Source organism: Excalfactoria chinensis, chromosome 4 (assembly GCF_039878825.1).
Source record: "Excalfactoria chinensis isolate bCotChi1 chromosome 4, bCotChi1.hap2, whole genome shotgun sequence".
Taxonomy (NCBI): Eukaryota; Metazoa; Chordata; class Aves; order Galliformes; family Phasianidae; genus Excalfactoria; species Excalfactoria chinensis.
In genome coordinates this window covers 5,394,079-5,524,767 of record NC_092828.1, presented here as the reverse complement: position 1 = coordinate 5,524,767, position 130,689 = coordinate 5,394,079, and the positions used below count along the sequence as shown (strand labels likewise).

Here is a 130,689-nt window from a genome sequence, read left to right as displayed (position 1 = left end):
ATGAAAAATGAGGTGGCTTCGTTTTCTGGAGTTCTGAATCCAATTCCTTCTCCTTTCTTCTCACCAGTCTGCACCAAAATGCCAAGAGAACCAGCTGGCCAAAAGGCACTCGTTCAAAAATCCTCTGTAGACAACACATAGCCACATTCTCAGCTGATAAAATCAAGGACAAACAGGCAGAGACAATAGTAAGTAGAAGGCAAAGAGGAAAAAAACCCTTTCTGGACAGTGCAGCAAAAACTGATAAGCCAATATGCAGTCAATGTAAGACCACACATCAACCCAAGGTCCTTCCCAGCCTTCCTTATCAGGCTGGCATAGGATTTCTGTTGAACACCAGAGTGAGGAAGCCTATTGTTTTGAATATCCCCCAAACTGCTGGATCAAGTAAGCAGGGATCAAAATCTGAATGAGTCCGAGTGTTTGGGAAGCACATTTGTCAGCAATGTGTTGCCTGGAAGCTCAGCTTTGGGCTTCTGCTAATCCCAGGCATGAGGTGCCCCCCTCTTGCAGACACAAATAGGGGATCACTGCTGACAAGTCTTTGTTCCGGTCTTTATAAGACACAGAAATGATTGAAAATGTTATAACTAAAATGATGAAATTTGCCCTGCTTGAGCCTGGAGGTGTTTGTGGGTGAAGCCCTCCCTGCTCTCTTGTAATGGCCAGCACAAAGGGCATTCAGTATTGGTGGGCATGGACTTGAACCAGAACCTAAAAACCTTGCAATATATGAGGGAGGGAAAGCAGAACACACAAGCAAACAAGCAGGAAAAAAATAGCTAGAGCTCAGATTCACTTCCAGCAATGACAGTATTGGAACAAAAATCCTGGTGCTTACTTGCATTATAGTTTGTCTCCTTCATAGATAGGTGGAAAGAAAGGAATTGTTTACCCAACAGAACTTGGTATATTTCATGCAGTAACTCAAACTGATGGAGGAAGCTCCATATTTCTTCAAGGATTAAGTCAAAGAGTTTGCTTGTTCTGATCTCTTAGCTCCCCTAAACTATCTTGTGAGGAAGTGATGTGACCAACACTGCAGTGTAAGTCTGTGGAGATGTACATGCATATATACATGTACCATATAGCTGACTCTAGGACAGAGCTCAGGTCTTCCAAGACTATGGCCGACACCAAAAAGATCATCTCTCCTCAGGCATCTTCCCAGAGTTTATTTTCCCCTTTAATCTGTCTCCCATTAACTCTCCTAGCAAAGTTCACTATGAATCCAAGCCCAATAGTCCTGAGTTTACACACTTGTAGAGAAGTAGAATAGTAAGAGCAAAACAGTCTTTTGCACAGCTTTTTCTTCATCCTTCATCCAACTGCCCCTTCCCCCAGCCACAAACATCCCCGAACTTTGCATACATAATGGTTCTCATTCCTCATATCTTTTTACATTTTCTTTAATAACAGCACTTTGTTTTTTTTGTTTTTTGCCTTAATATTTTTTCATACAGCATCGGGACAGAAAAAGGTGAGGAATGAACAGATCTCCAAAGGCAACTCTTTCCAACTCCATCACACTCAGAGAAGAGTAGATCTGGTTGCACCCAGATGTTGCTCTCCTGGTTAATGGATCAAATAGGGCAAGTTGAGCTACTATGCTTCATGTTTTGAATGAAAGAGGAAAAAGCTGTTCTCCTTCTCAGTATATGTGGAATACCTTAATACCTAACGCCTCAATAGGGGTGAAAGAGGTGGAGATAACTGTTATATTCCCTTCACTGATGGCTCTCACAGGCTGAAGGATTTATGTATTTTCACCAGGAAGGTAAATGGAGACTTACCTCGGAACCAAACAGCAATCCATGAAGAAAACCATAATGTTAATTAAACATAAAAACTAAAAAATCACCACCAAAGTTGCTTCTCCTGGGGTCTGAACTTATGTTCTCTGATTTTGACCTCCCATCCACTAATGTGTATGAAAATCCCTCAGCAATTAAACACTTCTTCATGGGTAATTATCTTGATTTTTATTACACAGGAATTCCTTTTCCTGTCAGATGGGATCTGGGTGAGCTGAGCACAGCTCATGGCACCTTTAGTTCCTTTAGCAGACACCAGAGTGGATGATCTCACAGAATGGGCATTTCCCCTCAATGCACAGTTCAAAGCAGGAACACACCCTACAGATTTCCTGCAGACTAGAAGAAAGTTGCATCTGATCCTTCCTCCAACTCAAGAACAGTGGCCAGACATGCTACAATTTTTTTGGAAGGAAAGGATGACAAAGAAGAGAGAAATGCCTTTATAATAAGCAAATAAACAGCAAGTCGATGCTGGAAGGAAAGCACAAATTGCAAGAAAGCAGCAGAGTAATAACTGATACAGTATCAGGCTTCTGCAGTAAGGACGTATTACCAGGATGCCTTCAGCAATCAACATACTAGCTTAGTGCATACAACACTTTTTGCACAGTTGGCCCCAGACAACAAATCATCCTACAGAGCATCCTACACCATCTCATTTACCATGAGTGAGATCCTGCTGCTGAAAACAACTTGACCTCATGTCTATTAAGGATACTCTTCACATCCCCACTCTAACACCACTGAGCATTGGTTGTGGTCTCAGACCCCAGTACCGTGTGCCAGTGGCTCACTACATCATCAGGTTACCATTCTAAAAGCAGAAATCAAACCAAAACCATGCACCCTCTAGCCAGAACTCAAAGATCCAACCCAGATCTCATGACCTGTGGAATCTCATATCCCAAAAGTGAGTCTTATACCTCTACTTGGAAAAAAACAAATTCCTTGATGGAGAGTATCTCATCCTATACAGCCATACAAAAAGAAAAATAGCTCATGTTTTCCTTCAGCCCTCCAATGAGCTCCAAATCACCGCTGAAGAGAGCCATTGTGGAATGACTGCATTACAAAAGATCTTAAGACATCTTCCAGACCATAAAATATGCAACAAAACAGAGTGCCAAATACCAGTCCTTTCCGTGGCCCAAGACAAAGAGTTGCCCTGCAAAGCATTAATCCTTGCAGCTGCCTTAAACTATTCATGTCTCTCTGCTTTACGTAAGGAGCCATTCCATTCTGGCTACTGCTCTGCCTGAAACAGAGATCTGCCGAGTCTTTAAAACAATTAAAGGTCATTCTGTAAACAGAGAGCCCAAAGATTTGAATGGGAGACTTCTCAGTAGAGAAGGCCAGACTATTTACTTTCAGTAGAGAGTAAATTTACCAAAAAATGTAGCCATGATTGCTTCTCCCCAACACACATCAACACCCCTTTCTTTTATCTAATAGTTTCATGGTTAGTACATTCACTTAGACTGCGAGGAACCTCAATTTCCTCCTCTTCCAATCTCTCATCTTTCTGCCCCAAACCATCAGGCTATGGGATATAGCTACACAAAGATTACAAAAACAAGTCTGTACTGAGGTCAGCTCTGCAAGAGCAACGTGCTGCTTTGAGTGCCAGCCAGAGACCATCTCCAGGGTTGGGGAGAGAAGAACCTGGCTTCAGGTGCCACCCTAGAGGTGACTTGTAGGAGACATAAAATCACATGCAGAAATGGGGAGGCATAATGGTTTGGGGAACAGTGAGCTCTGGACAAGATATACTCATATCCAGGCAATGTATCATTTGAGTCACCCTATTATAAGATCTCCTCTTAATGACCCTACCTGACTTCTCATATGTAAATCTGAATAACTGAAAACTTAATCTACAGGTATGAGACAGACAACCACGGTCTCTCATATTTTTAACACAGATTTTTAGGGTTTCACCATGCTGTGTGCAAAACTCTAAGAGGTAGATTTGAGAAATATCTTCTGATGAATACTGCATAGCATCGTGGTAAGCCTGGTTGTCTCAGAGGAAGGATTTTGAAGCAGACACTCTGCCAATGGAGGAACAAGTGGAATTCAAGTTTTCTTCACCATGTGTAAGCTCTCAAAGAGATAGGTGTGTAGATACAAGGCAACTATTGCTCCCACAAAGCTATTGGGTTCTTTGGTTTCTGCACAAAGGCCTGTAATGAAATGTTTTCATTTAAACCAAATGAACATTTGGCTTGACACAAGAATGTCTTTCAGTTTGCTGGGTTACTGAAAGAAAGCTTAAAATTTAAAGCTTGGCTGGAGCAAAACCTAAATTTTTTACAAATGTTTGGTTTTATAACTGAGGCATAAAAACAAACAAAAATCTGTTTCTCACAGCTCAGCTTCTTATCCTGATAAGTGGTCTTTCTCCAAACCACCAGTTTTCTGGGGGTACGAGATGCCACCTATGATAGCTTCTTTACTGGGAGGCTAGAAGTATTCTGCTTAAAAGCAACTGGAAGAAAATCCTCTTTAGTGACAAGCCTGAGTTTCTGGCATGAGAAAAGAAGGGAAAAAAAGGAAACAAAAAAATCATCCTCCAGGTGACTTTTTAACATAGAATCATTGAACGGCTTAGGTCAGAAGGGAATTGAAGACCATCAAGCTTCAACTCCCTGCCATGGGCTGATTGTCACCCAGCAGATCAGGCTGCCCAGGGCCCCGTTCAGCCTGGCCTTGAGTATCTCCAAGGATGGGGCACCCACAACTTCTCTGGGCAGCCTGTGCCTCAATCCCCTCTGAGTAAAGAATTTTTATGACATGATCTCTAATAGCAAGACTCATGGCACCAACCAGCAGCCAGGCCCATGTCTCACTTATTTTAACTCAAAATGGTTTGAAGTGAGAGGCTGTGATGCTGCACTTTGGCTAGAATAGGTCCCTCTAGAAGGTGTGATTCAGCACAGTCCCTCTGAGGAATAAGGGACACATGCCCAAATCATCCAGCTGGCACCTTTGAATAAATGAAGCTTTTTGGGACCAAAAATTCCAGCATTAAGATAGATGATAGATTATATATAATATATAATATATAATATATAATATATAATATATAATATATAATATATAATATATAATATATAATATATAATATATAATATATAATATATAATATATAATATAATATATATATAATATATAATACTATATATACTATATACTATATATAATATATAATATAATATATATAGAATATATCCTTCCCTCCGAACTGTGCCACACATACAAACAAAGCTGATTTTTGCAACACATCATGCTTTGCATATGGGGACACAGTGGGATGGAGAAGTTTGGAGCCTGTTTTCCCAAAACACCCAACATTCACCATCTTCACCAGAGCTCAGATTCAGCCATCTTCTGGCCAAGGTAACACCAGGCCACAGGTGACTTCTGCAAACAACCCACCACAAGTTGTGCAGATAGAAACAGGACTCAGGGCTTCTGCCTTTCACCAAATCACACAGATTCACCCTCTGTCAGCCATCAGTGTATTTCAGAGTCTAGAGAGAAAGATGTCAGAGGAGCAGCTGAGGTCCTCTGGTTTGTTTTGCCCAGAGCAGAGGAGGCTGAGAGATGGCCTCATGGTGGCTGTAGCTCCCTCATGGCAACCTAAAGCTCCTTCCTGATGACCTACGGCTCCATGATGGCAACCTACAGCTCCTTCATTGAGACCTACAGCTCCTTTATGGCAACCTACAGCTCCTTTATGGCAACCTACAGCTCCTTCATGGTGACCTACAGCTCATCCATGGCAGCCTACAGCTCCTTCATGGCAGCTACAGCTCCATAGAGGAAAGGGTATATATAGCACACATCTTGCTGTTCTCTTCCCTTGTTTGTAGTACGTACATACAACGAGAGAAGAAGCAAAGGGGAACGAAGGACTCAGTGTATTTGCAGTGCACACAGGTCTTGCAGTATTTATTACAGCTAATTTGATGATCTGCGGTTTTACATTCTGTTCTTCCCCAGATTTGGGAACCAGTACATGGGACAGGCAGAATGCAGCATGAGGGGACTCCAAATCGCTCTCCAAAGACAATTAACTGTTATGATTGTTCACTAATAATGAGCCCATGTTTGCAAACGAGCCTGACCACAGAATATGCTCCATGTTATCATCAGCCCCAGGCAGAGAAACCTGATATTGCCTCAAAACACACCGAGTTCCTCGCAACGAGGAGCAGCGCTCGCTTTTTTTTTCTATCTTCTGCCTTGAAATTGCAGCACTTTTTTTAAGCTGTAATTGAATTTCAGCCCTCTGTGTGTGTGTGTGTGAAGAAAGGAAACACTTCTCTCAAGATTTACTGCATGTCTGTTACTGTGTGGGCTGTTTTGACTCTGCAGCGTAGCAGAGACCATGCAAACCGCGCGCTATTGGAATCGGTTCAAACTTTTACAGTCTTTCAAATTGGGGCTGGAGCCGGAGAGGAAATACTAAAATCCTGTATATACAACTTCTGTCTGTGAGGGGGAGAGAAATTCCATGAAAATTAAGAACTCAATGATGTATAAATTTATATTCTGTTTAAAGGGCGGGTTGGATTTGGGATTTTTTTTTTTCTTTCTTTTTTTTTTTTTCATTTTTGGATCTTTTATTTGTTTCTGGTGAAGAAACAATTGAACTCTTATATAAGGAAAGCTCGGATCTTTTAAGTAACACAGGAGCTGGTAGTAGAACAGGGGTTCGATCCGTTTAAGACAAGCCATCTAATTTTGCTTGTGATCCAAGTTTTTTGAAGGTGAGTCCATTCAGAAGTGCCGCTCCTGGGAAAGCCAAATCAATTTCTTTTAGAGAAGCGTGCTGTGAACAGTTGAACTGAATCCTGCAATCAGCAAGCTGGGTGCATTGAACCCCCCCCAGACAGCTAACAGCCGCCGGTGGGCTGCAGCCCTGAGGGGCATCCCCAGCAGATCCTGCCCAGAAGGGATCAGCATCCCCATGGCCAGAAATCTGTGCGTGTGCTGGACGGTATAGAGGATTCAAGATGCCTTGAGCACCCTCTGATGGTTGCACAGCCTTGCCCTAAGGAGTCTTTCCATAGTACAGAAAAATTAAAGCTAAAAATCTCATCTTGGGGTTTTTTATCCTGTCCAGGAATGGCTGAAGCTCAGGTTTTGGAAACGTGGCCACTGTGACCACTGTGACCTTCCTCAGTGCCTTTCCAAAAGCATCTCGCAGTTTCCCCATTTTCTGCTCATGGATCTCATCCAGAAGGAAGCTGCTCTAACCAGTACTATTCTCATCTTGTTCCCATTATATTTTTATGACTGTCATGTGGACAGGGGAAAAGGAGAGGCAGGGGAGAGACAAATGAGAGGAAAGGAGAAGCAGGACGTCAAGTTCTGCCTTTGAGGAGAGAGATGACAAAACTGAGATGGTCAACTCCCTTTAGCATACACTTGCAGATGCTGAAAATCTGCAATGGAAAGGACCAAGCATTTCCCTCAAATACAGTTTTATGCTCCATCTTGCAAGCAAGAAGCCATAAGCTCGGGTCTCCTTTCTTTTTCTTTTTTTTCCTGGGTAATTTGCTCTCAATCACGCAGGTCAGGAGAGAGTAAGCCCAGCAATTTGGTAAATTGCTTTCTGCCTGCCTATAAACCCCAGTGCAGCTCCAGCAGGATGCAGCACTCAGCACGTCCTTACCCAACACCACTTGCAGCTTAGGGAGGGATGGCAACAGATTGTCCTTGTGAAACAGCAGGGACACCACACAGTCAGGTCACGGCATCACAATGGGCACATACCAAGCATCCCTGACACCTTTCATAGCTTGTATGTGTGGGGTCACACATACCAACACATGTCCCAGAGTCTTACTGGTCACCAGAGGGAGCTACGTGTGCCCTGTCCCCTCGTGACCAACACTGGATCTCACTGAGTCCCACTACAAAATGGGATCCTCTTCTTTCCATCAACTAGTGCTCATGGTGGCTTTAAGTGTTGTGGTTCAGACCCTGATTGATGACTCCGTGTTGGAGCTCATCTCTTAGCCCACACCAGCATCCATGCCACTGAGGTTTGGCTCTTCTGTGCTGGTCTTCATTGGTCTCTGTCCTACCTTCATAGAGTAAAACTACTATGGAGTTGGTCGAAGTGCAAGAAAGAAGCTTGCTAATCTCTTCAAGTCATCAAAGGAAGAACTGGAGTTTTCTCATTCAGGTGAGAAACAGGCAGTGATATCAGGACACGCTATCAAAAGGAGAGAGATGAGGAGTCATCTCCATGCACTTTCCTCACTGAAAACTCTGCAGTGGATGCAAGTTCTGTAGATTGTCCTCACTACAGTATTTCCTTGAGTTGCATGTGAGCACCTTACCTTAAAGCTCCGCTATCTCTTGAAATCAGTGACACGCAGTTACTGCCTTTGTATTAGGGTGCAGACAAGATTCAAAGCAGCACATCTCATGCAGAGTGGTTGCATACAATACTTGCCCTTTTCCTTTTTCTTGTGACAGCAAGGGTCAGGTACACATAACTAGGATGGATTGTGCTGTCCAACACAGGTTCATCCGTATTGCTTTCATCTTTTTCCCAGAAAATATCATTCTTATCACAGTTTTTTTTCTACATGAGTAATCAGACCACAAACACACATTGCAGCACCTTATTGGAGCTGTATTTTTCCTACCCTGGGCTTTCACTTTCCTCAGGGCCAGTTGCTGCAGCCGGACTGTATCTCCATGAATGCACCAGGAGAACAGCTTGCAGCCAAAAAGGAGGCCTCGGGTTGGGTAACCAGGTGGCAGAAATGAACTGGGACAGGAAAAGCAACTCACAGCTGCCACTTTCAGCAGCACCATCTCGGTTCCATCTGACAGACCTGGAAGGACTTTTGTTTTTTTGTCAAAAGTTTCTGCAATAGAAAAATCACTTTCAGGCAGAGACTCATTGTTTCCTTTCTTTCTGCTGAGTGATGACAAATCTGAAGCCCTACGTATAGGTGGAGTCGGAGAACCATATAAATATAAGCTAAAAAGCAGCTATATTTCCTTCCCGTGGAATACCATCAACTCTTGTAAATTCTGCAACACGAGCAGCTGGGTCAGAGACAGAAGTGAACAATGAGCAATGCAGGAAGTGATCGCTGGCATTGCCAGAGAAGCTCCTGGAAACTCCAAGCAATTTTTTGGCTTCCTTTTGGATGTAGCGCAAAGGCAGCATGACTGCACAGCACTTAATGTCATAGAAAATGGATCTCTTAGGGTGTCATCATGCTTGTGTGGCACCCAGGATGTCCCAGAAGGGACTTAGCCTGCTCAGGTTGCCCTGTGCTCTGGGGCTGCCATGGGCACCAGGCACTGCCTGGCTGAGACCCGTTACACATCTCTGCTCCAAGGGTATTCATCTCATTTAGACCACAGAATGAAATCTAAAGGGGATACGTTTTCTGTCTGTAAATACATCAGGGGCAAGCACCAGGAAGGCAGTAGAGCTATTGAAGCTAAAAGACAATGTTGGCACAGGAACAAATGGGTATGAAGAGGCCAGGAATAAATTTAGGCAAGAAATTAGAGAAAGAAGACAGCCCTCTGAGAGGCTCTTGCCTGGAACAGCTTTCCGGTTAGACGACAAAACACAATTTTGGATCAGATGGCTCTCACTGAAGTAATGAAGATGTGGGGTGAACATAGGGTGACTGCATGTGGCTGCTTTCTGAAACGCAGAGGATCACAGTGTGCTTCCAAGGGATACCTCCTCGTCCCACATCCCACGTTCTTATGAGAAGGCGAGTATCACTGTGCGAGACACGTAGGCAAATACAGAGAGATGGTCATAAATGCTAGATGTGACCTACGCTGCCCCACTGTCTCATCAAAGTGTCCGTGTTTCATGAGTTAGGCCATTTCTGTACCCCATTTTGTGCTGGTGCACACCAGGACTACTGCAGATTGTGATGCCAAGGAACCACGGTCCCTGCTCCACAAATCTAGCTCAGGTCTTCTCCAAAGTGCAAGTGAAATGGAACGTCACTGCTTTGACAAGGAAGTGTTGGACCAGAGTGCTCTTCCTATGGAGAGAGGTAAGGAAATGTGGGAATCCAGGCAGATGGAGAAAAACACTAAGACTCACCTTTCCTGCTGTCAAGAGCCACTAACATATCACATCCTGATTGCAACAATCGTGTCACAACCCTGGCTTTCCAAAGACAAAGGAAGAAGTGGAACAAAGCCCTAACATGGAGCAGAGAGGGAGATCTTTGCCTTTGCCCTCAGAAGGAAAGGAAAGTTGCAGTGCACTCCTGGCACAGTAGCGCTGGGCACGGCGATGGCGTTGGCAGTCCCACCCTCTCTGGTTTAGCAACTGAGGATTTGCTGAAAGACAAATTCCATCCTAAGATCACATTCTGGAATATATTTCAAGTTTGTACCTAAATATGATGCATGAAAACATACGATGTATGGGTTCACTGACATCCCCAAGATAACCTGAGTATAGTTTAGATAACTCGGGTACTGCAACATAGGTTCGTTCCATCAACACTTAGTCTACATTATCCTTCACATCCATTTTACTCCATTTATATTATCGCAGTCATCCCAGATGAGAGCCAATAAAGCCTTCCTACTGCACCCCATATCATATGTTCCCCATATGCTACATACTTTAACAAAGTTCACTAAGAATTTTTAATCTGATTGTAAAAAATAAAAATAAAAGCCCCTCAATAATACCAATTCAGAGCAGACGAGTACACGAAAGGTCTGATTACTGAACTTATAACTCATATTCAACTCTCAGTCCTCCCATACATTTAGGTTCAATCCTGGGAATGCAGTTACCAAGCATTACTGAGCTTTCTTGATATGGTTCAGTAAAAACCAATGGTTGCTCTCACAGGAACAGAATCATCTCACACAAAAGCCCAGACGCTCTTCTTCTGGCCCACTGTCTTCACGTATGTTTAGGATTTTCCAGCCAACGGAGACTTAAGAAAATGTGAGCAATTATATCAGGTGTAAGAGATGCTGGATTAGTGGCGATCAGGTGAGGATCCATTCATGTAATTCGCCTGATTCCACAAGGCTCATGAGAGGCCCCATCTACAAGTGCATCCAGAAGGAAACAACTGAATTTAATTGACTTTAGCAATGGAGAGAAATGCATTCTTGCAGCTGTGCAATAATTGACTGTGCAATATGTGTTACAATATTTATTCCTAAACCAGTTTCACCTCAGATGCACTTGGTTTGCAGATTTCAGGAACATGCTCCCGCTCCTCCCAGGGGAGCTGAAAGAAAGGAGCATCTGAAAGTCTTCTCCATTCTGCACTACCCTTAGATATTCTCCCCATCACCACGTGCCCTGAAGGAGAGTAGCACCAGTCCGGGAGCTAACCCCACACTTGTGAATTGAGACCATCTTCCCATTCCAGCACACAGCTCTTAGACATTTTTGTTTCAAAATGAAATAGTGTTAAGAAGGCCTTCAGGAAATGAAACAAAAATGGCGTTTTATTTCCATTTATATTTTTTTTTTCTATCCATCACTTTGCTCAAGTCGTTGAGTCCCAGGACATCCTGCCTGACACAATCCAGAGCTGGCCCCTTCATGCTCAGAAGCCACAGCTTCAGGGTTTCCAGGCAGAAAGTTCACTGGAAGGGCCATGGGAGGGGTTTTGTTCTTGCTAAGAATGATGCAAAGTTACAAGAGAAACCTGGGAAGCTGGTTTTAAATGCTGCAACCAAATCTTGGCTTCTCAGCATTGAGGGGCTGGACGAGATCGTGATGAATTTTTTTTCCTGTGCTCATATTGGTGGTGTTTTATCAAAATATAGCTTAACTCCAAAGTGTTCATGGCAGCTCACAGTAGTGACAAGCATGAACGAGCCGTGACATTTTTCTCTAAGAGTATTACACAGGGAATAAGCCTTGAATCTGTGGAACCTCTGAATTCCCTACATCCCCCTCCTCCCTACGTATTCATCTAACTCAATTTCAGTTCCCTGTTATAAAAGAGGAGCAGCCTCTCATAACAAGGGAATCACCAGAACATGAGATGTTTATATACACATGTTATGGGAACACCTCAATTTCTATTTCCTTGCTTCGTGTATCTTCCATGTGCAATAGAAAAAGGGGATCCACCTTGAAACCCAGTGATGGCAAATTATCTCATTTCACCCCAACTCCAATCACTCCTGCAATCAGATTGCAGGAAAATGAAGTCTGAAAATCATCATCACCTTGTAAAAGTGGCCATGAATTTTGAAGACCCTAAAGGTCGGGGTTTGCTTCATATGTGAAGACTGGCTCTGGTTTTTCCCCAGATTTCTTATAAGAAATTTTAGGCTTAACACCTTGTTTTCCAAGCTATGCTTGCAAGCTAAAGTCTGTCCTATGCTTAGCTATGAAAATCACAGATTTGGGCTTAAAGTAGATCACTAAAGTCGGAAGGTTTCTATAGTTCACATACTCTATAGGTTTAAGTGATTTGTGGTTATAATCCTATTGTTTCTTTGGGGCCATCCTTTGAATGAAGTATGAAATCAGTTGACCACCATTCACTTCCCTTTTGATATTATCACTTTGGAAGATAAATAATTTACAGTTTGAGATGGTAGCTCTGACAGAAGCATTTACTGTGCATCATGGGCTGTTGAAAGGAGCTCTACCACAACCTGTATGAAGAGGCAGTGCAAGAAGAGAGGGAAGATGGGCCATTCTCTTTATACTCTGATCCTCAGCAACACAGGCATACCATGTTCATACTGCTCACTTCCAAAACACTGCAAGATGATTTGGGTTCTTTCAAATCCTTCACCATTTATCTCCAAAAACCCTCCTTTACCCACAGAATGGCAGCTTCTTCAATTCTGATGCTGAGATGCCCCAGTGCAGCCACCTGGGAGCCAGCAGCCATGCAGGATGCCAGGGCTGTGTTTTCCAGTGCAACAAAAATAACATCAAGACTATCAGCCTATTTCAGGACTGTTCTCTCATACAGGGCTACCCAGCCAAACTATTCCAGGCTGCTACTGTACTTGCAGATGGACACTGCCTCCGTGTGCCTGGCATACTGTACATTCCCTTGTAAGGGCTTGCCCCATTCTTTGCTATGCTCTGAGTTGTCATCTGGCTGTTTGCCCCACACCTGCTGATGGGAAGGTCCCCACAACACCCACTCTTGGAAACCTGCTCCTGAGGCTGTCCTGGGAGCTCTGCAGCAGGAGATGATGGCTTTGAATGAAAGGACATGCACACAGGACTGGGCTGAGATGCTGCACTGTGACATATAGAATCACAGAATCGTAGAATCACCATGGTTGGAAAAGACCTAAAAGATCATCCAGTCCAACTGTTAATGAGCTCTGTTGTGCATGACACCATTTCTCTTAACATCCATCACCCCATACAGTGTAGTTTCTTGCTAAGACACCACTTTTAAATATGCTTCTACATTTATTGGATCTCTCTGCAGTCAGGTAGGGGCTGGCACAACTAGGACACAGGAGGGGGGCAGAATTTAGAGCTGAGACCAAAATGGGATCTATTCCTTGGGTCTATTTTAGCAGGCCTGGAGTTGGAGCTTCACTCAGGGTTTTCTACCACCAGCAGTTTTTAACAGCAAAACCTACTTTTTATGAGGTTCCCAGAAGCACTTTCAGCATCGCTCGGGAGTAGGATAGCAGCAGGATTTGTTAGTGCAATGGGATTCTCAGCCCAGCGAAGGATACAGAGATGAAGCAAACATGAAAAGGAAATAGGCAAAAGCTGATGGACATGGTGTTTCCTGAAGGTCAAAGCACTTCAGATCTCAGCCCAGAGCATTAAGGACTGAGGATGGACTTTGTTCTACCCAGCTGGCCCAGAAGGTCAACTTGAAGTCAACAGGTTGGCCCTGAACTTTCTTTGGCAAATGGTGCAGCCTCTCAAAGCTACACTCTTCACAACAGAAATATCTTCACACTTCCCTTTTTGCCCCACTAACAGCACAGAAAATACAGTGCTCAAATATCATTTTCAGCTGTCCTCTTTCTCACCATGCTTAAAAACCTGCTCCAAATACAAACTACTCCTTCAGTCTTGAGTTCTTCTCATCTTCTTCAGTGGTGTGCATCCACTAAAGATCTTGGGCACCTAAGAGAGATGTAGCGAACACTTTCAGTGCTTAATTCAACATTCACATCCTTCAAATCCTTGCAGCTGCTGCTTACTCCTGAAGATGCCAGACATCCAAAGGGACTTTTTCTTTTTAACCATGCAATGCACGCCAAGCTAACATAGCATGAGCCACGTGGTGAAAAATTTCTTCTCAGAAAGTGGTGATGCATTGGCACAGGCTGCCCAAGGAGGTGGTGGAGTCACCATTCCAGGAGGTGTTCAAGAACCATGGAGATGGGACGCATGGTTGAGTGGACGTGGGTCAACAGTTGTATCTTAGTGGTCTTTGCCAATCTTAATGATTCTGGTTCTATGAGAGGTGACCTTGCAGCAAGAGATGCTGTCTCCAATGATCCATCTCACACTCCTATCTAAGGAGCTGGCGATGTCAATAGCTGATGTTTTAGCAAGAAATTTTACATCTGCGGCCTCTGCTGCTCATTTTCTGCAGAACCTCCTTCCTATTCGCCATTTATAGGGGTAAGTCAGGCTTTCAAACCCATAGATGCTCAGCAGGTACTGACAGCGGTGTGCCCTGCTGTCTCTGCAGAGCTGCTTCCCAACATGCCCTTCAGCCAAAAGCCCCACTCGATACTGGGCACCTCCAAAAGTTCACCAAGCAACCCCGAGGCAGCTCACTGCCTCATCACCATGAATTTGGATGAACTGCCGTGCAAAATCTGGAAGCCATTGCCTTGACCCATCAGATAAGGCTGCTGCTGGAGCCAATTTCTCAGCAACGCTTCTGGCCTGCAGCTGAAGCAATTCCTGCAGTAGCCCAGCCTGATAAAACTGCTGCTAGATTCCTCCCTTCTTGGCTGAAGATTTAATTTGAGATCTAGTATCCCACTGTGCACTCCCTCAGACTTCCAAAATGTTCTTCTCTCAACGTGCGCTGCCAGGCTTTGCACATCTGGCCTCCAGACTTCATTGTCACTGACCCGGGACTCACCAGTTTTCCTCCTCCAGCTCAAAATTAAACACATGCAGTCGTCCCGATCTGAGTGCAGCTCTTCTGCCAGGTGTTGTCAGCATCTCACGGCGCCAGGCTCAACAGCTCACGTTCTCTTTTAAAATGAAACAGACCCAGCTGGAGGAGCTCACTCCAGATTTCTAGGACCCCAAAAAACCTCCTCTGTGTCCTTAGCGTTCACCACAGCCTCTCCACCCACATCAGTCTGGGGATGAAATCAGGGAAAAGTCTATTATCAGGCTTCCTATTTCTCCCTAAAGCAAGGAGGGGATTGGGGGATGGGGTTGGGAAATGAAACTAAATGGGCTCTAATAATTGTTCTGCAGAAGCAGTGATGGTTATTGGTTAACTCGCCACCGGTGGGAAGACTCCAAGGTGGGCACTCATAGAACCATGGAGTGGCTGGGGGTTGGAAGGGACCTTAAAGCCTGCCCTGTGGGTCCTACTGTGGGCCAGTTGCCCTCCACCAGTTCAGGCTGCCCATGGCCCCATCCAACCTGGCCTTGAGCACCTTCAAGGATGGGACACCCACAGCTTTTCCCACAGAGAAAAAATGGGGTTGCATTATACAGCTTTCTCTCACCCCAGATTCTACTGAGCAACCAGCTTTGAATTTGTCTGCAGCTTCTGGTGACTTCCAGAGTGTGAGTAGAAACATGCAGAAAAGTAAGAATCTGGTAAATCAAGCTCTTACATTGCCTTCCTTTGTTTCTGGAGCTTGTTTCCATGCAGACATCCAGCTGCCTCAAGTGAAGAAACAGTCCGGGTGTAGATTTTCCTGCTCCTGCTTGAGCAGAACATCCTCATCTTCTCTACTTTCTGCATCATCTGGGGCAAATTAGCAGTAATATCATCCACAAGGAAGAGTCTGGTGCAAATACAGATCAGGCAGATATTCTCAGCCCATGACAGGGGGTCAGAAATAAATGATCTTTCCAATCCTTTCAGTACTTAAAGGGAGCCTATAAACAGGAGGGGAGTCAACTCTTTGAAAGGGTAGATAATAGTAGGACAAGGAGAAATGGTTTTGAGTTGAAGGAGGGGAGATTTAGGTTGGATGTCAGGGGGAAGTTCTGTACAGAGAGACTGGTGAGGTGCTGGAACAGCTGCCCAGAGAGGTTGTGGATGCCCCATCCATCCCTGGAGGTGATCAAGGCCAGGTTGGATGGGGCCCTGGGCAGCCTAGTCTGGTATTAAACATGGAGGTTGGTGGCCCTCCCTGCAGCAGGGAGGTTGGAGCTTTGTGATCCTTCAGGTCCCTTCCAACCAAACCATCCTATGATTCTCTGATTCCTTTGAACCCACACCATTCTGTGCTTCTGTGATTTCAGAAGACAAATGATGGGCAACAGCACTGTGAGAGAAGGCAGCCCATGGAGAAATGGGCCGTGATCAGCTGCCGTCAGCTTGATACCAAAGATAGAAACCCAAATCCCTCCCTTGTCTATCTGTCCCCCTTTAACATCACAAGCAGTATCTCAGTGCATCCCACGTCGACAAGATGTGCTTTAACTTTGTAGAGCTTTTGGGTGCCAGAACAACAGTGCTGAGGAATGACATCTGCTTCTGCCGGAACGGGCGCCTGTTCAACACTGACTCAAGAGAGGAAAATGCCACTAACTGAACCTCCAAGACTTATTTCTCAACAACCCAAAGCTCTTGGAGGTCTCCCATCGAAACGCTAAGCAGGCCCTGCTGCTGCGTGCCTGGGAGACCTCACAAGCACAGGACAAGGAGGATGCTGTGCTGTTTAGGGTGCTCAGTTTGGAGAAAGAGCCTCTTGGTTTTCCAGCAGGGTGATGCTGAATGTGTGAGCTGAGCTCTCCTGCTTCACATCTCACCCATCGGCGGGTTGGCACAGAAACCCCATGGGGTTGTTTTGGCATGTATTTGTTCCCATGTGAGGCTTTGAATGGGTCTGAGAGCAGCACAGGAGGGAGGAGGGGGGTGGAAAAGGAAAAGGAAAGTATTATTTTCACACACACGTTTTCAGGAGGTGCTTTTCTCCTGCCATCACCTCCCAAGAGATCAGCTCTCAGGCACAAACCTACAGCCAGAACAATCCTCCACCAACTCATAATCCACCACATTCACCCAAAAGAAATGATGCTGGAGACAGCCCCCCCCCCCCCGACCAAAACCTGTGCAGGAGTCAGCATCCTTCAGGGACCTCCATAACAAAACCCCTGTCCTCCAGGAGACCTCATATTAGGAGCTGCAGGTATTGGCACCGTCCTGCTCTTTGCCAGCCTCCGGGACAGCCTCAAGCAGCAGAGCAGCCGAAGTATGTGGTATTTGTACAGCTTAACTCAGTATCTCCGGCTGAAGGACCCCGCAGAGGAGCAAAACATCGCCCAGTATACGATGTGCAGACGCCTGTCCGTCTGTCTGCCACTGCCCTCTGCTGGGGAGCTCTGCGGCCTCGGGGCCCTGCAGTGATGAAGGAAGGATGCTGAGGGAGAACCGCTCCCAGAGGAACATCAGAATGGCTTTAAATTCAAAGGGGTGAGATTAAAGTTAGAAGTTAGGGTGAAATTCTTTACTCAGAGGGAAGTGAGGCGCTGGAACAGGCTGCCCTGAGAGATGTGGGTGCCCCAGCCCTGGAGGCGAGAAGCCTGGTGACACGTTGAGGTGTATGATATGTTCTTAGAGGTCTTTTCCGACCTCCATGACTCTATAATCCCCTGTATATTTAGGCGCATGGTTTAGTGGGCGTGGTATGATGGGCTGACAATTGGACTTGACAATCACAGAGTTTTTTTCCAGGTTTAATGGTTCTATGACATTATGGGGCTCTCAGGCAGCTCTCCATGCCCTCTCACATAGGTACCAAACACCTCCATCCCTCTCCCTGAGGCAAAGCAGCAAATAGCAGTTGCAAATTCTACTCCTCTCATCACTCCCCCACATTCTCTGAAGACTCCTCTTGTCACCATCAATGGCTTTAGGTACACGAGAGACTGTGAGGAGCACAGCCATGGTGGCCATCAGAGCCATGCTTTCTCCAGCATGGGGAGCTGCAAGAAGACAATGAGGAGGCAGAGATATGGGAATGAATCAGCCTGCTTCATACACTCCTCTCATCGCTTTCGATTTAGATCCCTCACACTTTGTATGCTGAAAGCAAAACCATTGATGAGACACTTGAAGGAGTGCACGGCTGTAGGTATAAGTACCTTTTTCATGTCATTGAAGGAGCAGCAGGAGAAACATGAAGGACAGCAGAAGGCCAGTGAGGTCCTTCCATCCTGACCCTCACTCCATCCCCTGCTCAGCCCTAGCAAGGAAGCCAATGGTTCCCTCCCATGAAGATCAAACTCCTACTTGCAAAAGCCCTCTGGTGGAACTTCAAGCATCATTTTTCCAAGCAAACTGAAAAGCAGCGTGAGTTGAGTTATGTATTTATGTTACTGGAGTCACTTCTAAAACTGTACCTGAAAGAAAAACACAATAAAAGCAAGAGCTGGAAGCTCTGTGAGCAGCACAGTTAAGCAAGTCTAACTTTCCATCCAGTGCCGGCCAGAACTGGGGGGAAGTGACCTGCCCTTTTCCTCCCCTGCCCACACACAGGTTTAAACATTGTCTATGAACTTGTAAGACTCTGCCCAAATTTTCATCTAATAAGAAAAAATAAAGCCAGAACAGGAACAAAACCCACCCAGGCTGCATTTTGAAGCAGCATTCCTAGCGCTGCTATCTATAAAGCGACCTGTTCTTGGCTTCCCCTATTCGTAGCAGCACCACGTGGGGAAATAGTCTGAGAAGGGATCAAAAGCCGCATGGGAATGCACCTTGTTTGGAACACTGCCCATTGATGGCTGCCAGCTGTGGGTCCAGCATCAGGATCTCTCCAGGGGGGACCTCAGGACACTGTAGTGCCCAGTGTGGTGATTTGATGGCAGTTCTGTCATTTGGGGACCACAGAGAAAAGGAAGATTGAAGCTCTGATCTGGGAAGTGGTTTGGAAGGACAGCCAATATGGTTACAGCAGCACAGGCTCGTGAGATGCCAAGAAGAAATAACGTGGGATCCCTCTTCCAAATGAGTCCCCAAACTCAGGAGCAGCATGCATACAATCCCTTTATAGCCAAGCACTGAACTGAGGGTCAGAGATAAGCAGCTTGGGAAAAGCACTTGAGTTTTCCAGTCCCAGAGGAATTCCCCCATCCAGACAGGCCGCAGCAAGGAACTGATTCACACCATCAGGGCTCACTGCATCCTCCAGCTGGTTTCTCCTGAATTCACCCTTTATTATCAGAGGAAGAGAGAGAAAAATGAAACACAGAGAAGAAGAAACCTGCTTGTTTTGAGACAAACACTCCCTTTCTTTCTGTTGAGTTTACATGATGTGCAACACTCTTCTGTCCCCACATCTCCATGCCCAAGCTGACATTCCCAATCACTACCTTGAAAAGAGTGAGAAGTCCAAGCCCTGCTACTCAAGCACACCTGGAAATGCATTTCCAAAGAACTAACAAGGAAGCTGATAAGGAACTTATCCAAGACTGTGAATAGAATAGAATAGAATAGAATAGAATAGAATAGAATAGAATAGAATAGAATAGAATAGAATAGAATAGAATAGAATAGAATAGAATAGAAAGTAGAATAGAGAACAGTTCCGTTTTAAGGGATCTACAGCTCTTTCTGAATCAGGAGCTTATAACCTAACCTTCAACCCCCAGCATCCTCATTTAGGCACAGGGGACAGCCTGCCCCCAGTTTTATGGCTGTGCTTTGGTTTATTCTCAGCATGTTCTGTAAGCAGAGCTGAAAATGCCTGAGGACAAAGGATGAATAACTGCAGTCCCAGCATCAGCACATGATATCACACGCTGAGCCAAAAGGGCAGAGACAGAGGCTGGGAAGAATGCTCCCTTTCCTCCCATGGGGCAGCAAATCTATGCCCATGGGGGGGGATCAGCTACAGCTGAAGCCATCCCAGCTGGAGCTGCTCCAGCTCTGCCCTCAGACTTCATGGTTCAGAAGGCCTTAAGGCCTCCCTGCTCAACCCATGCCAACACTGCTCTCATCTCACGTTGGAAAAATCATCTTATATTAAATCTAGATGTCCCAGGATGCTCTTTGTATCACTTGCCCAGAGTGACGGAGAAAGAAGGGAATCACTCTCACTGACCTTTCATTTGGTCTTCCCAGGGCCAGTAGGTCTCCATTTGCTCATATATCCATGTTCTGTTTATAAGCTCCCCCAGGCCGCATAGAGATATCCCTGGAACCTTTTCCAAGCTAAACAAGTCCACCTCCCTCAGCCTGTCCTCACAGGAGAGTTGCTCCAGCCCTCTGATCATCTTAGTGGCCAACAGCTCTGTATCTTTCTTGCACTGGGGACCCCAGACTTGGATGCAGTACAGCAGATGGGGCCTTCCCAGAGCAGAGAAGAGGACAATCCCCCTCCCTCACCCTGCTGCCATCCTTCTTCTAATGCAGGCCAACGTGGTGCAAACAAACCCCTAACAAGCAAGTAGGCACATCCTAAAAGCCAGCACTCAGCTGCCTGGCTGCAGCGTGGTACCTTCTGTCCTATGGCACTCCACCTGTGTGAGACCCAGCTCCAGGCACAGGGCACACAGAAGACTTACAGCCCATGCTGTGCTCCCCAGCCCCCCAGCCCCCAAAATAAAACAAAGTCAGATTTCAAACAGAAAAATACATTGGATCCTTTTGGATAGATCTGGCCTTTGGTTGCACCCTTTATCACATTGTGGTTGAAGGCTCCAGGGAGACCTTGTTGTGGCCTTCCAGTACTTGAAGGGAGAATGTAAACAGGAGGGGGAATGGCTGTTTGTGAGGGTGGATAGCGATAGGACAAGGGGGAATGGCTTTAAACTCAGACAGGGGAGGTTTAGGTTGGATGTTAGAAGGAAGATTTTCACCCAGAGGGTGGTGACGCACTGGAACAGGTTGCCCAAGGAGGCTGTGGATGCCCCATCCCTGCAGCCATTCAAGGCCAGGCTGGATGTGGCTCTGGGCAGCCTGGTCTGCTGGTTGGTGACCCTGCACACAGCAGGGGGTTGGAACTGGATGCTCATTATGGTCCTTTTCAACCCAGGCCATTCTGTCATTCTGTGATTCAATAGCTGGTTGTACTTAACACCAGCCATTGGATACAAGTCCTTATCTTGAGCTCCGCTTGCATGATGAGCAAGGAAAACTGTTCCTTCCCAGTCCTAGCAGTGCGCACACACCTGCTGTGTTAATGGTGAACGACTGTTTTCTTCCAAGCCTGAGCACAACGTGGCTCAGCAGCAGAGCCCTCACCAGAGCACTAGATGGGGCTACGCACCCGCTTGTCACTTCCAACCCTTTGCAATTAGGAAACACTTGGCGCCCCTTGGCTCTGCTTTCATGCAGCACTTCACTGCATCTGCTCCTACAGCATGGCATGAAATTCAGCAAGTCCATGTCTGCCTGTGAACTCCAAGGGCTCCCTGGTAGCGAGGGATGTGAATTCACCTAGCCCAGCCCAACTGGGAGCCATTACACAGGTCCTGACTCCCCTTGCAGCAGGCAGCTCCAGTGAGACCCTCTAATCATCTGCCTGAGCTGCTGACATCCATCACACTCCAGTCTGTGCCATCAGCCAGGGACCAGCTGGCTGGTAACACGAGGGACAGCCCCAGTGAGAGGGAAGAGCAGGCTCCGCAATCCAGCAGGGTAAAAGCAGACCAGAGAAATAGCCATAAGGTTCAGACAGTCATGAGCTCACAACAGAAAATCCCTCGGGGTTTTGAAATAAGCTGCAACTTGTCCTAATTTGCTGCCTTCTACTACTAACAGTAGAGAACTTGCTTAAAAATAACCCCAGACAGACCTCTTCAGCCAGCTATAAAACTCACATTGCTCGGGGTGATTTCAATGCTGATCTGTTAGCAAAAACCAACCGTTCTTTCAAGATTCTGCATAGCAGTACACAAAGGGATGAACAGCCACTGTAATCTGAAAGCTTCTTTCCTTGCTATGGATCTGGATGCTGTTCTTCTCCTGTGGTTACACAGTGATGGACATTCTCACCACGGTCTCCTCTGCAGGAGCTGCTCTGACTGCTAAGCCTGGAAAGGATAGCAGAGAGATCGCGATGCGACACTTAAACAGGGCAAGAGGGAAAGGAAGAAAACAGCGTGGGAAAGAAAAAATAGATACAAACTGATGAACAAAGGAGGCTGAATCAGTGATGACACAAGGCAAAAAGCTGTAAGCAACATCACAGCACAGTAACATCTGCGGCTGTCTGTCAGCTCTGCCCACACTTTCATATCCATTCCTCCTCTACTTGGGCTGCGGTGGTGGGGAGAAATGACTGCAGCTGGTACAAAACATTCTTCAGGCCTTTTTTTAGCTATGCTGGAGGAAAGACCTGCACAGAGCCTTGTTCCTGCTCCCCTCTCCCCTGCCACGGCTCACATGGTCTGGCCTCACACTGTAAGACTTCCCTGAGCCACAATAAGCATTTTAGCCACAGCAGGAGAGGGAAGCAAAAGGCAGCACGCAGCACTGCAGCGCCTGCCTGCTCTTTTTGGCCAAGAAGATTAAAAGGTTTGTTGTTCCACAACTTGCTCATCACCTTCCTGTTGGTCCTTGGCAGCCCCATGCACCGAAGTAGCTCAAATGCCCAACAGAGTGGTGGCAGGGAAAACACTGCCTTTATGGCCACAGCTCCTTGCTGACATGCCCCAGGGATGGAGCTGGGAGAAAGGAGCTGGGAAAAAAAGGAGTAGGAGCGGCTGTGCTGAACAGAAATGCTTTGTGCCGCACAAGGGCGTACGTTGGAGGTCAGATCCAAGTTGGTTTTGGCATGAGCACAAGAGAGGCAGCGAGGAGAATGAATGAGAAGGCAGCTGACCCCAGGGAGAGAAGAAGAACGTAAGAGGAGCAGCTGATCCGAGTCCAATTCACAGGCTGGAAGAAGCAAAGCAGCAGCATAATTTGGGTTCAGATTCTATGACTTTATGTAACAACGACAGCAAAACAAAGCAAAACAAACACAACCAGCACTTGGACAGGAAGAAAATGGTCTAACAACTGGAAGGCGTGGGTATTTGCATTAACAAAGTCTGAGGGCATTGCCCTTCCCACCTAAAAACCCAGTCCTGGGATCTTTTATATCGATACGAACCATAAAGGTTGTCATTATGCTGTTGATATTGTCATAACTTTGTTTTAATGTTTGCCTACCTCACCTCAAGAGCTGCCATAAAGGTGTTATGACCTTGCAAGTAATTTACATGTAATAAAGTTTGAACTCCAGCTTGCTCAGAAACTCAGATCAGGTCCCCAACAATGCTTCACTGTCCTGATTGAAACAGGGCAGCTATCGCAAGCTTGGCAATTAAAAAAAGTCATGTTACCCTTAGCACAAAGGTACAATAAGCCTTTGACAGAGAGGTACAAGGAATGGAGGTGGAGTTCAAGCAGGAATGGAGGTGGAGTTCAAGCAGAAGGCTTCACAGAGGGGCAAAGATGCTCCTCTTTTGACCTCAAATCCAGTCAACTGAGGTGACAAATGGCCTGGTCCAAAAATGGTTTACATATAAGCACATATATGCCTCCAGGTCTGCTAGGGCTGGTCATTACCTCAACCCCAGCAGGCAGGAGTTTGCTGTCCTCTTTGTTTTTAAAACACAGACAGGTTCTTTTCCAGGAAATTAACAGCCTTCATTTCTGAGCACAGCAACTAACAGCAGTCCATACATACGGGCTGGATTTATTTCATAATAAAAGAGTTCTGTGGAACACCATCACCTCAGAGTAGGAAAGGTAAGAAAAAAAGATTTCAGAGGGTGGGATGCAGGCGCTGTTAACTCGGATTATTTGTATAAAACCTTCCTGCTGGATGGAAGTCACTGCACTGCATCTGTGCTGGGGCACATGAGCTCTTCATTCAGCTGCTCAGGCCACAGGCACAGGAGATCACACTCGTGCTACACAACTGCCTTCCGTCTCTTGCTGGAGCTCCCAACTGCAGCACAAGAGCCAAGGCCATCAGCACCAAAGAGACTGAACTGCTCCTTAGCTCCTTACCAGCACCTCAGCCAACAGCCCTGCATGCTCAGTATCCAACTCTGATAGCAAGTGGCCAGGTTGAAACCATCCCCTTCAGTTCCATCTCACTCTGCAGTCCAGTGGCTGTGTACCCTCATGCAACTATGGCTCATATTGATGTTATGGTAACAAATGAACTCCAACTTTACCCACAAGGTTATTCCACGGTGAGGTTGTTTTGTCTCCACCTTCTGGCTGCAGCAGGACTCACATACACTTGAAAGAGAGCACCATGAACACGTAGCAACGCAAAGCTCCCATTGTGTCTTTGAATAGGACCTAGCGAAAATAAGCACAGTGTTCATGTCTTGGCAATTCTCTAGGACGTGGTATTCTGAATGTATTGACAGGGGGAAAGAAAAAGGCTTCAGAGATGTTAAATATCTTCAAAACACTTTCAGAATTGTTCAGTCCTAATGTGGTGAATTTCTGTTTAACTCAGCAGTAGGACTGCAGTATAACAACGCCAGCACATGCGACCACTCCGAAGTCAAGGGAGGAAAGAGTTGAAACTATGGGATCACAGCACAGCTTTCAACTGGATGCACAGAGCACACAACGTCCTTCATAAATGAGGCAGAACAAATGGCAAACGGTGAGACGGATAAATAGAAAGTGGTTTCATCAGTTTATTGCTTTTTGCAACATGAACTCTGCTGCCATTTGATGTACGGTTGAGCCCACGAAGGAATACCCAACACTGCACATACACTACAATGGAGGACAATGTTTTATCACAAGCTACAAAACCGGTGGTGGAAAAAAAAAAAAAGAAACCCTAACCCCATATCAACATAATTTAAGAACCTGACAATAAATACGACATCTCCAAAAAGCTACTGGCATTCACATTAATCAACCGATTCCTTTTCAACTTCCTGATTAAAGCAGAGTGGTAAGGGATCAAGTGCTCCGAAACACATCATTGGGTGTATTCAGGACATCCTCCCAACGCACACGTTCTGAACATCATTATTTCACTAATAACCAAATGGAATTAACAAACTCTGTTGCTAGTTTAAATACCGAGAGAAAATAATTAGCACGTTTCAATATATTAACTAAAAGACCATCTGTATAAAACTCTTCAAACATGACATAGCTTTAAATTAAACACTATAATTATTATACTTACAGGAAAACAAGCTAGAAATTTATTGCTAGCACAAAAATCAATGTGTTTTGAGGAGGAGAAGTTAGATTAACATTATTGCTATGAACGCAAACAGTTCCAGAGACAAGAATCTGATTCTGGTATTTCCTTATCATCCACGACTGGCTTTCAAGGACACAGATGGGACCAAGGAAAGTTATGGTCCACAACTTCTTATCCAGAATTCGGTTTTATGATCACATGATATTTTATTGCCTTTCTGTGTAACAGCCAGAATCCGTCTGCTGCTTCTGTGTCTCACCGTTATCATTCATTAGATCTCCTCACCAGGGAAAAAAATAACCATGAAACAAAACAACAACTACCATAATCTTACTTTCCCTCATTAGACACTGGAATACTTGAATCTCTATATCGTGTTTACCTCAGCCCATAATAAGAAGTAAAAAATAAATGTGGGAATGTTCATGATGTGGAGTCCATGACTCTAAACAATGTTCCTAGGCCAACCATTAATCGATTTGCTAACAAGCTTCCCCCCAAAAAAATCATTTTTCACATGCTGCAGGCTGACTAACAACACTCAGTGCAAACAGCCCTACCTTCTACTCTACCAATTCCAAAGCTAACAACTACACCTGTGTGCAGGTCTGCGCAGTCCAGTTCCTTTGCAATGCCCTGATTTCCAGTCACAACGGTATATGTTCACATAGGTTGGGCTTTTGGTTTTCAAGAAGAGTGCTGCTTTCAGCAGGCATTTATCTTCTTACTAGGTCATATCCTTTCTCAGTATGATTTTGTGGTTTTCTTACACACACTCAGCCAGCTGCTGACTTAAAAGCTTATCCAGGATAATCCCAACCTCTCCCTTCAATTTGAACAGTCGACACGACAGTTTGTAATAGCTCACATTGATGATAACCCTGAACGTAACAATAGCCATAATTAATTGCTGAAGGATTCTAAAGTAAACCAAGATAAATTTTAGCCTAGTCACAGATTCTATTATTGCTAAATAGAAGGTTTAGACAAACCAATGTGTTACAGACTGAGAGCTTCTCAAGTCACACTAGAAATGAAGAGGCCAGATTCTGTATTAATGCCGCTTCTTTACCTGGAGTAGCTGAACTCTGCTGCAAATCAACTGTTTAGAAACATTCGTCTGGGTCTGCAGGAATGGCCTGAAGGGAGGACTGGGCTCAGGTGACAGCCTCCTACAGGTTACACCATTTTACAGCATGCCTTGGGGTCCAAACGTGCCTCATGAAAAAGCAGGGTTCTAACCCCAAGCATGACAGCACCAAGGATTCCAACATCAAGTGTGAACACAGAAGTACAGACTAGTCACTTTTTGCCACAACAGCTCCTTTCCCTTCACCTCCACTCCCACATTCCTCCTGCAAAAAAATACTAGCGCAGAAACAAAATAATATAAATGTTTGAGGGAGAAACACAATGGTCGAGTTGTGAGAAGCGAGACTTGAAATACATACACCTTTCTTTTCACGGCATGCATGAAAAGGAGTCATACACCATGAACTGGATCCACAAAGACAGTAGTTCAATGGGAAATAAATCTTCTATGCTGTCAGACAATTCAGGCTAGCATTGTGCGCACCATATACATACGGAAACAAAATCTCTGCTTTTCTTCTGACAACTTAAAACATTCGGTATCTCCAATGGATCTCTTTCAACGCCGAGCTGTATTTACAGTTGTCCACAAAAACGTGCAAAGTAAAAATCGGGCATGAAAATAAATTTAAAAGTCCAACAAATTGAACTTGACATTATAAAAAAAAAAAGACAGCAGAGATTCCAAGTCCATTTTATATACGCTTTAAAGGTTGTTCCAACAAAACTTCCGGGAATTTAACAAATTCAGACCATGCTGCACTTCAGTCACTAGCTGTCTTTGTTGCAGAATTCACAATGTATTCCACCAGTGAGGTCTTTTATGACTTTTTCTTTGACCAGTTTTTGCAGTAATTTTGTTTCACCTGTGACATTGTGCATCGTTTGTCTGTTCATGGCAGCCATGCAGAGGTTGTTGTAATAGTGCAAAGGTGTGCTGGGCTGGTCGAGGTCATATCCAAATCCTGCTATGCTTACTTCATCACATAGGTGCGTGGCCAGAACCACTGCCATGACCCCAATTGTGGGTACGTTCTAAGAAGGGGAAAAAAAAAAAGAAGTCTGTTGAATTCAAATGGCTTCAAGTATTTTCTTTTGACAGCTTTACAACACTTCACAGCATTTAATGGATCCGCCTATTTCCTCGCTTGAAAATTAAATCAGTCAAAAATTAAATCCATCACTTTAAACTAAATCTCAGGTCAAGGATCTAAACTAAAGATTTCAATATTAATACAACTTGAGTATTTGCCCTTCATAATACTTTTGGCTTTCGACACTACATTTGCTCTTGTGAACTGAGGACAAGATGCTTCATTACTGTGTATTTTGACTGCAAGTGAACCCTTGTTCCAAATACTCCAACAACCCCTGACATGCAGTCAGACTTGGCATTCCTTCATAGATGTTTGCTTCAGCCTTGGACAAGAAGCACTCTGACAGGATTCTTAGAAACCCACTTCTCACTGAAGGTGAGAACACCAAACCATGCACAGTCTCCTTGTATCCTTACATTATTTGTTTGAAGAAATACTTTGAGATCTGAAGATCCTTCAGAACACCTCTGTGATCTGTTGGCAATAACTGCTTTCACGCAAGGTAAAAAGGCAATGGTTCTTCAGTACTTCTCATAACTCAAGAGAACTGCTGACACAGTTTGACAAATAATTAAAATTTAACAAAAAATGCAGTGTTTAATTAAATCGGGCAATTCATCGCTCCATACCATTGCTAAAGCTAAGGCTACTGAGGGAGGATACACCCATCAGCTGCTACTGAGCACCAAAGCGCACACATAGAAACTCCCATAGTGCAAAGAACCTGCCAGTGGGAAGCCTGCTTTTTAATTCTCCTGTTTCCATACTCGTCCTGCTTCTCCCACAGCTGGAAACATACCTGTCCATAGCTGACCTCTGGCCTGACTTAACAGGGCTGCTCTTAACACACTCCTCAGTCAAGTGTATGCTTTGAATATTTAACAGTAGTCACAATGATGCGTCAGTGAACACACTGCACTGGAATGAATTTACGTCTTACTGTATCTGAAAGCTTTGTACAACAAACCATCTCCTCTCATCACAGGTACAGCACCTTATCTGTAAGGAGCGGCTGAGGGAACTGGGATTGTTCAGCCTGGAGAAGAGGAGGCTCAGGGGAGACCTTATAGCTCTCTATAACTTCCTGAAGGGAGGGTGTGGTGAGCCGGGGGTTGGCCTCTTCTCTCGTGTAGACAGTGATAGAACTAGAGGGAATGGTTTCAAGCTGCGACAGGGGAGGTTCAGGCTGGACATTAGGAAGTATTTCTTCTCAGAAAGGGTAGTCAGGCATTGGAATGCACTGCCCAGGGAGGTGGTAGAGTCACCGACCATGGGAGTGTTCAAGAAACGTTTGGATGTTGCATTGAGGACTATGGTTTAGCTGGGAAGTATTGGTAACGGTTGGACTAGATGATCTTCTAGGTCTTTTCCAACCTGAAAATTTCTGTGATTCTGTGATCTTTAAAAAGTGAGCTGAAATCCTCATTTGATTTTACACAAATGAAAATACAAGTCTTCTGAGAAAGCTCATTTCCCTATTCCTTCATACCAGTGCTGGCATTTCGTAAAGCAATTCTAAAAGAAGAACCATTTTTCAGTTTATTACAGTCTCTTATACAGTTTCTTCTTCCTAAAATGAAACTTCTTACCTTATCCCAACCCCAGAATATCGATCGAGGTTTGGGGAATTCCAGGATGTCCAGAGCCGTCTCTTTAACAATGACTGGATTGAGAATCCGAAATTGTTTTGATGTAAAAGGAATTTTCTTGGCGACTTCCTTCCAAAAGAAAAGTCGTATCCACAGAGACTAAGATAAAGAAACAAATACATAGTTAGCCCAACAGAACCTCTGGCACTATTCAAGTGTATCAGACAAGAGTTAGAGAAGTCATCACCCATAAAGACAAATTCAGGCTCAGGAAGAGCAGTTAGCTGCTCAAGTGACTGACCTGTCTGAGAGAAAACCTTCTAAGTGTTTGGAATTGAGAGAGGGCAGAAGGCAAAAAGTCTGCTTGTTTTAGTATCTGCCTGCACTGTGAATTTCACCAGTCTACGTATCCACCACCACCACCTCCAGGAGCTTTGGACCAGCACAACAGGACTGCAGCAGCATTTGAAGAAATGAGAAAGGGAATCGGTTTTCTACAAACATTAACCAGGGCATTTTGAAGTAAGCCCTGGTCTTAAAACAATTGCTGAGGCTTTGAAGCGAGCAGCTGTTGTTTGACAGCAGCCACCAGTGATAAATGTACCACTTCAGAAAAGGATTTACATTAGACTCAGCAAACTCAATTCTGATCTTGTGCCATTCGCAGTCAATTAGATGCAAAAAGCAATACCAGATCAGGATAATTTACAAATCTTTCCCAACAATGTGTAACAATAAAGGAATTATAAAACTGGTAGAGCTGCAATGTAGGTCTGTATTGTTTTAAACAGGCTTTTCTGCTCTAAGGTGCAACTCCACAGCAGCTTAAACCAGTACCGCGTGTTGTTTGCTGCAGCCCCATCTTCCTGCCTGTTCACTGAGCACCAGTGCCTGCACAGAAGGCTGATCCAACTGAAAGCTCAATACTTGAAACAGTAAATGAAGACATTCCGTTTACAGACCAGTTCCCAAAACCAGCTCTCTGTAACAGCAAAAACAACAGAGCAAGGAAAAAAGTGGGAATGCTCAGGCACAGGGACAGAGAAGAACCACAGCAATCTGGTCTTGAACTGATGTAAACTGCTGCAGAGCCACATTCCCTTATGCTCCTTTTCAACATCAATACATTTTGTTTAATCATCCGTAGCACACGAACAATGAGAGGGAAAAGGCTTGGGAAAAGAATGGGACCAACAGGACAGATCAACATTGTCCTGTCCTGGCTTTGAAATAAGAAAAATTAGGCAGTAGAAGTTCTTAAAACCACCCCAGTTCATACATTCAAGAGCATCTCCTCTTAACAAAACATATACAGAGTATTCCAAACAAGGCAATATCCCTGCACGCCCTCACTAAAGCAATAGTAGAGGGTCATAATCAGTATCACAGCTCTTTCATATGCTTTTACATTGCAAAATTAAATGTATATTAGCACACATCACACAGAACTACTGGTTCTGAAGTAGTAAAAAAACGACTAGTTTAAAGAGTCAGGAAACACGGAACCCTCCTATTGGTTCATTAGAGGTCTGTGCACTTCATTTAGTGAGAAATAAGTGACTTCTTAATCAGGAACCAGAGGTAAATGTGAATTAATGACTGCAATATAACGTGTGCCCACCACTGCAGCTGCACAGTCAGTGGTTTAATAAAAAAACAAGACCGGTATCCAAAAATCTCATTTCTACTTCAGGTTCTGCAGACTTGAACATGTCACTTAAAGCTAATGTGAAATGAGCTCTACTTTATTAAGCTCTCAGTATGTCACGTAGCTCAGTGCCTGTAATCTACCGATATCTGCAGGAAAAAGGAAGTCACTGTCAGCACGAGGCTGACTGCTGTTATCAACTGTAACTAGGAGAGAGAGGAAAAAAAAGCAAAACCACCAAACCCAAAGCTACATAATAGGTTCCCGATATAATAAACGAGGAAGTAATGCACCAGTAAACTTCTTAAGCATTAGAAAACAGCAAAGAAACAACAGAATCACAGTTACGTGATACTGTCACTGTACATACCAGCGTTTCATTCTTGACCATTGCTTGAAGCCAATTGAAATCAACACTTTTAAAGAGGACAGCCACGAACAAACTAGAAGGGGGATACTCATGCTCAGAAAGTGGAGCTCCTTCTGGGTAAGTCATCCTCATAGTAGTTTTGTTACCAACGTGATCTGTGTATCCTTGAACTGGTGCATCATTTAACCTATAAAAACACATAGATAGGAAGCGTAGTTAATAAGTACAGAGTACAGTCACATTAAAACATCAGACTCTAAGCAAAGAACGCATCTTTGGCCCACAGATTTCTTATCAGAGCAGAATACAGTGTTTTCTCAGTATCTCCGTGTTCCTCACTTCATGCACTCATCCACTCCTTATCTTTGAGATGATGCCAGTTCTATTTCTGGAGCAGCTGGCAAAAGTACAAAACTTCAAAAGGAAGAGCTTGAATAGAAAAGCAACTGAAACCAGCACTGCAGAATTTCACATTCTTTGCGTTGTGCCAATTCCATTTTAAAAGAGAAAAACACACAGGCAGTTTCCTGCACAACTGTTTGCACACACACACATGAGCATTACACATAGAAAAGGCATTTGGATTATCCCTTCTCTCCACCGTACAGGTCAGTGCAGCACATCCTGTGGGCTCACATTGTTCCAGCTCACCAAAATTTAGGAAGCTGGCACCCTGCTTGTAAGAACAGCATCACCCAGCTCCGTCAGTTCTGTGGAACACTGAAAACCCTACAATCTTTTCCTTATCAACAGGAAAAGTCGACTTCATGCTGCCAACCCTAACCTCATAGCACAGTTAATGCAAACTCTCTGCCCGCTCCATGCAATGACTTGCTCACCTCTGTACAACAGACACTGACTCAGTGCACCAACTCTTCCCTTTGAACAAGGAAGAAGCCTTACTTCACAGAGCTACTCATGAACGTGCTTGTATTGAATCTGTGGTGTTACATGACTCAAATTACAAAGAAGAAGAGTTCAAACAGCAACACTCAGAACACATGAACTCAAATCATATTCTGGACATTAGCAAATATGGTAACTGTAGAAACCACAGATCCCAACCAGGAAAAGGGGGAAGATGGAAATGAATCTTACAGGCTACCTGAAAAAGTTTAAATACATGAATGGATAAAAACAAGGATGCCTATTTGTCTAGGATCTCATTGGTTGCCGCCTCAATTCTGCCCACGTTTTCTGTTATCTGAAGTCCACAAATAATCACATGGAATGTAAACACAACATTGGATTTCTACCCATTCACAAACACATTTCACAAAAGCACTTTCAGAAGTAGTCTGAAAAGTTGCACTAGAAGTTGGAGACGTTTCCCCCTCGAAAACAAACACACAGGCTAATAAAGTCAAGTCACTTCAATCTTTAAATAGAATACACATACCTTATAACAATGTCATACTGATTCAGTAAGTGACCTAGCTCTGATCCATACAGAATTCCACCGCTGCCAATAACAACACAACGCTTACAGTGTTTTGACTTCAAATCCTCCGGCAAATCATGCTCTGGTAAGAGTTCCAGAAGATTTTTAAGCTTATGAAAGAACCTGTGGAATCCAAAGGGAGGTCCGTATTTAAATAAAGCTTCATCATCATCTATATTTTTTCCTACAAAGGGAGGTATGTCCATGCTGTATTTCTCTGCAAATAACTTTCCCATTGCTTTTTTCACATACGAAGGTCGGCACTGTTCCTGCAGCACAGCACTGGCATATTGTTGTGCTCTCTGAAAGAAAACACGTGCAATTTCAGTCTCAGGAATGGGAGAAAAACACAATGCAACCCACCAGCAGTTAAGCAAACAGAGTTTCATAAACAGAACTTAAGCTTGGAAGCACAAGGCACTTTAAAGCAGTCTCTAAATAACAAGCAGCTCGGGGTGAAAACCTGCAAGTGAATGAGATGACTGGACAGGGACTACCTGGATAGGAGCTTTTCTGAAGTCAGTAAAAGAGGTAAGTAAAAACTGTACTTTCTTCAAGAGAGATCTCCCCTAAGATCTGTTTGAGAGTTCTTGTTAATAACAATGTGAAATTACCCTCACCCATGCAATTCAGCAGCGAGACTGCAAGAGGAATTCTACTCCACTGCACAACTGTTGTGACCTGAATTCTGCTCGTCCTAAGCTTTCAGCAGAGACGCACCAGCTGGTTAGAAGCCCTGTCAAATGGCAGCCTGGATTTGCTTTACTAATCGAAATGAAGCAAGGCTGCTCCCCTGAGGTACCGCTGAAGTGGCTTTGCTAATGACTAAAACACAGCTTGAAGAGGAATGCAGAGTGGGGTAGTTTTAGGTCTTCTTTCAAAACACAAATCACCAAAACAAAAAGGGCTGTGGTACCGAGTTACACAGAAAGCTTAAGCTGCAAGGGAAACTACGATTGAGCTGTCTCATTAAAGAAGTTAATCGGGCATAGTTTTCAAAACCATGCACTGGCAAAGCGTAGCATCTGAAGCAAAGAAGAAGAAAAAAAACAGCAAAGGCAATATTTTTATAGTCACTTAAAAATACATCCTTTAGCATGTCCTCTTCCCTGATGTAATTCTGCTTATCTTACATCCACTTTAATTCAAACTAAACAAACAAACACAAAAACAACCACCACCAATGAAACTACAGTCGCGAAAGTTGGGGGTGGGAGATGCAATCAGAAAAAGATGCAGATCTGTTGCTATCTCAGTTCCCCTTCTGCACTGTTAAGGAAAGGGAAGTGCATATCTGGGTGTGCAAAGAGCAGCATGGGAAGTAAGATGAGCATCATTTTGGGGGGGGGGTTGTGTTGTTGTGTTTTCTTAAAATAGATTAATCCACAGAACTATCTCTGCTGCAAAAGCCTCCGCAAGTCTAAGCGCTAACAATGTACTTCTTCCTGGGCACATCACAACGGACAGAGCAACTTCATACTGCTCTTCACCAGCATTTGCATCCTCAGAAGAGACTCTTTTTTAAGGCTGACAGCTAATAGCAATCACCAGCTGCTCCAAACAGTTTGCTGTTGGCCACTACCTAGCTAGACAAAAAAGCTGAGGGCTTCTGCTAGATTTAAATTGTCTCAGGGCTAAGACGTTCAAAAACAGAAAGATAACAACCCCAAGCTAAGTAATGCATTATAAAGAGCAACCAGGTCAAGTAGCAAAGGGAGAAAAACGTCAGGAAGAACCAAGAGAAACCTTTACTGATCTCTGTTACACGAGCTTAAAAGCCACATGCAAAACTGCACTGGAGGTATTTGCTATCTTTAACAAACAAATAAAGAGCTGCGCTCTCCTACACATTTGATCCAAAAACATGTGAGCATCTAAAAGGTAAAGCAGACTGGGGGAACTGGCTTAAGTGAACATAAACTTTTGGTTTAATGCGTCGGCTCTGGGCGGCTTATTTTTCATTTGAACAAATACGAGTTGGCACTGATGTAACAGAAAGGCAAACAGCGAGGAGAAGGGGAGAGAACTCCCCAAAACTGAGTGCCAGCAAAAGACTAATAGAAAACTGCTCTCCCTGGCAACTCTGGGGTATCTCCTTGCAGCCCCCTGCTCTGCTGCCGCTGCATGGAGCCAGCTGAGGAGCTGTGGCCTTGCCTGGGCTCTGGATCCCCATGCAGGAAGCCCGGCTGCAGCTGCCTTTCTGGCAAGCATGCAGGTCACTGCTCCACCACCAACCCAGAGAAATGAACATGCAGCAATCCTGTAACCCTTACGACTCTCATAGCGACTATTAATAACACTTTGTTTCAGCTAAGTAAAAAGACAAAACAAAAAAACCCAAGATACTGACCTTTACGCGATCAAAGTCCACATACGGTGTTTTTGTTCTGTCACATTCTTCAGGGTAAAAATGTAATTTGAGGATATAAAGGAAGCACCCTCCGATCACAAACAGTGCAAGAAGTCTAAAAGACAAACGGGTTTATGCAGGGGGTTAAGAGAGGGGAAAAAAAGAATCCCTTTTTTCTAGCAACTCACCAACAGCTAAATGAGTTTGGTTTTTAATTAAGACAATTGAAGATGAATATTTGCATTTGATTCAAACCAACAAGCCTAAGTCCTTCTTCTAGCAAGCTTTCACAACTCCCCCGAGCTGTGCACGGGGAAGTATGAAAACATACAGATTGCTTTGGTAAGAAAACCATTGCATGCTGACACTTCGACGTTATGAAGTTCTCTACCCACATTCGTGTATTTTAAATGCACCTCTGGTGGGCCAAACACTTCTCCTCACATACAGAAACCAAGAAATTACTTCTCTTTTCATACCATGAGGGAAATGCTATTTTAAAATATGTCTTTTCATGCAAGTTAAAAATAAAAAAGGAAAGAAACCTCAAATTGCAAAGTTTTCAGCTAAGAATCATCATTCACAAGCAACACCTCCAAATCACAGGCAGGCTAGAAAGCAACATTTAGATGCTCAAGTTTATACTAAGGAGCCCAATTTGATTATTTCTTTTCTTCTTCTGCAGGTTGTGGGGATACAACCTTTGAAACTGAGCGCTATAAGCTATCTGTGGTTTTGATCTACTCATTTCTCATTGCTATGGAACCTCAGTGTCGATCTCCACTGCTGGCTCATTTCATGTCTAAACCAACTTGCAAAAATTAAACCCTAATTTGGTTAGATTGTGGTTCAGATATATAGTTTGAGCTTTATTATTGATTTTTGCTTTAAAACTTCATTAATTCCTATGGCTTCCTAAGGTACCCCAGCAGCAGCTGTGTTCTTAACCCTCCCTTCAGCTCCTGTGGCAATCCCATACCTTGATTTCTGCACCTTTTTTGTAACTTCCCAAGCTAGGGGAGAACAACTGCCTCTATATGACCATTGCAAAGACACTTACTTGCGAGTACCTTTTAAAAACCAGATTGGTCTTCTCATCTTCATGTGCAGCCACCTTACACCATTGCACAGGAGGCAAACAATCACTTTTCAGCTTTACAGAGTTGTCGTCACTCAGCATTGCTGGGAAAAGAAGACAAAAACATTTTATCACAACTTTTTTCTGAATGGACAAAATGTTCAGAGGACACTGAATGGCTGCTGATGGACTTTGTTTGCCAGCAAAGACTGCGATTCTTACTTACCATGATTATCGTGTCAGAAATACCAAATCCCTCCTGACTGTCTTATGATCAAGCCCATGCTCGTTTTAGATGCCCTGACAGGAAATGACTCTAAGAATACAAAAATGTTTCCATGTATAGGTCTTTGTACTCTTCACAAGCCAATAACTGCAACTACCCCAGTTACTATCAAACACTCGTGTCTCATCCTGGCCAAACACCATTCTGTTTATCCACTCAGTATCCTAAGTGTACTACAGTACACTGCAGCCCCTGCAATGTGGTCAATAACATTAGAGCAAGTGCCAAAATAGACACACACAAGCTGTGCCTGCAGGGCAACACAGCCAAGAGGTTGGGCTCTGCGAGCCCAACGGGAGGTCAAAACACTCCCACACAGATGAGTGGGATACACATCACTAGCTAGCCAGATGCAATCTTGCCACTTTGCAGGCAACAGTTTGCAAGGACCCACAAGCTTCTATCAGCATGCTGCAGCTCTTATGTCCAGAGCTCCCTTTGATCAGCCAACCGCAGAAGGCACAGCGTGGTCCTCCACAACGGAGGAGCTCTGCCCTACTTGTTCCAGTTCATCTCAGCCCTTGGCCCTCGCTGCTCTCCAGTGTCAAGATGCTCACACTCCTGCTCTCTTGCCAAGAGCTATTACAAGAAAGTTAATAATAATAACTGTCACTTTGAACCGCTGTCCATTTGAGCAACCAACCGCTGTTCTTACACATGAGAACGAAAGAGCTGATGAGGCAGATGGGCTCTCTCCCTCCAGTTCTCAAATCCAGCCCATGGAAATCTCAGGGACACTAATTCAGAAGATGACACAAGGCCTCCTTCTCTTTGTGCAGCCACAAGCAGTTGTAACAAGGCAGAGGTCAACGCCATCATCCTCCATCCTTTGAATAACACCCAATAGTGTAATGACAGTTTCTAGAGCCACCTCCAAGCAGCCACATTGTCATCTACAAAACACAGGAAGGCAAAAAAGCCCAAACAACTTGTGCTTTTTTTTTGCCAGCAGGAAGCTTTACCAATCGCTTCAATCATAGCAACATCAAAGCAACCAAGTTAGCCGAGAACCTCCAAATACTCACCGGGCTGCATTTATTTAATTGCACGGCCTCTCTTGAGACATCACACCCATGAGAAGCCCTTTGTAACAAAGCAGCAATACCTTACTCAACACTTTTAGTAGGTCTGAAAGCACTGTACAAACAGAGGTCATTATGCTTGCCTCCGGATAAGGTAAACTAAAACCTAAGGTGTAAACAACAGCCAAAGTCCCCCAGAACGCAAACAGTTAAGCTGGAAATCCAACCCAGCTTCAAGTTCCCACACCAACTGCCAGGACACACGCAGCAGGTCTCAGGGAAGCTACCAAGCCTTACAAGCTCATCATTCCTTCAGAGCAATATCTTGTCTTTATTGGCTGCATCTGCGTTACCGACCAAGAATAGCACCAAGGAGCAAAAATGGGTTTCGATACTACCACCGCCCCAGTCACCCACATTACAAGCCTGTTTTGCTCTCACCTAAGACTTGCAGCAAACCCAAACACATCTACATGGGTAAAGAACTAGCACGCTTCAGGAAAACATGCTCCAGCAGCCACAACCTCAAGCAAGTACGGATCACTGAGTTGAACTGCTCTACCTTGAGATGTCCAGCACCACCCCGACAGCACCTGCACCATCCCCTCATGCTCCAAGACATGACGCACACCTTTCCTGCCACGCCGTGCACAGAAGACAACTAAGCACCCCCCACCACTGCTTGAGACCCAGCATCTTTATACCCACATGTCTCAGAGGTGGCAGCTGTCACACGGAGATCATGGTGCCCGGGTGCAGCCTCAGCTCGTGGGGCTGGCCGATACGGTCTCGCACAGCATACAAAGCAAGCAGAGCACGCTGGAGAACAACACAGAAAATAAAGAGAGGCTTGCAGAACATGTGCAAAGTCCAGGATTGCTCCACGCACTGCGGATAGTACACGTAGCCAGGTCACCTCGGAGACTGGCTCTGACTAGCACGAGCAAGGGGCACTCAGCACTGTTTGACAAGAGGGAAGAGGATCATTCCCTGATACGGATGGCTTTACTACACGGATGCGATCACCCGGTGCAGCGTATGGCCAAGTTGTGATGCACAATGGAACAATCAGCACATCCATCTCTTCCGCGGGTCTTTCTACGCACACTTGGGGCAAAGGATAGAACAGATCCTCTCTTTGAAAAAGAAAAAAGGCTGATTGATAAAACAAAACAAAAAAACAAAAAACAGGAGATAAGCTTCAGCAGTTTTCCCTAAAGAAGAATGCAGGTGATAATTATCTCTCAGGTAAACAATACAAGGAGGTAATTTGACGGCGGTCTACAGAACATAGATCAGAGACATTTCTGCATTGAAAGGGAAACAATCAAACTAGGTATCAAAGGATCCTGACGCGAAGAAATTACTGCAGTGACACACCAAGTCATGCAGTGAGTTCTGGCCCTGCTAACACCCAGATTTACAAAAGAATACGCTCCGCACCGAGCGCACGTTTGAATCAAATCCATGTCGTTTTATGGCTTGAGTTACAAGGGTACAAGGAAGAACCTTGCTGCCCTTGCATTGTTCAGAGCAGGTTTTCATTTGTTTGCCAATTAGCCTGTCCTATTCTAGGGCCCAAGTTTCAATCTGACAGAAGGCTTCACTGGTGAAAGCCTGCCCAACACGCATAAAGCTTTATACTGCTAAACAGCAACAAAATGACGCGGCCTCTGAAGGATAAACCATGAAAGAGCAGCCTGCAAACAGCCAGCTCTTAGTAACTTCCAAGGATGAGAACTTCCAACTACAGAACTGGAGACTGTGATCCCACAAAAGACACGTTTTTCATGAAGCCTTTCAAAACAAAGGCAGGACTGTGGAGATCTGAAAGGAAAGGAAGCAGAGAGGAGGAGAGCGATGAGGACAGAAGGAGATTAGCAAGGAATGCAAGCCTGAAATAGCCAGGTACTAGAGCAGTACGTTTTCCCTGCTTCTAAGCAACACAAATTCCAGCCATCCCCAAACAGTTGCTTTACTCATCCTAGTTGTGCAGAAAGCAAGCCAGCTTACTGAACGTAGAAAAACAGGACTGGATCAATCAGCTCAGCACATTCTTTCATAGAATCATAGAATGGCCTGAGTTGAAAAGGACCACAATTATCATCGGGTTTCAACCCCCTGCTGTGTGCAGGGTCACCAACCACCAGAACAGGCTGCCCAGAGCCACATCCAGCCTGGCTTAGAATGCCTGCACGGATGGGGCATCCACAGCCTCCTTGGGCAACCTGCTCAGTGTATCACCACCCTCTGGGTGAAAAACTTCTTCCTAAAATTCCTTTAAATTCTTTTAAGATGTTTTGGACGTTGATCCTGCACTCTTAACTAAGTCAATAAACATCTCCCACTCACTGGTACGGCAGAGGAGTGCAAGGCAGTAACAAGCACTTGGAAAGGCATCTCTATCGGCGTCCTGCTGAGCCCCAAGAGGTCTGAACTTAGAGAGCAGCAGCAACAAAACCAAGCACAGACACAGCGCAGTGCACGTACCCACATTTTGTTGTTGCATACAATCACCACTGTGCCCTTTCAGAAAGGAGCAGCTATGGTTGCTCAGAGAGTCATTAACGCAAATGTCCCAATTTGCGTACAAAAGACGTCTCAGTAGTAATGCTGTATTACAATCACATTTTGCATTGATATTTCTATAGCTACTCATTGTGGTGTAATTAGCGAGGACTCCGGGGACTTAAATTTGCTATTCATCTACTGAACTTAAGCGATCTCTGTAAAGCTGCTGTGAAAGCAGAATTGGCCATCAGCAGGAATGCACTCCAAAGCTTTTTGTGGTGTTATTCTTTTCACCGTAATTTACATTTGTCTCCCTGTTATTCTCGAGCAGGCGAGATTTCATCACTTCGAGTATTTCAGAAGCAATTAATTGTAGGACTTCTCAGCCTTCTTCTGCGGGAATGCTACCAAACAAAGCTCAGCACATGTCAAGCTGTTGCACGACCACTGCCGCACCCTGAGAAATTACTCTCAGCACTCGGATAAACCCACAAGCAAAGACAAGGGCTCTTAGCCCCTGTTGTTTCAGCACTACTAGTCATGGAAGCAGAACCAGAGCAGCCTGCAAGGAAGGGCAGGAGGAGACTAACTCCATCCATCACCATCCACTCATTCATGACCAGAACTACAACCCCATGCAGGGGGTGCTGTTTCCACTTACCTCCCTCTCCCTGTCAATCCAAGGACATTCCAGTCTCCCAGCACACCGAGGCTCAGTTAGCAGCCTCTAGGGCTGAGCTCAGCATTACTGCAATGGCAGCTACTTATCCAAAACAACCATCTCTGTGAAGGCAAGAACTGGAGCCACAGCGCTACTGCTAGGAGGCAGCTCTATTCATACCAGAGTGCATCCAACCAATCCCAGCAAACACCTGCACGTGGACAAGAGAATTTACAGAACTGAAAGGGACCCCACAGGGATGATCGAGACCAACCCAGCTTCACCTGAACCCATGAGGAAGCTGCCCCATGCAAGCCAATGCTGAAAGCCCAGCAGGACAGGAGCTGTCCATGGCATCCAGCACAACATGAAGCACACCTGACTCTACCAAGAGTTGAGAAAACCAACTAACATTCTCTCTGGTGGTACGCTGGGAAGTGGTAGGAACTGCCAGCTCCGTGAGTCAACCAGGAGCATCCAGGCAACCAGGCCACCTCAAGACCGCAAGGCATGACCCAGCTTTTGGAGCACACGGAAAGCAATCAGGGAGCTTGCAGTATAAAGTCCATAGAGACTGAAAGACACACCTTTATCAAGCAATTACTAGGCAAGAGCAATAGAGCTTGAACAGGCAGTAAAACAGATGGTGACACTAACACAAAGTACATTCTCCTTGCACGTCCCCCTCCTCTAAATCAGGCTGTCAAATAACTTTACTTCAAGAAAACAAATGGCAAAAATTAAGCACCAACACCAACCAGATCGTGAGCACTTGGTCAAAATTTTGCCCATGAGAAATGTTGTCATTACTGACCAAACTGATGATACTATATCCATCTCGAAAGCTTCAAAATCAGAGAGCAATGTTTTCAACTGCATGTTATCAAGTTGGGTAACAAGAGGAAAAGTAGTTGGGTTGAAATTTGTAGTTGAATTTTGTTCGCTACCGCAGTACGGAAAACCACAGGGATCACAGAAGTAAAGCAAAGAGTAAAGCTAAGAATTAAAGCAAACCAACAAAGAAGAGGTGGAAATAGTTATCTAAGTGGTAGTTCTTGCGGTGTGCACCTGTTAAAACACAGACTCTTGGGGGGAGAAGAACTTAAAAAGAAAAGAAGATGAAGGAGTTAACAGATTCATTAAGAAACCAACTCAGAAACCTTATGAAACTCTCACAGCTCCATTCCACGTCCTCAAATCCCGCTGCTCCCTGCTACGAGGCGCTGGCATTTGCAACATGCTTTCTCTCCCGAGGCTCCTAAGCCAACCCACGATGCCTTCAGATCCTTCCTACACTTCCAGATTTCACCCTCGCTTCACTGGAAAGATTAAACCATAAGAGTTCTGCAAATGATCTCTGTTCCATTTTCAAGAAATCATAATAAACAATCATTTCTTTTAATCAACAAGCCCCTTTCCAGTATCCAGGGAGAGCAAAAGCAGTAATACAAAGAATAAAAACATGGGAGCTAAAGATAGCTGCTTGTGCTACTCGCTGCACAGGGAGGACTCAGCAGCTGCAAGCGCTGTGTGGTCAAACCGTCAACTTACAATCGCGCTCAAGTAGAGGCATTCTTATCCTTCCAAAACACGGGGTCCTTCTTAGATACAAAACCAGTTTTGAAAGAAACTCTTCACATGAATTTCAAGAACCTGTTATTAGACAAACAACTGGCTTGGAACGGCATTTGAGCGTCCTCTCCAGCAACAGACACTCAAAAACTGCACCACAGTGAAGGACTGTCTTCCTTTCCAACGCATCTGCTGCTCTGAATCCTGACTTCCAGGCCAGATTTTAAACACGGGTTTTAAGGACCAATTGAAAAGCCAATTGAAAAATTGCCCAGATGTTGAAATTGGATCGCAGACCTACACAATGAAAGGAAAAATCCTTTTATCTGAATGGGCCCACTTGACCAGAGTAACAAAATACACAGGAAAGAGTGGGAAACAAGAAGAAACAGGAAAGAGTGGGAAAGGAAAAAGAAACATACAGTTTATTCCAAAGGAATTGCTCCTGACTGAGGAAATCTCTTTCTGTAACACAAACTGAAACATCCTCTAAGAATCATAGAATGGCCTGGGTTGAAAAGGACCACAATGATCATCCAGTTCCAACCCCCTGCTATGTGCAGGGTCACCAACCAGCAGACCAGGCTGCCCAGAGCCACATCCAGCCTGGCCTTGAATGGCTGCAGGGATGGGGCATCCACAGCCTCCTTGGGCAACATGTTCCAGTGCGTCACCACCCTCTGTGTGAAAATCTTCCTCCTAAGATCTAATCTAAACCTCCCCTATATCAGTTTAAAGCCATTTCCCCTTGTCCTATCGCTATCCACCCTCATAAACAGCCATACCCCTCCTGTTGATATGCTACTCCCTTCAAGTACTGGAAGGTCACAATGAGGTCTCTTTGGAGCCTTCTCCAAGCTAAACAATCCCAGTTCCCTCAACCTTTCCTCACAGGAGAGGTGCTCCAGCCCTCTGACCATCTTAGCGGTCCTCCTCTGGACCTGTTCTAAGAGCTTCACATCAACTTGTGCTGTGGGCCCCAGCCCTGGACACAGTACTGCAGATGGGACCTGGGATCTTCCCTCAATGGCCAACAATGATCCCTGAGAACTAGACGCAGGAGGAGATATTCCTGAGATATTTCAGATTGGAGGCGGGCTTATCAGGGTTGCGCAGAAACATGAAACCTTTGGGTTACAGCAGCGTTGGGCGTTCATCCTCTAGGAATTCGTTCATCATCATCCTACCACTTCTTAGAAGAAATGGCCCCCTGACATGACAGGAGGCTGTAGGAGCAGGTGCAGATCAGACTGCAGCTTCTCAACAGGGAAGAAAAAAAAAGCTGCAACTGAAGTTAAAAATTAAGAGACTTTTGTCAATTATTTCCCCTGTAGCCGCTTTAACCGCAGTAAAGTTGGCACTTTAGCACAGATGTTGGATACAGCTTGTCTGGATTCATCTATTTAGTTCCTATTACTATCGAATGAAAAACAAGCCCTTGACAGAGATGCTGCTTCTGACCAACAGCAGAGTCTGCTGCTTCAGCTGATTTAATAAAGGCAGCAGAAACAATACTTCCTTGATGGCAAAAAGTTTAGCCTATAATATGGTTTATAAGCACCCGCAACAGGACATTTAATTACATCCCTGTCGTGCGTCTCACCAAATGAACTGTAACTGGTAAGGCTTTTTAATCAAACGGTAAGATGTAAAAACCGAGGTTCCTTGTACAACCTGCAATTCATTTAAGCCAAGATCCATCTTCTCGGAAAATGAGAGCGTGTAATGCTGAAAGGAGGAGCCCGTGGAACCATCAGAGCACTCAGCAAGATGCTCTCAAAGGTACCGGCACGTTTGCAGTCAAAAGTTATTTTGGCTGAAGCCACAAAAACCAGCAAGAAGCAACAGCAGTTTATTCTCTGTGCCTTACAGTGTCCTACTTTCATTTCTTCTGACTGTTTAATGGTGAACCCCACATCCTTATTAAAGCATCAACGACCAATTAACTCATGAAATCATTAATAACCTTGCTGTAATCATCGTGTCCATTTGCCCGGTCTTTCCATCAGGGAAGGATATCCATAGCTAAGCTTTGCTCTCAACCTTGGGTCATCCTGATCCAGCGCACAACAATTCATTCCAGCCCAAATCTGCTGCAATTACTGCCATAATTAGAAATATTCAGAGCGTGACACCTCTTGAATTAATGCTTCCTTCCAGCATCACTACCAAGAAGCTGTTTGGACATTAACAGCTCCTGCTGAAATAACATTACAGGTGAAGGACTGGTTCTGTGTGAGGGTTCAGCATTCAAAATGGGGCTCACTCTCCACATGTGACTTCTGCCTTGGCACTCTCTGTGTTAGTCAAACCTCCCAAACTTTTCTAAGCTTGGCTATGAAACTTCTCTCAAGTTCTGCACGCTGAAGAACAGCAAACATCCCTAAGAGATAAACACAACTATCAGCTGAAGCAGGGAAACGTGCATGAAGAACCTGGTGCAAGTGCACCAGGCTGCGCTCAGAAGCCCTTCCTATGCACATCTCACACGCTCCTCTCCACAGCCTTCTCTCTGAACCACAAATTGTGCAGATGCAGAAGAGCTGCTCTGCAGAAGAGCTGCAGCTGCCAAGAGGGGAGGAAGAAAGCACAGTGTATCAGCACTGCACCCATCACAAGCTGGGTAAGTTCACGTAGCACAAGCTACATGAGCCCTTGCAAAGAAGCCAAAACAAATGAAATCCTTCCCCTTACATGGGAATTTTGAAGAATAAATCATCCCTAAGGAAATGGTCCGAAAAGACAGGGCATAGCATTCATCTTTACTGGGCTAAGGAAACATGCCAGCAGACTTACACAGCCAAGATGTTTCATATTACAACTGAATTATGCAGCAGAATAGCACGGAACAACTGGTAATTATGGAACAATGTTAATGGCACAGCAGCATTTTTACCACCGTATCATCTAACACTCCAAGAGACCATGGCGAAAGTCACACTTAAGCCTACGCAAGCAGAAGAGCCAATGCCAAAAGCATCCCTTGAAGAAAGGCTTAAAATTAATGGCACTATTGCAAACAAGGTTGCTACAATCAATTTCAGTGGTTAACTTCTGAAGTCAAGGCTTCGGGACAGAGTGCTGGTGGGATGGTGAATGAAGGGCTCAAGCACAGAGAGCTCAACTTGTTTAGTTCACCAAACAGGTTGCGAGTTTGTTCTTAAACACAAACACCAAAGACAAAAGCAAACAAACAAAAGGAGAATGTTACACACAGTCGTCATGGATAAATACAGGCTAGGAGCAAAAGATGCCTGAGCAGCATCAAAACAGCCTTCCCATAGGAGCAATGGAAACTGACAGCCTACACAAGCTTTAAGAAAGTCCTTAACAATTCATGAATAACCTTATGAGAGAGTTGTCTGCAGTGGGGAGATCTGTCATTGAGAAGTCCTCCATCCCAATCACTGCTGTGCAGCTTCAAAGCCCCTAACGCACCTTCTGCAGATGCTTTAACCTCTTGCACTTGAGTAAGCTTTGTCCAGTCTCACTTGTCCTTTGAAAACTACACGCTCACAAATCCGAAGCTCAGGATGAGCCTTGCTCAATAACTTCACCTTTAGCAAAGCATGAGACCTCCCGAAGCTTTCCAGCATTTCCTACATCAGCAAAACCACCAGCTCTCCAACTCCTGCAACCCTGCGGTGAGCTCAGCACCTTTCCACAGCTGTCAGAGACACGTAGAACAATACCAATTAAACATCTGTAGCCCACTTCCCTCATCAAAAGGAAGTTTCTGCTCTTGCACTTTATTTTCTTACATCCTGTCCCTCATTGCCAGCCAACTGTTGGGTTGATTTACTAACAGCCCATGCGAGGAAGGAAGGTCATTGCTTTCCTCAACACCCCAGGAAACCAAAGCCAAGGAAAACCCATTTCTCATCATCCAAAGGAAGCTGCCAATGTGCCAAACCCCTTGTGCTCTTCTGACCCTCCAATGAAACTCAGTGTGCTCAGAAGGGACCAGACGCTTCCTGGGGCTTGAACTGGAAAGGAGATAGGAGACAGCAAGCCAGCAGCAGTGAAATGGATGGAGCACCATATCTAAACAAGGAGCAGGACTCAATCCCCAGGGTTCCTTCCAACTCAGGGTGTTCCATGATTCCATGATACCAGGCGCTGTATCTGACCAGCCCCAGCATAAGGCAGACTTAGAAATACACATCTAGTAGAGATACACAAATACATATTCACATGGGAGCATTCGTCTCCACCAGTTGTATTCAGAACAAAAAGAAACGTGCCTCTGAACGTTAACATCCAAAGTCAGCAGAGGTTAACTGCTGACTTCCACATGGAAACATTAAGGCCGGAGAAGAGCTCTAAGATCATCCAGTCCAACCTCAGCCCATCCCCACCATCCACATCTCTCAGTGCCGCATCCACGTGGCTCTTCAACCCCTCCAGGGATGGTGACCCCGCGGCTCCCTGTGCTGTCTGTGCCGACCCATCACTGCTCTTTGGCAGAAGAACTTCTTCCTCACATCCAACCCCAAGGGCGCACTGATGAACATCTCCCTCCCGTTCCCATCACCGCCGACAGCTGTCAAACAAACCTCTCCCTTCCACCACCCCAATGTTTTGACCTTGTCCACCACAGCACAACGACACAACCCATCCAGGCACCCAAACTCGTCCTCCCAGACCAGCTCAGGAGATGGGAAGGTTTTGCCAGCGGCGGCAGCGCTAAAGTCATTCCTGCTTCGTCTCTATCGCCCGGGATACGCACCGGGGGAGGGGAGACGGCGGCTGCCACGTCCCGGCGGTGCAGGCAAAGCCCCCCGGCTCCTTCAGCCCGCAGGAAAAGAAAACAAGACCCAGCCTTATTCCCCTCACCAAACCCAGCCCCGCAGCCCCACACCGCCGCCTCCCCCCCCTCCTCCCCGCTCCCGTACCCGCCCCGCAGCGGCCTCCCCGAGCCCGGCCCTCTTTCTGTGCTCTCTACCTGCGCTGGGCTCGGCCCGGGCGCTTCGCCTCCGCATCGGGGCGGGCGGCCCCGCCGCAGGTAACGGCTCCGCGGGAGCTGAGCGGAGGCGGCGGGGGCAGCGGCGCGGCACGTGGCGGAGCGCAGCCAATGGCGGAGGGGCGGACGGAGGTGACAGGCGGCGGCGGGGCCTGCGCGCTGAGGGGCGCGCTGCGGAGACGGGGGAGCCCGCTGCCCTACGGGAGCGAGCCGAGCCGAGCCGAGCCGAGCCGAGCCGAGCCGAACCGAGCCGAGCCGAGCCGAGGGGAGCCCGCCGCCCTGAGGGCAGCCGTTCTCCACACGGTGCGCGCTCGCTCCGCCTCTTTTCTTTACCCCCCCCACCCCCTTTCCAAGCCCAAAATGCAGGTTTTTCGTTCTTTCTTGCAAAATAAACAAAGAAAGAAATGACATGTATCTATAGATCCCTCCGATGAGGGTTTTGGTGGTGCGGGCTGCCGCCCCGTTCTCCCCTTTGTCTCTCGCTTTTCTGCGCAATGCTTTCAGCCCTGTCTGTGACTGCGAGCCCCAGACGGGATCGAGATCTGCCACGACCATCACAAGGTCTTAATTCGTTTCGCCTCTCAGTCTCGGTGCCTTGAATGGAAGCTTACGGGGCTGCCCGCAGCTGCTGAGGAGCTTCTATTTCCATACAGCCATGAAAATACACCTGATGCGGCGCCCACGGAACGCTGCGCGCATGCAAACGAGCGCTCGGCTTGTGGGAACGGAGGAGCGCCCTCACAGCCCCTTCTGGCGTTACCATAGCGCTATAAAGAGCATCCCGAGCTGCAAGGAGGGGAAATAAATGGGCTGGGGGGGGAAAGAAAAGAAAGAGATAAAAGAAAGAGATAAATAAGAAATGAAAACACAACACCAGAGCAAAGCTAAACAGCCAGTGCTGCAGGAGCTGGTGCCATTCACACTTCATAAGGTGTGATATGGAGAAGGTATCCTCAGCTATGACTGTAATTGCAGCAATGACCATAGTTTGCAGACAGGCACATGCATCCCCTCACTGCAAAGTGCCAGGAGAAAAAGAAATGCCATCTCCATTCTTTTCAGCCGTGGACATCACAGATATCACCAAGCACAGGATATTCATTTAGGCTTAGCTCTTATTTCTAGTCTTCTAATAATTGCAAGCAACCATTCATTGCTTTGGACTTACAGATGAAGCCAGAAATGCAAATAAAGACCCTGACTGTGCAGCCAGGCATGCCCCGGGGTGTCACAGGGCCGGCCACATCAGGCTTCGGTCAGCAAACAACCAGGCTTTGCAAGCAGCCTTGAAGAGAAGCAGCTGCAACAAAGATGCATTATATTCTTCTTTAGTGCAAAGCAGCAGGAATGATCTCAGTGGATCAGTGGGCTGCATGGAGCTCCAACTGCTGGGCCATGTTGGGAGAGCAGATGGGGGAGAGACGGACAGAATCTCGTCATACATCGTAATGGAATCGTTCCCGTGATCCAGAGCGATTGTAGACGTGGAGACGTGCAGATGTTTAAACATACACTTAGGCAAGGATAACTAGCATAACTGGGACGTTTGGATGTGGTACTCAGGGATATGATTTAGCAGAGGTTTGTTGTTGTGGTATTGTTTTGTGGTTGTTTTTTAAGAGATCGGCTACTGGTTGGGCTGCAGTTGGACTTGATGATCTTCAAGGTCTTTTCCAACCTGAGTAATTCTATGATTCTATGACCTTGGAGACCTTTCAGTTTCTATGGTTGAATCTCCGAGATCCTGGCTCTGGGCAGAATTAGATCTGCGCCAAAAGCAGTTTTCAGGTTTAATAGTCAATTTTGCCTTCTAGGAAAGAGTCTGAATCATAGGCTGTGCTGACTCCTGCATCCAACTGCCTTATCTGGATGGGTGGGATAAGGTAAATGATGCTCCATTTAAGTTAACGGATCTCTCTTATTACTAGCCTTTGTAATTATCTCTGTGGCACGGCTCTAATGGTTTTACTAAGCTGCGTTACACTTTTGTGTCCATTCTGATTGATGACTGAATTACGAAATGGTGACACTGCTGTCAATGAGAGCTTAGATAGTTCTGCTGTAGTTCATAGGAAAAGCATTTTCTCAACGGGGGGCTTCTGTAACCAGGTGTCTGTTATGAATACAGGCTGGGTTTCCCACAGTAATTGTGGTTAGACATATCTGACTCTTCTATTCAGAACATGACTTTTTATTGTATTGGTGAGGGAAGATGGTTACTGCCAGCATTAAGAAGCTGAAATATGTTCCAGAAATGCTAAGGATGGAGCAATAGAGGAAGGAATCCATCGTTGAAACCCACACAACCTAGCTATGCTAATAGAGGACTGAATACTAGAATATTTATGCAGAATGCCTGTACCCTATGGACAGCATGTAAAGCCATGGCCTGTTGGTCTTCTTCCAAACTGAGGCAGGTTTCAAAGCGTTATTAATCTCAATGTACTCAGAATCCTTGCAGCACCGGGGAAAAAATAAAAATCAATACTGTTCTTCTGCTCTCTCTTCAGAAAAGAGAAGTAATAAGGAACATTACAACATGAGCAGTTCTATGAAGAAGGCTTCTTTCGACACGTGGAAGTCGTATCCAAAGTCAGAGAAGGCTGTAAACTCTAATGATTTAAACGCAAAGATGTGACAAAGGAGTCGGAAAAGGAGGTTCAGGAACAAGCCACAAAAGGTAGAAAAACTAATAAATCTCCCTCTGAACAAATCAAGAGTCAGGAGAGTCGGCTGGTCTGTAAAATTAATAGGCTTTGAGGATGCAGAAGGATCATCCAGAGAAGATACAACCACGGAAGCAATTACTGATTAGTGGATGGCCTGGATGAGCTTTGGCCAGTTGCAATACTGGGAAACTTCTTCAAAGGGAGCAATTGGGAATTCATGTCTCAGGATGAAGTGGAAGTAGAAAAGAGCTCAGGTACTGACTTCTCTGCCTTCTCATTTACTGGTGCCATACCTTGGCATCAGTAGGGACTGGAAGATTGCTCATAGGGCACTGATTTTTTAAAGGACTTTGGAGAACATTTTGGAAACTGTAGGCCCAGAAGCCTGACATACTTAATAGACGAATAAGTAGAAATCATGCTGAAGAGCAGAAAAGACTTAGTGAGCACATGGAGAAGACACATTTGAGGGAGTCAGTATTGCTTTGGTCGAGAAAATGAGTGTCTCACAGATCTATCAACCTTTGAAGGAGTCAAGTTCAGCGCTGAGCAGCGATCAAAATGTAAACCAAGAACTGTTAGAGCTGGAAAAAATATTAGGAGAGAAAGGAAGACCAGAAAGAAAGAAAGACTGTGTACGGTGCCGTTGTATAAATCCCTGATGCATCTTGAATTCCTTGTGCTGCTGCAGCATCCTTAGCTTAGAAATAATATGGTAGAACTGGAAAAGACTCAAAACATTTAAGAGAATGAACAGAAGTAATAAGAGGGCTTCCAGATGGGGACATGCCTAACTCAAATGGGTCACTCCAGTCTGCAGTTGAAGGCAAGCAATATCACAGTCTATAAAATCTTTAGTGGACCAAATAAAGAGCAGGAAACAAGACTGTTCACTGGCTTATCAGATATGGCATCCAAGGAACATCACATAAAAGTAGATCTTGGAAGGCTCAGAATAAACAAAATGAGGTAATCCTTTACACAGCCTGTAGTTATGATAGAAGTATTCATTGCTTCAGGTATTGTGGATACCAAAACTTTACATTGGCTTAAAAAGCGACTGGAAAATCATCAAAGACTCCTGCTGTAGTTCATCAGGGGAATGTATTTTGGGGAAATACAGAACATGTTTGCCCTGTTCTTACACTCTTTCTGCTCCCATATTATCAGCTGCTGTCAGAACCTGCTGGGCTGGATGGAGCTTTGAGCTGACCCGCTATTAGTTTTGATGTATTAATGATTATTTTAACATAGTCAGCCTCTTAATTTTACTTCCCAGCCCCAGAACAGCCACCTTTTATAATCTCCTTAAACCATTTCAGCTCATTAAGTAATTGCATTGGGTTTCTGCATTTTGTTTTTGTCTTTGCCTCAATTCCTTCACTATTTCCTGCCCCTCAGTGTTATGTTCCAGCATGAATGTCTTTTCAACACTGCCCAGTAATCTGAAAAAGCATCTCATTAAAAATCATGAATGCGTTCTTCCCAGAAGCATTAAAAGACAAATTAATGCCTGTAGATGCACTGCTGTTCTCGCTTCCAGGGGAAGGCAGGTCGTGGGTGCAATCCTAAATAGAGACAAGGTGGAAGGGGTGGTGTTATACATGGTGCGCCGCTCTAGGGAGAAGAAAACAGCATTGCATTGCGGGCAAGTCAGTTGTCAAAATGGATGGATAAGAAGCAGTTTCTTACTCTCTAAACGCTTAAGCTGTTATTGTGAAGTGAGGGGAAACAGGACAGAAATATTCACGCCTCCCATTTGGATTGGTGCAGAAAGGCTCAGGGCTATTGGGGTAAAGAAGCGTAAACTTACAGTGATAATAGATACAAAACCAGATACAATCTGTATCCTTTTGCGTGCCTTTTTCCTAGAAGAAGCTATTTTCATCTACTTCATATCACTGTAAGCCTATTAATTGTACAAAGCTTTAACAGCAGAGGCTGTAATGTATGTATTAATAATGCATTCGCAGAGAAAATATATTAATGCTTTTCTAAATGTTCAATTAAGTTATTACCTAATGCCACAAAACGTTAGTAATAGAAAGCAAGCTCAACCTTAAATCGTTTTGTAAGGTTGCAGACGTCTAAGAGGATGAAGAGCACGTGGAGGAAGTCAGTCTGAGAGGAGAAAAGCACCCATCCTGCAGTGGCAGACAGCCCTGGGAGGCTGTAACAAGTAGAACCTCAAGGCCACGATACTGCAGACAGCCACTCCGGGGAATTCCAAGTGCCATCACATCACAGTGAGCCAGGAGGTAGACTTTTCTGCTTTCTTTCTTCCCCTTTTTTCTCCCTTGCCCAAGACCTTCATGGAAACTCCCATCAGGATGGCACATTAAAATAGAATTATAAGCAAAAAGGAGCAAGTGTGTAGATTTGTTTTGTAAATTTTCCTTTGCATTTATGTAAATGCTACCCTTTCAACCCTTTTTTCTTCTATAACATTGCTAATTTCTATGCAGCTCCTTTAGCAAACATATTTAAAACCCAATAAAGACCACTGATCCCATTTTTCTTTCTTTTTTTTCCCTTTTTTCTCTCCCCTTGAATTTTGTTTAGGCAAAGTAATAGTTTTTTTTTTTTTTTTAAGAATAACCAATATCATTTGCTGGTTTACATTCCAACACTGCGGTTTTGATTAGCCTATTTACTCAGCATATCTGCTGCAACCTTTGGCATTTTCCTGAGGGAACCTAATAAAACGTTTCATTGGAAATACACGTGTGCCACAGACCACACTGCTTTTGTGCTATTCATTATCAGTTAAGCAAACATTCCCTTTTGTAGATAAACTATTGTGCAGATAAACTTAACTGCCACACGTTAGGAACATGGGGCAATTGAAGTTAGGAGGAACCTCAGATCTGTTCTTCAATCTTCTGCTCGTATCAAGGCCGGCTCTGAGTTCAGAACAGGTTGCTCAAGATGTTACCCTGTCAAGTCTTACAAATGCCAAAGGAAGGAATTTTCACAACATCCTTTGGCAACCCGCTCCACTGTTGGGCTGTTGTCATGGTGAAAACGTGTTTTTTTATCTAGGCAGAACCTTTCATGCTTCAAATGACCACTGTTGTCTCATCATCCCTCCACTGTGCCCCAGCCTCCCCCCTTTGAAAAGCCTTCTTGATGATCTCCTCAACAGACACAAGCAGCTGCCATCAGATCTCCAGTCTGTCTCTCCTCTGGGCCAGACAAACCCACCTTTCTCTATCATCTCCTCATGGAGACCAGCACCTAGCCATGATGGTGACCCTCTCCAGAGGTCTGTTGAGTGCTAAGCAGATGGCTTTAACCGATCTGTTAGTACAGTCCAAGAGGCTTTTTTGGCCTTATTTGCTTCCTGAGCACTCTGCTGTCCAATGAGCAGCCTGCTGTCTACCAAGATCCAAAGTTCTCAGGATAGCTGCTCCCCACCCTGTCATTCCCCAACCCTTATCACTGCCAGGGGTGCTTCCCTCCCCATTGCAGGACTTTGCACATGTTCTTGGTCCCAATTCACAAACGTCCTGTTTCATTTTTTCCAACTTTGTAGATCTTTCCGGCTGCCCTACCCTGCCCTCAAGCTTATGTGCTGCTCCTCCCAACCTGGTATCTCCTGGTGTCTCAATGAGCAAGCACTCCATCACCTCCTCCAAGTCATGGATAGCAATGGACAACATGCCTATCGTTAAACAGAATGAGTCCCAGGATAGACCCCTGCAGTGCTCCATTTGTTAGCACATCCCATTAACCAAGGATTCTTTGCTTGATTATGCAACCAAGCTCTTAAGCATCTCATTGCCCACCCATCCAGACTATAACACTGTTAGAGATGATTTTGGAAGCAAGCTGAAGCTGAAGTGAATGGGATGTGATGCTCTCCCCACACCCACAAATCCAGTCGTCATCTTATCATAGAATTGATTCAGGTTGATCAGGCACAATATTCTGTTAGTAAATACAGACCTCTTGCCAGTCACCTTCTCTTTCACATGTCCAGAAAAGGGCTCCAGGGGGAGATGCTCTGTAATTTACCCAGGGTCTGAAGTGAGATTGATCCATTTGTTCCCCAATTTTGGCCCTTTATGGAACAGGAATTTGGCGTCTGTCTTTTTCCAGTTGCCGGCTTTTCCACCAAGTCTCCACGACCTTCTGAAGACGACAGTGGCTTTGTCAGGACATCAGGAAGTTCTCAGCTCTGTGTCATTCACCTTGTCAGGTCCCACGGACTTGTACGGGTCAAGTACAACTAATCCCCAGCTTGACCTTCGTCCATTGCCGGCTAAGTTACACCATGGGCACGTTTAAATGAGATACATTAGTATGTTACAGATAACTCACAGCAAGGCAACGTTCGTTTGTGCACGTGCTTGGCACATAAAATACAGCCAACTTTGGGTGCCAGCTTAGCAAAGGAGAAGTAAAATCTTTATTGATTCAGCCATCTGTAAACTGATGCTAAATCACCAAGCTGCTGAGAAAGCCACCTCTGTAATCTTCACAGCACCTTTGTTTGAGGTAAACTGGATATGCAGAGGGTGAAAAAGGGGAGGGGAAGTAGCAGCTAAGGCTAAACTAGAGGATAGATGACATAGAGCTGCACTAAGGCTGCCTGGTACAAGATGTAAGTCAGGCTGATATACTGGTAGTCGTGTTATAGAAGGGGCAAGTGCTTGTTGCCCATGCAGCTCTGCACAGACCTGAAAGGGTTTCTCTTCAGGTTGTTAATAGCTGGGCAAATGACTGGACATGCATGCTGCTCACTGCTTTATGGTGTGCTTTATCAGAAGTGTCTCTACCTAATACAAAACCTTAAGTTAACTCTGTTATCATCACAGGGCAGCGGTGCTGCAGCTGCTTATCTCCAGCCACATCTGCAGGCACATCCCAGGGCCCTACCCTGGAGTCAAAGTCTAAGGCTTTGCTTCGGGGGGAGAAGGATTTTGATTTATGGGTGACTGCCGACCTCCAGACAATGAAACACACCCAAACATTTCTGTCTGTATTGCACTGTGTTGTATTTCCTTTCTGTTATTGCTGTTTTGTTATTATTATTTTGTGAGCCTGATGGAGCAATGAGGAGGAGGAAAGATGATTTAAAGTTGCCTGACAGACACGAGAGCAATTACCAGAGCCCATCAAGGCTTTTCTCAACTGAGCAAAGCACGAAGAGCACATTTTGACAATGTGCCATAGGCAGTCACGGTCCTGCTTTATGTTACTGCGTGAATAAATAGTGCCTGGCCGTGTCATGAGTTTATACAGGGATTTGAGGATCTGCTGAGGATCTGCCATCTAAGAGTTTCTTAGCATAGAAACAGCATAACAAATTAAATAAAGCGTGCTCTCCGCAGCACACGGCTTTATTGTGCCATAATAGGAAATAGAGTAGGACAAAACAGTTAAAAACCTTGGGGGAAAAAGAAAAACAACAGGCAAGATGGAAGCCATGCAGGGGACAGATCAGGGCTGAGCCAGAGCAGCCCCTTTTCATACTGGGGAGATACATCTCACATACAGGAGGTAGAAGTCCCACAGGTGATCCTCTCCCAGGTAAGCAAAAAAGATGAGAGGTAATGGGGTCAAATGTCTTCAGGGGAGCTTCAGGTTGGATAGTAGGAAAAAGTTCTTCTCTGAATGTATTGGAATAGGCTGCCCTGGGAGGTGGTGCAGTCACCATCCGTATTCAAGAACACTGGAGATGTGGCACCGAGGGACACAGATTAGTGGGCACGGCAGGGACAGGTTGGGTTTGGACATCATTTGATCTTAGAGGTGGTTTCCAACCTGAATGATTCTGATTCTTTAAGAGCCTGTGGATGCCCGTGCAGTGACCTGATGCCACCAAGGCAGAGGTGTGCATGTAGATCTGGGAGCCCAGCAGCACTTTTACATCCCAGTTCGGATGCTGGACTCACCTGCCAGCCCCTTCACAGCAGAAAGACCACCAACACTTCCTGCACATGGGTAATGTCTTATCTTGACGGGAGAAATAAAGCTGCTCTTCCTAGAAATGTACAAATGTTAAATCACGCTCACTTGCTAATATTGCTGAAGTCTTGCCAGAGAACAAAAGAGAAACCTGGGCCAAGATAAATCAATGCTGACACAAAGAACATTGCTTGCCAGCTCAAAACCAAGTGCCTTGAGCCAACGCATGCCATTTCTACTCTCCCAGCTGCCACCAAATGACTTGCTTAATATATGGTATTTCAGGTCAAGAACCCGAAATAATGTGTTTTTGACACTGTAATAGACTTACAGAGAATTATTCCTCTGTAGGTGTGTAACCTGAATGCTCCGTTGCAGAACTGCTTGGAGGCATTTGGACTTCCTCCATGCTTTGGATGCTAAGTGTATTGTGGCACGTCTTTATTTTGACTTAGGTTTGCATTGTCTTCGCTTTCTATTTCTGTTTGCATTTCATTTGTATTTCTTTGGGGGGGAAAAGAAGAAAAAAAGAAGGGCATTTGGAATGCATGTCCATTTCTAAACACACCCCTTCCTAATGAAATATATTGTAATATTTTTTGCCAGTGCACAGTCTTGAAATTGAAGGCAGCTCATCCGCTCTGTCTTGAAAGGGAGGAAGGAAAGATTAAGAGTCATAAAGAAAAGTAGTAAAAACGTCATTCACGATGGCTGCGTTAAGCTCCTCTTTCCATACTTCACTCTTCTTCCTTAATGTTGTTTTATCTCAAGATTTAGGTCGATAAAACCTGACTGGCTCCAGCAGACTCTTGGGTTCTGCATTTTTCTGCCCTCTCCTAAGGAAAGCCTTACTCCTAGTGCAATTCTGGGACACTGTAGCATCTCTCAGTTGCAGGTTCTCTTCCAAACCCTCCCGGCACCTGCCACAAGTGGTTTTTTCTGTGCTGGTATCTCCTGTTGCCACCTGTGAACATGACAGCTGTTGTAGGAACCCCACCAAAATAGTGCTTTGTTTTGCAGATGGAAGAGGGCTTCCATCCTTGTAACATGTCAGGGCTGTCCTTTCCTGTCCTGCATTGCCACACCAACCCTGTGGAAAGGACCGGGGCTTTTCCTAGCTTTTCCTTTTTCTCTTCTCTTTTCATTTCCCCCCCATCAGCAACACTGCCAGATCCCTTTTCCCTCCCTTATTCCTCCTGTCCAAATCGCCATGCTCCTGCTCTGGTGATGCCACATCTGGGCCTGCAGCATTCCATTGCCTTGAAGGCTGAGCAGAGCCAGGGCATTCCTCTCTCCAGGAAGCAGCCTGAGGTTAACCCAAGTCTACTTTATTTTTAGCTGAGATTTTAACTGGCCGTGAATCCGTGCAATGAGGATGTCAGCAGGGAGAGAGATCTCCTCAAAATCTGTGGGAAATCTTAAGGTGGAAGAGGAGCTGGTTGCTTGAATTGCCTTGTGCTTCTGCCTCTGGGCAGGGGTTCAGTTCACTCACCAGAGCATTGCTGTGCACCTCTGAACTCAAGGCAGCAATCTCTGCTGGTAGGGCTTTGAGGATATCGGTCTGGCTTTTGGTCTTATCATTACATACAAACATCATAACCCCTTTCATCAGGGGTTCGAACTCTTCTGCTTGTTGGTTTGTTTGCTTCGCAGAAGCATCCTACCAGGAAAAGCCACAAATATTTTAGTATAAACATGCTCATATCATTCCATTTAATTTCTCTCCCCAAATGGAAATGCACTTCTGTCACTATTAAATACTTAACCGCTTTAAAGTTTACTAGTTTAAAAGCATCGGAGATAAAGCAGTGCATTAACAAGTGGAAGGATGGAAATGGCTTCAGAGGAAATACACTGTTTGCTGTTATCATCAGTTCAACGGTGAACACCATGAACACTACCACTGTGACTATAAGGGTCAGCCTTGGGCTTCTGTGGGCAAAAGCTGAGCATCTTCTGTGGCTTTTCCATTGACTTGAAAGATGAGTGGGATGAGTGTCCTACAGTGTCTACTGGAGCATCTTTGCCCAGTGGTACCCGCACTTGATGTGGTTATGCTGACAGATATTTCTGCTGTCACCTATACTGAAAATCCTTTCTAAAACTCATTGAAAACATCCCCAAAGGTTTTAGGAGCTGTTTGATCATAGAATCATTTGGATTGGAAGGGATCCTTTGAAGGTCATCTTGTCCAACTCCCCTGCAATCAACAGGGACATCTACAGCTCAATCCGAGAGCTCAGAGTCTTGTTCCAAGTGGAGTCACTGACGACTGTGTGGCTCCTCCCTACAGCCAGTGTAGGGTTCCCATGCCCTACAGCACTATGTGACAGCATGTGAATCCTACCTTAAATGCACCCGTTTCTTCTGGCTGCCATATCAAGAATCCCTGAGTGCCTGACTCAGATATCCCCATTGGAGATTGGGTCAGGTGAAACCAGCATCACGTTTCAGATAAACAAGGTCAGGCAGGCAGATACACAGACCTTGCCATCAGCGAGGCTGAAACGGTATTAAAAGACTAGAAAGAGGGCAAGAAAACAGAAAGCTCATTTAATTAGCATGACAGCTCCTGATGGATATTAATGGGGAGACCAGAACTGGAGACCAACAAATGTGATGTTTCAGGTGACTCACACAGGAACGACATCATGAGTCACCTATTCGTGGCTTTTCCTCAGCAGCAGCAGCACACAGGAGTGTTAATCTGACTTCTCAAGACATAGCCTGTACCACATACCCATAACCACACAGATGAGCCCTAGAACAGGGATAATTTAAATCAAATTAGGTAGAGGCTGTAAACTTTGCCGATAACATAGTTGTTTTCTGTGATATCATAGTTGTTTTCTCAGTGAATTGCTTTCATATGTACATCCATCTGATCATTTACATTGGGTTGGGGAGGGTGAGCTTTTTATCTCTTCTGGTAAAAGTTGAGGAGAATAAGGTGGGTAACTATCTTGAAAAATGAGGTCTTTGGATTTCCGCTAAATTAATATTACTACTAATTAATTAGCAGTGAGAAGCCTGAGGTTGGTGCACTTGCCCATCCTTCTTTACTTCTTGCTAGTGAAAAACTGGTCTTTTAATAGAGCAGGTTCTAAAAAGTCCTCAAAAGGTGCAGTTACTGCTTTGGCACTCTTAGCCCTTTCTTCCAATACTTGGAGCCGACACAATGCAGTGCTCCTTCTGTGTAGGGGCAAAGGTGGAACAAGAAGGTTTTGGCACAGAAGTTTAATGTCAGCTCAGAAACAATGGAGAGAAAAAACAACTGATGCCGGACCAAATTTCTGTAACGATTGCTGGAAATAATTTCCCACCCATCTGCCTTCTCTGAGCAATGCAGCTGAACGGGATCCAAAAGCAAACAGTAACACAGTGCCAGGTCTCATGCCAGCCTGGGTCTGGTCCTGTGTAGAAGTGAGATCTGCCCAGTTTTCTGCTGTTCAATGCCTGCTCTGACTGCTCTACAGGGTTGTGGTTTTCATCCTTGTTCTGGACCAGACTCAGGCCATGGGCACTGCTCTGCACCTGGTAGTCCTCAGCTTCACAGCCCCTGCATGCAGAGGATGCAGGCTGGATAACAAGGGCTGCTGTAGGTACATGCCATTGTTCTTGTACCTTCAGAACTGCAGCTTCACCTTTCTTTTAGCCACAAATGAGTACAATTTGCTTTGCAGAAAATCTGCCATAAATATTTACTAGACAACGGATAAAAGGCAAAAATCCATTTTAACCTTGTTTTGCATCAGTAATGCACTAAAAACACTGTTTTCACCCCATCTCCTGTTGGGTGACTTTTCTTCAACCAACCAATAGCAAACTGTGATAGGACCAGTGTTGTGCACCTGCACCTTTTTACTTCAAATAACACAGCTACCACAAGGCTCAGCCAGCAGGCCAATTTGGCATCCAATACAGATGGTCACTGTTTTAGATTTACTTTCTATATCAGTGTCAAAGACAAATCATTCTCCTCCCAGTGTTGTAGTTGACCATCCCCTTCCCATCCCCTCCCTGTTTGTTTCCCCCCTACCTCCTCAACACTTGAAAATAATACTCAAAGTAGTTCAAGAATTGGCCTCATCTTTATCAAGAGTTCACTTTGTTCAGACTTGGCAAGTAGGAGGCACATGGAGATCTCTGATGTTTAATTTTAAATCATAGAAATAACGGTGTTGGAAAAGAACTTCAACCACCAAACTCACCTCCAGAGTCCCATCAACAGATGACACAGAGCACTAATCCTACAGGAAGGCAAATCTTGTTCTTGCATAAACTTCTACTGAGTGGCCACCCTTCGAGTCTCTTGCAGTGCTTGAAGAATGTGTGACATTTCAGCATATGATGAAGACAAGAAATCTCACCTTCCTGATGCTATCTTAGTTCCTCTTCACAGTTTTGCAGCTCTCCTCTTGCTCTGTTGCCATGTTCATGTCTCCTATATTAATCACACTGCTTCCAGTCCTGCACAGCACGGCTGGTGCTGGCACACCCACATCACCTCACAAGCCCGGCCCTCAGCAGGTTTCCAGCCATATCTTCAGATGCTTCATTTCATAGAATCACGGAATCACCAAGGTTGGAAAAGACCTCCAAGATCATCCAGTCCAACCATCCACTACCACCAGTATTTCCACCCATGTTTGTCTTGTTGTAGAACTGATGCAGGACACAGCTCTGATTGAAAGTGTTTATTCTTCCCTGCTTTGGCCGTAGACCTGGAACACTGAGTAATTTGTCTCCCTGATGCATCGTTGTTCCTTAAATCCCCCATCTCCAAGCTGCATTTTGGCAACTAGAGTTCTCGCTGCCACCTCTGCATCCCCAGGTTGTGTTCACAGACAATCAACAACACTCCTCCAGAACTTGTTTTCTCTGTACCACAACCTGGTTTAACTTAACACGTCGTGTCTTGATGCTGTTTCTGATGGAAAAGTAGAGCAACAATTATCCTCATCACCCCAGTCTGTAAAAGAAGCTGCTGATGCTTAACCTTTCCCAACACTCTGTCTCCCAAACCACCTTCTTCCAGCCTGGTGTCTATCACAATCACAGAATGAGGCAATCATAGAATATCCTAAATTAACAGAGACCCACAGGGATGAGCATTATCATCTCAGCCAGTTTCTTGCTTCAGCTTGTTGGATCATAATACTTTGCCTGCTGCCCCACTGGCTCATCACCACCTACATGGTATGCAGGCTTGTGCTAGCTGCATTTCCCATCCAGATGCTTTCCTATGGAGATTGGCAGCAGTTATGTGCCTATCTGGCCTGCAGGCTGCCTATGCCCAGTGCTCTCACATCTGCTCCTCATTCATTGCTTCTGCTTCACCACAGCAGACTCCTGGAGCTGCATTTGTGCACCTTCTAGCAGATCTGTGCAGGTTGCATTCAAGGCTTCACCACTTCTCCCTTGGATGTATGTTTCTCTTCCTGTTTTCTGTGGGAGCAAGACCATACTTTGCTGGAGGAAGGATACGAGGGGCTTAGGGGCAGTGCCCACAAAGACAAGCTGGAGGAGAACCCAGTTTGTAAAAGGAAGCTGGAGGAACTGAATGATGGAGCTGCCATTTGCAGAGTTCCGCAGCACTTGATCTTTCCAAAACTCATAGCCACCCCTCAGAAAATGCACTTTTTAACCAAGTCTTAATGGTTTGGAAAGCAGCTTCCTGTCCTGCCCATTCCCTGTCATGCACAGATCATTTTGTTTTTCTGTATTCTTTAGCAGCAGCAATTGTGAGTCATGGATGGTAACACTGCTTACAGTGCGTGAAAAGCTGACATGCCTTCACAGATAGAAAAAGGAAAACAAAGAACAAGCAAAACCCTAATTAACACGCATAACTTCATAAGAGGCAGAAGAGGCAATGTGAGATGAAGCCAGACTAATTCTGACAGGAAACTCAACTGACGTTTGCAGCTATAGACATGTGTGTTCTTCTGAGGCCTTCAGATTAAGACATGCTCTCCGGAAGGAATGTTGTAGTAAACTATCTGCTGACCTCTTCCCTTGGGGCACAGTGGCTTCTTCAGCATGGCCTGACATGTCAGATATGTGTCACATGCATCCACAGGTTCATTCTCATCCGATCATTCAACTGGCAGCCATACGTGGTGCCCACATGAGATGAGAACACATGAAATCACAAACTGGGACAGAAAACATGCATGGTCCTATGGAAGAGGAGATCAGCACGACCAGTTTACTTGAACAAAAGCAATGGGTGAAGTACAGGTGGAACAAAATGAGATGCAGTGGTTTGTGACGTCCTGGAAGTCATCGGCGCTCCTGGCCTAAACAGCTTGAGTTTATGAATTGCTAGTAAGCAAATATTATGGGATGGTATTTGTTGTGGGTTGGCTACATGAAGATATGCACGAGGTGGAATTTCTTTTGCCTGAAGTAAAACTCACCTGCCCTACGAGCGTGTGTCTCTTGTCTTAACTTTCTGAAATTGGGTTAGCTTCTCTCTGCAAATTACTAAATTCTAGTGTAATTGGTTTAAGGAAGGGTTAAATTGAGTTAAGTGCATCTCCATTATGTGCTCTTAATGCTTTAATTAGGTCAATTTAAAATCAATTTAGAAAACTTGCCCCGGCTGGTTGAGCTATTTGAGATGAGAATCTAGATACGGTGAAAGAGCAAAATAATTCATTGAGTCAACAAGTCCTCATTTTGTTTATGACAAGACATCAGACCTGACCAAATCACATCCGACATCAGATCCTGGCCAAACGTATCATTTTTGGTAAGCTCGGCTCTGCTGGAACATGCCTGTGTGCAGGGAGGAAACTTAGTGCTGGCACTGCTGCCCAGAGAGTTGGTGGGTGCCCCATCCCTGGAGGCATTCAAGGCCAGATTGGATGGGAGGGCCCTGGGCAGCCTGATCTGCTGGGTGGCAACTCACCAGGTATCCCTAACTGGAAGGGGCCTATGAGGATTATCGAGTCTGACTCCTGGCATAGAAGATGAGGCTTAAGGTCTAAGTTGGATCAGCTGCCCCATCTCCAACCTCAAGTCAGTATTGATTCCAGTGATGGCATTTCTTACACAAGGTATAGGTAGGGCACGGCCTGCTGGGAAGGAGGTGAAGGTAACAAGAAGCTAGGATGACAACCAGGCAAAAAGTCTGGGCTCCTGTGTTATGTCCTCTAGCAATATCACTGAGGAAAGAAAGGAAGAAAACACTGAAACAACCTCAGTTATGCACCAGAATGAATTTTCACTCCACTGCTGGACTTTAAAACTCCCGAGTTCTTCTTCCCAGTAGCTTGCTGGCATTTATCTGAGTGAGAGGTAATGCATCTCTCACACCTGTAACACGAGGATTAGTTTCTTATTGAAGGAATTTGCTCATGAGGGCTGTAAGTGTGTACAGTGCAGAGTACATCCCTGCAGACTTCAAGGGCCGCCTTCTCTTTGTGGTGGGGTGAGGGGCAGGCATGGTGTTTGCTTTGTACATCACAACATGACGACTGCAGGTTCTTGCCACCACAGCAATGCAGAAGAGCAATATTATGAACTGTAAATCCTTGTAGTCATGTATCGAGCAAGTCAGTATTGCCCTGGACCAGGTAACCGTGCCCACAACAAGCGGTTATAACAACACGACTCCCAGCTGCTTAGAATACATATCCGAATGGTGAGGAAAAGGAATGGGAATCCATTCATCCCACAGCCGGAGCAGGGGAATGAAGAGGCCATCCCTGGAGCATCAGACTCTCCACAGCTGCTGCCTGACTCAGACAACACAACCTTTCCTGAAATCCTTTCTTTGGAAGCCAGCCCTGTCCCAGGGTTGAGGGCAGAAGCCATGCTGATAGAGGAAGCAAGCATTTCCCAGGTCAGACTTTGCATCATTTTCCAGGCATGTGCTTCACTGTTGAAAGCAGGTACTCCGTAGAAGGCTTTCTTTCCCTAATAGTCAATAATTAACGTGCTTAACTCAGAATTGAGGTGTTTTTGGATTCTCGGCCAGGTTAGCATTTGGGAACAAGTACTTCTTCGAGGTTTTTCTCTCCCCTCTTTCGGTGGCTGCAGCAGCCCTCAGCCAAACTCCCTGTCTGCAACATTTAAACCTCTCCATAAATCACACTTCACATCACTGGGATGCGTCTTCTCCCCCTCCAGGCTCTTGGTTTTTAACCATCTGCAGCAATGCCAGAAGAGCTGCAGCTCTGGTGTCTCCGAAGAAAGCCTTGCTCTGTCCATTTGTCTGTCTGGGTACAAACACAACCGCACGTTCAGGGCTGCTGTGGGGGACACGGGTCTGCTATGCCTCCCCAAGTGCTTATTCACAGCTCATGGCAAACACAGCCACTGCTCTCACTGCACTCATTGTCAGCCTGACAGAGCATGCAGCCTTGCAGGCACATCTCAAGCTGCTTGTTTGCAGGGATTGTTACCCCCCCATTGCTTTTGTTTCTGTGTCCGGTGATCTGAGTTGAGACGTTCAAATCCTTACATGCAATCGCAACAGCAAGAAACTTCCTCATTTAGGAACAAAAGCAAGTATTTTCTATCGTTCAAACCTCAGAGAGAAAACACCCATCACCACACGATACAAATCCGCAATAGTTATCGCTACTGTGGCTTCTCGAGAGGAGGGAAGTGATCGCAGACAGAAAACCCAACAGAGGCCTTGCGGTGTCAGATGTGATTTAGAAAGCTGCCATTCCTTTGTCACCCAAACGTTTCGGGCTGAGCTGTGATTTCACACCGACGGGCCGATCTGTGGTTTGATGAAGCCACACGGTTCAAACCTGCACCCAGATTTTCCGCTGCGTCATCAAAGAGGCAGGGGAAATACGTCCTTGTTCACAGTTCAACTCAGTGAATCCCCATTAGAAGACCAAACATTCCAGGGTTCAAATAGTCAGTGAGGCTCTAACATTCAGTCGGGCACATGTGGCACCTTTGCCTGCCCCAAGCAGGGTGCCCAGGCCCACGTCCAAGTGGCTTTAGGGCATCTCCATGGGAGAAGCCCCATATCTCTCTGGTCTCTGTGCCAGTGCTTTGGCATTGCCCAGCACAGCAGTGCTGCCTGATGGGCAGTGGGAGCTCCAGGCTGCGCACAGAGCCTCTGGACATCACTGAGCAGAGCCTGGCTCTGTCCCCTTTGCCTCCTCCCTTCACATCGGTGAGCCTTGCGAGTCCCATGGGAGGTAAAAGCCACAGCTCTGGGGAACATCACATGGATCCATGGGGAGAGGAATTAACATCTTGGCAATGACCTGGTGGAGCAGGTGGGATTCATCTCAGGAACTGCTCAGGCTGGTGCTGGGAAACACCGTTTCTGGATATCCCCTGTTCCATCAGCACCCATCTGCACTGCGCACCCACGCTTGCAGTTTGCATCCCACATGGACTTTTTTTGCTATGGAGGAGAGGTGCGTTGGGTTCCTGCACTGGAATCACCAGCTGAAACCAAGTGGAAAAAAAACACCAGAGAATTAATCAAGGCTGCATCTTGCACTGTGGCAGCAGCCCAGCTGTAAGCAATGTTATGTGTATGGATGGCTCTGGTCAGTCTGCCAGCAATCCACACCAGAGCCTGATGAAGCCTAAAAATATTCCTCTGCTCCTTTCCCTTGAGGACTTGGTAGCTTCCTGGGTATTTTGTCTTTCGAAAGGTTTAGCGTAAGGAGTAATTGCCTGTAAAGCACTAATGAGACCAAGTGTAATTGATGTCTGGGAATTGGATTAAACCTCTTCAGTGCATCATCACACCTCTCGCTCCTGGAAGGGGGATTATCTGGCAGATGCAAACCGCATTCAGATGGACTGCTTGCTTCCCAAACACACCATTCTTCTTGTCAGGCAGAACAGAGCAGGAGGAGAATGAAGTATGAGGGATGTTAAAGCATGGACTGCCTCAGACATGCCCGAGTTCTCCTCCGCACCGTCAAGGTTTGCAGTAATAGCATCATACAACCTCAGGGGTTGTGAGCCTGAAATTACATGGGAATTGCAAGCTGCAAAGAGGCAGAGGTAATGGTTTGTTCTCCTTATGTCCTTCTCACCATGTCTGAACTGTGATAGTTCCCAGTGGCCAGAAGGCAGGAAGAGAACCAGGAGCCCTCACACAGAAAGCACAGATGGTGTTTACAGCTGGAGGAAGAGCTTCTGTGCTAGGAATCCCTCTTCCTTGGACCAGCAAAGCAGAGGACTTGTGCAAGACAAAGGCAGAAATGCTTATGGCCCTGTCTGTCTTAATAGGACAGTGTAATAAGCACCATTTGGACAGGCTCATCATCCCAGCCGTAATCCTTTTCTTGCCAAGCTGAGCAAAGCAAAGGGTGACTGTGGTTTGCAGGGTGCTAAAATGAGTGCTGACTCAAAAGGGCCAGCCAGCTCTTCGCAGGGCTCTCAGAGTTCAACCAGAACAGCCTGTCGGGTCTTCGAGGTGACCAGAACCGAGGCAGAAATGGACATCACACGCAGTCAGGAATCAGGCTCATGAGCCCTGATGTAGGAGCACCGTCTTCTGCTGGCAAGTCTCAGAGTGTGCTGCAAAGCATTAAAGGATCATCTGCATCTACCCCCGTGCATGAGAAGGGATGTGATACATCTGAGATCACATGAGACATCTGTGTTTGAGCTGGGAACAGAGCCCAGATCTTGTGAGCGTTACAGACATTTGCTCCGAGCACACAGCTTCTCCTCGCACTGCGTCTGGGCAGCTTGGAGCTGCTCCTGCTTCATTGCCTCACAGCATCCCATAGCGAAGCCAGAGTGGAACCAGAGGCGCTCTGCTCTGCAGTTAACCAGGAGCAGCTGCTGAACGCTGTAGTGAGAAAACAGCATTTCATTTGCAGTGACATTGCTGCTACTGAGCCAAAAAATAAAGAAACCAAATGCGATGCAAATCGCCACCCAGAAACAGCGGCTAAGAGTCACCATAGTGTCACCCAGCTCAGCCCCTTGTCCCGTTTTCAGGCTGCACACAGAGGTAACCACCTCTCGGCTGGCACACCTGTCACTGCACACAGCCATGCTTAACAAGACGTTTTCTTCCCCGGTGCATGGAAGGGTCAATTGCAGTGCGTTCTTCTGGCACGGTGGAAAAAAAGCCTGGCAGTGAGAGAGGAACCTTTGCCCCCCATTAAGATACTAAAACCAGCTTTAAATGGGACTGCCAGGATATCGGTTGTCCTTTCCCCTCCTTTTTTTCTCCCAGTATATCCATCCAGTATTTCTCGGCCTGTTGTCACCAACGGCCGCTGTAATACAGCATCTGACATCCTCCCACCTAAATTAATACCAGTTTCAATTACATGAGGTCTGATAACCCCATTTCTAAGAGCTCTGGGTGAGATCTTGCTAGAGCCGTGCTACAGAGCTGATGGGTTGGGGGATGGCACATGTAGAATGTTTCAGTGTCTGGATGGGAGCTAGGAGAAAGACAGGCAGCTTCTGTTGTGATGAGACAAGAGGAAATGGTTTCTGACCAGAAAGAGGGGAGATTTAGACTGGATGTAAGGAAAAAGCTATTTACGGTAATGGTGGTGAGGCACTGGCACAGGCTGCCCAGAGATGTGGTGGATGCCCCATCCTTGGAGACACTCAAGGTCAGGCTGGATGCGACTCTGAGCACCTGATGGAGCTGTGGCTGTCCCTGCTCATTGCAGGGGATTGCCAGACAGCCTTTACGGGTCCCTTCCAACTCAACCACTTCTAAGATCTGTGGGTCCTTTCCAGATAGATGGAATATTCTGTGACTCCTACACGTGATACCCAAGTGTGAACAGTATCACAGTCCCCGTGATGAGGGTGAGCTCAGAGCCCATCCCTGCAGATGCAAGATGTGGGCTGCGACTTCTTGAAACAATCCCTTCTGCAAACATCCTGCATTAGCTGAAGTGGCTTTTGGCACTAACAGGGGGATTTCTGACCCATTACTTCAAACATGCTTTGTTATCGGTCTTCCTGGAAGGACAGAAGGGCAAAGCTCTGTTTTGCAAAGTGACTCAAGCCCTGGGAGTGTGCAGCTATCACAAACTTTCCTTATTTAATTGTATGCAGACGTTTTCCAGATGATTTATTAGGCAATAAATAAACCTTCTTATATCCCCGGCGTTCCTCCACAGACTGAAGCTGGATATAGAAAATAATTCTAGGGAAAGCAATTAGATATGTAAATATATACATATATATATCAAAGAGAACTGAGAGCGTTGAGAAGTGGCTGCTGTTTTTATTTCATTCCAACACAAACCTTTTTCCTATGTAAGACCACTTCCAAAATGGTGAGGGGTTTTGTTTTAAGCACCTCCCCTTGCACCGAGGATGAAATGAAGTCTTTAGGTTGACGCTAAACAAGATGCCTGGCTTTGTTGCATTGGGAACGCTGATGTCTGGCCCTGGGGTTTGTTTGGGTTTGGGTTGTGACCCAAAGAGGTGAAAAGTCCAAGCAAAGCTGACCCTTCAAAATGGCCGCATTCCTCCCATTTCAGCTTTCCCATCTATAAAGCCGGATTTGAAGTAAGATGCAGGAGTCCAAATCCAACTCATTGAACCATGCTGAAGAAAGCTCTGCTCAGTAACATTTTTCCCTGGAACAACTGCATTTTCATGCATTTTTTTCCTAGCTGCACGGCCCAGCAAGGATTTCAGGGTTAGACAAAGGGAGATGATTTGGGTCAATGAAACCTCAAGGGCCAAAGGAGAAGCAGAGGGGAAGGCACTGCCCCACGCTTTTAGCATGGCCTATTAAGTTCACAAGCAAGAGCTGGAGCTCTCCATAAGATCTCAGCCAGCAGCTTGGTTGCTGTTGTGGCATCAGAATGGATTTGGAGCACTCCTGTGAGCATGAGGGCTCCTGGATGAACAAAGACAGATCAGACAGTGAGCAGTCATGCTTGCTGAACCTGATGTAACCTAACCGAAACAGAGCCTGGTGGGTGGAAGAGCAAAGGGTTACAGGGCGATGACTTCAGCTGTCAGCTTTGCATTTGCTCACTGCCCCTATCCCCAGGGCAGGGCAGCAGGAAGAACCACGGCATTTCCTTAGGGAGTGGTGCAATAGCAGGGGAAGCGCACGGACCTGCACCGGAGTAAGAAACGTTTCTGAGCTCACACCCTGCTGGGTCCCATCTGCTCTTGGAGGAGCTGACAGCAGCCTGGGTGGGTCGTTTCACAAGGCAGAAGCTGGGAAATTACATAGCAGAAGTCAGTTTACCCCCATCTGCTCTGACCTCACTGGTTTGGGCTTTCTCCCAAATGCCTTTAAGCAAGGAGGGGATGGGCAGGCGCTCCTGGCTATGTACCCTGCACCAAAGCTAAAAGGCAAGAGAAGAGCTCATGTCCAGCCCCAAGCCTCACGCAGTCAGCTTGGCACCAGCAGGAACTCAGACCCAGCTGCCTTCCTCTCCCCATCAAAATTCAGGTGTGCAGCTCTGTCCAAAATTAAATAGCCACCAAGTCACAAGTGATTGCTACGTACGGCCCCATAGAACTAAATTACACTCACAGGGCTGATGGGGCCCTGAAATCCTGCATCTTCAAGGCTGGATGTGGCTCTGGGCAGCCTGGTCTGGTGGTTAGTGACCCTGCACAGAGCAAGGGAGCTGAAACCAGATGATCACTGTGGTCCTTTTCAACCCAGGCCATTCTATGGTTCTATAATCATCCAGAAACAAGGCAGGCTCCCACACGGAGGAAACACAGCGTAACAGAAAGCAGAACCAGCCCGTGTTGGAGTGTTTTACAGAACCTTGATTCTTTCCAACACACCACCCTGGGAGTTTTCTGCAGAGCTGCCGCACCGTGCTGTCAGCACATGATTTGCTCGACTTGCCCTTTCGGTTTTAATGTCCCATTAATAATGCATCTCCGTATTTATTGCATTAATGTTCCGCTGTTACTTCTTGATCACTCGTTACTCTCGCCGTAGCACCAGGCAGGGCTCCAGGACACAACCAACAGCCCAATGCAATGCTGTCACAAAGGGGGGAGGGCTGTTCTATTCCCCCAGCTGGCACAACACGGTGCTCCCATAAAGACAGGAACAGCCCTGTGTTCTCAATGGCTCTGCCATCAAACCTGAAGTTTTCCAGGGCAATTGGACTGTCTGCTCTTCAGGGATCCAAGCCAGAAAACTGGAAAGCATCATTAACAAGCAGCTTGCTTAATCCTGGCTCTGGGGACACTTGGAGTAATGGGTGCAGGAGCAGGATTTTGAGCGTGCTCTGCTGGCATGGCTCCTTTGTTCACACACACACACACATCTTGGAGGTCTTCAAGGAGATCCTACAACAGGTGCTGCTCCACCACTGCCCAGCTCCCACCTGGAGCAGCATCAGGCCTCCAGGTGTCACCAAACCAGTACAGCTCCACACAGCAAACTGGGAACGACACAGAAAGGCAAAGGGGGAGCAACTGGGGGCTGCCACACCTGGGGGTAACAGTGCCCATCCACAACACAGGGCTTCAGCAACCTGCTATTAGCCCAAGAGACTTGAGACACTCATCCTTCACATCACAGCAGAGCCTTTAAACCCTAAAGAAAACCAACACAGCTGTAACCTTGTTTTGAAGTCAGGTTTCTCTCTGCTGTTCCGGGTGAGGCTGCACAAACATTAGGAAAATGTTCCCTCTGGTCTTCCAAGAAAGCCCATGGGACCATATGGCCTCATTTTCCCTACCTTCCCTTGGGAACAGGGAGCTAGCTCATCCCTTGCTTATCACTACAAACAGCAAGCTCCTTCCTGCAGAGCTGCAGAGCAGGAAGACTCCAGTTTCCCTATCCCACGCTGGGCCTCAGGCTGGTTGGGGTGCTCAGGAGGTGGAGTGAAGCCCCATGGGGCACCATCCAAAGCCAATAGCCAACCCTCTGCATCCTCAGCAACTGCTCTCACCATCAACCTCTTCGATACAACCTCCGCTCTCTCAGCTGCATGCAATTACCTAAAAACCAAACAGCCTCAGAGTCTTAGAATCATAGAATGGTTTAGGTTGGATATTAAGAGGAAGTTTTTCAACCAGAGGGTGGTGACGCACTGAACATGTTGCCCAAGGAGGCTGTGGATGCCCCATCCCTGCAGGCATTCAAGGCCAGGCTGGATGTGGCTCTGGGCAGCCTGGTCTGCTGGTTGGTGACCCTGCACATAGCAGGGGGTTGGAACTGGATGATCATTGTGGTCCTTTTCAACCCAGGCCACTCTGTGATTCTACTCAGCATGCTGTGTAAACTGCAAGGGAAAGTAGGTCAACCTTGCCATGTTTAACACCGAAACCTTCAAAACACTTCTCACGTCTCAGCTTTATGAGTGATGTTAACAAGTTCTGCAGCTTGACCTCGTTGCAAAGAGAGGTTTTGCTTTGCATTGCTCTGCCTGCAGCCAGCTGGAACAGCTGGAGCCGGGAGCGCGGCCCCGTCACCACAATCTGACCTTGTGTGAAGTGTCCCTGAGGTGTCACAGGTCTGTGTGCTTGCCAAAATCCTCAGCAGATGAGCTAAGGATTAGCTTCCAAATTCCAGCATTTACTGGCAAGCTTCAAGTGGTCCGTCCAGCAAGCTTCTGAATGATTAAAGATCCTTTACTGACACACTGTGTGTGTCAGTAACCAAGCAGTGGCAACAACACAAGCACAACAACATGTGAACCAAGATTTGGTCAAACAAAGTCTTTTGCTTCTCGTCTTCTACCGTCCGACCTCACTTACGAGATGAAAGAAGCATTAATTGCTATTTGCGTCCATTCTTCTTGCCTGATGTGGGATTTTTTTAATGGTTTATTGCCAAGGCTAAGCCGTTGATGATGACTCAAGCATAAAGGTAGCTCACTTCCTAATTAGTGTACAAATAAAAGTAACCGATTCACCATTTCCAGCACAAGGGTAATTCGTTATCCATATCTTGAAGGTAATAAATCCGAACCAGTGGGTTGGTACACGAGGATACACCACCAAAGCAAGCATGACCCAAGAGTCCAAGAGTTCCGAGCACTGCTGCCTCCCTTTCTGGCTCTGTAACTGGAAGTTCCTTCTACCACAGCTTTAAGTACTTTACATTTATTACAGCCTCTTCCCACCTGCATATACCAACCAACCCCATCCTCGAGGGGATTGTCGAGCCTCAAACCTTCAGCATCTCAGACACACCATACAGCATCGTTAATGGAGAGAACACATGCTGAAAAAATGATATTGCAAGCTACTTTTTCTTCTCGCATTTTCAGTGTTGGGGTATCTTGGCACCTTACGGTACAGCACATAATTAAAAGAATGGATGGTTCTGAGGCAAGAAGAAGCAGAAGAAAGCCAACAATGGCAGAGTTGCATGTGATTTTTGTACCATCTACAGATTGAAATGCAGCATATGTGGAAAAGTTATAGGAATTATCACAAGGTTTGACTGTTTACCGTGGCTGAGTTGGAGGGCAGGAAGATCACAGCCTCAAAAAGAGCTGTATGTAACTGCAGCATGGTGAAAGACAAAGTCAGCCATTCCAGGTCCAGCTGCACAAGAGCTGCCCATCACACAGACAGAAACAGAAGTCCTGCCCAGGAAGGAGGGCATTTCTTCTACTTCTTCTCCATGCATGTGAATTTTAAGCAAATTGGAACTCATCTTTGCAGAAGGTGCAGCCAAGTCCCCAGGCAGCATGCTCACCCTACGGATTAACAGCAATTGCTACCTCAGCGGCCTCTCTTCCAGCTAGAGAGCATGAAGAATTGCAGTGTAAACTAACCCCATTCATATGCCAACACATGTACATGTCTCCACCTCCAGAGACAGCTGTGGCCCTGCCATATGCACTCCCTATCCCTTTTGTCCATGGACTAGAACAACCACCTCCTTTGTTTTTCTAAGCGGACGTGACTTAGAATCTGAACTGTAATTCTGGTAGCTTTCCTACAGCCTGACTTACTGCAGTCCACATGAGTATCATCTTCCAAAGCTGGTCCTGTTACCTACATTTTAAAGACAACTCAAAATGGAAAGGGAAGTTTGGTTCATCTGCCTGTCAGTTCGGTTCATCATGCCTCCCTGCCTGCTGAACTCACCCCTGCTTCCTGCAAAGCTGATACTGCAGGGACCAAGAGCTCTCTGACACACAACATGTCCTTCAGTTGCTGAAGGACAACAAGCATTACTTACAGATCCTTCTCTGCAAGCAGTCTGTAACAGCACAGACTGCCAACTGAAATTAAGACTCATTACCCCATTTGCTCTTTCCCATCTAACCGTTTGCAAAGCTCTGTCCAACTAACAATTTCCTGGCTGTTCACAGAAGGACGTGTTTATGAGAAACACGCAGCAGGTGTTAAGATTGGAAAGGAAACCCCTTACAAAAAGGTTGTCATGCATTTGTTAAGCTTCAACGAAATGTGCTTTTGACACACAGCTTTAAGGGTCTGATGCATGGAGATAATCCACAAAGGCTCTTTCCCAATCGTAAACCAGCGTCTCCTAGTGTCTGATCTAACCCCTTCAGTGCAGCTCTGCTGCAAGCAGGAGCTCCTCTGCTGGCCTAAGGGCACCACAGAGCAGGGCAGAGGGATGAAATCAGGCAGAAAAGGCTGAAATCAGGCAGAAAAGGTGCCTACACTTCAAAGAATAGCAACAACTTACGGGCATCTCATTCTGATTAAAAATGTATTAAACAGGTCTGACTCACGAAGAGAAGCTGTTTAACAGCCAGCAATGTGATGATGGCTGCCGACTGCATGACAGAATTCCCTCAGTAACACAGTCACATAACAGGGTGTTCCCAACACTTCTCTGCCGCATCCTTTATTAAGCAGAACTAGCTTCAAACCTCTGTGTCAGTGACTCTTCTGGGACTGGTTTGTACAGCCAGCGTTGCAGCTGCTCACGCTGCCACTTATGAACAAAAAACCTTTATCAAACATAGGGTTTCTCACTGTGTCAGGAATGGTTCCACATGTAGACAGTGGAGGATGCCTAGAGAAGCTCCTCTATTCACATCTCTGGCTGATGAAGGATTGGACTAACAGTTCCACAACCACATGGCAACTGCCACTAGCCGCCCAGCATCCTGCCCTGCAAGATTCAGGCCCCATCAACAGATTCTACTTTGATTTCTGTCTTTGTGAGACCCAGATGGTCTCCTCCATTTTATTTCTTCCTATGTAAAAAATAAAAACAATTAAAAATAAAATGAGAACAGCGAGTAAATGGTTCTTTGGAAACGTTTCTTTTGCTCCTATAGGTGCAAACAATCTCATTAAAGAAATTAGGCTCATCAGGTATCCAGATTAATACATCTGCTGGCACAGGAAAGATGACTTGAGACACAGCAGATGCTGTAGGCACAGCTGTAGAGCATATACAGACAAATACTTCTTATGATGAATGTATCGGTCAGAATCTTACAGGCAAAACATTACGTAAGGGGTTGCTTCAGGTCAAACAAGCCAGTCCCTCCTTTCACAACTTTCCCAAGCACCAGGCATGCAGAAGGGGATCTCAGTTCATCATGGGCACCTACAACAGAGTTAAAAGTCAGGTTAGTGTGTTCCCAAAGGCTTCTCCAAGGTCAGTGCTGAAAGAAAGTGTTCTATTTTACATGCAAGAACTTCATCTGGCTCAGAGCCCCAGCTTCAGAAAGGCATTGCCACCTACTGTTGAGACTGACTTTATATTCCTAGAGAGGAGCTTGAAAACTCTTCCTGCTTTTCTTACAATAACAATTTGCTCTTCTGAGTCTTCGTGTGCAACGGGGCCACACATTTCTCAGATCTCCCCCACTCAGTATGAAACGATAACAGTCTGAATTCCATGAGAACACGGATCTCTCTGACCTTCCACTCAACACGTTGTGCTGATTAAATTAATTGCTTAAAAGAAAACGCACCAGTGAGGCAAAACCAAAAAGATTTGGTGCTTTCATTCCTGCTTTTCTCCTGTGGAGTCTTTTTCCTTTGTTAGAGCGAATCCCTTTTGATGTGGATTTTAAATCCTTCTGGCAAGATACGAAGAGCACTTTTGACTGGAGAGAAACATTCCTTGAATTCCTTTCATTTTGTGGTTGCTCACTGTAGCGAGATATTGTCATAGAAATTTGGAAGCTCTCCACATGACATGTCTGGCTGATAGTGTTTTGCTTTCACTGTTTCTATAAGCAAGCAGGCTGCTTTTCATTCATCCTAAACATCAGTAAGCTGGATAATATATATATATATTTAATGAAAGCACGTTGTACAACTGGAAGTAAAACTGCTAAAGCTTTGATAAGTTGGTGTTCGCTTATTCTACTGAGCAAAATGAACTGAACTTTTTTAATAGAAACAGAGGATGGCGGGGAAGGTGCTGCATCATAACAACTTATGGCACGTGCTTGCTGCTCTGATCTCAGCTACAGCTGTACAAGTAAATAGCTGCTCCTAAATGTGTGTCAACTGAAGAAAGAGAGAGAGGAAAAAAAAGGTTCTTTGTTAAGTCAAAGTCAGAACCATCCTGTTTGCTCACGTGATGTTAACAAAGAGTTATTCTTCGAGCAAACAGCCCAAAGGATCTCTCTGCTGACGCAGATGTGCTCTCGCCACACCAAATCTTCCTGATCTGCAGCCCACTGAGTCACACCTGCACTCTGACTGCATTTCCCTGCTATGCTAGCTGGTTCCTGTGCTTCCTTCTATCCTTTCTCATTGACTCAGGCCATATGTGGGCACAGAGTCTGTTTTGATGTACAGTCAACTTGTCACTTGCATTAAAACAAATCAGATCCAGACCGCTCTCATCCACATTAGGATTCTGGTTTCCATCTTGGTGAAATGAATAAATCTGTGCACCTGTAGCCAGCTTGGCTTTCCTGCAAACTCACCATGCCCTACTGTTAATGTGCACTTCGTGTCTTTATTTGCAGTACTCACCAAACATAATTATGCTTTGCCTGGCAAAAAACTTTATCTTATAAATATCTTATATCACTTCAAACACCCTCAGTGATCCATGCAGAGATATGGTCAGGTAGATGAGGCTAAAAGCTCTGCACAACTTCCAGAGCAGGCAAAGGCTGTGGAAGGGTACACAGTCATCTCAAATGGCAGCAGAAACCCATCGTTAAGCAAATTAACCCAACCTTTTGTCTGTGTTAAAGGAAAAGGAACATCAAAGAACCAAAGAAAGGAGTTCTAAAAGCAGCAGAAGAAAAACAGAATCAAGGTAACAACTGAGAAGACTGTTTTTACAGTTCTGAATGGCAAGGAGTAAATGCAGGAGTTACAACAGTGACGTGAAAACCAAGCAGAGATGAGAGTGTTAATGGTGTAAGTAAAGACAGAAAAGGGCAGATTTAAGGTCTGTTATAAGGCCTCGTTAGAACAAATCTTAACGATCTTAAGGTTTGTTATTAAGAAGCCTATCTAATCCTTAAAGACAGGAATCGCAGACCCCACAAACTACATGTGGGAGCTGACTTCATTTAAGCTGGCAGAGCTTTATTAAAAATGTCTGGAACGTTTCCCTAAGCAAGGACTTAATTAAAATTGCAGCCTCTGGCATTCTTTTCTAATGCAATTTTGCATTACTCAAAATAGCAGAAAGCTCCAGTGCAAACAAAGCACACGTGAAATCCTGAAATACAGTTCAAACTAAACCCATTTACCCATCATTGTTGCTTCCTTCAGGAATTTGTAACTGGTTTCAAATGTCATCTGTTGCAGAGGGGAGGAGCTGGACTGGATTCCAAAACGATTCATGGGTTTATAAACTCCTTCAAAACACATGTAGTCTGCCACAAGCGAGAGGTGCCGAGGGTCTACCGCAATGCCTAAGAACACAGGAAAGAGCAATCAGAGCACTCAAGGTTTGCTTTCTAAAGAAAGAAATCTGATCTAAATTAAATCCCTGAAATCTACTCAACGTGGAGAATGCATCTTTATTTGTGTTCTTCTGGCTGTTGCACTTCTTTGTATGCAGCTGGCATAACTGCTCCCCTGACGCATCCAAGATGGGCATTCCTCACTTGTAATATAAACCAGGAAACTAGAACATCAAGAGTGTTGCAAAACAGCAGTGAGATCTCTATCATTTTTGTCTACATGCACCCATCTACTAGTGATGGGACAGGTCTATATTAGCCAGGCAATGGAGGAATGTAGATATCAGAAAGGTTCTGATATGTGTTATGATCTTAGGCATCCATGGAAAACCCCATTTAGGCTCAAAAAAAATAGCACTTGCTTGATGGGAAATCATTAACTGCTCTGTTAACATCTACCTAGGAGAACTTAACAACTGGAAGGTTTACTGGATTGCCACCTGATAAATCTGTGTTATGAAACCAGTTGCTGAAATTCCCACTGTATACAGTCATAGAAGGGAATCATAGGATGGCTGCAGTTGGAAGGGCCTTCAAAGATCAATTAGTTCCAACTCTCCTGCCACAGGCATGGTTGCCAACCCCTAAAACATGCACTTGAACAGGTTGCCCTGAGCCCATCAAGCATCTTCCCTAATATCGCTGTCTGGATTCTCTCAGCAGTGCAAAGGGAAGAACCTTCAGTCAAGGTAGCACAGCTATTTTAGGGAAGATACAAACTGAACTATAAAGGGAGCCTGGACTCTTATCATTAAAAAGCTAAAGCGAGTCAAGATTAAATCCAATTCTCAGGGCCACTTCACACGTCTAACATAGTTAATGTTCCTCAGGTGTTAATAATTAATTCCTGTGGATTTTCCAACTCGCAAAATCCATATAGTAAAAAAGAAAAATATAACCTTGTCTAGTGAATTTTCTACTATGATTAAACTGAAGTTCACCAACAAATTCTTCCCAGAATGCACCATAGTGACCAAAATGATGAAAACTTAACTTAAAATATGATTATTAATCATGCTAAGACACAACTGTGCGCAAAGTGGCTGCTTTTAACCAACTTAATGATAATAAAGACCATTTTCAATGGTACAGAGAAATCCTACCGTATACAGCAAATACATCTTTTATTTCCTTTATAACGACCCTCAGGGCAGACTCAATACCATAATTCCTAGCCATGGCATGAATATCATTGGAATAAAGTCTGTTCAGGTCCAAAATCTGAAAGCAAAAAAGCACAGATATAAATTAGGACAACAGTAGCTTTAGTTTTCCAAATAACTTCAGTTAAGCTCAGTAAGCCAAAATAACTTCTTCCCCCCTTTCACCTTTCATTAAGTGAACACCAACAGCACGGCAGTACCTCAGAGCCAAATACAGACAAAGATGACTCTGGAGATTTAATCTTCATACACTAATATCAGAATCGAAATTCAACAGAGATGGAAAAAAACGACCCTAATTTAGAAAACAAATAAACTGGCTATTCCCAGCAGCAGGACGTGGTCAGGTCTTGCAATCAATGTCACAGCCAGCCAGAACCTTCTTTTAACAAAAGCAGTAGAAAAGATGTAGCATAAAACAATCCTCTGTTTGTAGAGTTATGGGCTAGATGGCATAACAGAACTATTCATCTCCAAGCACTGCAATTCATTTAGATGGAAGAACTCCCTCAAGTAACATTTATAAAGACAGTTACAAGCACAGTGTGGAATTATCTGTCATTAGATCCTGGGCTGCTGCACAAAATAACGATTTATAATCTACCCTTGAGGAAAGACTCTGATGAGCTCTGAACACATCTGGGAAAAAAAGCAGAGAAGGAAGAAAGCTTAAGAGCTGAGAAGGCTACACAGCAGCCCTGCTAAGCTTAGATGGCACCCGTCATCCACCACCTCTCCCTAGAACACAAAGGACCATTCAAGTTCAGGATTACGCACAGATTACATACATCAGAGTATCTGAACAGCTCTGCAAGATTGATCCCTTCAGTTTGCAGAATGAGTTCTTTCTCTCCTTTCTCATTGGTACTTTCATTCAACAGGCATCGTGTGATCCCCTTCACTTCATGTATGACCGTGTTTCGTGTAAGAGAAAGAAGCAAAGAGGAGATATCAAAGTACACCTTCATCAACGGAAGTGCCAACGAAACCTAAAAAGAAAAAAAGCAACACAATGTTTATACTCAACAACCAGCCTGCTTCCTTTTCAGGCAAAAAGCAGCCAAGTGGGATTATCCTAATTGCATGTTTGGGAACAAAAGCATCCAACTTGAATCACAGCTGAGCAGCGCCAACATGAACAGCACATCCCAGGGCCATTTATTTACAGTACTTTCAAGCCCTCACAGCCTATACTAATAGGGTTTTCTTCCCTTCCATCTTCCACCTTGCAGGAGGACTGTGCAAGTCTTTCAGTGCCTGCAACTTGTTTGATTTTGCTGCATCTTCTTATAGTTTCACAGCACTGGGATGGCTGATGAGTCATAGTTGAGGTCAAAGACAGACTGTTGCCAGGTGGTTTTTTGGGAGGAAGGATATAAGAGTAGAACTGAGGGTGGACAGACAGTATAAAAATAACTGGTTAGATACGAAACAGGAAGTTTTATTTCTAAAAGTGTTAAAAGGTTTTTTCAAAACAGGGAGAGGGAAATGTTTCTCATATAGGAAATTCACGTTCCTGCTAGATTTTTCCAGCTGCCACCGTTACATTTGATCACGAATTCCTGTCCCCTCTTATTACTGTATCATAAAGTTACAGAACTCCAGCTTTAATTATCCTAGAGTCCTCTATGAATAAATGTGCTTTCCATATGAAGCTCCCTTCCTGCCTTGTAGACACGTTCTCAGCCTTTCAGCAGCCCAGCCAATTATTTTTTTTCCCGCACCAGGATTAAAACAACATAAACCCATCAGTTGTCATTAAAAAAAGTTTAATCAGGGGCTCTATGTAAATCAGAGGCTTCCTTAAAATGGCGTTAAGTACACTTGTGCTTCAGCACAGACTTCAGCTTTTCTAAGAGATACACATTACAAGAGCTGCAAGCAATCACTGTGCAACAGTTGTTTCTAAGTACTATCTTACCTCACACCAAAGTTCATGTTCAGTGTCAAATGTGTAGTCCTGTATGGATGGGTGGCTGTTCAGAACAGCATTTATTCGCACCTCTGCTGACTTAAGTAATTTATCTCTTTCTTTTTTAGTCTGAGACATAAAGGAAAGATGTTGAGAATCATTGCCATCTGCTCCATTTTGATCTTCTTCATCAGCATCTTGGGTCTTCTCTTCCTTTTCTGCTTCAGCTTCTTCATCTTCTGGATTCTCAGCTGTATTTTCTTCCCCATTCTCTTCTTCACTCTCATAATCAACCTACAGAGAAATAATGAGGCACTTCTCTGAGCCAGAACGTGCAGAGCAACAAAACACATGGAGCAGTTTCATGCATAAATCTTCCCGGCAGATGTGTTGCAAATACCTTGCCTGTACCATATGGCACAATGAAAGCATAGCTGTTGTAAAGAGAATAATGCAACAGATGCATCTCAGTATCCACTTTTTTTTGCTTCGATGGAAGTCTTCCTGCCTATCCAGACCAAGGCAGTGCTGAGCACCTATGAAAACATTACCTCTTCTTCCCGGTTCCTCCTCATTTTTGCTTCTGTAGCATCACCATCCCCTTCATCAGGTTCTGCATCAACAATCTTTTCTTCTTCCTCACCTTCTGGAGCTTCTTGATTATTTTGTGCCTAGAAATCCGTAATAAATGAGATAATCGGAATCAGACTGACTCTGCTGGAATGCATGAAATCCATCAGAAGCCTTTAGCTATGCGTTTGTAATTTAACAACCCCGTCCATCTTTAAGGTAAACATTCCCCCTTTAACATTAAAGAAGAAATCCTATAATACTAAGCTATTGCCTTGTTTATACGACAGCCCTTACTGAGAAAGAAGTGACAGCAGAAGCATGCAAAAGCTCTTCAGCAAACAAATTATCTTTTCCCAAAGGTATTGGCAAGCAGTTCTGTAACAGGATCTCATTCTGGGAGAGCAGTAAGCTTTTGTCTCACTGAGGCTAAAACAAATATGCATTCTCAGAGTACAGTCTTAAGTAAATGAGGATATTATCTACAATAAAATGAACAAGGAAGTAGTTGTTATGAGAATACAAAGATGATTTATGCATAAAGAAAACAATGAGTAATTCAGTATTCACACATTTAGTGTCTTATCAAAAAAGGCTACGCTTTTCCAAATTCTGGTTCTCAAAAACAAATAAGGAAGTGAAGTACTGAGCTCAGGTTAATGTGCTTCTGTACCTTGTCTCCAACATCTTCTAAATCTTTACGAGTCGCTTTGCGGGCACTGACTTCAGTAAAAGACGACATCTTGGCTCTCTTCCTTTTAATGGCTTCCAGGAAAATCTTAAAGAACCTGAAAGAAGAAGCAACCCAAAATGTGCAACTTCAACTACACTGATTTTAAGTTGTCAGAAAACAACCATCAGCCAGCAGGAACAGGGAGGTGATTGCCCCTCTCTGCTCTGCTCTTCTGAGGCCCCATCTGGAGTACTGTGTCCAGGTATGGAGCCCCCGGTCCAAGAAAGACATAGAGCTGTTGGAGAGGATCCAGAGGAAGGGCACAAAGATGATCAGAGGGCTGGAGCACCTCTCCTACAAAGACAGGCTGAGGGAGCTGGGCTTGTTCAGCCTGGAGAAAAGACAGGCTGAGGCGTGATCTCACAGCAGTCTTTCAGTACCTGAAGGAAACCTATAAACAGGAGGGGAGTCAACTCTTTAAAAGGGTGGATAACAGCAGGACAAGGGGAAATGGTTTTAAGTTGAAGGAGGGAAGATTTAGGTTGGATGTCAGGGGGAAGTTCTTTACTATGAGAGTGGTGAGGTTCTGGAACAGCTGCTCAGAGAGGCTGTGGATGCCCCATCCATCCCTGGAGGTGTTCAAGGCCAGGTTGGATGGGGCCCTGAACAACCTGGTCTGGTAAATAGGGAGGTTGGTGGTCCTGCCTGGCAGGGGGATTGGAGATTCATGATCCTTGAGGTCCCTTCCAACCCAGGCCATTCTGTGATTCTCTGAAAACAAATACATCTTAAGAAGCCAATCAACTTGTGATAGGTAATAATTCTTTGGTGGATGCAAAAGTATTCCTAGGGTAAGGAAAATAATGTTTCTGTTTGGCCCTTTCCCACTTCCTTGAGAACAAAAAATTGGTATAAAATCTCTTATAATGGTGGGCAACCCTACACATAGCAGGGGGGTTGAAACTACATGATCATTATGATCCTTTTCAATCCAGGTCATTCTATGATTCCATAAATGTAGCTATGTATCCAAAAGCCCACGATTTAAGCTCATCTGAATACAAAAAATCAGGGCACCACACCCACCTTCAGAAGAGATTGGATTTTTATTTGTTTAAAACCAACAAGCAAAATTGTTACATGAAGTAACTCAGCATGAACACAAGGCCTGAACAACAACCAACACCACCAACAACAAATGAAGCCCTTCTTCTTTTCAAATGTTAGAAAACAAACAAACAACAAAAATCACAAGGTTCATTTAAGCTCAATGCCAGCATCAAGGGATACCTAAAGCACGTTGAAAATAAACACCTCAACATCCAAAGGTACGGAACGTGATGCTGCTTGTATAGGCTCTTCTCACAGATTACCTCGTGCCCAAACCACAAGTTTTATGCTTTTATTGCTCTCTCTTTTTGTTTTGTAACATATATGCATTAACTGTGTATTTTATATGCACCCTAAGACAATTCCACTTCACTCAGTGTGGTCCAGGCAAGCCAAAAGGTTGGTCATCCCTGGTCAACCTCAACAGAATCCTGCACTGCATGCAAGCCACTAATACCCAGGCTTGCTCAAGACAAAAAGCAGCCGTGTAGATGCCTCTGCTAACACATCTTCAGGACACTGCTGCACTGAAAACCACAGCAGTGGTAATAAGAAACATGCAATGATCCTTAGAGCCCACAGAAGGTCAAGAGAAGAGAAACATGTGAAAGCAAACTAACCTTGTTTCCATGAAGTGTAAGATGTCCCTGGGCTTCACACACTTCTCCTCTCCATAGCATTCATGGGGCAAGAAGCAGAATTTGATTTTGTAGAGGCGATGGCAGTTCTCCTTGTTCTTTAAGTGCAGGGATTCCTCCAACTCGACTTTCTGCAAGACCTACAAGCAGCAACAGGTCGGTCTTGGTAAAGGCGCCTTATTTACTTCCTGCAATTCCAATGCTTTCCATATGAGAGCAGAATTACACAAGACTAATTAAAAAACTTTTTTGTGGGCTCTGTGACAGTTCCTGGGGAAGATGACTCTCCTTCACTGCATTCTTTTTGGCTTCAACTCCTGCCAAAGACTGATTTAGACAACACTGGGAGAACAGCCTGACCCTCATCCCACTTTTTCACAAGAGCTCATGCTCAGTGGGCCAATAGCTTCATTTTATTGACCTCCATTACGTGGTCATTGAACACAACCCCAGTATTTTAGCAGAGTTGAGTCTTAACTCTAACATTGCTGCATTCTGACTCAAAGAAGCAAGACAGAAGATGGAGAATGCAGGAGAGCACAGAAAAGACTGCACTCCTAAGAAGAGATGGAGCTCAGAACTGATCAGACTTCGGTGCATCTGTCTCTGATGTGCAGATTCTCAAAGGATACACTGCATAGGTGGCTCACCTCAGCTAAGCACACTCTTGTGAGCTGTTTCTTGAGCTGTTTCACCTTCTTGTGAGCTTTCTTGGTATTGAGCACAGGAACACTCATCATTGGTGTTTTAATGTTTGCACTGGCTACCATCAAGATTTCCCGCAACCTTTAAATAAAGAATGGTCATTCAAATTAGGCAATAGAAGCACTATGCAATCAAATCAGCATCTCTTTCATTTAATAAGACAGCAGGCAGCAGCATGTTTATTTAATAAGCCAGCATGCAGCAACTGCCAGTCTCACCAAAACCATACGTATCAAGAGCTGTGGTTACTGCTGCAGCACTCCTTTGCACTTCCCTGGTTCCTCATCAGGCACAGCACAGCAGCAGCTCTACTGATCCCATTACATTATCATTCCAATTACGGGAAGAAACCAGAGATGATAATAAGTTGTTCCCAGAAAAGAACTAATGAAGCCTGCTTCCTACAAATGGATAACGTATGCTCCTCTTGCCTTCTTCCTCTCCTCTGCTTCACTGAAATAACACAACCATCTGCCACCTAAGACATCAGCCTCACGCACAAGGCCAGGGTTAGCATCTGTGCTACTAAAAATGATGACTGGCTGGCAAACGTGTATGCTGGCAAAGTCACTGCCAGAAAACAGAAGAACCAGGAGAAACCCTGTTGCTATAAGCCAGGTCCTTTTCTGCCTAGGTGATGGTAATCCTAGACCTGTAAGACTTTGTCATCATTTACAATGATATTATGTATTTATTTTTTAAATAAAAGACAACCAGGTTTAGAAGTTCATAGGGGTTAGTAAGGTGAGCAGAGAGCAAATCCACACAGCACGGTTGCCTTAGGGTTATACTGTAGTAAACAAAACACAGAAACAAGCCATTTGGTATAAGCCAGGGAAGGGTAAGGGACATCTACAGTCATTTTGTTTCTGGAAAGTGAACCAAAAGCCACAAAACTGTAAAGTGTTGAAGTATTTCTGAGAACACACAATAAACTGAATTATCATGGGCTCTCAAGAATACACATCCCTGCCATTAAGACAAAGCTCTATTAATTAAGTGCCAAAATAGCTAAGGACCCAAGGAGAACACAGGTTTCTCACCTTGGAATACCCAACGTGACATTCATTTCACCTCTGCCAGCAAAATGGAAGGTGTTCAGAGTCATCTGTGTGGAAGGTTCCCCAATACTCTGAGCTGCAAGAAGACCCACAGCTTCTCCTGGGTCACAAAGAGATCGTTGCCACTTCAAATATAACAAATCCTTTAATCTGAAAGACGTGACATAAGCAGAGGTTTAAGTTCAGTGAGTATAAAATAAAGAATTCTGTATAGCCCGAAACAGGGCTGAAGCCAATGAAGCTCTTTCAACCAGTTTCTCTTGGTAGCCTTTGGACAGATCCCTTTCAGAAACCATAAAACTAGATATTCTCATCTAATTTGAGAAATACAGATCAGTAACACAAAACGAGGGCCCAGGCAAGTAACATTTTACTTCTGCTAATTCTCATGATATCAAATGATAATCTATTTACACTCACTTCCTTATCTCAACTGTATCACTAATTCTAGGTTATGGCAAGAACATATTTTCATTTTTAACTGTTACTGTGAAATATTGTTTTATATGGAGAACACAAAGATGCTGCTGTTATTCCATGAAGCCTTTACCAAAGTCATTACCAGCATGAAAATCCAGGCTTGGAAGGAACTGATAACCCAAATACCTCTCCACCATGCATTCCACAAACATGGTTTTCAGGAACCATTCTGAAATCCACAACGTTTGCCTCACAAAAGGTCACAACAAAAGCAAGAGCTGATAAAGTCTTCTCACCATTAGCCAACTCAGTCCACAAAGAGAAATGCTTTTAATGTCTTAGCACAAAGAAGTGAGCACAGAAGTTATTACCTATCAGATGAAAGTGCTGGCTGCACGCAACCTCTTCCGTTCTTACATTCTCGTTTGCTGATATAATCTTCAACTCCACTTTCAAATGTTTCTGAAACAGATGCAAAGTAGGAATCTGGACGCCAGACAGCAAGACTTGGGTCAGGACACTTAATTGCCTTCTTTAGGTACTTTCTTCGTTTCTTCTCATCTAGCTCATACCACATCTTCATTAACTGAAAAGAAAGAGAGAATTTTTAAGCAGGTTGGTTAAGCCACAACAGGACCAAAACAAAATAGTGTCACTTCCACCAGCAGTCTAGCAAGGGAAGGAAGAAAAGCTTATCCACAGAACACTTCAGGCTGTATGTAACACACATTAAAGAACACCTCAACTACAAATACACGGTTCTCCATTTCATGACACACTTCTGATCCCAAATGTCTTCAAGGTTCTTTACACAATTGAAATAGATTGTCTACCATAGAAACTACCTTAGAAACCAGTGAAACAGAGTTAAGAACGCTTTTAACTTTGAAATGAAACCTCTTGACGTACTTAAATCTTTACTGCTAGCTGATTCACCTGTCCAAAACTCACATAACAAAGGAACTCTTCTCTTATAAATTAATCTGCACTTATGATTTCAGCACTGACCTTAAATACAGCTTGTATCTTAATTATATAAGCTGATTGGTCTTACTTCTATTCTTCAGTTGGCCAATCTTTCAAGTCACGTTTCAAATGTTACATATAGTAGAAGAAAAAGTTAACAGACTTTAATAAAAAAAAGGGGGGGAGGGGAGGAAGTCAAGGCAGGAAATGAACTAAATATATATTCTACAAGCTTTTTGTTTTATGAAGGAGAAATTAGCTTGTCACGTGGTAGTCTGCACACTGAGCTTTATGAGCTTATATAGACAGATATATATTTTTATCTATATCTATTTATCTGTTGAAAAAAGGAACAAACAAATGCATGAATCCTCAAGTCAAATTGTTCTGGATGTCATTAGACACACCAATAGCAACAACAACAAAAAAAGCCAGCACAGCTGAATAAACATCCCAGTGACACGTGCAGCCAAGCTAAAGGAAGCTACATATCTCAACACCTTCCATTTGGAGTTCTATGTAAACTGTCCACAGTGTACCAGGATAAATTCTTTGTGAAAATATGGCTGCGAAGCAGCACCTGTTTGCGCTTCATGGCCATACATTCATTCAGTAGAAGCCATAACATACAAATCAGTGTCCTGATGTACAAGAGTATATAAGCACACCTTTTGAAACAGTAGACAGGGCTGGCTTGAGAGCTGTATTCTGTGTGCAACAGCCACAGGCTGTTTTCTAAAGCCAGTTTTACCTGGGAGGTTTTGGCCTCTGCCCTAGCTCTAGGGCCCACAGACTTCAAGTATCAATAAATTAATCTCAGCTCCATTACCCACACAAATGATATATGATCCCTTCAAAACCTGGGAAAGTTACCCTGTTACACACAGGGACAAATAAGTAATCACTAGATCCTGCATTCTGCAAAGTTTTTTTTTCCTTTGTTTTGCTTTCTTAAGGGCTAGGCCAATTCAATTGCTTCTGTGTTACCTGTAAAGTAGCAGGATCTCTCCCATTTTTGCTTTCTCCTCCTGGGAAATGTGTCTTTACACTTGCCATTTTCTTCTGGGAAAACAACAGAAAACCTCCTTCTCTTTGCACAGAGTTTTGGTGCCTGGCCCGCCACTTTCTGATGGCTTTAAACTGCTGCTTCGCTTGGTGAGACTCCATCCTTGCTAAGGCTTCATCCAGATGGTTTGTCTTCTGGATCACCTAGAAGAAAGTTATCTGTGGGATTATTCCACTCTCTACACTTGCAGTCATTGAAAAAGAGGAGCAAACTGCATAAGGTCATCTACTGCAACTCTAAATGTTCTGCTGCTGTAAAACAATTCTCAAGTCCGTACATCTTTATGTGACTAATACCACCCTTTAGTAAGTAGTGATTGAAATGACACCAAAAAAAGCAAGTCATCAAATGTGAGAACTTGAACAGAAACATCATCTCTGTTGATATGAATTCAACTGCAGTCTTAGAAGAGACAATGATACTTAACAGTCACTTCTGTATTTCAAGTACAGTGGCAAATAAAGCACAGCATAGTCTGACAGCGACACACAGCTGTGCCACTACCTCGCTAAGCAATAAGCTTAACCACGCATTTCAGTCTGTCCATTTACACCACATAATTAACATTTAGGTGTTCTACCTCATAGTTGTCAGCAATGAAAGGAAACTGCTCAGGTTGTAAGAACTGAGTTTTAGGGATATCAAGCCCATCTTCTCCATACAGAAACTGCACCACGCTGCCATCGCTGTCCCGTACAGTCAGGTCATACTGAACCACCAGTCCTTCCAAATGCTTTATGATACACCTGTCCCAAAGGAGAAAGCAAATACTGAGGCTACAAAGTAACAAGGATGATATATAACCCTAACATGAAAAACACTGTTTCCAGTGAAATCTTAAGTGCACCTAGGAAGAAAAATTCTTACAGACATGACATGCAGATAAAATGTACAATAACACTGCAAAGCTTCCTGCACAATTCACTGGCAATTTCCTTGGACTGAAGGGTCTTACAATGAAAAAGCAATCCTTTTTTCCTCTATTTCCATCATCACACTGAATCAGCAGTGTGCAAAAGGAGGCAGGAGTCCTCCCTCAAAACCCCTCGTCATCTCTAAAATAATTTAGAAGCTCCACCTTTTACATACTGCAGACGTGGTCTGGATCAGGATCTTACCTTTGTAGGTACCCAGAACGGCTGGTTTTGACAGCTGTATCCACAAGACCTTCCCTGCCAGCCATACAGTGAAAGAAGAATTCCTAAACAAAAACAATTCCATCAGCATTCTGCTGACAGGTACACCAAGGCTGGTAATTCATACTCTTTCTGAAAAGCTGTATTTGAAAGTACAGTGAATATAGTTGTTTTATCTGTAATAGAAAAAAAACCCTGCAATAGCAAGATCTACATAAATTCCAGTATAAGCATGTAATGCTATAATGGTATAATAGCAGGGTGGCAAAGTCTTTGGCTACAGCAAATGAGAATGAGTCCAAATGCTGCAGCTACAGATACAGAAATGAAGGAAAAGAGTTGCTCAGCTCTGGAAGGCCTCAGGTAAGCAGGGATCTCCAAGAAGAGATACCCTCACCTCCACTGCCAACCCTTAAATGAGGTACAGGAAGGGATGGATCCTGGCTCCATCCCTTACAGTCACTCAGGTGCTTTGCTTGCACCTAAGCTCCCCTGGGTTGGCCCTGCCTTCCCACCATGTGCTTAATCACTTTCTCAGGCCATGACTTAGCATTTCCACTACAAAGCAAAAGGCGTATTAAACTTACAGAAGGTTTGATCCCAGTGAGAAATCTGCCAGTCACAAATCCTCCTGAGCCAGGGGAAAAATCATAGGGTTGGAAACATGGCAGAGATTTGCCAGATGGCATCAGTGGGGGCCTTCGACCTTCCAACTCAATCTGGCCCAGCAAACAAGAAATCTACATTTGAACAGGAAGGGAAAAAGGAAACATCATTTTTTCCATCAGCGTTTGCTCATGTAACTGAAATATTTTTTCCTTGGGAACACAGTGAAAAGAAAATTTACTTGTCCACTAAATGTTCTTTAATTAAATGCTGAAATGCTCAGTGAAGGTCCTTGCTAATGATGGACACTAAAGGCATGTGGATCATATCTGGTCTTTTTAAATAAAGTTGTTCCAGCATCTTGATTTGAATTCAACACTTCCACACTCATTCTGTATAAGTATTTCAATACAAATTCACATGAAACTAAAATAGCGTAAATTATATTGGTCCCCACATTACTGCTATTTCCAAAGCCCAGAGTAAACATTTTGCATTCCTATTAGATAGCCACAGAATAACTCTTCAGTAATGTGTACTCTAGTACAAATTATATCAAGCTGTCACAAATTATGACTGTTGTTACCTGTACTGTATTTACAGTGGATCCTTTGGCTCCTGACTGTACCATCAATTGCAAATTGTTCTCTGGAAAGCACCTATGCAGACCAAATGGCATGCAAACCTATAGTTGGAGTATGGTGAAAGGAACAAAACAAGACTATCATTAATAAAATAATAAACACAATTAATTCCTGTTAAAAGCAAAGCAAAGATTAACTGCAGACATGTCTGTTTATAATTTTAAAAGCGTTTTGAATATCTCATTCAGGAAGGAGAAGGTTGAGGGGTTCTGGGAAGGCGGTATGTGAAGCCTTATGCTGGAGACAGATGGAAAGCTTCAGCCTCCAGAACAGTCAGTCACCCTGCATCAACATGAAATTAACTTAAACAGAAAGGCTCTAAACAAAATTAGTATATACAGATGCCTCGATGCCAACCTTGTTAACTTCATTGTTGTAATTGTTTACTTCCTCCTTGAATTTCAGGTCAACCATGTTAAAATCCCTCTGGTCTTTGCAGAGATGGGCATCCTGCCATTTCCCTTGGACATCTTCACATGATGCTGTTTCTGGCAAATTAAGAGCTGCTCTAACAACCTGAAAGTAAAACATGTTGGTTTTTTTTTTTTAGGTGCCAAGCAAATGATTACATAGGGCAGGATTTCCAAATTTTTAAACCATTGGGAAAACAAAAAGTTGTGCAAAGCAGACTTACTTCAATACCACACTGGCTTGACTTTCTGATGATTTTGTGTCTTTTGCGGTCTGCTTCAGGTTTAACCAAGATATCTTCAATCCCTGTTAAAGACAGACAAACCACAGTGACCTAAACCAAAAAGAACTGGGAAAGTGTTCATTGCTTCCTGCAGAATTCACCAGAAATGCTCGCTAAAGTGTCTAGGACACATAATAGAGACCGAAAGAGATGCATTTAACTTTTAAGGATGTATAAGATTAAATGCTGACTAAAAGAGACTGTAGAATTGCTGTCCTTGGAGATGTTCCTAAGAGGCGACAGCCCTGCACAAGCTCACCTGGCAGGACTTGCTTTGAGCAGAGTCCCAGAAACCTCTCAGATTAAATGATCCCAATGGTCTACATGTACAGCAGCTGGGGAGATGAGTGGGAGCTTTACTACTGAGTTGTACAAGTGAACAAAGTGTGAATAAAGCAAAAGTGCCTATGGCCCCATTACATATCCCAGCATCTTCAGAGTCCAGTCCCTCCTCTTCTTCTCCCGTTACAACTTCGTCTCTTCTACCTTGTCCCCTTTTGAACCCTACTCATCTCAGCATCTCTTTGTTCAGTCCTGAACCATCTCACCTTCACTAGATAATATTCTCCTGCTCCAGACTCACTAATCTTTTTCTGATGTTTTAATTACCTAATGATCTTTCCTCACTAACTCTCAAAGTAGTTTTTCTACCCTCACTTCAGTGAATTTAACCCTTAAATTTAACACTGAAATGCATCCATATAAAAACACCTTGCAAAGTTCTACAGGCCCTTCGAAGCATTTAAACTATTGCAGGAAACTAGAGTGAGGGTCAATTTTTTTATTCACCACCAATTGCATTTTTGTATGAGTTGGCAAAGCTGTAATGAAAGTCAAATATTTACCAAAAGGTTTACAGCTAAAGGAGATACGCAAGACTTTAAGAACCCCTCCAGGTCCTCCCATTTCACTCATCAGTGTTTATGGCTTGTATGCAACCACTGAAGTAAAAAGCAGCACACAGGCTCATAGGAGATTGTATCTAACCAAAGTTTAAATACAAGATGTTTATTCCCTACCTATTTTGATTAGACAGGACTGATGAGAGAATTTAAAGGACATACTCAAGGTTATACCTTATTCTTAGAAGGAAAACTATGTTAAAATAAGGAGAGGGGGAAAAAAAGGCTGCCAAACAGTGATCCCACTCAAAGACAATGTCTTGTGAAACTATTTACAGAACTCCTGGCATGTATTCTGCCCAACAGTGTTTTCTTTACACCCCACAAGGCTCTGCAGTGCAGTGAAATAGTGGATAAGTCCTTGTGATACTCACCCATTGTAAATCCCCTGAACAGCTGCAGATAAGCAGTAAAGAGGCGTCCTAGACATGTTAGCACTTTTCCACTGGTTTCACCCCCATAGATTTCATAGCAGCAGTGGACTAGGCCATAGGCAGAGCTGCCAAAGTGAGCTTTGTCCAACACACCACAAAGTAATTCCCCACTTCTAATAATAACCTGAAAAAGAAAACACAACTATTCAGGAAGAACATCACCACCACAGACTGGTGAAAGATTAAATATATTTACCAGTGTTACCCACTTACCATAAAATGGCTTCGGTTGGAAGGAATCCCAAAAAATACCTACTTCCAACCTCCCTGCTGTGGCAGGGTTGCTAATAGCTACATCAAGCAACAAATCAGGCTGCCCAGTGCCCCATCCAGCCTGACCCTGAACACCTCTTAGGATGGAACATCCACTGCATCTCTGAGCAGCTTGTTCAAGTGCCTCAAAATCCTCTCAGTGAAAAATTTCCCCTGGCATCTAATCTAAATATCCCTTCCTTTAGTTTAAAGTCACTTCCCCTTTTACTATATCACTATCTACCAGCATCAAGAGTTGATTTCCCTCCCATTTATAATCTTCCTTTAAGTATTGGAAGGCTGCAGTCTTTACAGAAAAAAGAAAACCTCTAATACCATCTATATTTATCCACTTATAAAATAAAACAAAGAAGATGTGGTCTAACAAAACAAGATGGAGTCTGCATCAGTCAGGATCAGAAGAGAGTTTCTCTTGACACCCAGGCCTACCCTCTAATCTCTACCTTCTGGTGGTAAATATCTTTAAATGTCTGTAGTTAACTTTATCATCCTTCTGTTTTCCCCCTCTCATTCCTGTACATTACACACATTTATATCAAAATGCTTCCCAGCCCAGCCACCAGCATACCTGAGATTCACACATTGAGTCAAGATTTAGACCACTGTTTGCAGGTCCCTTCATCCAGGCTTTCCCACCTATCTTAGCTTTCCCTGTCAAATTCAGTGGGATATGGTTTTCTGGAATGATGTTTATTAACAACGTAGAAACAACCTATAAAGAAGCAGAAACAGCGGGAGTTATTTGTCCCCCCTATTTCCTTCTCAGTGTAAAGAATTTGGCAAGCAGGAGAAAAAACAATGTTCTATGCATAGGAGCAAATCTTTAAAAGCTCAGAAATCTACTGCTTACTAGACAGAGCATCCTTATTAAGTGAAAAGATACTCTCACAGCTCCATTTGGAACATTCACTAGGCTATACATGGTGTTTCTTAGAGAATAGGATCCAGCTTTTCAGCATCTCTCAGTAGCACTGCTCTTAATATCAGTGTTCTGCTTACTTTGGAACAACCAGCATTCTTTACTCCAGCAAATGATGACTACCTGCTTTCCTGTCCACAATCGTTGTGGTTTCATAATGGCAGGAGGAAAGGTTTTAATTCTTCCTTTTTTGTCTGTTAGTCCTCGATAAACAAGCTCCATATATTGCTCTCTTGTGAAAAAGCAGCCCCGGATTGTCATGCTGACTCCAGAAATCATGTGGTCCTGGATCAATCCGGGAAGTGGTTTGCCATCCTACAGAAATTTGGAAGAAAAAGGATTTGGAGATAATAGGTCAAGTGTTATCAACTCCCAGAGTTACTGCAGCTGAATAAAAGCACCAAAGTCACTTCTGAAGAACACTTCTTCACAGTAAAACTCTTCCGGATGTTGAGAGTTATAAGAAATAAGGTTGTTCAGATGTGATGGGTGTTCTCTAAAGAAGGAGAACATCAGGGCTTGGGGAGAAGAGAAGCAAGTAACAGAGCCTGAACAACAAGGATGTGCTGAGGGAAACAGCACCTTTGGCAACAGAAAGGAACTAAGAAATAAAGCAAACCCCACAAAGAACAAATTTAAGCTCATTTATCCTTAGAAAAAACAACAACAAATATTTTAAACAAGGTGACTTCATGTGGGAATAAGTTCTGTTTACCTTTGGAACTAGATACTGTTCATCAGTAAAGGCTAAGGTGTAGGCCTCTGCTCTACCCAGCTCATTCTGTGGGAAATGGGCGTTCATTTCATCACCATCAAAATCAGCATTGTATGCTTTGCAGTTGGCATAGTGGAGCCTCAGCACCTTCTCTCCAGGAAGGATTCTGGCCCGGTGAGCTTGGATGGAGGGTCTATGAAGAGTGGGCTGGCGGTTCAGTAACAGGACATCTCCACTTTTAATATGACGGCAAACCTGCAAGAGGATTTTTGTTTCAATTTATCAAGTGTTTCCATGCAGGTCTCAAAAAATAACGCACCTTAAAATACACATGAATCCCAAACATCTTCCTTCTAGTATAACATTCTGTGCTGAAGTTTTAAGAGAATGAAACAATAGTACTTGCTCCCAAATCTCTCTGCTCTCCACCTAACCACATTCTAAGAATGCATGTATTCCATTAACACACCCACAAACCACAGTGATCAATCCAAGGTAACAGCATTCAAGCCATGTCCCATTAACCTCTCTTCTCCCTTAGCAATACAGGGATCAAAGGTGATGAGAAAAGAAAACCTTACATTTTCTCATTTGTTTTGTAAGTCATCCTCCTGATAAAAACAGCCAACATGAAACTGTGTTTGAGGGACTGACAACTCCAAGAGTCACAGAGGAGTGAATTTATGATGGATGCAGTTTTGCAGTCATCCCCCCCAAAATTACAACTCCCCAGTCCAGCTCTCAATAATCACACCAACACCTGTGAGCACCCCAGCCAATCTCACTGTAACACTCAATCTGGGGCCTTATGATAGGGTGTAATTTAAGGAAGATGTAATTAACTGTTGCAAAAATAATGACATAAAGCAGTACTTTACCTTTCATACTACAAAGACTGCCCAAAGACAGTAAGAGAGATGTAAGAGAGAATACTCAGCATCTTGGCAAGATGAATGCCACACACTGCACATTAAGAGACACTAAGGATGAAAAAATGGTTACTAAAACTCCAAACAGCACAGTTTTTCCTCTCACGTAGCACCTTAGCCTTTCCCAAGCCACATGCTAAAAGACAAGATAACCTTGCCCAGGGAGCCTTTGTGAGCAGTCCTGAGAACCACTAGCAAGAACAAAAAACTCAGCCATAAAGTGAAGGGTTCTGATAAGCCAAGTCTTTGTCATACTCACAATCTTCAGTCCTGACTGGGGTGCACCTGAAGAAGGCGTGAGGAGCTGCTTAGCTATGGCTTCCCTCTGTGTCAAGCTGTTTGCACTCAGCACTGTACGAGATCCATCTTCATTAATGACCATGGAAGCCCCAGGGTGAACCTTTGGGCCATTTATGACAGCCTGCCTCAGCTCTTTGACATTCCAGGGAGTGACTGGCTGAGGGTAGGTCAGTTTGGTAGCAAACACCTGGACAGGAAAAGAGAAGAGAAACAACTAGTTCAGCTTTTGCTTTAAAAATAATAACAAGTTATTGAGAAAATAGGGCTGACTGTTAATTGATCAAATGTAAACAGAAATTCCTCCTCAACCTACTGTCATACCAAATGGACATATTTCTGCTTTAAAATCTGCACTCTAAGGGCAGTAAACTACGCCCTTATGATTTTCAACTGGAGCAGAAAAGAAACACTGAATTAGTAATTAAAAACAACAACACTGTTTTAGGTTCTGCAAACAAACTTATAATAAAGGTGAAAAGTGCATAACCATCAGGCTCACTGTTCTCATATAGGCAAGCAGAAAAGACTGTTTATAAGTTCAGGATTGGTTTAATCTCTGGGACTCATTAAAGATGAAGGCTGTGACAAACCTATGGGCCTTAAGGCTGTTGGGCCTGTTACAGGCTATACCATACAAAGACCAACATTGAAACAGGACCTACTTATGAAACTTGTACTAATCCATTAACCACAGAAGAAAGGGCAGCTTTTCTTTTTCCATCCTCTTTTCTAGGCTTAGTGTTTAGTATAACAGTAAGAATTTCCTGCTCTTCAATACTCCCTCATTAACACAGTGGTAAGGTGGAAAAAAGTCTAGACAAACCCATAAACCTCTCCATTTTAAACTGCTTACTATGTAGCTGAAAACACTGCTGTACAGTTCAGTATCATAAGGAGCTACTCCTTTATTTCTTCTTACCATGGGAATGCCAATCTCATTGGTACCAATGTACATATCAGGGCAAATGACAGAACGAGCTGCAAAATCCACACGTTTTCCCATCATGTGCTTGCGGAACAGTCCTTCCTTTTTCTCTAACAGCTTTGAAAACAAAAGTTAACAATTAAATGGTGAAAGATAGAAAGCACGCAAGATCAGGCAGGTTCTCAAGACATAACAGCAATGAGTATCATGAAAATGCCAACATACTGAGCATAAATATTTCACTTATTTCTTATTCTATCCATTTATTTCCCTTTAGCTACCAGTGATACACAAAGACCAGAGTCTACAACCCCCCCTGCTACCCACCTGACGAATACCAGGGTACTTCTCAGTCATTAGTTTGTCCATGTCACTGTCGAACACAATGTTGACGTGGGTCTGAAGACGAATCCAAGCATTATAAAGCTTGTCTGCAATGGTCTGTCCTGGAATAGTTGCCAACACAGAACGGTCCAGAGGCTCATCACTCTCACCTGTCTTCTACAGAAGCAGAAAAGACTTGGATTTAACAAAAAATACTTGCTAATTATCACATTACATAGCAAATGCAACTCATCGATGACATTAATTTGAAAGATATGTCAACACTGTCACTACAGCTAAGTGTTCAGAGAGATCTTCTGTCAAGATTTAGAAACATAAAGAGACCTCCAGATAGCAGCTATATTCCAGCAGCATTTTAATAACTGATTGCTTGGGAAACAGTCTACTTCCCAAATTAGCTTTTTTACTAGCTGGTCAGTATGGGCTAAGAGCCACCATGCTACTGGAAAACCCAATGTTAACATAAAAACACAAATCTGAGAGCTTGCATCGCTTCATTCTCACAGTCCAGAAATAATCCGTATACACATTTTAAGGGCACATCCCCACCTAGTGGTGGCATCCTCAGTAACTAAAACATATTAAAAATCCTGACACTTCAGGATGTAAACCACATCCTGCTGAAATTACATCCAATATCAAAGAATTCTTAACAACACGATTTATAAACAAATTTAAAAACAAAAGCATTCAGCATGTTTTGTGATTTATTTCTGCCATGTAGGTTATGTGTGTTGGTTAACCTGCACTATTCTTTACTCCACATGAGATACAAGAAGTTTCTTCCTTTGTACAGCAGTACATTGCACTGAGTGTATCTGCCAGAAATACAGGATTTCCTCCAGTTGTACACAGCACCACAGACACTTCCAGAAAAATAACAGGCCTCATATCAATGGATGCAAATAGCTGGAACACTGATGACACTCCAAAGAAAAGGATATAACCAACACAATGCAAAACCTAGCAAAAGCTGGAGATATGTAATTCAGATTGAATCTAGCTTAATTTTCTTCACAGTTATGTTCTCAACGTGGGGATTTCAAGGGCAAAGGATACATGCCTGAACCTCAGAGACTCCACGCAGACAGTTGTACACTGTCAGTTATTTTTTCAGAAGGGCTCTCGTTACAAGTATCGATACTGATTACCTTTATGGTTAAAAACAACCAAGACTACACTTCATAGAATCATAGAATGGCCTGGGTTGAAAAGGACCTCAAGCCATCCAACCCCCAGCCAACCACCACACCAGGCTGCCCAGAGCCACATCCAGCCTGGCCTTGAATGCCTGCAGGGATGGGGCATGCACAGCCTCCTTGGGCAACTTGTTCCAGTGCGTTACCATCCTGTGTGTGAAAAACTTGCTCCTAAGATCTGTTCTAAACCTCCCCTGTCTCAGTTTAAAACCATTCCCCCTTGTCCTATCACTATCCACCCTCATAAACAGCCATTCCCCCTCCCATTTAAATACTCCCTTCAAGTACTGGAAGGCCACAAATGAGGTCTCCCAGGAGCCTTCTCTTCTCTAAGTTAAACAAGCCCAGTTCCCTCAAACTTTCTTCATAGGAGAGGTGCTCCAGCCCTCTGATCATCTTAGTGGCCCTACTAGGCTTAAGAGATACAATAGCTTCCTCCTTTACCATCTTTCATTCAACTGCAACCATACACCAAAAAAGCAGATAATAAGATAACCAGCAATTCTTACTGTTCGGTTTTCATCTTCTACAATTTTAATTGGCTGGCATTGTTCTTTTGCCATGAAAACCAACAGCTTCCTGATCAAGGTGGCATCTTTCATGACAGCCTGCAGGTTCACAGTCTGACCGTTTGTAAACATCCGGTCTCCAATACGATTTACAGGACGATACCTACGGCAGATCAAAATCATTTGAGAAAATTAATGTTGCCAAAAAGTAACGTAATAAACCTCAAGCATTCTGAGCCAAGTCTCCAATGCATGAAAAACAATGCCCACAAACTAACATTTAGCATTTAAAACTTCATTTATTGCACTGAGGCAGTCATAACAGAGGAATGATCCTGTAACAAGAAATTCTACTGCACCATACAGCATATAATATTCATATGTAATGAGCATAAATATTTCACTTAGTTCTTATTCCATCTTCTGACTCCTTAGGAGCTGTGCTAGACCCTATGACTTCTTTCATGATTGTTAGGGGAACTTTTACCTTGAAGGAGGAACCACAAGCAGATCTAAAAAGAACATATCTGGGCTGAAAGCTGAGTCCTTATGGGGATCCATCCCAGGGAAGAGGTAACGTAGAAAGAAACCTGAAGAGATAAACACATCATTACTGCTTTTGTTTGGGAATTCAACCCCCCCGATACGTTTGGTCAATCAGGTCAAAAAACTCTGCCAAGTTAAATACTAGAGAGCTTGTTTAAAAGAACATTTAGGCCAAAATGCTTTAAAAAGAATGCTATTGTTCTTTTTGGTCTCATCTTTTTTTAGAAACAAATGGAAACGCAGAGCATAACAAAACAAAAATGCCAGAAGAGCTGGAAGAAACAGTTCACAGCTACTGGCTGAGACTACAACATGAAATCCCTCAACTTTTCCTTCCAACTGTACGCACATTCAGTGCATGGGAAACTCAAAACATTCAGTCTTCAACCAAATAAAACCATGGGGAACAGTCACAGAGCCACACACTTTGAGAAGCGGCAATCTGATAACAGCTGATCAATCTAGGTCACCAAATGCTCTATCTTCACTTGGAATCAGCCCTTCTTGTCCTTAGAAATCTGTCTTTCAACCAAAAGCTCTTAAGACAAAAGGTACAGATTTGAAAAGGATTTCACATGGGAACAAACATTACCTTCATTCTTCCACAGAGCCAAGACAAACTCCTTGGCAGTCATTGGTGTCAGGTATCCTCTCTTCCCTAACTGAGTTTCATCGATCACTATAAGGAAAGAAAAAGAAAGGGGAGGGGGGTGAGCATGACAATAAAAAACACAATCAGTTAGTTTGAAAGGTTTATTATTTTTTGCTTATAGTGGTGATTCCAGCAAGGGGAAAGACTGAAAACGGTAACCAAAGCATTTATTTGGTGTGTTACCTTCCTTTAAAGTAATGTCGTTAATTTCATATCCTGAAAGCAAACATGTTAATCAAAGAGTCTTCTCAGTATTGAAAAAGCAAGTCATTTATGTGGCTGCTAGATAAGAGTATAAGTAACTGAAACAAAACTCATCCAAAACAGCTGAAGCATGTTTTATCTGATTAATGGCAAACCATACCACTATTCAAATGATCAAAACAAAAATGAAGAGTCTGCCTATAGCTCAAAAGGACAAGCAGGACTCAAATCTTGGTCTTTGATAACTGACGGGAGGTAATATTTCTTAGTAATACTTCACACGTGAATGTTAGAAGGGTCCACAAGAATAAGGCAAGCTGTTCTAACTGTGGCAACTCCCCTGACTCTCCAGAACAACTATTTAAATCACTAACACAACAAAACACACCACCAGACTGTGAGCTGCTCTGCGGAGTTTAGAAACAAAAAGCCCAAAGTAGTATTCTACAGGCTCGTAGAGTCACAGAATGAATGTCATTGAATGTGTCACAAATAGGAAGCTAAAGCAGACACCTGGAATTTAACGGAAATTGGGTAATCTCCTACTGCTGAACCTACTGTGTTTTTTCCCCTTTCTTTTTTATGGTTTATTTTTTTCAGTACACAAGTCAAAAGCACATATTCGTTGTTAGGAATTTGTCCATCTTAAATCCAGGCAAGTAATTGTAAACATATTTGAGCAGAAGACAAACATCTTACCTGCTGGTTCATCCATGATGCTTTCCTCTCCTGACTTACGAAACACTGTAGTAGGATAAGTAACTGTCAGCTTGCTGTTATGCTCTTTTCGCACCAGTGATCTCCTTGATCTTAAAGAAAAACAAGAAACAGAGAAGAGACTTACACTATTGGACTTCACACCATCTATTTAATTCCTCATGTAGCTAAACTTACTTGCAGTTTGGGCATTTCTTCGAAGTCATGTGTGTTTTCCAGAACTGGGATATCAATTTATTTCTACACTCACAAACATTTTTCACCTGGTGAGCCAAAACAGAAAACAAAGCATATTTCATCCAAAGTTAATTGTTACTCCAACTTTGGGACAGGGGAGAAAATATATATTACAGTTCAAAACTCAAGAACAAATTCTAGAGTCTGCATAATGAAACACAGACTTCCCTCTGCACACTGTTATATGGCAAGGACAAAATCTGAGGTCCCAGCAGGGTCACTGATTCTACTTACATTTGAACATTGATCACTCAGTTCTTGACTTTGCAATATTTCATCAACATGGCGATTTAACTCTTCTTCAATTTCCAGAGCTGTCGCATCTGCACTTTGCTCTAAAAACTGAAAGAAATAGCGCAGAATATAGATAGGTTTGTAATTACAGCACCACCAACTAAATAAAAATGAATGGAGAAAGACTGAGTACTTGCCCTACTTAAGACGACTTCAAGATCGTGGACAGCTTGAAGCAACCCATGCTCCAGAACCTTCAGCTGACTTAGCAGCAAATGAACCACAGCTCGAGTACATGTCAGCATATGACAATTTAAACAAGAACCTCGAATTAGAAGGAATAGTTTCTGGAACAAAAAGAGAAGGGAAAAAAGTTATTCTGGTAGGTTTATTAGCTTGCACATGTGTTGTCACTCATCGTATTGCTATATAAGTAGTCAAGTATCATCTACTCTGACCCAGGTTTCTGGAATATGAGGACCTGCAGGTACAAATATCTCTATTGTGAGCCTGAACAAGACCTGAATGTCCAGAAAACATTTAGAAACTCTAGGATAAAAGTAGGTAGCAGCTGAACACAACCCCTCGCTTCAGTTGTGAGACAACAATTAAGCATACATACGTCAAAAAACAGAGGATTGTAGACAGTCAGAGGCAGTTCTATGTGGCCAAAGTGCCCTGGGCAGTTGTTGAAGTTTTGCATGCACGTTGCACACGCTTCTTTGTTATCAGGAGGCCCCAGAGCCAGGTCGTACAATCCATTAACAGAAGGATTCCCCACGTTATCCAAATACTGAGGGTTTGTTATGGCTTTTACACTCAGTTTCCTGTAGAAAGTAGAAAGAGCACGAATGAGTGGCAAGAAAATAAAAAGATAAAAACAGGAAATACGTGTTAACGTTACAACCGGGATTGAAGCTGAGCATCTACACGACTGATGAAAACACCTTTTTGCAAGCACGCTGGGCATGCACGGGCATATCGATAGGGCCACCTACAGCACGCTAAATATCCCCCTTATATCTTTAACAACTAGACGGGGAAGTCGCGTAACGTCATCGGGTCCCCCATGCCATAAAACCGTTCCGTCTTCCCCACAGGACACACAGCACCTCAGCACACAACAACCATGCAGGGGGTGCCGGAGGTCGGCAGGACGCGGCGCGCCTCGGATCCTCACCTGATCTCGTCGGCGCTGTACAGCCCGAAGGACACCCTGGCGAACCGCCACCACGGCACCACCTTCGGCGGCCTCATGGCCCAGGCAGCGCTCGGAGCCGCTGGGCAGCCGCTGGCGGAAGCACGCTGTGCCGGCGGCGGAGGGAGAGGCGGGGCCTGGCGCTGCTACGCACTGCCGGCAGGAGGAGGGACGGAGAGCTCGTCACTCGCCGCTGCCGGAGTGGGAGCGATTTCCTTCCTTCCCAGAGAGCGCTGCGTGAGGGCCGGCATGGCGGCTCGGCGGGTCGGGCTGAGCTCCTGGCACCGAGTGCTGGCGCTGAGCAGGCGGTGCGGACGGTAAGGCTCCGCCATGGCTCCGTGCTGAGGAGAGCGGGGCGACGGCAGCGAGGGGGGGGCTGAGGCGCGAAAGGCCGCGCATGCGCAGTGCGGCTTCAGGGAGGCGTGAGGCGGCCTGAGCACAGAGGCCGAACTGCCTTTGTGGAGGGTTCTGTTGGGTCTCTCTGCACCACAGACTTGGGTTCGGGGCGTTAAAGTGGCCTTCAGTTGCTGAACCTTGTGGGGAAGTAGCTTGGGATTGATTTAAGGGTGTTCCTCAAATGAAATCCTCCTGTGCCTGCTGTGTAGCATGTGGGTAAAGCGTGGCTTGCATCTGAGGTGACGAGGGTATGGCCTGTAAAATAAATACGTAGCAAATGGGGGCGGTTATTGCTGTTCCGTGTCACTTTAAAGCATGCAGGGATGCAAACAGCGCATTCTTCAGCATCCAGGAGGGTTTTGAGTATATTCAGGAGAGACTCCACAACCTCTCAGGCAACCTGTTGCAGTTTCTGCCCTAAATTAGCTTCTTTAATTAATGCTTGTGATTTGCTTACTGGGATGCAGCCACGATACCCCCTAAATCAATTGCAAATTCTTGTAGTCCAGAACGTTGTTAATATAGCTTTGTTGTATTAGTTTCATCTCTACTCATTCAAAGCTCTGATTGGCTTATAGGTGCTCTTCTACTAATGCAGCTCTTGGGAAGACTGTTGAAAACTCAGAAGGTATGATGCTGTAATTACGAGTTCCTTCCTTTTCCAGATTCCACACAGCGTAGTCTGTTAGTGAATGTCATCTTTACCCTCTTTACTTTCCTACCATCTTCATTGTGTGGAGATTTCCTGGCTTAATTTGCTTGGTTCCCCTCATTCCAGCCACGTCCAATCCATGAGCTGCCCAATTACTCTTTGAAATGAAATAAGGTTTTGATATCCCCAACATCCAATGACAAGGAGTTGATCTTTTTAGTTCTGAGAGTCCAGAGTGGAATGAGACAATCTGGAGCTTAAGCTGGAAGATACAGGATAAGGATGATTAAGGAAGACATGGAGGTACTGGAGCAGGTCCAGAGACGGGCAGTGAGGCTTGTGAAGGGCTTGGAGAATCAGCCTTACGAGGAGAGGCTGAGGAAGCTGGGGCTGTTTAGTCTGGGGAAAAGGAGGCTGAGGGGAGACATTATTGTGCTCTTCCAGTACCTGAAAGGTGTTTATAGTGAGAGTGGGGCAAGTCTCTTCTCACTGGTGACAAGTGACAGGACGAGGGGAAATGGCCTCAAGTTGCACCAGGGCAAGTTTAAGTTGGATATTAGGAAACACTTCTTTACAGAAAAAGTAGTTAAGTACTGGAATAGGCTTCCTAGGGAGGTGGTTGAGTCACCATCCCTGGATGTGTTTAAGAGCCGTTTGTATGTGGTACTCAGGGATATGATTTAGGAGAGGGTTGTTAGAGTTAGGGTACTATGGTTAGGCTGCTGTTGAACTTGATGATCTTCAGGGTCTTTTCCAACCTGGGTAATTCTATGATTCTAAGGAAACTTTATGAGTAAGAGGATAGATCTTCCTGAGGTAGAAGAAAACTCAGAGTTCTGATCCTGTCTACACACAGGACTTCTACCTCCAGCCTTTTCTGTTATCTGATCTAGTGGTCTATATCAGACTGTGGTTTTGAAGACTTTGATTAAATACTTTTGAATATACTAGCTCAAATCATCGGTTTTCTTTAGGTCATGGTTTTCTATTAGTTTCTAATAACGATTTTAATATTGTTTCTTGTAGGCACTCAAGAAGAAATTGTGCTTCCACGAAGGAAAACTTGGTGGGTTTGTAGTGTGGGAACATGTCATGGCCTGGAAAAAAAATCATTGCTTGACAGCTAAATTTAATCTTGTCTTTGAATGAGATTGGAACTTGGTTGTAACAAAAGACAACCTTCCGTTGCTAACTAATGAAAGAGGGTTTCTATTTCTGAGGAAAAAAGTGTTGTTTATGTTGGTTTTTATTAGTATGTCATTGGAAGGTGTTGAATAAGAGAAAACATGTTGCTCTATTCTTGGACTTGAACTGAAAATCTTTACAAACCTGTACTTATGATGCCTAGAATCCAATAGGTAACATTAAAAGTCTGCAACCTTGTATTAATGAAAGCTTGTTTTACACCTAGGGATAAACTAGCAGTTCTCCAAACGTTGGCTTCTACTGTAAAAAGGGTGAGTAGTTTTGTTGTGATCATGCATAGGGGTTCATTTGTGCATCATCGGAGTGACACTACCTGAAGGGTCACTCTGACGGGTCTGACTGCTACCTTAGCCTGAAACAGAAGGCAGAACTTATACATCAGGTTTGGTATTTTTGACAGTTTCACTTTTCCTCAGCTCACTCTTGCTCAGCTACCTGTGAAAGCTGTGCATTTTAATCAGGCTTTTGCTAAAATCAGGAGGAAGTTTCTGCAAATCAACTCAGGACTCCTGAGAATGTTAAGAGGTGGTGACCTTACTTTCTTTGCACTCAGTGCTTGCCCTGTTACAGTAAAGACCCTTTTGTGGTTGCTTTGTTAACCCACATATACGTGAAGAATGCAGATGCTTTTGAAACAGTTTCCAAATAGCTGAACCCATTCTGAGTCTGGTATTCTTGTAGAATGCAAATAAGGTGGTACTTACGTAAGCACTATGGACAGCTCTACCATGTCATGAGCACTGTGCCTGAGTACATAACTATAAGTCTCAGTCCTGGGTTCTCCTTCCAACAGGATCCTACTGCTGCTCATTATATGTTCCAGGATGACCCTTACCTTATGCCAAGAAATGCAGCCACTGCTGTGAGTATTTCCTGTAAAATCCTTCAGCTTTCTGATTGGAATCCTACAGTAATTCTTTAGGCTAGGCATTTAGCCCATTGTAGCTGTATTTGTATCTGTTGTGTATAGAAAGTGAACAAGCGCTACATAGAGATTTTGTGTTCACAGTTTAGTTAAGTTGAATTCTATGTGATTTAAAACCAAATAGTTACTGGGATGCATGTTACTACACAGACAGCATGTGATTAATTTAACCATCCTAGTCAACCTCTGGGAATTTTAGCTTTATCAATGAACAGCTGGCTGGATGGAAGGTGGATGGTGCCAGCGAATGTAGGCGTAAAGTAGGAAGAAACTTCCTCATGCTATATATCTGAGAGAGAATCTTGAGCTTGAGGTACTGATGTGAGATTTAAGGTATCTAATTCATGGCTAAGTAATAGGAGTATACTACAGTGTAATTTAAGGAACAGACATCCTTACTGTGTTATAATAAAGAGTTGAAGAAAAGGCACGAGGTTCATTTGGTCCCATTGGAACCCTCTATGTTATGGAAACTGTTTTTCCTCCCTCGGCCTTTTAGTTACATGCTTCACCAAACTCTTGTTCTCTTTTTTCCTATGCAGCGTCTGCTTTCATTGTCAAAAGAGTCCGGGAGAAATGCTGCAAAATATATTATTAAGGAATATCCTCATTTTTTTGACAAGATTCTTGCTGAACCAAACATACCAGTAAGCTTTTTGCTGTTTGTTTTCATTGTATTTGTGTGTTGTCAGGTAGTGAAATCCACTGTAAGACTGGGCCAAAAACTAATGTAAACAGTTGGTTTTGTTAATTGCTAGTGTTTGTAATGATGAGATTGGAGCATATGCTTGACTTGTACTCTCTGCTTTTAGAGTCTGATGCCTGAGATATGTACACCTCAGATTGAAGGTGTGAATGAGGAAGCTCTGAAAGAGCGCGTCAACCTCCGAATGGTGAAAGCTTCAGTGGACCTGTTTGATCAGCTCCTACAAGCAGGTATGGTCATTGCCTGCCAGGTTCCAGGATGAAGCTCTGCTTAAATCATGCAAAAACATGTTTTAGTAGCTGGCCCAGGCTAATGTCAGATAGTCACCTTGAATGAGAAACGTAGAGGTAGCTTGTTCATGTGTTGCCACTTTTCTGCCTGAATTTGTCTACAAGGGAGCAGAATTTGATCCAAGCATGAAGAGGTAGAATTCTCTCTTTGCACAGTGTAACTAACACCAGAGGAAATCTAGGTTTTGTATGGAGGCAATTTCATGACTGTGTTACTCATTTGTCAGTTTTAAATTTGTATCATATCACCTAGTAGACTCAAAGCAAGCTGTAGTCAGGAAAAGCACTTGACATTTCACTTGTTCGCAGTTTAAGCCGCCAGCTGCTATTCCCTTCTCCCACTTGGTCAGAAAAACTCATTCAGTGAGACTAACAAATACTCAAGTCCACTGCTGAAGTTGTCTTCTACTATAAATAGCTTCATTAAGGTGTTAATTTTGTACCTCTGTCTCACAGAATTGCTAGGCAGCTTCTCTGTCAGAAGAGAAAATAGTAATCTGCTGTGGATGTGCATTGAATAGTAATGTTTTTTCATTTCTTTGTGACTGCTGTGTATCTTTATTCTCTGTAGGTACTCCTGTATCACTGGAGACCACTAACAGCCTTTTAGATTTGTTATGCTTTTATGGGGATGGAGAATCTACTCAGGAAAAGGAATCTGAAGAAAAAGAGGATTTGGAAGAATCAGAGGTATGAAAAAGCTGTTGAGCTCTATTTCCCTCTTTCTTAAGTTGCAAGAGAGTATAAGGGTGATTTCAAGGTTTTTGCCCTGTGACCATTTACCTGGAAGATGGTATGAGGCAGGTCAGATGCAGTCAGCATCTCCTAGAAATACTGCAGTTATAAAATCCTGTGTCTGACCTACCAGCAAAAGCTGAACCTAATAACAGGAACAACCTTGTATTGACTAGGTTTGCTGAACTGTGTTTAAATACCTGCCAGATTTGGTTTTGTCATTTGCTTCCAAAGACTTCTCTAATGAAGATCAACATGTTCACTGGATTTCAGTTTGAATCTTAACTGAGTTTTAATAAAGTTGAGGGCTTCTTGTTGTTGGATCTTGGATCAGTTCCTGGATGCAGCAGTAGATGTGTTTGGCAGTATCTGTCCCTGGGATGACTGTTGAGAAAGGGTTTTATACTTATTATGATGTAATTTTTCCCTTCCACTCCACAAATGCATTTAATTCATCTTGTATTTTTGGTAACAAACAGTATTCTTAGTATCATTATCGCTTCTTAAACATCATAGTCTAAATAATTTTATTGCGACTCATTCAGAATATTCATCTTCAGTAGCATATAAATTGCTGCTGCACTTCTGTAACTAAGACACGTCATTTGATGTTTAACTGCAACTTTGGATTCTGAGAAACTCATCTCTGCAAAAATCTCTTCAGGTGAATGCTTCAGAGCAGGAGACTCCAAAGAGACCTCCCCAGAGAGGATCGCACCCATCTGCCTCTAGATGGAGGTATGAAAAGCATTGCCAGTATTCCTGTTGCTAGAGGGCTGTGCACTCACATTGTCATTATAAAAATGAAATCAAGACTTATTAGCAGTCCATATTTGCAGATATTAATCTGTATATCTGCATTGGATAATGTTTTGAAGTATCGATGGAGATCTAGAAAGTGATTATGGAATAGTTCAGAGGGTGAGGATGAATGTATTTGAGTGGCAGCCCTAAAGATATCTTTCATTGAGTTCATTTAACATTGAGCTCGTGTGTTGATTCCAGGGAGAACAACAATGCTGAAAGGATATTTAAGATAATGCCCGAGAGGAACGCACACTCCTATTGCACAATGATCCGTGGGATGGTGAAGGTAAAATGCTCTTTAGTGCTAGGAGGGCCTTTTTCAGCTTGTGAAATCTCACATGCAGAGATGGTTTATTTGTTTGGTTCATTTGTTTTTTCCAGCATGGGGCTTCTGCTAAAGCTTATGACATGTACACAGACTTGCTGAATGACAGGCACAAGGGTAAGCATCTCCTGTTTTGAATGATGGTTTTCTAAGTAGAAGAAAGGAGTTGTGGGTATGTGAATATTTCTGTCATGGCAGTGATGATTGGCGCAGGGGTACGGACCTCAGCTAGATCATGGGAGCTGAGTGCAAACTGTTGGTGTCAGTGCAGCTGGCGTGTGGCTGGCTCACTGGAAACAGGTTTGCATGAGAACTTCGCCAAAGACTGAGCCATGTTACAACAAGTAGTTCTCCACAGAATATAGTTGTCAATTAAGAGGAATTATGTTATGCTTTCCAGCTGATGTGCACACCTTCAATGCACTGATAACAGCAGTCCCATTTCTGAAGGACAGGTTCCTGGAAAGATGGGAATTAATCAAGGTAAGCAGGTAAAGGAAAGGGCTTATAGTGCAGGGACTGGGTCTGTGTTGTAAGTGTGCTGTTGTTCAGAGACTGATGCTGAAAATGAGCTTTGTAAGAAGGTAGCAGTATCTGCTGCGAAGGAATTAGTGCTGGTTTAAATACAAGCTGGCTGTTAAGGAGTGAACAGTGTACTAAATCTAACTGTCCTTGCAGAACAGTTTGTCTTCTGAGAACATTCTGATCCAAGCCAGTAAGAAGTTGGGAAATTATGATCATAAAATCATAGAATATAATGGGAGGTTTAAAAAACTAGGTTAAAAGCTCCTCTTTGACTTGTGATTGATTGTATTGGAAATGGAATTTAGAGGAGTAGTAACATTAGTGATTCCAGTACTAACAGGAAAGCATCAGTGAGGAAGATTAGTTAGTAAGCTTAACAGTTTCTTTGCTATTCTGGTCAGAAGTCTCAAAGCTCTGATGTGATGTCATTTAATAGTCTTTTCTCAGTCAAATAATTAAAGGTGAGGTAGTGCTTCCTGTAGTGGTTACTTGAGATAGTGTTGTTCACTTGCAGACTATGAAAAGGATTAGACTGGGGAAATATATCTCTGCCTCCTTGAGTGCTGATAAACTGTGATCCATCATGTGTGAAGCACTAAGGGTTTACTTTTCTTTTAAGATGTTCTTGACTCACATGGCTCAGCAGGAAGTGCAACCAAATGTGAGAACTTTTAATGCTGTACTGAAGACTCTGAGAAGATGTGGTGGCGTAGGCAGGAGTATGGCTGTGCCGGTAATGAAGGAGATGGAAGCACTTGAAATTGGTAAGAGAACCAGAATGCCACAGCCAGAATAAAGCGTTTGGATGCTGTAGCCTCTTAAATTAGGACCATGTTTATTGTTAACCTAGTTACATCTAGGTCTTCAAGGACAAGTGGGCGTGCAGTGGGCAGGTAGTATTTGCACAACTGATTTGATGTGTGGTAGAGGGTGATTTGCTCAAATAACACCTTGCTGATACACTAAAGGCATGTAGAGTAGAAAACTAGGTACAAAACATTACTGCTGTTAAATTAGAGCAGGGAATCTTGGCCACATGTCCCTAAGCAATATGATACTCCAGCTGATTATCCGCTCTTAGACATTGTCTCTTCCAGTTGTAATGTTTGTAAATGAGGTTTGGTCCATCATTAGGGTGAAAGGGAGAGGGGTGATTGAGTAAATTACAAATAGTGCCTGACTAGAAGGTGTAGAGAATGTGAATCAGAGCTTGTGCATAAGCTCAGTCAAAATTGTCATGCTAATTTCAATCTTTTTGCTTTTCAGAGCCTAGCCTTGCAACGTATGATCATCTTCTCTCTATATTTTATAGAACTGGTATGTGCAGTATTACCTTGTTTGCAAGTAACGTGTGGTTTAAGTGCTTTCCAGATGCAATGGATGAGAGAAGTTGATTTATGACCTCACATAAAGCTTTATGTGTGAAGCCCTAACATTGTTAACTGCTCTGATTCCACTTGAGTGAACAAAACGCTACAGAGTAGAATTACTTCTTCAAGAGAGGAAAGAATCCTTCTGCTATGTTTGATAACTGCAGAAACTGAAAAGAAAACCTATTTTCTTGAGTTGATAAAGGCTGTTCAGTCTTTGTGGAGGAGATTCTGTACCAACAAAGTTCATAGTACAGCTGAGGTGTGATATTACTTATTTGTTTGTCCCACAGTTGATCTTGCCCCATCAAGCATCATCTCCGAGGTGCTGGATGATGTTGAAAAGAGGAGCTTCACTCCCCAGGACCCTGATGATGGTATGAATTTCAGTCTGTCTGACAGTCAGGTGTTAGAGGGGCAGTTGTAATGGCTTGGACAGCTGTGGGTGTGCTGAAGAGGTGTGTGATGTACCTCAACACCTGTCTCGGTTGCACATGTTCTCTGCCATAGGTCAAACAAGAACGTAGCTTTTGTAAAGCTGCCCAGGCCCAAACAGATCATTTGTATTGCTATATTGTCAAATTTAGCTGCACGTTCAGTTTCTAATTGAACATGCTGTGTCTGTCCCTCAGGAGGGTGGGTTAGTGGGTTGCTGTGTGTCTTATTGAAAGCTGGAAACTAACAGGCGTCATGTTTTCCCTTTCAGCCAGATTTTTTATCAGTGCCATGCAGGTGGTAAGTAACTCATCCCCGCTGGATTGTCAATGAGTTCACCAGCCTGTCATGATAGATTTAGCTCTCAGCGTCATTCCCTTTTTCACCTGTGTCCATCACCTTCTGCAACCCTCCTGCATAATCCTGTGGTTTTTCATTTGATATTTCTCAGTTGCTAACTTGCCTGATGGTGCATTTCTTGGTACAAAGCGCTACACAGCTGCCTGTGTTCTGTGCCTGCCTCCTGCTTCTAGCAGCAGTAAGCCACCTCCACACAGTATAGCTCACAGAGCAGCTTTGGCTTTTGCCCACAGAGAGAGACACTCATTTGTCCCAAGTAAGAAAAGTGCTTAGCAGTCACTGCGCTGAATTGCATTCCATTAAGGACGTTTGCTGTCAGACTGTTACTGGTCTGTGTGAAAGCGAGTCTTGGAAGAAAGTGTTAAGTGTTACACTTGGTAGCTTTAACACCTGACTCGTTTCTTGCAGTGCTGTGATCTTAAGGATATCAAGCTTGCCTATCGTTTAAATAAAGCAATGGAGAAGGGAGACAATTGGAAGTTCTTGGACATGGATCGCTTAAATTTGTACTGGTGAGTGAAGTGCAGTTAAAACATTCAGCGTCTTGAGTGTTGTGATCAATTGGAGTACAAACAGATTTGAACGTTGTGCAGGAGGATGCTTTGTTAAATATCACTTATTGTGTGTGCAGTTTGGGAACTGGATGACAAAGAAGCTGTTAGGAACAGCCGTAGCTAGGATTTATTTTTGGTTTATGGCCTTTCCCAAACTGAAATAAAGTGTCTTGGAGCACAGTGAGTTCATGAGTTCAGAAATGTCAGAGGGCCAAATGTATAAAGTATGTCAGATAAGCATCAGGCTGTTTAAGGTGATACCTCCTTAGTCCCTCTTGCATTATAAGAGAGCTGTTCCTGCTCAGAAGGACAGAGAGGGAACAGTAGAAGGTTGCAGGTCCTGCCCTTCCATCTCCTCAGTTTGGCTTAATCTCCATCCAACATTACGCCATCCAGCTGAATCTTTTACAGTCCTGTTTTCCACTTAGGATGGCAGTTTAGGAGACCACAACAAAAGGTGGCTGTATCTCTGTTGTATGTAGAGATCACAGAGCACCAGATGTATTCAGGCACTAAACTTCCAGGCAGTTTTGCCATTTGACTGTAATCGTGGCATCTGAATCACCTTTGCTAATGTAATTAAGTGCTGCAGTCATGGAACGTAATTAACTAGTGTGCTGATCTGAAGAAAAGCATACTAAGACATTGTAGCTGGAGATGCTCCTGTAAGTTCATTAAAATAATATTCTGGCCCTTCTTGTGATCCAATTGTTACCTAATTAGAGCTGTTTTCCCTCTTGTAGGTCAAAATTCTTTTCGTTGTTGTGTATGATGGAACAAATCGATGTCGTGTTGAAATGGTACAAAGAAATGAGCCCTTCGGTGAGTGTTTCCTGCTGTAAGCTTTAAAGCTTTACAACAGAGAACCGGTACAGTTACAGTCCACTGAAGTGATTCTTCCTTCATCAGCTCTTCTATCCGAGTCCTAAAAACATCTTAGACCTCCTCCAAGCCCTGGATGCAGCCAACCACTTGGAAGTGATCCCTTCGGTCTGGGAAGGTTGGTGGGAGCCACGTGGCTACATGGGGATATGAGCTGGGAGCAGTGCACAGGGGGAGGTGTTGGGGAGTACTTGGAGGTGCTCAGAAGAGCTGTGGTCAGATGCTTTGGCAAGGAGGATGTTATTCCTGAGTGCAGAATGGAGGTTAATGAGGCAGAGAAAGTCTCTGCTATCAGTTCTGCCCAATCAGAGATCGTGGCTGTGCCATGTTTAAATGCCAGTAAGAATTAGATGTCATTGTCTTGGGAAATGGAATGCTTACAGGGTAACAGTAGCTTAAGCAACTGCCCAGGTTTAACTTGTGTAAATTCTTTGCCTGTTCTTTACTTTTTAAGCTGGGGAGACAAGAATGCAGATATGGTTTTAGCGTATAGAAAATATCCTACTAACTGCTGTCTTTATCTCAACAGATATGAAACAGCTGGGGTTTAATAAGAGACGAGATCTGCTGGAAGAACTTCTGTCCTTGATGAGCAGGGATCAGCACCCTGCAGAGGTAAGGAAGCCCAGTAACAGAAGAGTAAAAGATGTCTTCCCATTTCTGTGCATGACACACAGACTGTTGCTGTGCTTTGAGCTGTCTTACTGTCCCTGTTTCTTTGAGATCTGGTTGCTGCGTGTGTGCTATTACACGTTTCCAGATCTGTCAGAGTTTATTCAGATCTGCAGAGCTCTTCAGATTGTCTTCAGTACAAAAAGAAACCTCAGAGCAGGGGATTACTCCCACACCTGGGTTTGGAAGAGGAATCCATCAGTGAAGGTTGTTGAGTGAGAACATTACACATCCCTAGGGATGCCTGTGGCAGCATTCAGGGATTTTTGCCAAAGATGTCACTGCAGGAATCCTCCTCATCCCGACAAACCAGTTAAAGGTTTATGTCTCTAAACACAGCTCTCCTGACCAGAGTTGTTTTGAAGCCTGACCTGTGGGAGCCGTTGTCCTGACAGAAGAGAGAGGGTTTTTATCTGCCAAGATCAATTGCTGTTAATTTGCAGAACTAAATCATGCTGGGGCACACATACGGTGTCTGTAGAGGATGTAGGAGGAATGGCACTGAAGTGGATCACATTGATTGCAGAGATTTTAGCATTGACAGTGTGATCCTTTCACAGGTCCAACTGGCATTTGCCAAGTGTGCAGAAGATATCAAAGCAGTCCACGAGCAATCCGGGAGAGATCAGGCCCCACTGGAATGGACAGGCAGTGCGCTGGGCAGTATCACTGTGGTGTTTTCCAAGGCTGGCAGAACCCAGGACGCGTGGTACGTGTGTGGCTGTCAGGAGCTCTTTGGTGATGCTGTAACTCGGGTGTAGTCAGAAAATCCAAATCTCAATGGCTGATCCTCTAGGAATGCTAGTGCACATAAAGGGATGCGGGTCAGTCCTGCTGGGAATGTTAGTGGGCTTTTTTCTTCATTTTCTTGTTCATTTTTGATACCAAACTGTAGCCGTTTGTCTTAAAAAATGGTTGGAAGTAAGCACAGTAAGCCTGGCATAGAGCACTGTCTCCTTGCTTGTGGCAAGGTAGGACTTCCTATCACTTTAATAAGAACGGCTGATTTTCTACAGCTTCCCATTCCCTAATTTTTAGAACTCTTCACCAAACTCCTGAAGAGCTTAAATGGGATAATTAAATCCTTAATTAGCCCCGTGTCTAATTAAAACTGAAGGGAATATTTTTAGAACTCCCAATTTAAAGTAAACTCGTCGCCAGTCACTCTTGTCGTTTGCTCTGTAGCATTTAAAGGTGTTCTGTGTTGCCGGTCAGTGATGTTAGGTGGCACGTGATGCATCTGTAAGCATATGGCATGGGATGTGCTGGAGCTAAGGGCTGTCTCTAGGAAATAGAACTCACCTGTGTTTCATCTAGGCCTTGTCCCAGAGGTCTAACACCTGTATATATATGTCTTTTTGTTTTTGATTTTCCTTTTGAACAGGAGCATGATGGAGCGTTTCCAGCAAATCAATAGGATTCCCACGTGAGTACATCTGGGTTCTGACTTCGTGTACCCTTTTGTCTGAGATCTTGCACTTCTGTTATGACTGCTAATAGTGGACCAGATCTGAGGGCAGCTGTTAACAGCACTTTGTGCTTGCCCTTTTCTGCAGGCTTCTGCTAGCCTGGAAGGAAGACCTAAGGCTGCTAGGTCCTTTCAGAGCCCCTATCTCAGTTTGGGGAGTAGAGAAAGGAATTGTACCATGGGATTGTACCATGGTTGGTAGTTCATGGGTTGTGAATGTGAAAGGAAAGTGGTTTCCATGTTGTTAGAAATGGATCTCAAGGCTCTCTGGTTGTAGTATTCCCTGCTTTCCTGCAGCACCAGCTGTGAACACTTGCTTGCTTCTTGCTGAAAGGCAACAAATGTGCAGCAACTGTCACAGGTACAAAGGAGCAGAGCCAGCACTATGACATGCAGTGGAGCTGGAGGAGCAGAGCTCCCTGTGCCCATTGATGTCACAGCAGCCTCTGGCAGAGACATGCTGGCCTGGGATTTTAATCACTGTTCTGTACCTCTGCTATCCACAGCGTAGGCCTCATGTGGGGGCTGCAAAGGGGGAAGGGTTACGTAGGCTGTTGTAAAGGTGGGGTCTTCATCCTGGGCAGTGAGCTGCTACCATCTATTTTTGTGCAGTACTGCTTTCTGTAAGGATAGTTGTTCCAAAGCGCATCATGTTGGTATGGGGTGAAAGCTGAGGTGCGTTTCTAACAGCTCTGGCAGGAGCAGAATTGGGCTGGTTATGTCATCTGAAACATATCACCTCCCTTCCCACCCTAAGGCAGCTGCATGCATTGAGCCAATGGCCGCCTCACCTGGGGCCCTGTGAGCCACCACCCTTTGCCTTTGCTGTTACAGTGACCTGGTGATGGATGAGTTCTTGAACTGTGCGAAACAAACCAATTCCCCAGAGGAGGCCATTAAGCTGGTGAAGCTGGCAGCATCCCTTGGTCTTCCTTCATCGCAGAAGCTTAAAAGCAGAATAGAGAAGGAATTTGAACTCTCTGAAAACCAGAAGTAAGTTGGACTGCTTTATGGTATTGCTGTAGGGGTAGAGTAGGCAGGGTGTTAGAGGGATAATTCCTGTGCAAAGGCTTCTCTGCTAGCACAGCTAAGAGAACTTGCTTTCAGAATGATGTGCTTTTGTACTGACTGCTTCATCCACACCTCAACAAATAACCCCTTAATGATGCCTGGAAGGGAACGAACGTGACCTTTCACTGAGTGGCGTTATGGGTAACCCCACAGATCTGTCACCACTTTTCCTCTCCAGTATCTTTTCTGAGCAAGCTCTGGCCTCTGAAAACACACTGATTTCAGGCGCATTAAAGCAGGGAAGTGGTGCAGAGCCACCAGTGCATTTCACAGGTTCTGAGGCTTGTGCTCAACCCTCAGTGCATTCTGTTGACCACTGCAGTTTGTTGCTGAGCCTCTGTGGGCACGCTCAAAGGACAGGCCTCACCTGCTCCTACCCAGCCAATGAGTAGAAGTTCCTGCAGCTTTGACAGCTGGCCCCCCAGTTTGGGTAACTAAAGTCTGCTTTGCCATAAAGAGATGGGTGTGCTTGGACCAAATGCTGAGTAGACCTGTCCATTGTGACAATAGGTATCAGCAGCCCATAGTGGGCCCCCATTCTCTTTGGAGCAGGGTTTACCCCGTGTTTTGGATATCTTGGTTCAAGCAAAAGGTTCCAAAGGTTTTTTTTTCAACATATTTTTTTACTCAACTGTTTAAACTTTGCAGGAGGACGCTGGAGAGCATCCAGTCGGACAGCGACAGCAGTGACAGCGACAGTGACCGAGAATAGCTGTCCTCCCTGCCTTGGGAAAAGCTGGAGTGCTCCGGTGAGACACGTGCTGCTTTCTGGGGCTGCTGAGCAGTGCAGCTCGTTGGCAGCTCAAGCAGCATCTCTCTGGGGCCTCCTGGGACTTAAACCTGCATTGAGTTTAATTCCTTCCATACTGACTTCACTTAAGTATGAAGTTTAGTCTGCATGTAAATGCTGTAAGTAATGGTTGTCTGTGGTGTTATTTCTCATCCATTTGGTGCTGGGACGGGCTTTGGAATGTAGAGGAAAAGCTGCCACTTGTTTCAGCCTCTGTACAGCTGGATGCTGCATGTAATAAATGGCTGTTGCTAAAGACAGCTGAATTCTGGTAATCTCTGTGCAGAGAGTGTTGGTTACAAAGTGTCACTGATATGAGAGAGACCAAGAGGTAGCCCGTTCTCTCCTTGCAGAGGAATCTTGGAAGGCTTTTTGAGGTAATTTATTGTGAAGGTCCTTTTCCTGATCGTATGGAAGCATATCCGAGTGGTGGGGGAGTTATCAGCCAATTGCCTTCATCAGAAATCAAACCTCGGTGGGTGTAATGCTGCAGGAAAAGTCCTAACTGCTGTGAAGGCAGCTTGGGGATTGGTCAGTAATAAGACTGGGAGACAGCAGCTGCTACAGGTTGAACTGCAGCTTAAAGCGCAGTACAGTAAAAGATGTGTAATAAAGCTGTTTGAAGGCAGGAATTCAACATGCACTGGTTAAGGGGCAGGATTAGTACAGAGATGAAGCCTTGTCTTCCTCAGGTCTCAGAGAAAGGCAGTTCCTGCGTGGCAGCTGTCTTTGCTGTTAAAGAGGAAACTGAAAAGCGGGAGAGTGGTTGAAGTCTTGTTTTTATTCAGCTGACAATGTGGCAAATCATTAAGGGCAGGTTACAAACATTTTGGTTGGATCACAAGCCTGCTTGGTAAGATGGGGAAACAAAATTGTTACACAGATTGTGAAGAAGCTTCCTGAAGTCGGTGGTCGTAACGCAAAACCAATACGAATACAACAGGTGGTAACTTAAATACAGTGCAAGGAAACAGGACAGGACCCACACTTGGATTTAACACTTCCAGCCCGCCCCCATCAGCTGGTTGGTTTGCAGCCCTTAGGAGCTCACCCTCAGGAGGTCACTGGGTTTCTCTGCAGCGTGAGCAACTGCTGAACTGCCTCTGAACTAACAGTCCGGGCTCATTGCACTTGAGTTGTTCCCAACCCCACAGCGCTGGCGTATGCTGTCAGGATATCCACTATTTGTTTGGTTTCAAGGGTCATTCGAGCTTCAGTCAGCCAATCGTGTGCGACTCTCCTGGACTCCCCTCTTAACTGGTTGACGAATTTAGCTGCCAGCTCCAGATCTCCGTGTTCAATGCAGTAGGAAGCGTAAGACAGTAATTTAAACGTATCGAGGTCGTCAGGGCTGAGCTCAGCTGGTGGCTTCAGCTGTTGAGGATGGAACACAAGAAGGGACTGCAGGTAGGACAGGAAGTATTGATACAAGCTGTTTCTCGTTTCGTCAATCATAGCCACTCTTTTTGCCAGTTTTTGGACCGTGTAGAAACGTGCTCTGAGGGCCTCTTCGCTGTACACCCCTCGTGTCAGAGACTCCTGGGGAAGGGCTGCTGTTAAGGCTTCTGTAAAGGCGTTGTCAGAACAGCTGGCCTTGATGGCCTTCACCGCGCTCTCCAGCGGCTCAGTGGGGCTGTCACCGGAGGCCGTCTTCATGCAGTATTTGAGTGCTTCCACAGACAGCCACAGCTGATGGGCCTTTCTGGCCTCCTCTTCTGCTACTGCATGACCTGCAAAGTCAAGAGGACTCTCAGTTGGGGCACACAGGGAAAGCATCGAACACAAAAGTGTTCCAATTCAAGCAACGAAAGCCATCCCTCTGAACACTTCTAAAGTAGCCACCCCCTTGCCACCTGCTCAAAGCAAGTCTTCCACACCTCAGGATCAGCGTCCCTGCCAACAGAGCACAGCTATGGCTTTGGCAGAGCCAGCTTTGGACTTTGCAGCTGGGACTTATTGAGTACTCAGCCAATGGGCAAACCATCAGCCACATGGCTAATCCGGTGTTCAGGCACCAGATTTGGATAGGAACTGTTGACTGCTCCTTAAAGAGATGAGATCTCAGTGCTCACTCTCAACTGCTTGCTCGATTCCTTTCAGCCTGGCGTAGGCAGTGTTTATATCCAGCGTGAAGTTGTCGAGCTGCTCCTGAGTAAGGCGTCGGAACTGCATTTCTTGCTCGCTGAGTTTCTCTGATAGGTTCTGAAATAGATTTGTAGATCATCAGCTGTTTCTTCAACTAACTCTATTCAACCTCTTCTTAAGATATGTTTCTGTAACCTTTTATTCTTGCTCCAGACAACACACGTAGTAAATATACCAGTAATAAGTCTTTTTAAGGTGGTGAAATTAACGGTTAATACGTTTCTAATTATCAAATGTTCACCTATAGCTGAGGATCTTAAGACAACTCAGCATTAAACCTACATGCTGAAGGACCTGACCTCCTCCAGATGAGCAGATTCCCTCCCCAGCCCCCACAGATGGTTCATGTTTCCTCCTGCAAAGTGCCTGCTTTGTGAAGCTTCACCACCAGCATTTTGACCCACCCGGCTCCTGTGGGATTCCTTTCCCTCACCTGCTCAAATTCCACCTTCAGCTCCTGTTCCTGGATCTTAAGAACATCCCGCAGGTGATCGGTGTGTGCAGCTGCCTGCCGCCGCAGCTGCGTCCTCATTTCGCTCTCCATCACCTCTCGGACCTCTTCAACCTGTATGCAATTAAGCAGCACAGTTGCACTGCAGCTGTTACCCATCAGGGTACATTCCATAGGAGTGTTACTGATTTAAACTCACGCTTCATCCACTCTTACAGCTCAGATTGTAAGGAGCGGCCATTCTACACCTGAAGAAGTTTCCTCACTCAAAATCTCCCGTGCAGCCTGAAGTCCCCCCGCACTCACAACACCCTGCTGCTCCCTGTGCCCCCCTTCTAGTTGAGTTCCACGTTACCTTCTTCTCCTGTTCTATTTCAATCTCACTTTTGTGATGCTCCAGTGCTTTCGCCACAGCTGCCTCCAGTGCCTTTTTATCTTCAAGTTTTTGCTTCTCCAGGGCCAACTCGATGTGCTGCTGCTCCCTGACCCTCTGCTCAGCCAGCTCCTTGTTCAGCTGGTCGATGCGACGATGCGCGTGTGCAATCAGGGAATTCAAGTCGTCTGTTGATAACTGCCCAGCTGAAAAACAACAAGGCGTTATTAGAAAGGGCTGCAGAGAAGCTGCCCCACCTCCTACCCCTGGAGAGCTCCAAGGCACCGCACGTGGTTGACCTGTGAGCATGTCTTAAGAGACACTGATTGGTGGTAAAGCCCACCCAAACGCTCCTTTCTGAACCAAATCTACGAGTACTTCCCAGCACTTGGGAGAAAAATTACTCTAGTTCATTGGAATCATTCACACCTACGATTCATGCTCTTCAGCAGCTCTCCAAGCCAACTGTTCACAGTCAGATGTTGCTATTTGTTATCTGCTGCAGCAGGTCTGACCCAAAAGCTGAGCAGCACCACTAAGGAGCTCAGAAAAATCAACCTCAGAATCAGAGAGGAAATCAATCACGAAGATTAAATCCAAATTCAGTCCATCAGTTTGGTGACCCAGCTTGGAGCACCCAGATGTGCTGGTGGTGTCAGCAGGAGCCGGCCTCAATCAGGCCCAAAGTTGGGCCTTCTTGAAGAAAAGCACTGTCAGTTAGAATGAACCTGTCAGTTAGAATTAACCACTGTTGATTAGGATGGATTCATTTCCATTTCTCATTGGGATCTCAGCAGCAGCTGGTGACTGGCATTCACAAAGCAAGTGGAAGCGTGGCTTTCCAATGCAAACCACACTCACCTGGGCAAGTGAGAGCTACTAGACAAAGTCTGGTTTAAGCTGCACATGCAGAACTAGCGGCAAGGATCCCAAAGCACAGCCCAGTCTGAAATATCGCAGGGATATTTTTCACCCCTTTGCTGATAATTGCATATAATTAAAGTGATGCACCACACAAACATCAAAAAGGACAAAGAGGAAAAAGAGAGAATATTCACAAGACCAGAAAAAGTTACAGGAACTCACCTAGATCAGTTATGTCTGCAACAGAAAGAGGAGAGGTTGGAGAAGTTAATGCACATTCACTACAGCTGTCAGCCGTGCAAAAGTACAATGGACAACTAAAAGCTTCTGGTCTAGAGTGATCCAAGGCTGCAGGAGTTTAAGAACAGACTCCAGAGATCCCTCTTTGTTACAAGCAAGATGTAACCCAAACATCCCCACCACTACAGCTGCTTTTGGAAACCCAGAGATGAACCTTTAGGTTCAGTCAAAGTGAGAAATACAAGTAAAGAAGTGCAACAGGACACTGAGAATTTCCAGGTCCTTAGAAATGAGGAGGTTAAGAGACAAATTCCCAAGCAGCAGTGAGAGTCACTATCAGGTCAGTCCTGTACACTCAGTAGGGTCACACTGGTGTGAAACTGAACGCCTGGAAGCTGCTGGGACATTCCCTCTCTCAGAGGAGTGCAGTGCTCACAATACTCAGGATGTCCTCCCTTTATCCTGCATTAGGAATGGCAGCTCCATCTCCAGATGCCAAATCCCATTTTCTTCAGAACTAATACCCCAGAAGACTGCACATAAGAGAGACAGAACAGCAAACTGCAGTTTGTTAACCCTTACAAGTTCTCCCAACTTCTAACAGTATAAAAACCCCAAGCATTGCAGAGGCCTGATGTTTTCATTTAGCTTTGAAAATGAGTTTGTGGACTAACGTTCACATTTCTAGAGCACTAAGTACCATTAAGAAAGAGGATCACAGAGGATGAGCTGACTTGCTTAAGCCATAAGAACTTGACTGTGAGCCTGACTCTTTCCCTGCCTGCCTGCAATCACACTGTGGTGGTATCCAAGTAATACATTTATCCCTCTAGCGAGGCAGAAAGATTCTAACTGTACTTCTGAATCACATTTCTCACTTCCTTTTATCTGTTCTAAGGAAAGCAAAAAAGAGCTCCAGCTGGAAAACCCAAGCACCGCAAAAACCTGAGTGTGCCAGATGTCAGACCTCAGGCAAAGAACTGCAGCAGCTGGAAAACACCATGCAGCCATTTACTGCTTCTGTGCAGCACTGGCTGTTACTCCAGATCAGCTCCTGTGTCACTCTCCTTTAGAACGAACACACTGGGATAAGTAAAGTATGTAACGAGCAGTGAATTCACCCTTTCAGTTATCTCAAAGAATCAGGGAATCCTGAAAGCAGGCACTGTTACAGCTGCTCTGCAAACTGCTCTATGATTGACTGCCATCACCCCAGACTTACTGAGTCCCTTCCAGCCCGGCTGCACATCGGGGGTGATGCTGTCGAGTTCTCGCTGAAACTCCTCTCTTGCCGTAGCCACAAGTTCATGATACTGAGCCACGATCTTGGCCTCGGACTGTGCTGCCTGAACCTGTAACAAACAAAAAAGGAGACTGGCTTATCTTCCAAGGCACGGAGACTGAAGTCATCTGAGAGCAAACCTGAGTTAGTGGCAGAGATCTTTATCCTCACTTGGGGAAAAGCTGCCCTGTGATATCAAGCCTCTTGTACATAGTAATTATTTACCCCAGCTACACAGATCCACTTCTTCACACGCACACTGTAACGCTGTAGTCAATCTGTAGCTCAGAAAAAACCAACACAATATCTTCCTTTAGAGATATCCAGCTCTATTCTTTCATTACAGAATGTCTTCTACCATCAAAGCAGCATGCAGCTATCACAGCCCCAGCAGGGAGCTGCCCAACCCTCACTGAGTTTTGTACTCCCACACTTCAAATTCCCCACTGAAATTCCTCCATCAGAGCAATCCATTATCCTGCAAAAGGATTTCAACTTTTCATCCGCTGTTTTCTGAGCCCTGTGATTTACCCACAAAGTCATCAGCAGACTCCAACCTGCTTTTAAACTAAAAAACATTTGATGTACTATAAAGGACATGGAAAAAGGGGGTCTCACAAGCTGCCAAGTAGTCCTTGTTCTAATGAGGATGGAGAACAGCTGGAAGCGTTACCTTTTTCACTACATTGTCCAAGTCAACTATCATATGATGAAGATTTTCCTCTGCAGCAATAATGTGAGATTTGGCTCCTGGGATCTGAGACTTCTTGGCATTCTCAATGACACCTTTTGTCTTCTCCAACTCTTCTCTGAAAAGAAATGAAGCCGTTGATTATAACGCATACAGGTCTTACTGCATAACCACATACACGCATAAGCACACATCTAAGAAACAACCAGCCTTAGGAGCGGCTCTGCTGAAGGATGGAACCAACAAACAGTGCTGTATGACTTAATTTTACATCACAGCCAGGAGAAGCTAACAACATTATAGACTCAACAGACCCAGAGTGCAGCAACAGAATTCTTACAATAGGCATAAAATGATCCAAAATGATATTAGAAGGATTATGGCTATTTGTTTTCTTCAGTCTTACTTGAACTAACCAACACTGTATGTAAGTACGGGTAGGAGATGCAAAGAACTCACTTGGCTTTCAGAAGGACATCAGCAGCTTCATCCACTGCCCTCCTTCGATCTTTCAGAGCCTCCTCCAGAGTGCGCCACTGAGCTGATTTTTTCTCCCCAGCAGTCTGAGAAGCACAGGTGGTTCATTAGTGTTATCATCACAATCCCCGCGGTACAAAATTACCCATCAGATAACAACGCAGCTGGAAGCTCTTAAGAATTTCTTCTTTCCAACGTTTTTGTTTTGGTTTTGATCCTCAACATTGTGATTAACCACTCCGTTATACCCTCTGCACCAGAAAGCAGCAGTGCTACACAAAGTGGGACATCAGCATCACCAGAACCACAAGGTGCTGTTGTTCACAACCCCCTACTCATCCCTACACAATGCAAAGCTATTCCAGAGCAGGAACAGAACAATATTCTAGGACGACTTTGGCAAAGGGAATGGTTTGACAGAGTTATCTTGGGGTATCGCACCGCTAAGCCTGACAACAAGCAGTTTGGGAATTAAAATACCACGAGGCTTTGAAGATGATCAGCATGTTGTACTTTTCTACTCACAGAAGGGGAATGAGGTAAGAGGAAAAAGAAATGTCAAAAGCAGAAGCACTTTATTATTAAACCCTACAACATTTCCCAAGTGGGAAGATCAGGTAGAACTGTGACAAACAATTAAACCTCAGACCTTATCCTTAATTACAAGATGAACTGCTGCTGAGCACAAGTCCCCAGCTGCCCAATTTACCTCCGAGTTGTCCATTGCCTCCTTCAGTATTTGCAAGTGCGCATTCACTGCTTGCACAGCAGATTCCTGTGCAGTAATTGCCTGCAGTGTTACACGAGCTGTAGAGCTCAGGGCTCCTTCCAGTGTTGCTGCAAGGGCTGGAAAAAATATACTGGAATTAACTACAGCCTCATCACTGAAGCGACTCATTCCATCTCAAATGTCTCCTTATGTTCTTTTCTGTGGCTCACAAGAGTTGGTCAAGTTGGGAATGATCCTTTTGTCCCTTACAGCATGTGTAGCAGAACTCCAGGTATGGGCTTACCTGCGATCTTCTCTTGCTCCTCTTTGTCCTGCTGGGCAAGACGAGCCGCGACCTCGTCTGGCGGTCGTTCTTTTATAGCATGGGAACCCTCGTGTTCTTTATCTATAAAAGCAGAGACATCGTTTAAGCATCAGATCCGTGTGTTTGAAGTGACAGGATTTTGATTTTCTACGAGGTATTTGTGCCATCTTTTTCACCTTCTTCAGGCTGTATCCCCGGAGCCGGCACCGACACGGCTACCCCTGTTGCAGAGATGATCTGTGCTGCAGCTGTGCCTGCTGTTAAGTACAGTTACAGAACTGAAACAGTTGGTATGCACATGCACTGAAGTGAGAACAGGGAAGTAATAAACACTGTGTTTTTCCTCTGGAGGAACATCCTTTGGACATTCATGTTATTATTAACAGAAAAGGAGACAGCATTAATTAAACACACACAGATCTTCACCTGACATGACAGACAAGGGAACAAAGATGCCAACTGTGACTCTCTATGTTCCTTTTAATCTGGCTTTACAAGCAGCTCAGCAATTATCCCAATTAAGGCATACTGCAGTTGCTTAAGAAAGAGATGGAACAACTCAAAAGCCCAGCACCCAAAGTGAGCCTTGTATGCAGAACTCTGGAGTGCAGTCATTTATATTAGATTCCAAATATTCTAAGGTCAATAAACTTAATTGAAAACTAAGCAAAAATGGCTCAAGTCTTTCTAGGCAAACTTCCTTAATGATCAAAAATAATATTCATTCTAAACAACTACAGGCACACACATCTGCAACCATTCCCAAAGCCCATCTTCATCAGCTGTGGGGTGTACAGGAGAACATTAGCACTTCTGCTTCTCTCCGTGTGATATTCCGTAAGGTTACCTTCTTTTTCCTCTGAAGGAGCAACAGCTTCTGTTTTGCTTGTCTGGGATTTGGGGACGGGCTGTTTGGATTCTTTCATTACTTCTGCTACAGATGAGATCTTCAGTGGGCCTTGATGTATCTTGAGAATCAAGAATAAGAAATACAGTCAGTTTTCCAAACAGCTTTTGTGTGTCACCAACTGCACCGGAACGTCAAAGAGCATTTCCACATCCAGACAGCTGTGTGGTAAATCCAACCTTCAAAGTACAGGTGAGAACAACAGCCAAGGCCATCTCAGCTTTCACCTTGATTTTTAACTTACAGAGAATCCTTATAATTTCACTCCTGCAAAGCTGACTATTCAGTAGTGGCAGTTTCTCCCACAAACAAAAATGAGTTAAGGTATGTACACCAAGTTACCGCTGTCACCTTCAGAACGTGCCAAACATTTCTGAGTGCCCATCTACAGCTAACGCAGGTTCTGTACAAAACCCACTCACACAAAGGTCTGAACCAGTTCCAAAGCTTTCAATTCTTAACTCTTTGAATGCTATTTAGTCCATACAAGTATGCCTACTCATACACTAATTAAGCTAATTCAGACTCCCCAACTAAAAGCAGAGCATCTACTTGGTTAGCATCCTGGTAGATGACACAACAATTAATCCTTCAGTCTTTGAGAGCAGCCCTGCAGAGAAGGACCTGGGGGTCCTGGTGGATAAAAAACTGAACACGAGCCAGCAGTGTGCTCCTACAGCTCGGAAAGCAAATGGTGACCTGGGCTCCATCAGGAGAGGGGTGGCCAGCAGGGACAGGGAGGTGATTGTCCCTCTCTACTCTGCCCTCATGAGGCTCCATCTGCAGTACTGTGTCCAGGTCTGGGGCCCCCACTACAAGAAAGATGGAGAGCTGTTGGAGAGGGTCCAGAGGAGGCCACAAAGATGATCAGATGATCGTAGGCACCTCCACTAGACAGGCTGAGGGAGCTGGGCTTGTTCAGCCTGGAGAAGGCTGCAGGGTAACCTCATTGCAGCCTTCTAGTACCTAAAGGGAGCCTATAAACAGGAGGAGAGTCAACTCTTTGGAAGGCTATATAATAGCAAGACAAGGGGAAATGGTTTTAAGTTGAGGGAGGAGAGATTTAGGTTGGATGTCAGGGGGAAGTTCTTTACTATGAGAGTGGTGAGGAGCTGGAACAGCTGCCCAGAGGTTGTGGATTCCCCATTCCTGGAGGTGTTCAAGGCCAGGTTGGATGGGGCAGCCTGGTCTGGTATTAAATGTGGAGGTTGGTGGCCCTGTCTGTGGCAGGGGGGTTGGAACTCGGTGGTCCCTGAGGCCAACCTGATCCATTTTATGATTCTGATATGATAAAGAGAAACATGCAAGCAGCACCATTACACAGCTGTCAGCAGCAGCTCTATTAAATTGGTGATTCATGAGATGAGTTTGAAACAAGAAAGGATGCCCAGCGTGGCTCAGCACTGTTACTCAAAGAGTACCAATCTAAGCCAAAAACACTCAGTTTGCAATTCTTAAACCTAACGCACAGCAAAACCGACCAGGATTTGAAAACAAAGGAAAAATGAAGTGTGTTGGTGAATGGGAGACACTTACCGGTTTCTTTGGCATGGGCACACTGTAGGGTGCAGGACCGAGGGCCATCTCAAACAGTTTGTCGGAGTAGGGAATGGCTTTCTCTACATTCTCCCTGAAGTGTGGATCATAGCTGGCATACAGGACGGTTCCCCCTACGCCTCCACCCACAAACAAGACGCTGGCACCGATGATTTTGCCTACAGATACACTGCATGGAGAGAGGGATAAAACAGCAATGATGTAAATCGTTAAGACAAGAAAGACTGATAGATTGGAAACCTTCAGCCTACACCTGGGAACACCCACTGTGATCCAGCAGGCGGCCACCAACCCAAAGAGTGTGGGACAAACCAAGGGATGGAAGGATCCCCTCCACACCCCTCCAACGCACCCGGACTCCCCCGACGAGGTCGCATATCCACGGCTGAGTCGTGGCGGACGGAGCGAAGCTCTCCTGCACCAGCAGTTCTGTGAGGGGTGAAGGAGAGCAAAGTCAGGCAGTGAGCACATCTCAGCCTCATCCCAACGCGTGACAGCTCAGCTCGGTCTGAGAGCTGAAACCAGAGCTGCTTTTATACCTGCAGCTCCTTCGAGAGATACAAACACGTTTCTTTATGAGCTCCCCCACAAGGACACTCCCTAAAAGAATAACGCAGCCACTTTCAAGATAGAGATCTCAATATACTATACATGGAATTACCATGTGAGGAGTGATATTTTACCCCATTCTACTTAGCAGGGATAACATTACACAACATTTTTACCTCCTATTTTACCTCAAAATGAAGATTGGCCAGAAAAACTGGTAAAGCAGCAGTTTTTTAAAGCTGCATCAGCCCCTTTGACCATCAAAATAGTCTTGTTTTAATTCAAGGCCAGCCTGGATGTGCCTCTGGGCAGCCTGGTCTAGTGGGTGGTGATCCTGCCCAGGCAGGGGGGTTGGAACTGGATGCTCTTTGAGGTCCTTTTCAACCCAGGCCGTTCTATGTCTGATACTACAATGATTCTACTCACTGTATCACCATAATCTGAATAACCACAAGGAGTTTCCAGTCTGCCCCTCAAGCTACCAGCAGTGTGTTACCAGTAAGAGCAGGGCACCAAGAAGTACATTGCACATGGGTTGACAGAACTCTATGATCCACATCATTAAAGAACCACGCCTCGTGCACATGTGCTTCATGCATAACACCAAGCAGCAACACACAGAGCACAGTGTCATTCATTCAATACAAGCTAAACCTCCCACTCCCCCCTGGCTGCTCCATACCAGCTCAGGCTGCCCAGAGCTCAAATCAACCTGGCCTTGAGCACCTCCAGGGATGGGGCACCCCCAGCTCTCTGGGCAACCTGAAAGATCTTTCCCAGCCCAAGCCTTCCTGTAATTCTATGACCCTTAAAGGTGAAACGAGATGCATTGCCAGCCCTGCAGGCATTCAAGGCCAGGCTGGATGTGGCTCTGGGCAGCCTGGTCTGCTGGTTGGTGACACTGCATACAACAGGGGTTGGAACTGGATGGTCATTGTGGTCCTTTTCAACCCAGGCCATCCTGTGATACTATGATCCCGGTCACGAGTGGTGTTCCCCAGGGGTCAGTGCTGGGGCCTGTCCTCTTCAATATCTTTATTGATGACCTCGATGGGGGCATTGAGTGCACCCTCAGTAAGTTCGCAGATGACACTAAATTGGCTGGGACTGTGGATCTGCCTGGGGGTAGCGAGGCCCTACAGAGGGATCTGGACAGGCTGGAGAGCTGGGCTGAAGCCAATGGAATGAGGTTTAACAAGGCCAAATGCCGAGTCCTGCACTTTGGCCACAACAACCCCAGGCAGCGCTATAGGCTTGGGGCTGGAGGACTGTGTGGAGGAAATGGACCTGGGGGAACTGATTGATGCTCGGCTGAACATGAGCCGACAGTGTGCCCGGGTGGCCAAGAAGGCCAACGGCATCCTGGCTTGTATCAAGAATGGTGTGGTGAGCAGCACTAAGGAAGTCATCCTGCCCCTGTACTCGGCATTGGTGAGGCCTCACCTCGAGTACTGTGTCCAGTTTTGGGCACCTCAGCACAAGAAGGACATGGAGGTACTGGAGCAGGTCCAGAGAAGGGCAACGAGGCTCGTGAAGGGCTTGGAGAATCAGCCCTATGAGGAGAGACTAAGGAAGCTGGGGCTGTTTAGCCTGAGGAAGAGGAGGCTGAGGGGAGACCTTATTGCCGTCTTCCAGTACCTGAAAGGTTCTTACAGTGAGAGTGGGGCAGGTCTCTTCTCACTAGTGACAAGTGACAGGACGAGGGGAAATGGCCTCAAGTTGCGCCAGGGCAAGTTCAGGTTGGATATTAGGAAGAACTTTTTTACAGAAAGGGTGGTTAGGGACTGGAATGGGCTCCCCAGGGAGGTGGTTGAATCGCCATCCCTGGATGTGTTTAAGAGCCGTTTGGATGTGGTACTCAGGGATATGATTTAGCAGAGGTTTTTTAGAGATGTGGTACTGGTTGGGCTGCGGTTGGACTTGATGATCTTCAAGGTCTTTTCCAACCTGGGTAATTCTATGATTCTATGATTCCAAAGCACAGAACCCAACTGTCCATCACTGCAGCCGTTCCGGACACGCTCTCACGCATCACAGCTCCATGTGACAAACCCCGGTCAGGTGTCCATCTCTCAGCTCACACTTCCCACAGGCCCCGATCTCAACACGCACCGTCTGCCCAAGGCCGGAACGCCCGACAGCCTTCTTTATTTAGCAGCCGTTTCCCCAGCCAACGGCCGGCCCAGGCGGCGATGCGGGCCCGCCGTCAGGCTCCCCCAGCCCGCAAGGTCACGTCCTTCCCGCCGCCGACAGGCCCGCCGTCCCGCCGCCCACCAGCCGGCCGATTGCCGCCGCCTCCGGGCCCGGCCGGCTCCATCCGGGTCACAGCCTGCGGACTGCAAGGACCGGCGGGCCCCGCGGCCGCCGCTTCCCAGGGCCGTACGCAGAGCGGGGCGCGCTGCACGCCGGGACTCGTAGTGACTGTTCAGTAGCGCAGCCCAGAAGCGCGCTGAAGGCGCCCTCCCACCCCGGCGCCCCATTGGCTTTGGCTGCCGTCACTCAAAAGCCGAGCAGCCAATCGCGGAGGGCGCGTGCGGAGTCATTCAGAGCAGACGGAGCCGCGGCCGGAGGACGCGCCGCTCCTCAGCGCCTCACGCAGCGCGGCCTGTCACTGCCGGGCCCGTCCCCGCCACGTCGCACCGCGGTCACACCGACCGGCGCCGCTTCTCCATCCCCCTCCCAACTCCGCCCCGTTCAGCCCCGCTCACCTGCGCTGCCACCGCGCCCCCCGCCCGCTGACAGGCCCGCAGCATCGCCTCGGAGCCGCCGCCGGCAGCAGGAAGCGCCGCGCACCAGAACTCCCAGCACCTCCCGCCGCGAGCTGCGCGCGGTGCGCATGCGCGGGCCGCCCTTCCGCCGGGGGGGGCGTGGCTACCGCTCTGATAGAGTGACAGGCGGAGCGTCCAATCGGAGAGGAACGAGAGGGTCACGTGCTCGGGCCGCCATTTTAGAAGGCGCCCGGAGGAGGCCGCGCTCCTCCCAGCGGGGACGCGGCGCTCTGCAGGCCCGGCCTGACCGCCGCCGGCTGCCGTAGGCCGGGCGAGGGGACATGGCGGCCGTGAGAGCGGTTCTGACGGGTCCGTGGTAGAGGGACGGAAGGAGGGAGGGAGGGATGGAGCCGGGCGGGCGGCCATGTCGGAGGGGGGGGTGCCCGCGAAATGGCGGCGGTCCGGGGCCGCTCGCCCCTCCTGAAGGGAACCTCTCTTTGCAGGGATGCTGCGGCCTCTGTCCCGTTGGGCTCCGCTGGCTGCGGGCCGAACCGCGGCCGTTCGGTGCTGCCACCGCCGAGCGCGGGATGCGGCTCCGCTGCGGAAACCGCCGCTCGTCGGGATCGCGCCCGGCCGGGGCAACTCCGCGCTGCTCTGCAGGTACCGCAGTGTCTGAGCGGTTACGGTTCGGCATTTAAGCACGTTTACGTTCCTGTTACACTCCCCTCTCCTTCTCTTTAGACTCACGCCTCTACTTCCCAACATACTCCAGCAGCCCGTCAGGCCCGTCACTTATTATGGTTTACGGAAGGGAAAGAGGAAGACTGTGAAAGCCGTCGTTAAGAGGTTTCTCCGGCTGCACAGCGGTCTTTGGGTTAGGAGGAAGGTATGGGTTTGTTCAGGTATTAAAGCAATGGGCTCGTTGAGGGTGGTGACGCACTGAACATGTTGCCCAAGGAGGCTGTGGATGCCCCATCCCTGCAGGCATTCAAGGCCAGGCTGGATGTGGCTCTGGGCAGCCTGGGCTGCTGGTTGGTGACCCTGCACACAGCAGGGGGTTGGAACTGGATGATCATTGTGGTCCTTTTCAACCCAAGCCGTTCTATGACTCATTGCTTTTGCGCTGATAGAGGAAGCTGGTGTGGAAATCTGCATCTCCTGACTTCCTAACAGCGGGGGTTTTGTGCTAGTTTGCTTATGAGCATTGCTATGAGCATTGCTATACGTGCCTATAGCAGCGACCCACTGTCTGTTTTCTTCTGGCAGTCTGGTTACAAGAAGAAACTGTGGAAGAAGTCGACTGCCCAGAAGAAACGCTTGAGAGAGTTTGTGTTGTGCAATAGGACGCAGTGTAAACTCCTGGATAAAATGACCACTTCTTTCTGGAAAAGAAGAAACTGGTACGTTGATGATCCTTACCAGAAGTATCACGACCGCACAAACCTTTCTGTGTAAAAAGCTTGATTGATTTTATAACTAAACATAACGTGTATCATCTGCTCACAACTATGGCCCCAAATAAAGGAATATTAAAGGCTGCTTTGAGGAGCTGTTTGTGTTTTACTTGGCAGTGATGACGGCCGGACTCATCTCCTGTGTGTTCTGATGTCTGCTGCTTTCCTGTGGTTGTGTGCAGTATAATGGATGTGGATGAACGCACTCTAAGCATTACTATAAGCATATTTAATATTGAATCTTGTTAAATGTGTTCAGCTTAAGGGTGTTCTTTATGTCTCTACTTCTTGGTAGCTCACTGCATGGAGCCTTCCTTGGGCATGGGGAGAATGAAGAGAGGGATCCCAGTGTTGCTGCCTGTTATTGTACCACGCAAGCTCTTACCATGGGTGCTAACCCAGAAACATGCAGCTTTGCTAACTTGATTTAAAAGGCATTAGCCAAATCTCTTAACAGAACCTTCCTTATAGGACTCAGTTGGGTGTCTTGTTGGTTTTTGAGTAGTGGAGTAGATTTGCTGGCTCTTCATAGAATGTCCTGGGTTGAAAAGGATCACAATGAGCATCCAGTCCCAACCCCCTGCTATGTGCAGGGTCACCAACCAGCAGCCCAGGCTGCCCAGAGCCACATCCAGCCTGGCCTTGAATGCCTGCAGGGATGGGGCATCCACAGCCTCCTTGGGCAACATGTTCAGTGCGTCACCACCCTCTGGGTGAAAAACTTCCTCCTAAGATCTAATCTAAACCTCCCCTATATCAGTTTAAAGCCATTCCCCCTTGTCCTATCGCTATCCACCCTCATAAACAGCCATTCCCCCTCCTGTTGATATGCTGCTCCCTTCAAGCACTGGAAGGCCACAATGAGGTCTCCTTGGAGCCTTGTCCAATCTTGCTGCTGCAGGCTGTGGTGTGTCAATGAATTCACTGGTTACTCAGAGCGTTCAGCAGCTGTATTTTTTCCAGTTCACCATACAG

At 44.9% G+C, this 130,689-nt stretch overlaps 5 protein-coding genes and 1 non-coding gene across 10 annotated transcripts; 3 read left to right on the top strand and 3 right to left on the bottom strand.

Moving 5' to 3' along the window:
• Positions 1-24,601: 24,601 nt before the first annotated feature.
• On the bottom strand, positions 24,602-46,977 carry ST3GAL5 (ST3 beta-galactoside alpha-2,3-sialyltransferase 5). 2 transcript variants are annotated; one of them, XM_072336298.1, is made up of 7 exons: positions 46,811-46,977; positions 35,806-35,917; positions 34,736-34,850; positions 32,344-32,687; positions 30,945-31,131; positions 28,927-29,085; positions 24,602-27,275 (listed from the first exon to the last, which is right to left on the bottom strand). In XM_072336298.1, exons 1-7 carry the CDS (start codon positions 46,845-46,847, stop codon positions 27,012-27,014), a joined length of 1,218 nt encoding a protein of 405 aa, XP_072192399.1. In that variant the 5' UTR covers positions 46,848-46,977; the 3' UTR covers positions 24,602-27,011. The 2 variants fall into 2 exon arrangements, with proteins under 2 accessions (XP_072192399.1, XP_072192400.1); XM_072336299.1 differs by having other exon boundaries at positions 35,796-35,917; positions 46,811-46,966.
• Positions 46,978-73,137: 26,160 nt separating this feature from the next.
• On the bottom strand, positions 73,138-100,923 carry POLR1A (RNA polymerase I subunit A). The gene is made up of 34 exons (XM_072335538.1): positions 100,796-100,923; positions 100,238-100,442; positions 99,813-99,962; positions 99,616-99,723; positions 99,322-99,407; positions 99,127-99,236; positions 98,164-98,250; positions 97,513-97,615; positions 97,026-97,188; positions 95,300-95,473; positions 94,967-95,089; positions 94,007-94,234; positions 92,819-93,073; positions 92,227-92,418; positions 91,753-91,896; positions 90,852-91,035; positions 89,516-89,598; positions 89,239-89,397; positions 88,824-88,922; positions 88,219-88,371; positions 87,614-87,696; positions 87,076-87,241; positions 86,417-86,638; positions 84,835-85,049; positions 84,026-84,193; positions 82,928-83,063; positions 82,260-82,417; positions 80,530-80,644; positions 79,838-79,957; positions 79,296-79,580; positions 78,163-78,363; positions 77,315-77,432; positions 75,996-76,160; positions 73,138-73,873 (listed from the first exon to the last, which is right to left on the bottom strand). The coding sequence occupies exons 1-34, from the start codon at positions 100,870-100,872 to the stop codon at positions 73,773-73,775; spliced, it is 5,136 nt and encodes a 1,711-aa protein (XP_072191639.1). The 5' UTR covers positions 100,873-100,923; the 3' UTR covers positions 73,138-73,772.
• Positions 100,871-115,257, top strand: PTCD3 (pentatricopeptide repeat domain 3). The gene is made up of 24 exons (XM_072335547.1): positions 100,871-101,130; positions 101,788-101,837; positions 102,888-102,927; positions 103,273-103,318; positions 103,861-103,929; positions 104,535-104,639; positions 104,805-104,928; positions 105,560-105,678; positions 106,388-106,461; positions 106,729-106,816; positions 106,912-106,972; positions 107,256-107,338; positions 108,000-108,144; positions 108,647-108,697; positions 109,044-109,127; positions 109,457-109,485; positions 109,954-110,057; positions 110,843-110,921; positions 111,009-111,099; positions 111,511-111,596; positions 112,214-112,362; positions 113,038-113,079; positions 113,956-114,114; positions 114,841-115,257. Exons 1-24 carry the CDS (start codon positions 100,871-100,873, stop codon positions 114,902-114,904), a joined length of 2,202 nt encoding a protein of 733 aa, XP_072191648.1. The 3' UTR covers positions 114,905-115,257.
• LOC140252336 (small nucleolar RNA SNORD94) lies at positions 107,047-107,189 on the top strand. The gene has a single exon (XR_011903617.1). It is a non-coding gene; the product is annotated as a small nucleolar RNA SNORD94 (small nucleolar RNA).
• Positions 115,258-115,744: 487 nt separating the features above from the next.
• Positions 115,745-128,401, bottom strand: IMMT (inner membrane mitochondrial protein). 4 transcript variants are annotated; one of them, XM_072335543.1, is made up of 15 exons: positions 128,261-128,401; positions 125,356-125,432; positions 124,983-125,172; positions 123,387-123,507; positions 122,716-122,796; positions 122,519-122,620; positions 122,215-122,351; positions 121,488-121,591; positions 121,011-121,146; positions 120,278-120,407; positions 119,038-119,052; positions 117,934-118,157; positions 117,561-117,692; positions 117,055-117,184; positions 115,745-116,712 (listed from the first exon to the last, which is right to left on the bottom strand). In XM_072335543.1, exons 1-15 carry the CDS (start codon positions 128,303-128,305, stop codon positions 116,105-116,107), a joined length of 2,232 nt encoding a protein of 743 aa, XP_072191644.1. In that variant the 5' UTR covers positions 128,306-128,401; the 3' UTR covers positions 115,745-116,104. The 4 variants fall into 4 exon arrangements, with proteins under 4 accessions (XP_072191644.1, XP_072191645.1, XP_072191646.1 ...); XM_072335544.1 differs by lacking the exon at positions 119,038-119,052; XM_072335545.1 differs by lacking the exon at positions 122,716-122,796.
• Positions 128,402-128,470: 69 nt separating this feature from the next.
• Positions 128,471-129,798, top strand: MRPL35 (mitochondrial ribosomal protein L35). The gene is made up of 4 exons (XM_072335555.1): positions 128,471-128,629; positions 128,764-128,920; positions 129,002-129,146; positions 129,527-129,798. Exons 1-4 carry the CDS (start codon positions 128,602-128,604, stop codon positions 129,713-129,715), a joined length of 519 nt encoding a protein of 172 aa, XP_072191656.1. The 5' UTR covers positions 128,471-128,601; the 3' UTR covers positions 129,716-129,798.
• The last annotated feature ends 891 nt before the right edge of the window (positions 129,799-130,689 follow it).

Excerpts from the sequence above, each read along its gene's own strand:
- ST3GAL5 (XM_072336298.1), bottom strand. The coding sequence starts at position 46,847 with ATGCGGAGGCGAAGCGCCCGGGCCGAGCCCAGCGCAG. Across the intron at positions 32,688-34,735 it reads TGGACTTTGATCGCGTAAAG|AGAGCACAACAATATGCCAG; the intron begins GTCAGTATCTTG and ends GTTTTCTTTCAG. Across the intron at positions 29,086-30,944 it reads TGGTCAAGAATGAAACGCTG|TCTCTGTGGATACGACTTTT; the intron begins GTATGTACAGTG and ends TCTTTATCTTAG.
- PTCD3 (XM_072335547.1), top strand. The coding sequence starts at position 100,871 with ATGGCCCAGGCAGCGCTCGGAGCCGCTGGGCAGCCGCTGGCGGAAGCA. Across the intron at positions 109,486-109,953 it reads TTATCAGTGCCATGCAGGTG|TGCTGTGATCTTAAGGATAT; the intron begins GTAAGTAACTCA and ends CGTTTCTTGCAG. Across the intron at positions 112,363-113,037 it reads GGCAGAACCCAGGACGCGTG|GAGCATGATGGAGCGTTTCC; the intron begins GTACGTGTGTGG and ends CCTTTTGAACAG.
- POLR1A (XM_072335538.1), bottom strand. The coding sequence starts at position 100,872 with ATGAGGCCGCCGAAGGTGGTGCCGTGGTGGCGGTTCGCCAGGGTGTCC. Across the intron at positions 95,474-97,025 it reads TAGAAGATGAAAACCGAACA|AAGACAGGTGAGAGTGATGA; the intron begins GTAAGAATTGCT and ends CTGCTTCTGTAG. Across the intron at positions 82,418-82,927 it reads CAAGAGTGTGCTTAGCTGAG|GTCTTGCAGAAAGTCGAGTT; the intron begins GTGAGCCACCTA and ends TGCTGCTTGTAG.
- IMMT (XM_072335543.1), bottom strand. The coding sequence starts at position 128,305 with ATGCTGCGGGCCTGTCAGCGGGCGGGGGGCGCGGTGGCAGCGCAG. Across the intron at positions 125,173-125,355 it reads ACCTCGTCGGGGGAGTCCGG|TGTATCTGTAGGCAAAATCA; the intron begins GTGCGTTGGAGG and ends CTCTCCATGCAG. Across the intron at positions 121,147-121,487 it reads GATGTCCTTCTGAAAGCCAA|AGAAGAGTTGGAGAAGACAA; the intron begins GTGAGTTCTTTG and ends ATTTCTTTTCAG.
- MRPL35 (XM_072335555.1), top strand. The coding sequence starts at position 128,602 with ATGGCGGCCGTGAGAGCGGTTCTGACGG. Across the intron at positions 128,921-129,001 it reads AACTCCGCGCTGCTCTGCAG|ACTCACGCCTCTACTTCCCA; the intron begins GTACCGCAGTGT and ends CCTTCTCTTTAG. Across the intron at positions 129,147-129,526 it reads GTCTTTGGGTTAGGAGGAAG|TCTGGTTACAAGAAGAAACT; the intron begins GTATGGGTTTGT and ends TTCTTCTGGCAG.